The sequence below is a fragment of the Schistocerca piceifrons genome, chromosome 11 (assembly GCF_021461385.2).
Source record: "Schistocerca piceifrons isolate TAMUIC-IGC-003096 chromosome 11, iqSchPice1.1, whole genome shotgun sequence".
NCBI lineage: Eukaryota > Metazoa > Arthropoda > Insecta > Orthoptera > Acrididae > Schistocerca > Schistocerca piceifrons.
The window spans coordinates 98,462,610-98,606,788 of record NC_060148.1 but is presented as its reverse complement, the minus strand read 5'-3'; the positions used below and the strand labels follow the sequence as shown (position 1 = coordinate 98,606,788).

The window sequence follows — 144,179 nt, the reverse complement described above, 5'->3', positions numbered from 1 at the left end:
GAACATAAATGTGAATTTTCATTGACGTCATATGTATGCCAAATGGGGACGTTAGCCAGACATTTCCAAGAGTGATTGCCTATCAGAGTTGGAGAGCTCCAAACGATACATATCGAAGTTGCGATAGTAAATCGATTACGGAAGTCTCGTGGCGCGCTTTATGATAAATTATTTTTGATCGTCATTTTTATCAGTTTTGTGTTGTTTCTTCAGTTCGTGTACATTACATTCCTGCTGAATTGTTTGTGATTCCATTGAGAAATCGACACAGTTTCTCTTCATAGCGAGTGTAATGTGTGCTGCTTCTTAAGTTTCTTCTGCAGATCCCCTCACATGGAAAACTAATTCCATGCGTATCCAGCATAGACAAATGTTTGACTTTTTTCCGGAAATATGGACTTCTGCCGGACGAAGAAAGGAGGGACTGTGGTGCTGCTAAGTCTGTGAAACTGCGTAAGAGGGGTGTGGACACTGAGATTTTGTTGCAATTTCATTGTGGACTCTGCAGAACGCGAACCAGCATCAGGAAAAATTGCTTCTAGTCCTGCACATTATCGATTCAGATGAGCATAATTCTTGTGTCGAGCTGGATTCGAGATTACACGTTGCAAGCCACAGCATCAGAAACTGAGTTATTGGCAAATACCGTGTGTGACTACTTCGGGTTTTGCCGAGAAGTGTGCTACATGATAGTGACAAATGACAGTGTGCCAATTGGTGGACCGTATAAAATAGTGGAAGTAGACGAGTCTCATATTGCTAGATGAAAGAATCAGAGAAGACAACCTTCTAAAAGTGAAGTATATCATACATGGGCTTTTGGTGGGATAGAAAGGGAGTCACGCAAATGTTTCACTGTGAGGTTATTGTCCCGAGACAAGATGTCTTTAGTGGGTCTCATAAAACATTTCATACTGCCTGGAACAAAAGTCATCACAGACGGATTTCAGTCGTACCACACTCTCAAAGCTGAAGGGTTCAAGCACGAATTCGTGAACCACTCTGTGGAGTTTGTCTCTTCAGATGACGCCAGTGTCCATACCCAGAATATAGAACGGCTGTGGAAGTCTGTCAAGTCTACCATAAAAAGAGAAGGGCATCCAGGACAGAGGGAAGAACTGTATTTGTTCCAGTACCTATACTTTCAGAACTTGCGTTTCCAGGGGAAAGTCGACGCATGCGACACTCTGCCGATATTCCTGCTCGATATTGACAGTGTTTACCCTGGGTACAGGAAAAAAGGAATTGTCCCTGCAGCTTATACATCACGCAGACTGTCACAAGATGATAACACAGATGACGAGTAAGGTAAGTCGTCTCCTTTGAATTTACAAGTGCTTCTCTGACGTTTTTCTTTTGTCGTTGCTGTAGTGACAACTTGAAACATACTTGTAACGCGCGCCACGAGACTTCCATAATCGATTTACTATCACAATTTCGATATGTATCTTTGGAGCCCTCCAACTTCGATAGGCAATCATTCTTGGAAATTACCGAGTTCTGGAAATTGAAGACGTAATTAAAAAAACGCTGTGTGTTCCACATAACTTAACAGAGGCTCATTCCAATCCACTTGAAAGCACCACAGGAAAGGAATGTTTACTTTATCATCTGGCAGGTTACATAGTGCATCAAACAAGGAAAGCCATAAAATGCCATAAGTGTTTGTGACTTCTAAGTGGAAATTTGTCTCACATACTATTCTCTTTACTTACATCTATTAGAGATTACGGCTCTTCTACAAAAAAGACATTGTTCACATATTCATCGAAAGGCGTCTTCAATGTTCTTATGCAAGTGGAAAATATAGTCGCGGTAAAACTCCACGAGGACAGTTTATGGGGCGACATTTTTTATGATTGCCTCAATAGTTTAGACTGCTTAGGTGTTGAAATATCTAATGTTGGATGCTGCGAAGATCATGTGATGGACATCGTTCCCAAGCTGATTTTTCATTATATGAAATGCCGGTTTTTCACTGGCAATAAATTTGGAAGGAGTTGAAGTCTTCAAAAGCTTCCAAGGCTGCCCCAAAACTATCCAAACTAGCTGACAACTGATGTCTACTGAGGTAAGTTAATTGAATCCATCTAATTTTCATATGATTACATGAATGTTATGAATGAATAAGTTTGTGTGTGGCGTTTGGCATAATAACATGGATTTCCATGGGTCACAAGCGGAGCAGCTGACATCTCGTGGGTCACAAGCGGAGCAACTGACATCTTGCGGTGGAACCTGTGAACTAGCGGAGACGGCACACTATTTATTCTACTCGCTATGTGAAAACATTAAAATATATAAAAATAGCACAGAAACAATTAAAAACAATACTGCACAAAAAACAATGTCAGATGAAATGTCAAACTGCAAACACGTAGATTGTACGATGACGGCAAGTGTTAAAGTCCATCTTTTTCTCCGTGAAAAAATGGTAATTTCAGTAGTAAAAAGAAAGCCTGCCCAAAAAGTAAGGTTGAAATTGTGAAACTAAGGGAACACTTATTGGGTGTGCAATTCATAATCAGTGCGCAACAAATGGAAATAAATGAACTTGAAGCATCAAATCGTGAACTGCCGCATCAAAGTACGGTGAAACACACCCAAGAAATCGCGGACCCTGTAGATAAGTGGATTAAAGTTTCAAAGATAAACAGCTTTCAGAAAGTGATAAACTGTGTGAACAGTTTAAATTTAGTGCACGAAAATTCATACGAAGTACTTTCAGATGAGGACTGTAATGATGAATTTAGCAGTGAACCACATGGGGAGAAACAGGATTGTACAAAAGAGATAGGCCTAAAACAACGAAGTATTACACCACAGAAAGAAAATGAACAAAAAGTGACTGAACAGTAAAAATCAGCCAAACTCAAGCAAACAAAATTGGGACATCGATGTCTCCACATGAAAACAACTGAGGGCACTAGTTCAAAAGAGAGCGTAGTAGTCCACAATAGTATTTTTGAAACATGTAAATTTTTCTTAACAAGTGCAGCTAAAATTGATCTGTTTACAGATAGTCAAGGATAATGAATAGCCACCAAATTAAATACCAGATGTAATTACAAAATCAACACCATTGCCAAAGTGAAAAAGTATCGGAACTGAGCACAAATGATTTCTTTGTTTTCCTTGCTGGAACACATGACAGAGCAGTGAACAATACAAAGGAAATCACACTTTCTCTTAAGCGAAGATTGCTCGAGTTCAGAAACACAAATGTAATCTGTTGTTTCAGTTGCACATCGCCATGACCTACCAAACTGGTCCTGTGTACATGAAGAGGTACGAAAAGCAAACAAAGATGTTCAAAATATCTGCAGACAGTTTAAAAATGCAACACTTGTGGATATAAGTGAACTTGGGAGAAGATTCTACACAAATCATGGCCTCCACCTCAACAGAGTGGGAAAGAAATTAATCATTTGCAAGATTTTAGTAATAGTAGACAAAAATTATGCCTGAAGCAGGATATCTCAGTAGCCATACCTCTCAATGACAAATGTCTTCTGTCTAATTCTATAAATAAAACGTGTGTGGTAACAGAAGTGACATCTCTTAAGGCTGGAAGTGGACCATTTATCTGTGCCAGATGAGGCTGAAAACCATCAAATGGAAGCAGTCAACGAATCTGAGCAAACTAAGAAAATCTGCAGAAATAAGGAGTGCAAGAAACCAACAACAGCACCACTAATGAGGCAGCCACATGGATGAACATCCCAGGAGCAGAAAGCATTCAGAAGTCAAGGAGACAAAAGAAGACTCCAATTTTTTTTATGAACACAATCCCTCCAAACAAAACCCTTAGGAAATTTGGATGTTAATTTAAAATCTACTAGACAAATAAATTGCAGTGACAAGTATCTCTCCATGTAATACCAGAATATCAAGTCAGTCACAAACAAGGTTTCAGACATTGAGCTTTTGCTGAACACTAAACTGCATTTTGTCAGTGTTCTGTGTTTCTCAGAAGACTGGTTAAAGGCAGATCACATTGCTTCATTTACAATACCAGGCTACACATTTCCAAGCTACTTCAGCAGAAAAAAATAAATGGAGGTACTGCTATTTTAATTAAAAGTGGGTTGAAATTCAAAACTATTTATAGTTTTCAGTACCTCAGTACAGAAAGAGACTTTGAAGCAAACAGTTGTAGAAGTTAGTGGTGCAAAGACAGTAGTTGTTTGTATATATCGCTCACCAAATGGGAGCTTTGAGGCAGTTATCAATAAACTTGAAACATTACTAAGTAGGATACATGTAGGCAAGAAATCAGTAGTGAACATCTACAACACTGGCTTTCTTGCAACAAGCAGGAGAAAAGAACTGTTGGTCAACCTAACAGATACTTTCAATTTAAAACAAATAATTTAAGCCCCAACAAAAATTACAAGAACTTCTGTCACTACTGTGGACCAAACATTTGTTAACACACCCTTTGTTGCAGAATGTGTAAATACTAATTGTAGAGATCATGAAGCTCAAGTGGTAACCCTCTCCAACTGTTTACTATGCAGACAAAACCATACAAGGACTGTGACTGCAAGAAGTTTCAACACACAAAGCATAGAAACATTCAATCACTCGTTATCAAGAGAAACATGGGAAGTAGTTTCTCAGTTGCATGACACCAACAAGAAGTTTGAAAAGCTCTCAAGCAACACAAGAAGAAAATTGCTCAGCTACAGAAAAAACCACAACATATCCCCTCTCCTCAACAGTTATATCACAAAATATATTCAAAAAACAAAGATTTTGAGACTTACCAAACAAAAGTGCTGGCAGGTCGATAGACACACAAACAAACACAAACATACACACAAAATTCTAGCTTTCGCAACCAACGGCTGCTTCGTCAGGAAAAAGGGAAGGAGAGGGAAAGACGAAAGGATGTAGGTTTTAAGGGACAGGGTAAGGAGTCATTCCAATCCCAGGAGCGGAAAGACTTACCTCAGGGGGAAAAAAGGACCCCTGAGGTAAGTCTTTCCGCTCCCGGTATTGAAATGACTCCTTACCCTCTCCCTTAAAACCCACACCCTTTCATCTTTCCCTCTCCTTCCCTCTTTCCTGACGGAGCAGCCGTTGGTTCCGAAAGCTAGAATTCTGTGTGTATGTTTGTGTGTCTATCGACCTGCCAGCGCTTTTGTTTGGTAAGTCTCAAAATCTTTGTTTTTAGATATATTTTTCCCACGTGGAATGTTTCCCCTCTATTATATTTATATCACAAAATACACTCCTGGAAATTGAAATAAGAACACCGTGAATTCATTGTCCCAGGAAGGGGAAACTTTATTGACACATTCCTGGGGTCAGATACATCACATGATCACACTGACAGAACCACAGGCACATAGACACAGGCAACAGAGCATGCACAATGTCGGCCCTAGTACAGTGTATATCCACCTTTCGCAGCAATGCAGGCTGCTATTCTCCCATGGAGACGATCGTAGAGATGCTGGATGTAGTCCTGTGGAACGGCTTGCCATGCCATTTCCACCTGGCGCCTCAGTTGGACCAGCGTTCGTGCTGGACGTGCAGACCGCGTGAGACGACGCTTCATCCAGTCCCAAACATGCTCAATGGGGGACAGATCCGGAGATCTTGCTGGCCAGGGTAGTTGACTTACACCTTCTAGAGCACGTTGGGTGGCACGGGATACATGCGGACGTGCATTGTCCAGTTGGAACAGCACGTTCCCTTGCCGGTCTAGGAATGGTAGAGCGATGGGTTCGATGACGGTTTGGATATACCGTGCACTATTCAGTGTCCCTTCGACGATCACCAGTCGTGTACGGCCAGTGTAGGAGATCGCTCCCCACACCATGATGCCGGGTGTTGGCCCTGTGTGCCTCAGTCGTATGCAGTCCTGATTGTGGCGCTCACCTGCACGGCGCCAAACACGCATACGACCATCATTGGCACCAAGGCAGAAGCGACTCTCATCGCTGAAGACGACACGTCTCCATTCGTCCCTCCATTCACGCCTGTCGCGACACCACTGGAGGCGGGCTGCACGATGTTGGGGCGCGAGCGGAAGACGGCCTAACGGTGTGCGGGACCGTAGCCAAGCTTCATGGAGACGGTTGCGAATGGTCCTCTCTGATATCCCAGGAGCAACAGTGTCCCTAATTTGCTGGGAAGAGGCGGTGCGGTCCCCTACGGCACTGCGTAGGATCCTACGGTCTTGGCGTGCATCCGTGCGTCGCTGCAGTCCGGTCCCAGGTCGACGGGCACGTGCACCTTCCGCCGACCACTGGCGACAACATCGATGTACTGTGGAGACCTCACGCCCCACGTGTTGAGCAATTCGGCGGTACGTCCACCCGGCCTCCCGCATGCCCACTATACGCCCTCGCTCAAAGTCCGTCAACTGCACATACGGTTCACGTCCACGCTGTCGCGGCATGCTACCAGTGTTAAAGACTGCGATGGAGCTCCGTATGCCACGGCAAACTGGCTGACACTGACGGCGGCGGTGCACAAATGCTGCGCAGCTAGCGCCATTCGACGGCCAACACCGCGGTTCCTGGTGTGTCCGCTGTGCCGTGCGTGTGATCATTGCTTGTACAGCCCTCTCGCAGTGTCCAGAGCAAGTATGGTGGGTCTGACACACCGGTGTCAATGTGTTCTTTTTTCCATTTCCAGGAGTGTATATTCAGGTGTATAGAAAAATCATACACCAGGTAAAAATAAAGGTTAATGATAAGTTTATATCAGAGTCAGAAAATAAAAGCATAGCAATCTGGAAAGCAATAAACCTGGAAGGAAATAGTAAAAAGGAAAATATCACACTGAACTGTGACAACGAAAGAATTTCTGACCCGCAACAGATTACAAATCTCTTCAGGCAGTACTATGAAGGCAATACAAAAAACCTGATAGTAAATAATAAGAAGATAGCCCAATTAACCAATGGAATAAAGTAAATTCTTGCCTCCACTCAATCTATCTCTATGACACATTCCAGAATGAAATCATTCACACAGCAAAAACTTTCAAAAAAAGTCCTCAGGAATTGATAGTATTCCAGACCTCATCGTAAAAGAATGTATTATAAACATTGCAACACCCCTTGTTTCTTTCTCAACTGGAATCTTGAATGAATGCCGTAAAATCCCCAAGGTGATCCCTATTCATCAAAAAGGTGACAAAGAAAATTTGGAAAACTATAGACCAGTCACAATATTGTCGTTTTTTGCCAGACTCATTGAAAGAACAATGTACAACAGATTAATGGAATTTCTGGATAAGGACAAAATCCTCACTGATGTCCAATGTGGTTTTTTGAAAAATAAATCTACAACCAGTGCCATATATAATTTCTTACAAAATGCTCTAGCAGCACTGGATAATAAACAAAATGCTGCTGGTATTTTCTTACATCTGAGCAATTCTTTTGACATTTTGGACCACAGAATCCTGTTGGAAAAACTGCAAAAGATGGCATTAGAGGCACTACATTAAAATGGTTCTCCTCGTACCTGACAAATCGGTAACAAAAAGTAGTAATAACATATGGACTAAATGATAGCATTGTAACATATTTTTCAGATGCAGGACTAATAAAACTGGAATCCCTCAAGCATCTATTCTCGCGCCTATTCTTTTCCTTGTGTGTATAAATGGTGCAGATGTAAGCATAGAATTGCAACTAAATATCTTGTTTGTAGACGACAAGTATACTTCTTACACGGGAAAAATTAACACAGCCACAAGAAAACATAAATACAGCTACAAGAAAACATAAATAAAGCTACAGAGCAGCTAAATGACTGGTTTGGAGCAAATAAACTAATAATAAACACTTCCTAAACAACTGTGCTTAATTTCTGTTTGAAGGAAGAGGCCTGCAACACTTCAGTGACAATAAACTCCAGTGGCATTACACCCTCACTGGAAACAAAAAGTTTAAGCATATGCCTTCAAAATGATTTTAAATGGCAGACACGTGTAACAAAAATGAACATGACACTGAAAAAAGTATGCTACAGCCTACGCTTACTTGCACACAAAGCAAGCTTTCACACTGTTAGAATTGCATACTTTGCCCAGTTCTACAGTATTGAATTATATTCTGGGCTAGCACAGCTGCTAGCTCAGTAATCTCGCAGACCCAAAAAAGAGCTGTAAGAGCAATGAGCCGCGCAGAACAGACTGACTCATGTAGGCACCTCTGTCAAAAGTCTTCCATCTTCCCTCTCTTTTTATTCTAGAAAATTGTAAATATGTGAGGAAAAACATCAAAGAGATAAATAAAAGCTGTAATGTGTATGAACATAATACCAGGCAAAAAGACAAACTCCATGTTCAGTCAATAGGGCAACAGCCTATAAAACCTCCAGTACAAATAGCGCAATACAAATGTACAATAGTCTTCCACATAAAATTAACTTTATTTCTTCATTTTCTCTGTTCCACAAATCCATAAGGGCATTCTTATTAGATCACTGCTACTATTCAGTGGCAGAATTCTTAAACCACATGAAGTACAAATAGACACGAAGCAAGAATATGCAAAAAACTACTACTGCTGCTAAAGCAAGATCAAATATGTACTGTTAAAATAAATGTTGAAGTTATTGTAACCTCTGTGTGTGTGTGTGTGTGTGTGTGTGTGTGTGATGCAAATGACATCCGACAATCTGTAGAGGTTTACTGGATGAATAAATAAAATTATTATGAAGCACATCAACAAACGAACAACGCAGCTGCAGAGTTATTGGACGTTGAAATTTCACTGCAATGACACTCAAAAATCAATAACTATCTATGTACACGTAAACTGAAATGTTTAACATCAACACTGACCATGCTAGCTGCATCTAGCAGTCAATTTTATAAGCTAAGTGAAAGTAAATGGAGAACAGACGAATTGGCCCTCTCACACAACTGGTGTCGATAGGGGGTAGTGATGGATTGTCATCTTGATATGCTAAGGGTTGAGAGGGAAAGTCAGACAAATTAAAGCACACACATAAGCATTTAAAAACTCACTGTTCCTGTGATCCATACACAAGTAGGAAGAAACCCTAACATATGATACAATGCTATGTGCCCTCTGAAATGAACTTCAGGGTGGTCTGCGAAGTATTGACATGGCTGTAAATGTGGCTGAAGTTATTCACCAGAAGGAAAAAGGAGAGGGGCAAGCTGATGATTAACTCTTTGCATGACACACGGGTCGAAAGACATAGTATTATAGGAAACACAAAGTTTTACCTTACTTTGAAACAGATGAGGCCTCAACCACTACACCAGCCACTCAACAAGTAACAAATGTATTTACATTGGCACTCCAGGTTCTCGTGACCTCCAGTATTGACAACACAATAACTGTAATTTCCCTCGTGGGCCAACAAGGCCTTCGTGTCATGTAAAGGGTTCAATGAACTACAGGGTGTTTATAAATGAATATCGGGGTTTTAACGCTTTATAATACAGGGTTGGCCAGTGAAACAGGCAGATTGGAGATGGCCTTGACAGCTGGAATGTGGGTGGTGGGGGTAATGGTGGCTGGCTCCGTTATACCTGCATGTCCCGCTATTTAGTTGCGATGGATCGTCGGACGGGTGAACATTGTGGCTACGCGATTAAAGCGTATTATACGAATGGTGAGAGTTTTGTGAAAACACGACGTGGACGCCATTTCAACATACCGCGTAACAGGACTGTTCCCCCAGATAACGCAATTCGTTCATGGATAAACAACCTTGAACAAACTGGATCAAAGTCTAAAAAAAAGAGGTGGAAGTGCAAAAACAGTTCGGACCTCTCAAAACATTGCTGCTGCTCAACAGGTAATGCTGAGAAGTCCACGACGATCTGCCAAACAATATGCTCTACGTATTGGAATAAGTAACACTTTGGTGAGAAGGATTCTTCATCAAGATTTACATTTTCACCCATACAAAATACAGATTGTGCAATCTCTCAAACCAAGTGACTATCAGAAACGATTACAATTTTGTGAGGAAATGGCCAGAAGACTTGAAGAAAATGACGACCAAGTAAACCACTTGTGGATGAGCGATGAGGCGCATTCCACCTCTCGGCTTTTGTTAATAAACAAAACTTCAGATACTAATCAGAGGAAAACCCTGGCGCACTTCACGAAATGCCTCTCCGTGCTCAAAAAGTGACGGTTTGGTGCGCAATGTCGGCAAGAGGAATCGCTGGCCCATTTTTCTTCGAGGATATCAATGGAAGTGCTGTGACTGTTAACTCTGCGCGTTACGTTGCAATGATCCAGAACTTTCTTACGCCAGAACTCGCCCGTTTTCCAGTGAATGAACACACAATGTTCCAACAAGATGGGGCAACAAGCCACACTGCAAGTTGGCACGAATGTTGTGAATGTTTTGTTTCCAGGCAGCGTCATTTCCCGAAACGGGGATATCCCTTGGCCCCCCTCGCTCTCCAGATTTGACAACCGGCGACTTTTTTCTACAGGGTTACTCAAAAACAAGAGTTTTTCAGAACAATCCACCAAGGGCTATCCCAGCCCTAAAAAAAGGAATTCGGGACGAAACTGAAGGAATACCAGTCAATATGCTGCAAAATGTCATGGGAAACTTCCAGGCCCAGCTGCAGATGTGCACAGGAGGACATTTGGCAAATGTTATATTCAAAAAATAATTTTTTCACTTGTTGTACAGTAAATGGCTACCTTTGTACTTTATATTTATAATGATTAAATTAAAAAAATAAATTTTCTTAAAGAATTTGTTACTTATTTAAATCTTCCCGTTTCACTGGCTAACCCTGTATTTATTACATTAAACTTACAGTTACAAATGATGTCAAATGAAAGAGGAACTCAAACAGTTGAGTTGGCACCAGTGTGCATGCGCAGCGAGCAATGTTTCCGCCACAATCCACTAGACAGTGGTAGTAGCGAAGATGGCGACTAGTGAACAGAAAGCGTTTTGTGTTTTGTAGTTTGCAAAGACCAAATCTGTAGTTACTGTGCAACGGGCATTCCGGCTAAAGTCTGATTGTGATCCTCCAAGTGATGATAACATTTGTAGATGGGATCATCAATTTGAAGATACCGGCAGCCTTTGTGAAGGGAAGAGCACAGGAGGGACCAAGAGTTAGTGAAGAGACTGTTGAGCGAGTGAGAGACTCGTTCACTCGTAGCCCAAAGAAATCAGTCTGGAAGGCTAGTCATGAATTACAAGCTCCCTTGTCGACTGTTTGGAAAGTTTAAAAAAACATGCGTACAACTACATCCTTACCGTTTACAGCTATTACAGGCTCTAAAGATGGCAGACCACGGATTACGTGCCAACTTTGCAAACGAAATATTGTTTCGTGACGAAGATTTTCTGTGTCATGTTGTCTTCAGTGATGAATCGACATTTCCCCTTAGTGGACACGTTAACACTCACAATGTGTGCATCCGGGGCTCAGAAAATCCTCACGAGGTGGTACAAGTGCAACGGGATTCCCCTAAAGTGACTGTTTTTTGTGCTGTATCCTGGCAGAAAGTTTATGGGCCTTTCTTTTTTGGTGAACCTACTGTAACTGGCACTTCTTACCTTGATACACAGAGCAATGGCTCTTCCCTCAGTTGGAAGAAGATGAGCCAGAGAACTTCATTTTCCAGCAAGACGGATGTCACCTCACTGGCATACCGAAGTATAGTTGAACTTCACTGTACCCGAGCGCTGGATAGGCTGCAAGGGGCCCAATGACAGAACTTGTTTCGCGTGGCCTCCATGTTCACCTGACCTAATGCCATGTGATTTTTTCCTTTGGGGCTTCATCAAGGATCGTGTGTATGTGCCTCTGCCACCAGCATACCTCCCTGAATTAAGAAACCAGATTGAAGCAGCTGTTGCTACAATCACTGAAGACACACTTCTCAACATTTGGGAAGAACTCGGCTACAGACTTGATGCGTGCCGTGTGACAAATGGTGCTCACACTGAACATTTATAAGGTTCTTGGTAAAACTGTTTGAGTTGCTCTTTCATTTGACACACCATTTATAACTGTAAGTTTAATATAATAAATATTATAAAGCGTTAAAACCCCAATATTCATTTATAAACACCCTGTATTTAGTAATACAAAATATTCAATCATATTCTTACTGGTCTTTCTAGTAGCAATGATATATGGTGAGTCGAAGTGATACTTTAATGTAATTACCACTTATACTACAAAATGTGTTATTTTATTCTGTTGTAAGAATGAGACAGCAAGAAAGTGGCACCAAAGGTAGTCTTCAAATGTGAGAGAGCATTTCACCAGCAAGTCAACGACCAGAGGGCCAGGAGTGTCAAATCCTTTCTATGCCTATTTTTGTTAACAATGGGTAAAGAAAAAATATATAATTTGTATTGTAAAACTTTCAGTAGTCTCGATATCTGAAAATGACAAAGATGTTATCTGATCTTGTAATTAAGTTATTATGTGACAAGACGCTCTATACACATGTTAGAATAAAACATTTGTGAAGTGTTGAGATTTATTAGAAAATCTTGGTTTTCTGATTATCTTCATAACTGTGCAAAGAGAATAGTTCAAAAAGTGGTATTGGAGACAGTGATCATATTTTCAAAAAAACACAAAGCCAAGATCCCGACCGATACGAAAGAAAACGTAAAACGTATCTTTTGTTGATGAAAACTTATACAAGTGGGTAACAGGAATTTATTAATTGTATTTGCAAAATCAAACAATCAAAAATCCAGGATGGAAAAAGACAATACCATGAAAAGGATAGATTGCTACTCACCATACAGCAGAGAAGTTGAGTCACACACAGGTATAGCAGAAAGACTGCTAAACAAGTAAGTTTCCAGCTAAAAGGCCTCCTGAATTACACAACACACAACTAATACCCACGTGGTCGTATATATATATATATATATATATATATATATATATATATATATATATATATATAAAAAAATAGAGGGAAACATTCCACGTGGGAAAAATATATCTAAAAAGAAAGATGATGAAACTTACCAAACAAAAGCGCTGGCAGGTCGATAGACACACTAACAAACACAAACATACACACAAAATTCTAGCTTTCGCAACCAATGGTTGCCTCGTCAGGAAAGAGGGAAGGAGAAGGAAAGACAAAAGGATATGGGTTTTAAGGGAGAGGGTAAGGAGTCATTCCAATCCCGGGCTTTCCGCTCCCGGGATTGGAATGACTCCTTACCCTCTCCCTTAAAACCCATATCCTTTTGTCTTTCCTTCTCCTTCTCTCTTTCCTGACGAGGCAACCATTGGTTGCGAAAGCTAGAATTTTGTGTGTATGTTTGTGTTTGTTAGTGTGTCTATCGACCTGCCAGCGCTTTTATATATATATATATATATATATATATATATATATATATATATATATATATATATATATATATATAAAACAAAAAGATGATGTGACTTACCAAATGAAAGTGCTGGCAGGTCGACAGACACACAAACGAGCTTCCTAGGTCGTCGTTGGACGACGTCAAAGGAAGAGATATTCTGCTTTCTCTTTGTAAACAGATCGATTGAATCTTGAAAGGTTTGTGTAAAACGTATAGGCGGGTGACACATTAGGTGGGACCCGATGCCTGTAATACTTCCACAGTTATTAAAATTTTGTTAAATGGCAAAACCAATGGTTCATCATTTATATAGATAAAAAGTAGTAAAGATATAGGAAAAAAAGAGTTGCGGCGTCAGAACGAAAAGTGATAAATTGCTCAGCAATGAAGTAGGACGTAAACAGCAGGTATTACGTGGTGAAAACAAATAAACTGATGAAACAGTAAGTCTGTAATTAAGCATAAAGCCACATAACACTGCAAGTGCAGTAGTAGCTACAATCACTGGTGAAAACAAATTACGTGGATTATAAAACAAAAGTGAAAACATTTGGAATTTTAAGGCCCACATACCTCCGATAAGTGTAGCACATTTCAAATTGAATACTCAATGTTCATAAAAAAAAGAGACTGACGATATGTTAACTATGTGATTTTTAGGTAATAAAGATATTGCTATAGGTGAGTTGACAAACTGTAAAATGTAAGGTAAAAAGATAATGGGTAAGTGTGATCTCTGGAATGGAACAGCAACAGAGAAAATAAAAAAGTCCAACTTCAGTGGATTTAAAACTTGTTTCCGAAAATAAGAAAATTTACCAAGTACAATATGAAATAATGCCCACATTCAAAACGTGAAAGCATACATGAATCTGTAATCAATGAATTATCTTCATAAGCATGAGAGGTACAATGTTTGTGGATGCAGCTAGCGAACTAATGTGATGAGAAGTAGGTATGTTATCTTCGAAACATACAGTTGTATGTATTTGAAGAACAGATAACCAAGTTTATCATAGTTTATTTATTTAAATAGTAAAACCCTGCTTCTTTAAAGAATTGAACTCCACATGTATAATACCTTCAAATGTCTCATTCTTTGCAAATGAAGTGTCACATATTTGATGTTAAGCATGCAAGGGAGAGAAAGTTTAGGAAAGGATTGAAATTATGCTCAAAGTTCGTTGGAAGTCACGACATGCTCTCATTATGAAACACTGGATGAACGTTTTCCTTTTTTTAAGCAAGGGCTGGTTTTTTACACATTTGAATGTTTACGGTGTTTTATATCCTGAACTATAAGCTGTACAATGATATAATTTAGCAGTTACATTCAGTGGTATATGTGAATACTGTCTGAAAATTTTTGGAACAGAGTCGGTAGCAAAGTAGTATTGCTTATGTTTTACTGCGTGAACAGTGAAAACATAGTAAGTGATGAACTTTTTCCATCATTTTACAGGGCAATGTCAGTGACAAAAAGCTTCATAAAGATTTGAATTTATTTGCAAAGTTTGTTGAAAGTAAATAAGTGCTCTCATTTGCAAATACTGGGTGAATAAAGTATGGGTATTTTCATGCTGTCAGTTAGGCTGACCCATGACACACACAGAGTTTCTAATCTTAATAGTTGTCTTACTGCGTTAAAAGTTTAAAGTACAGTTATACATCTTAATGAGGTATACAGATCAAGATAAAATTGCAGAAAACCTCACTGTAGCGGAGAACCCTACCAATGTGGAAGACACATGGTTGGTGTTGAGGAATGTAGTGTCACAAAGTGCAAGAGAAGAACACTCTTGCCATCCAAAACGCAAAGTAAACCACGGTTTGATGGAGAATGTCGGGAATCTGTTCGTGTAAGATCAGCAAAGAGGATACCGTGGTTAGAAAAACTCTCAGAAGAAGCAAGGGTAGCCTACTGGGAAGCAAGGTGTAACACAAAAAAACTCACAAGAAAGAAGAAACGGAACACCATAAAAGACTGCTGAAAGTAGTAGAAGAAGCAAAGTCATCACACTCGTTTATCCAGGCCTCAAGATTTGCCAGAGGTGTCTACCAACAACATAGGTTAGTTCTAATGTATGAGACAGGTGAAGTGGTACCACCAGAAGGGCAGGCAAACCTATTTTTAAAAAAACAAAAAAAAAAAAAACACGTTTAGAGAACCTAATGAATCGGGACGTTCCACTGACGGTGACAACTCAGATGGGAGCCCGTTTGATAGAGTAGAAGTTCTTGAACCATCAGAGGAAGAAATCAGTGTTGCCCTAAAACTGATCAAGAACAACAAGGCCCCAGGAGGTAGTGGTATCACAGCCAAGATGCTTCGTTTGGGATGACAACTACTGATGGATGCGTTGAAATGATTAATATCAACCATCTGGGAAGCACTAATAATTCCGGAAGAATGAAACGGAGCAATTATATGTCCCCATCTTCAAGAAGGGTGATGCTGCCCAAATATCAAACTACTGAGGAATTTCACTTCTCGAAATTGGATACAGAGTCTTTACAACTCTGCTGCTAAGCCAAATGAGACCACTGGCTGAAGGAATTGTAGGCACATATCACTGTGGGTTCGTCCCTGGACGGTCTACCACTGACCACAAATTTACTTTGAGGCAGCCGATAGAAAAATTCTACGAGTTCAATCGGGGGAACTACACATCATCATCATCGATTTTCGGCAAGCTTACGACAGTACTGACTGCGTCACATTATGGGAAACGTTAGAGGAACTTGGCATCCCGTCGAAATACACCTGTCTAATTGCAGCTTGCTACTCCCAGTAAACTACTAAAGTACGGTTTGACAACCAACTATCACCACCTGTCACTATCCAAAATGGATTGAGACAAGGAGATCCATTGGCGCCAATATTATTCAACTTCGCCTCGGAAAAAGTAAGCCGAGACACTTGCCGAACCAGAGAAATGGAGACGGTAGGGGCAGACACAATTCTAGCATTTACTGACGGCGATGTGACCCTCGGCGACACTAGGGCTAATGTGTGCAGATACTTCCCGATTCCTCCAAATTACAAAGGAAATTGGGCTGAAGGTGAATGAGGACAAAACTAAATATATTGGAGTATCGCGTCGTCAAGTTCTCCCTCCTTCCACTGTTGTAGACGGGCATACCTACGAACGAGTTGAACAGCTCAAGTACCTGGACTCGATATTAACCGACAAAAGTAAAGTGACGAAAGAAGTACATCAATGCATAATACGTGCTAATCGCGTGTTCTTTAGTCTGAACAAACTTTTTAAATCTCGTCCGATATCTCGGAAGAACAAAGTCCATCTGTACACGACGCTGGTGGGCCGGCACATTTACACCGTTGTGAAATTTGGACGACAGCCGCAACGACAGAAGATTCGTTTTGTGCGTTTGAAAGGAAGGTACTGCAGAAGATACTTCAGAAGATCTATGGACCTGTCTACAATAACATGGAAGGTAAATAGGAACGAAGAAAGAAAGAAAGAAAGAAGACCTATACCAAAGGTTTGGAAAGCCACACTGGATGAATATTGGGACAGAGGCGACTACAATGGTTTGGCCACATCTTACGAGTGGATGGATCTCTTCCTGAGAGTGTCCTCCACTCTCAGCCCATGGGAAAACGACCGAGAGGACGCCCAAGAATGCGATGGAAGGATCCAATGACGATGATCCTCCAAGAAGTGGAACCAGTGGCAATGGAAGATGATGCTAGAGGCCGGAAAAGATGGAGTGCCATCTGCAGCAAATACCTCCTCTCTTGTGATTGACAGACATTTCCTTCATTGGGGTTTTTTGTCTTTATAATGTTTTTTTCCCCCCTAATGTTCTCCTGCTGTAGGCCTCAAAGGCCTATTAATGCAATAAATGATGATGAATGAGTTCATTATGACAGAATTTTAAATTCTGTCAATAAAATACACAAAATACTGAAAATCAAATTTCTGTTGCACCTATAAGCCATTAGATAGACAACCTGATAGTGAGTTCCGGATTAGGCTCTTAATAAAATAGATTATGACAGCATTGTTACAGCTATATTTAACTGTAAAATTGAGAGGTTCCATGCCCTCTTTTGCATGTCGCCTCTCATTTTCATCAATTTTATTAATGTTCTGCCATTGCACGGCAATAACAGACCGAACAAGGTTATTGTAATGAGAGTATTTGTACTGAGAGCTGAAAAATACTTTTCACTTGATTCCTATGCATTTTGGGTCACTTCCCTGGGTAGCTTGTGCGAGGCGAGCATCAGAGGACGCGAGACACTGCATTTCCGGTTGGGGGCTGAACTTACCCGAATTCTGAGGGGTTCGTACAATGGGCTTAAGCGCCTGGTGGAACAACTGATGTCGTTCAAGTTTCGACTATTGACGCAGTGGGAAACGACCTGTGAGACGTCTGAGTGTCGCCACAATTTGTGTGTTTACTATTCCGGCGCGTCCGGAAACAAGACTCCTGGCACCGACTGACTGCATTGTCCTCTCGATTCTGGGAATACTTGTCGACCGTGCCCTGCTGGGCGCAACCGTCTGGCGCCGGATGACCGGTGGTCTAGGCAGGTTGTTTTCGTAGCCGGTCAAATGGCAAGTTCAGTGCCCTCAGCTGAATAGCTGAGGCACGATCGGTCAACTTGAACTGAGGCTAGTTGACATCATAAAGCCCTGCTCGAAATTGGAGGGAACGGTCGCTATTGGTGCGAATGATGTTCTGAGACAGTGTGGGGGAATTTTGGAATCGGCACTGAATGCCAATTCGCGGTTTTAGAGGATGGTAGGGAGTTGAGCCATGTTGGCATCGCTCTTCCATTGTGCGGGCGCAGGGGAATTCGGGTTCTGATCTTTGTCAGAGTCGGGCGGTCTTGCGAGTTAGTTGCGCTTTTTTGGCGGAACTTAGAATTCTCGGACACCTTCGAGGCCAGAGGTTGACACAGAGTTGCCACACAGCAGAAGTCTGTGCCTACATCATCAGAACACTGCCTACCGACGACCTGCTACAGATTTCAGGATTGGTAAAGTATTTTGCGGCTCCGACATTGTAGGAGCTATCAGTTTTATACTCGAGTCCCCAACAGCACGTGCGCTCGCTTTGCTGGAAGTCCAACTCGCTTGTTTCTCCGTGCGATACCATTTGAGCTCTCACTACTCATCGCGATACTGCAATATACTCGGGAGAGTAATATTTGATTCTTTAGGACCTCCAGTGATTATCGTCAATCTATCGCTTCACAGAGAGTAGGAGCCCCTTGTACTCGAGCCAACTCTTATTCTCATAATAGTTCAGTATACCCTTATCCTTTAACCTACTGTTTGTGTCGATAATCGTGTGCATTTATGTTCTGATGTATAATAAATCTCATTGTAATATTTAATCCGCGTATCATTTTGTAGATATTTGCGGAATCCCATTTCCTGTTGTTTATTATGATAAAGTTCTCCTTTTTCTCTGAGTAGATTACAATTTTTATTAAATTATTGTGAGTGTGCACTCCTTATTTTACCAACTAGCAGGTCCACCATCATTTCCCTTCGTTACTGTTGTGCGCATAATTAATTAGGTGGTTGGTAAGGAGGGGGGCGAGTGCATGTTTTGTTCTCGTGCAAAATTCGTCAGAATTAAAAAGGTACAAACTCTTCTGTGCCCCGGCAGCTCGTAAAATAAATCACAGTATTATGCGAACTGATATCTACCTTTTCTTTTCTAGTTACAGTATTTGCAGCTCAGTGCAGTAGTATGAACATAAGGGTCTACTTAAGCACCCATCTACAATAAGTGGCTTACATGTGTGCTGTTGATTAGTGTGGAAAAGTGGTGCAATAATTCCTTTAAAACGTTGGCTGACAATGGTACGTAGCTGCGAAAGGCAGATTACTGAAAGTAGTGCCAGGTGGTGCAAACACAGTTTTTTACCTGTCAACAACGCCGGGCCCTCTAATTAATGAAAAGAATTTTTAATTTTTTATCACAAGGCATAGTACTCGTAGCTGGGAGGTGACTGCTGAGTTCTGATAAACCGATGGCAGGCCACAACTCTGTAGGCTACTTGCCAAGCAGTTTAAAACCCTATCCTTAACACGCTTATACATTTTAATTTTACTTCTTTCACAATGCAGCTTTTACGGACCATAGACCAAAATCCTTGAGCAAAATTCCCACAAAACAAGAAATTAAAGAAAAGTCCAGGTAACATCACACAATATAAAATTATATGAAATAGTGTAAAGTGCACCGCAGAAATCAAAATAATCAACGAACTGCAGTAGACTTCCTAACAACCCAGTCAACAACATGAACTGAAACCCAGCTGAAACAACTTATGAACAGCTATGAAGGGAGTCGAAACAACGCCCTGGGAGTAGACAACATTCCATTAGAACTACTGATGGCCTTGGGAGAGCTAGTCCTGACCAAACTCCACCATCTGGTGAACAAGACATACGAGACAGGTGAAATACCCTCAGACTTAAAGAAGAATATAATAATTCCAATCCCAAAGAAAGCAGGTGTTGACAGATGTGAAAATTACCAAACTATCAGTTAAATATCTGATTTGATCCATTATAAATGGTTTTTGAAAGCCTGCGACTGTAGATACAATAGGTTTGTTTATAAATAAATAAATCTTCTGCTACCAGTCACGATTTTCTTTATTTTACTATTTGCACGACGCGTTTCGAGAAATAATTCCCATTTTCAAGTGCGTTTTTATGATGTGTGTTAAGCCATTTCTTTTGATGTTGTCAGTGTGTGTGAGTCTGCTTCACTTTGTTGACTTTTACTGTAATACATAAGAAACGCGATTTTTAGTTGGGTGTCAATATTTTCTGTGAGGTTAGTGGCTAAAGTTTGAGAACAATTTGTACTTACAATTTTCTAATGGTCCATTTGTGTAGAGAGTCACACACACTTAACATCACACACAACTTGTACATTTTACACATCGAAAATATCTGATATAAACAAAACAGTTGCAAAGATCTTCTTATAGGTAGTTCACAGAGATAACGTTATAGGTCTTCCACAGATTATGATATGCTTTTGTACAGAGGTTAATTTATCTTTACAATTTGGCTCATGAATTACTTATACTGATTTTACATTTGTGCTTATTTCTATGTTTTACTATTTTTATTTAAGTATATTATCAAAACATCTGAAGAAATTCACTGATTCATTTTCAAGTTTTTCATTTAATATTTTATCTTCATATTTTCTATAATGTGAATATATCTCCAGTTCTTCAAGCAAATCCATTTTATGTCCTTTATCTAGTCGGTGGAGTACTTTGACATTTTGCTCTATTTTTCCAAATGGGTGTCCTGTATTATGTATGTGTGTTGCTATTGCTGATGTAGCGTGTTTGTTGTGGGTGTATGCTCTAATGTGCTCTGTGTACCTGGTGTTGATATTTCGGCCTGTTTGTCCTATGTAGAACTTGGAGCATTCCTGGCATGTTACCTTGTATATTCCAGAGTCTGAATATGGATCATGATTACACTTTATATTATGTATTAGTTTTTGGTGTAGTTTATTGGATGTAGAAAACCCAATTTTTACTCTGTGATTTTTGAAAATATTTGCAATCTTCTGTGATATATTGCCTATGTATGGAATGCTAGATATATATTTGTTTTTCTCTTTTTCTTCTGTGGTGCAGTTTGTACCTGGGTTTCTCTTCATTTTGTCTAAGATTGTGTCAACCATGGAAGCATTGTAACCATTGGCAACTGCAATCTTCTTCACTGTGTTTATTTCTTGTTGCATATTTTCTTGGTTCAATGGTATTTTTGTTGCCCTATGCAGCATTGACCTGTAAGCTGCCTGTTTATGAATATTTGGGTGACATGAGGTTGCAGGGATTGTGGTGTCAGTCATTGTGTTTTTCCTATAAATTTTGAATGTGCATGTGTTGTTGTGTCTTGTAATATTTAGGTCCAGAAAGTTGATATTTTTATTTTGCTCATGTTCCACTGTAAATTTGATTTTCTCATTTAGATTATTGAAATGATTAAGAATGTCTGTGATGTCTTTGGTATCTCCTTTCACTAACAGTAGTGTGTCATCTACATATCTCCTATAAAATTCTATTTTCTTTAGGCAGGGTTCTTGGCTGTCAAATAATTTTTGTTCTAAGTGATTTAAGTATATGTCAGCTATGGTACCGGATATACATGATCCCATTGCTAGGCCATCTGGTTGCTTATAAATGTTGTCATTAAAGGTAAAGTAGTTGTAACTTAGGGTTAGCTGAAGGAGTTCCATAAATTCTACAATCTCTGTGTATGAAAGTTTCTTGTGTTGCATAAGGTTCTTTTGTATTACTGTTAGAGCTTCTTGTATGGGTATGTTTGAATAAAGGTTGGTGATGTCAAGTGATATAAACTGTGCATCTTGGGGGAGCTTTCTGGTTCTTAGTTCTTTGGCTAGAATCATGCTGTTTTTTATGGCATATGTTGTTTCATATGTGTAATTTTTCACCAGTATGTTATTCAGTTTTTGAGACAGTTTGTATGCAGAAGAAAAAGAGAAAAACAAATATATATCTAGCATTCCATACATAGGCAATATATCACAGAAGATTGCAAATATTTTCAAAAATCACAGAGTAAAAATTGGGTTTTCTACATCCAATAAACTACACCAAAAACTAATACATAATATAAAGTGTAATCATGATCCATATTCAGACTCTGGAATATACAAGGTAACATGCCAGGAATGCTCCAAGTTCTACATAGGACAAACAGGCCGAAATATCAACACCAGGTACACAGAGCACATTAGAGCATACACCCACAACAAACACGCTACATCAGCAATAGCAACACACATACATAATACAGGACACCCATTTGGAAAAATAGAGCAAAATGTCAAAGTACTCCACCGACTAGATAAAGGACATAAAATGGATTTGCTTGAAGAACTGGAGATATATTCACATTATAGAAAATATGAAGATAAAATATTAAATGAAAAACTTGAAAATGAATCAGTGAATTTCTTCAGATGTTTTGATAATATACTTAAATAAAAATAGTAAAACATAGAAATAAGCACAAATGTAAAATCAGTATAAGTAATTCATGAGCCAAATTGTAAAGATAAATTAACCTCTGTACAAAAGCATATCATAATCTGTGGAAGACCTATAACGTTATCTCTGTGAACTACCTATAAGAAGATCTTTGCAACTGTTTTGTTTATATCAGATATTTTCGATGTGTAAAATGTACAAGTTGTGTGTGATGTTAAGTGTGTGTGACTCTCTACACAAATGGACCATTAGAAAATTGTAAGTACAAATTGTTCTCAAACTTTAGCCACTAACCTCACAGAAAATATTGACACCCAACTAAAAATCGCGTTTCTTATGTATTACAGTAAAAGTCAACAAAGTGAAGCAGACTCACACACACTGACAACATCAAAAGAAATGGCTTAACACACATCATAAAAACGCACTTGAAAATGGGAATTATTTCTCGAAACGCGTCGTGCAAATAGTAAAATAAAGAAAATCGTGACTGGTAGCAGAAGATTTATTTATTTATAAACAAACCTATTATATCAGTTAAATAAGTCACAGCTGCAAAATACTAACACGAATTCTTTACAGACGAATGGAAAAACTGGTAGAAGCCAACCTCGTGGAAGTTCAGTTTGGATTCCACAGAAATGTTGGAACACGTGAGGCAATACTGACCCTACGACTTATCTTAGAAAATAGATTAAGGAAAGGCAAACCTACGTTTCTAGCATTTGTAGACTTAGAGAAAGCTTTGACAATGTTGACTGGAATACTCTCTTTCAAATTCTAAAGGTGGCACGGGTAAAATATCGGGAGCGAAAGGCTATTTACAATTTGTACAGAAACCAGATGGCAGTTATAAGAGTAGAGGGGCATGAAAGGGAAGCAGCAGTTGGGAAGGGAGTGAGACAGGGTTGTAGCCTCTCCCCGATGTTATTCAATCTGTATATTGAGCAAGCAATAAAGGAAACAAAAGAAAAGTTCGGAGTAGGTATTAAAATCATGGAGAAGAAATAAAACTTTGAGGTTCGCTGATGACATTGTAATTCTGACAGAGACAGCAAAGGACTTGGAAGAGCAGTTGAACGGAATGGACAGTGTCTGGAAAGGTGGGTATAAGATGAACATCAACAAAAGCAAAACGAGGATAATGGAATGTAGTCAAATAAAGTCGGGTAATGCTGAGGGAATTAGATTAGGAAATGAGACACTTAAAGCAGTAAAGGAGTTTTGCTGTTTGGGGAGCAAAATAACTGATGATGGTCGAAGTAGAGAGGATATAAAATGTAGACTGGCAATGGCAAGGAAATCGTTTCTGAAGAAGAAAAATTGGTTAACATCGAGTATAGATTTAAATGTCAGGAAGTCGTTTCTGAAAGTATTTGTGTGGAGTGTAGAAATGTATGGAAGTGAAATATGGACGATAAATAGTTTGGACAAGAAGAGAATAGAAGCTTTTGAAATGTGGTGCTACAGAAGAATGCTGAAGATTAGATGGGTAGATCACATAACTAATGAGGTATTGAATAGAATTGGGGAGAAGAGGAATTTATGGCACAACTTGACTAGGAGAAGGGATCGGTTGGTAGGACATGTTCTGAGACGTCGAGGGCTCACCAATTTAGTATTGGAGGGCAGCGTGGAGGGTAAAAATCGTAGAGGGAGACCAAGAGATGAATACACTAAGCAGATTCAGAAGGATGTAGGCTGCAGTAGGTACTGGGAGATGATGGTGCTTGCACAGGATAGAGTAGCATGGAGAGCTGTGTCAAACCCGTCTCAGGACTGAAGATCACAACAACAACATGAAGGGAGTGCTTGCTGCAAGCCAGATGTCTATATATTTCCCCTTTTCAATCATCACAAATTGTAACTTTATTATATCTGTTCATTTTGTATACAGCTACTTTACCCTGAGATTTGTGTACATTTTGTTGGAGTACAACTGACCTACACTGCATCTTTCTTTCTTTCATTCCCTGCTGCCTCAGTCCCACATCACGGGCAGGGTCGGCAGGCTTAAGTATGGGTTTGGCACGGTTAATGTTAAGGGGTGGCCGGATGCCCTTCCTGCCACCATCCCATACGTACCCGGGACGGAATTAGTGTACCCCAGCTGTCTGCGTCTAGTGCAAATCGTGTAATAGTGCGAATGTGTTTCAAATGTCTGCGAGTCGTGTAACTGAGGCGGAATGTGGGGACCAGCCCAGTATTCATCTAGTGGGATGTGGAAAACTGCCTAAAAAGCACATCCAGGCTGGCCGGCACATCGGCCTTTGTCATTAATCCGCCGGGCAGATTCGATCTGGGGCCGGCGCGCCTACCCGAGTCCCGGAAGCGGCACGTTAGTGCTCTCGGCTACGCTGGCGGGTGAGCTACACTGCAGCAACTGTACTATAATGTGCTGACTTGATCGATGGGATGAATATAGAACTAAATCGATTAATAATATGTGCCACTGGGAGAATCATTCTGAAAATTAACTGTAACACGTGAAAACTTTTAGGAATATGAAGCAGCATTTTAAATACTAAGAACAAATGGAAAATCCAGGATGAAATGCAGAAATATTATGAAAAGGAAAGTTGCTACTAGCCATATAGTGCACATGCCGAGCAGCAGATGGGCACAAACAACAAAGATTATCACAAATAAGCTTATGGCCAACAAGACCTTCGTCAAAAATAGACAACACGCGCGCTCGCACACACATGCTGTAATGTAACGGACTACTGAAACTAGCGATACCACTGGCTGGCGAGGTGTGCAGTGACGTCAATCAACTTGAAGGAGCAAGTGAACTTTAACCATGTAAACATAAACTGAAATATTATTATTTTGTTACAAAACTGTTAATATGATGACAATCATGAGGTATATTGCCACAAAACTATATTATAAACACTTTTCATTTTTCATACTATGTTTTTCATATATGTATACGTGCGATGTGTAAAATATCGATATACAACCAAGGTTGGCAGTACTGCACAGTTTGTTAACTCTGTGAACAGGAGCCGGTGGTTGGCAGGTGTAGAGACAATGGGCAGTTGGTGTTGAGACGTCTCGTAATACGCTTGCTTTGAGAAGGTGAAAGATAGAGGGAATGAAATGATGTATTGGAAAAGCTGTTACATTGAAAATTATTGAATATCGTCACGATCGGCATTTATAAAATAAAAGTTGGAAGTTTGATTTAACAAACAGTGGGTGGCGAGATTCATTACTGGACCACGAGCGTGCAACAATGAAAAATAAAGGTAAGAAAGTTATATTACTCTAAATTCAGATTGTGATGATAGCTATCATTCTCCATGTCTTCAACCCTGTATGTACTCTGTTGTTAGAGTGAGCAGCGTGACAGGGACTTGTGGTCAACTAGGCACACCAGGGAGACCACACAGGTTTAAAATAATAAACTGTAGCTTAATATACTACCACTGATAATAATTAATATTTGTCCCCCGGAGAAAGAGGTGCAGTACAATGCACGCATATGACAAGTGGTATATATTTCTTGGCTCTACTGACTGATATTGTGTCAGTTACCTCCAATTGAGCTATTTGGTCTGTGCTGAAAGAGACGCAAAGGTAGTTGTAACTGCTTTACAAACTGAAGTAAATTGACCAAAATTACACACACAATATACGCCATCACAAATGCCCGGTTAGGCGAAGAGCAAATTGTCAACAGGCACAGGAGGTTACAAAATTTGAAAAGTGAGACCACATTTTACAAATAGCAGTGTGCACAAAGTGGACAATGATTTGATGGCACAGATAAGGTTAAGGAAGTGAAAACAACAGAGCACACTCCCACCTATTTTCAGAGGGGGTTCCAGGGTTACATTCAATGATGACACAAATGTATCACTTTCAACAGAGACTATTAATTTACCGGTTTTGTCTACAGCGAGAAGCACTCCAATTACATCAGTTCATAAGTTAAAACCACCTTTGCATTACTTTAGTTAAACCTCTCACATTTGCGAGCATAAAAATGATTCAATGTTCAACAACTTCAACACTGCAGACATCAATGCAAAGACATGTCAATATTACCTCACATTACAAGAGCAAGTACAAATCTGTTTTTATGAACATTAAGAAGCTGCTCAGTTCAACATTTGTTCATGTATAAAACTAAAAATGATAGGAAAAATATGTTGAATTACATACGATGGAAGCAAAAACAAATTGAGTCTTTCATACAGTGGAATTTTACCAATAAATTATTCAAGCTTTCAAAAATTTGAATGACAAGTTGTTTCGGTTGCAAATGTTGCTATTTTATATGCATTGCATAGGTGACTCAAGATGGGATCTTACAATTTCAATATCAATCGCAGTATTACATCTGGATAAATAAACCAGCTATCATATAATAAACACAGTATGTAGGCCAGAGAATAATGTGGCCAACTCCACTGCTCAAGAATGGGAAAGGAAATCATTCCTCTGTGCAGATTACATAACGTAATCGTTGTCAAGGTGTGTACCTCGACAATGGTGTTGCACATAACTGACTTAAATGTCCGAAACCAACTAGGAGGCATGTTTTTTAAGTAAGGTCCATTTGAACATAAGTACACAACGAAAGGTTATTTCAAAAAAGTAAATTTATTTTCAGAAAGTACATATTTCACTCTATTTTTCGACATAGTTGCCAAGTTTGTTGAAACATGTATCGTACCTCTCAACCAATTTTAAATTACACTCTTCATAAAAATTTGCTGCCTGCTCCGATAACCAAGAGTTCACTGCCATTTTCGCATCATTGTTATCATTGTAACGGTTGCCACTGATGTGCTGTTTGAGGTGGAGGAACAGATGGTAATCGCTCGGCGCAAGATCAGGACTGTAGAGTGGGTGGTCTAAAACTTCCCAGCCAAAACTGTCCAATAAATCGTGGGTCTGACCTGCAGTGTGAGGTCTTGCATTGTCACGGAGAAGGACAATTCCCTTTGTCAGCATGCCGCACCTTTTGTTTTGAATCGCTCTGGGTAGCTTTCTCAGGGTTTGGCTGAATGCTTCTGCATTGATAGTGGTTCCTTGTTGCATGAAATCGACAAACAAAACACCACGTCTATCCCAAGACACCGACGCCATGATTTTGCACTGGGACAGAGTCTGTTTGGCTTTCACCTTTACAGGTGAGTGTGTGTGTTTCCATTTCACACTCTGTGGCTTCGATTCGGGCGTGATATGCGAAACCCCTGTTTCGTCTCCAGTTACAATCTAACCCAAGAAGCCGGCACCTTCTTCGTGTTAACGAGTCGAGAACTTCATCGCACACTCAAATGTTTGGCTTTTGTGGTCCTCCGTTAGGAGTTTTGGGACCCAAAAGGAGCATAGTTTCCTAAACTTTAGGTGTTCAGAAACATTGTTGTCAAGCACTAATCTCGACATGTCCAGGAAATTTGTTTGAGAGACCTGTTATTGTCAAGTGCCTGTTCTCACAAATCCTCACTACAACTGAAGCCACCAAATTGTCTGTAATCAAAGAAGGGCAGCCAGAGCTGTTCTCATCATGGACGCTGTCACGGCCATATTTGAATTCTCATACGCACTAATGCACTTTGCTTTCACTCATAACAGTATCACCATACACTTCACAAATCTGCCAATGAATTTCTGCAGCAGACAGGTTCCTTGCTGACAAAAACCGTATCACTGAGCGAACCTCACATGCAGCAGGCGAGTTGATAGTCCTAAACATTTTGAAAGCACAGAACAGAACCGTACAGGTTAGCTACAGAGCTGAAACTGAGCACAGTTGTTCCAGAGGCCTGCCAGTACACGACACACATGTTTGCCGCAGTATGCGCAAACTACTAGTATCTACAACAAAACGGACCTTACTTAAAAAACACACCTCGTATAATAATTGGCATACTGTAATTGTGTTTCCTACAGTGGTAATGTGGATCCTATCTTCTCCGTAGAAATTTTTAAATTTTAAATAATACTTCAAAATTCCTTTCAGTTGTTATATTATGTAAGGTGTTAGGATGTGGTTTTCCGTTGGTTGTATAAGACATAGTGGAAGGGATTAGCAGCCACTTAAAGCCCAGCACTCAGCTGGTGTCTTCAGTTGCAATATACTGCTGGAATTAAATGACATGTCACAGTTGGATATAATATCCCACTGCTCAGGGCCTGGGATATTATGTTGGTGGGAGTGATTTATACTTGAGTAGATCCAATTTTTAGAATGCTTTTGACATTATTCCGGTGACGGATCCTTAGGATTTTTCAAAAGTCCGATGGTGGTCGGTACAATGAAACCAATACCTCGTCAATTAAAAAGAAATGCAACCAGGTCTTAGTTTTTATTGGTAACAACTGGCATTGCATCCAAATGATTCAACTAGAAGTCCCAAATCTAAATGGAACTAAATACCGCTCCTTCCGAACCTGAGACCCATACCTTTAAAAACTGTACCACCCCATTCATAGAGATTCCACGCCCTATCTTTTACCTCAACTGTCTCTTTCTCACAAGCTACATTATTTCTTTGACCATAAATTACAGGAAAGCACTTTTCAAGACATTCATTGCTTCAGTTCTATCACATTGCATTTACCATAACTGTTTTGGGATTTTTACAGATAATTTCAACTTCCGCTGGGAATGCAGTACTTTATATGACATTGCACTTCAGTATCTGAGATCACCCAACACACTTGCGGATAACTCCCTCTGCCCCAGACAACAGCACTATAATATAGTATCCCGCTTCTTACAATTCACAACAAATAGCCGACTGCTGAACACAGCAAAAACTCTAGAAAAATTTCAAAATACCATTTGGTCACTTGGCAAGTGCACCAGTAACACAGCATCAGACGTGCGTTACATTAACCTGTGAATTTACCTAACACTTCTGGAAAACAACTTTCTCATTTGAGAAGATTCAGGTGTGCAATTTGTGAAACATACCGGAATACTTCTCCCATTTGTTGTGATAATTTTCAGTGGTAAGTTTCAGCTCAACCTGAGGATGAAACGCTCAACATCTGTCAAAGACTGATGCATTCTCTGTCTTCTTTCCACTGTTCAGAAAGTGCAGGTCCGTCACCATTCAGATATCTGTAGTCCATTACTTCTCTCTTCCATTAGAAAATACTTCTCTTCTCACTGCACAGCTGTCTCAGTTATCACCAAGCATAAAACTGTAAAAAATAGAAGCTATGTATTAGGAATTTAAAACAAATTTCACACAGGTGTTGTTATAACTGTTGTGAAACCATAACAAGCACTAACACTGTACAGAAAATGAGTACCGTATTTACTCGAATCTAAGCCGCACTTTTTTTCCGGTTTTTGTAATCCAAAAAACCGCCTGCGGCATAGAATCGAGTGCAAAGTAAGCGGAAGTTCTGAAAAATGTTGGTAGGTGCCGCCACAAGTGACTTCTGCCGTCGAATATAGGTAATGCTGCATAGGCATGCTTTGCAGGCACAAAGATAAATACTAGCGCCAACACCTCCGCGTTAGTAAATAAATTAAAAAAATAAGGGTGGAAGACGAGCCTTCTTCTCCGCCCCGAGTTTCGACCACTGCATTTTATACATTATCCAACGAAGTAAATACAAATTCCGTATTGTTCATCTTCGAATGTAGCAGCATTTCAATGTACTACGAAAATCCGACTGGCAAGACTGTTTGGGACGTTTGTCAATATGGCCAACCCCACGTTCTGAATTTTTTCCTACCTGTGAGAAGAGATGGTTGCTAATAGGAACTTTTATGAATTGTGAATCACATACAGTATTCTCTCCGACATAAGAACAATACGATTATAAACATTTTGCCGTGTATTCTTTCATGTTTGCTGCTATCTCATTTAAATCCTGCTTGCCTAATAAACTACGAAACTAGGGTGAGACAACAGCAAACGCGGAAGAATATACATATCATGTCATGTTTATATTCGTATTATTCTTATGCCTAATAGTGATACAGTCAGAAATGAAGCACGGCAATTGATTAGATTCTTAAATCTAAGATGACTCTAATTTCTGTGCAGAATGTAATGTACTGAAGAGGCGTCTGCAAAGATTTTCAAACGGAGAAAAATTTTCGCTAAACTCTCGTTTAGAACGTCTTCTATCAAAATCAGTCTATTATTTGGTTCTTGTTGATCATTATCAAAGAAAGCAGCAGTGTAAGTAACAACAAATAGCAGTCTCTTGCCGTTGTTTTGCTAATGAAATTATTCCTCTCTTTGTTTATTGCAAGTGGTGGTAGCGCGCACGAAAACAAGCCATGCCGCGAGCGGGGACAGGCCGTATACACTCATATTAGAATGCGACAAACAATTCGCGACACAGTACAGTAATGCATTTTCAGCTTAGAGTGACATAAACATCTACAACAAAGAGAACGGCACTTACCAGATCAAAGCAAAATAAGCAATCAATTCAAACCCGACGTGAAAAAGGAAAGGTACCCGTATAAATACGGACGGAGTGCGTGACGCGCAGCAATGGCTACCCAGTAAAGCTTAACTGCTAAGCTTACGACTCGGACCTACTGTAGCTGTATCGTCCGTCATTCATTCGACCTAAATTGTGTCTCATATTACAATGGACCAACTTTGTTTCGATTTGTAGGTGCGGCCTAAAACTTTTCTCCCCCCTTGAATTTCGAGTCTCAGATTTCAGGTGCGGCTTAGATTCGGGAAAATTTTTTTTTTCTTGTTTTCGAGTCTCATTTTTCAGGTGCGGCTTAGATTCGAGTGTGGCTTAAATTCGAGTAAATATGGTAGTACTGTAATAAGATAACACGCACGACATTCATTCTAGCTAGTTAAAAAACTTGCTTCATCAATGTGTTTGGTGGTGTCTGGTTTGAAGTAGCTCTCCTCACTACTCTATCCTGTGCAGGCTCCTACGTCTCTCTGTAACTGTTGCAGTCTACATCCGTCCGAACCTGCTAATTAGTCGGGCCTGCCGGTCTAGCAGTAAAGCACTCGAGTGGAAACCGAGAGCTCGTGGGGTTTAATCCTATTACAACCTCGGATTTTTCAGTACGCATTTTAAACTAGCCTTCACCTCTCAACGGTGTGACGAATCTCTGGCAATGACACCCGGTTCGGACTCAGCTTTAAACTGTAGGTCCCCTTTCCACAGTCGAATAACTAGGGTAGGTCACGGACATGGAAGCTGCCGAAGTGGTGTTTGATTGAAAGACTTGCAGCAGGCCACTGAGCCACACAAAGTTAACTGAGCCACACAAAATTATCATTATCTGCTTATTGTAGTCATGTGTTACATGCTATTTGGGCAAATAACATTTCACACTCCTCCTAGTACAAGGTAAGACGATCATGACAGAGTAACATTAAATAGGGAGTAAGTCATGGAATGTATACTGTGTGCGGGTGTTTGTTTTTGTACGTGAAGACACTAAATGAGAGGTGTGGATTACGAGGTAACAGCAAGACGCGTTGACAAACGGCTTTACCTGCCGTGGGAGGGGTCTTTTACGTTTTGGCGTCGCGGCTCCGCAGTGGCTCGACCGTCAAAGAACGACTGCACTCTCAGAGAAAGAAGACAAAAGACGAGACAGTTTTGTGACAAATGAAATATATTGTAATCTGGAATGCCACGTTGAGCCTTCGGTGTGTATGTCAAAGTTGTGTTCTACTCTAATTCATTAGTCACACTAATGGTCTGTACACCCAATGAAGAAAATCTAGGTCTGTAAAAGGAATGTGGTGGAAGGCTGCAGAACATGAAGACATTGAGCTTTTCCTCGGCTACACGTGGGGTTTCAGAGGCACTGATCAGCCGGATCTCTACTTCGAGAGAATCAACTACCGCACCGGATTAAACGAAAAAGATAAATATGTCAGATATTACGTCAGGTGACAGGTCTCGTGAAGCGTTCTGACTTGGCTTCGAGAACAAGGAGTGAGCCTGCAGCTACATAAAACCCTAAACCGACAAGAAAAACCCTAAGCCGACGAGAAAAACCCTAAGCCGACGAGAAAAACCCTTCAGTAGTCGAGTCTCGTTGTCCATCTACAATCTGCCTGCTCCCTCCCCAAACTAACTACTCTTTGATGCCACACGAAACATCTTACTGATGTACTTGTGGACTTCAGTGAGAAAGTTACACATTCTGGATAAAAACACCTTCAGTCACAATTTTTTCAAGTTTTATTAAATTACGACGGTGAATGAAAAGTAATGCCTCCACCTTTGTTAATCGGGTTTGGATGGGAATATTTTAATGAATCAAACACATAAATAATCCTTAGAATGTGATCTTTAATTACCAATATTCACTTTTCCACATAATCACTAGCAAATTGTCTACATTTCTGTCAATGATCAACAAGTTTACTGAAGCCGTCACGGAAGAAGTCGACACTCTGTTTCCGCAACCACAGTCTCACAGTTCTCTCAACATCTTCATCAGAAGCATAATGATGTCCCCGCAGATCGTCTTTCATTATAGAATACAGATGGAAATCAGACGGTGCTAAATCTGGACAGTATGGAGGATGCCGTACGGTGGTCAGATTCAGTCTCTGAAGTTCTGCTGTGGTGGCACGTGAAGTGTGTGGTTTGGCACTGTCATGCTGCAGAAAAACATTTCCCCTTTCCTTTCGGACCCTCGTTAGACGTCGTTTCAGAGTTCGCAGTGTTGTATGTAACGCTCTGAATTTATTGTTGTTCTACAATTGAGGAAATATAACACCATCTGCGTCCCAGAACTCTATGGCCACGATTTTTCCAGCTGAGGGCTGCGTCTCGAATTTATTTTTCTGGGGTGAGTCTTTGTGTCAATATTCCACAGACTGACGTTTTGTCTCTGGGTAGTAATGGTGTACCAAAGTTTTGTCTCCCGTCACAATTGAATGGAGAAAGACGTCACTTTCATTCTCGTAACGCGAGAGGAGTTCGTGGCAAATTTGAAGTCTGTGCGCTTTTGTTTCAGTAGTCAGCATCCGGGGTATCCATCGTGCACAGATCTTCCAATAGCCAAGGAAAGCAATAATGTGACCCACACATTCTAGTGAAATGCTGATTGTGCTTGCAATTTCTCTCAGAGTGATACGACGATCTTCCTGAATCAATCTGTCAACATTTTGCATGTGAAACTCGGTGGCTGCTGTCACGGGACGTCCAACTCTTTGTTTGTCGTGCAGGTCAGATGTTCCCACCTCAGCATCTTCAAACTTACTGGCCCAACGACGCACAGTACTCACATCCACATGGGGCTGATGACCTTAGTAGTTAAATCCCGTGCGATTTCACACACATTTGATTTCACATCAACACATTCACCATAAAGTACTTTCATTCTGTGCTGAATCAACTTTGGGGTGACAACTTCTGCTGAAGAATTCTATGACTACACGTTGCTTAAATCACACTGACCGACTGTCTGCACAGGGGGATACTTTACACTGTAACAACACAACTGTTCAATGCTACGGCTTCCCACCAACGGAAGCGGTACAGAAGAGGCTACAGAACAAGCCAGTACCTACCGCATACCAACGCTGCCAACTGTTGAAGAGTTATGAAGGTACAGGCATTACTTTTCAGTCAACCCTCATACACAAAGCGTTTCAGACCCTGTGGATCCATCTTCGGGTACAAATTGTCTAATACATAATTTACATTTGCTCTTCAATGATGTGAACATTTACCTGTTATGAGAAAGTCGGAAGTTAGATTTCGTATTTCATAAATGGAGCGCACAGAAATATGAGATCTCTTCAAAAAATTCCGGAACTTTGTCCACAATATTTTTCTACGCTTACGTTTACTTATTGTATATAATTGGAAGGAAAATCAGCATTGGCCGTATTTTGTTGTTTTATTGTCAGCAAAATCGATCTTCGGTCACTTAGTGACCGTCCTCAGTGCTGTAATATACAATTAAAATTGGTAGGCACTGAGGATGGTCACTAAGTAACCGAAAATCGATTTTGCTGACAATAAAACAACAAAATACGGCCAATGCTGATTTTCCTTCCAATTCTATCCACTATTTGGTCGTGGTGCACAAAACACACCACGGAGTTGCCAATAAATCAATTTACTTATTGTGCATGGTCTGCTTAAAAATATTCTCCTTCACTATCGATACATTCCTTCTAATGCTGTTTCCACTTCCGGTAGCAATCTTGGTACGTCTCTTGCTAGATCGCATGAAGCACCATCTGAGAATTTTCTTTTACCTCATCTGTTATTGCAAATCTTCACCCTTTCAGTGGGGTTTTCAACTTTGGAGGTAAAAAATAAATAAAATAAATAAATAAATAAAGGTGCACAGGTGTCAGCTCTGGAGCGCACGGAGGATGAGGCAGCACAGCAATTCCGTTTTTTTGTGCAATAGTCACAGCACTGACAGGAATGAATGTGCGGATGCGTTAATGTGATGCAAAAGCCAGCAATTGTCACCCCACATTTCAGGTTGTCTCCTCCTCACATTTTCTCACAAGCATCACAAAACGCCCCCATAGTACTATCTTAACAGTTTGTCCCTGTGGCAAGAATTCATGATGAACTAATCCTTCAAAGTCAGAGAAGACTAACAGCAAAGCTTTGACATTTGACTTGACCTGACGAGCTTATTTTGGTCTCTGAGAACCTTTCTCGACCCACTGTGAAGATTGAACCTCGGTGTCCACATCGTAACTGTAGACCCACACCTCATCGCGAATTGTGATTCTTTTAAGGGACATTCTTTCTCATTTGCACGATTCAAAAGCTATTTACGGATTGCGAGGCGAAGGTCTTTCTGGTCTCCGCGCGTGAGCCACGGGATGAACTCGGCTGCAACATGATGCATTCCGAGATGCTGCGTCAGTATTTCACCATGTGATCCAACTGAGATATTATTTTCTGCTGCACTCTCCCAGGCTGTCAGTCTTCAATTGGCACGCACAGTTTCGTTGACATTCTTGACACAAACATCGTCAACAGGCATCAAATGACTGACTGTGTCAGGTTGTGCCCTAAGGCACCTTAAACTTGTAATTGCTACCACCAGATAACTGGATTCTATATAAATGAAATAACTAACCACACACAGATCCAAAAACTTAGATTAAATTAGAATAGAACAGCATAGCAGATGGACATAAGGCAGTTACTCCATGTTCATTCAGAGATATTTGACCATAGTCAGTCAATCAGAAATAGGAAATCAGTATTCCAGTGACATGACATGTACTACCTAGATCCTTGAAGTTTGGAATGGCACTTGTGGTAGGATCTTACAATTTCTATCCTATCTTTTTTTCTCCTTCCCAATCAATCAATCTTATGGCAAATTCTTCTAATTTTGCAATCTAATGTTATTTTTTAAATTTTTGCCTGAAACTTCCAGGCACATTAAAGCCATGTACCAGACTGGATCCCAAACCCTGGGCCTCTGCCTTTTGCCGGCAAGTGCTCTACCGAGGAGATGAGGTGCCGACGGAATCAAAGCTGTGAGGACGGGTCATTAGTTGTGCTCGAGTAGCTCAGTCGGTAGAACGCTTGGCCGCGAAAGGCAAAGGTCACGGGTTTGAGTCCTTGTCGGCACACACCTTTAATCTATCAGAAGATATTTATCGGCACTTGCTCCATTGCAGAGTGAAAAATTCGTTCTCAAACTTTTTATTTAATTGTAAAATCATAAATATACACAAAGAAACAATAGAAATGTCTTTTGTACAACTTGTAAAAAACACGAGATGCAAAACGCAATCCATTTAGTTAGCTAGGCAATGGACCGTCACTAAAGATAAATATTAATGTTAAAAATAAAGTATTGGAGTGTACACTGTTGCTACATCCCGGTAAACACAATGGTGCTGCCACCGTGCCCACGTTACCAGTTTGGTTTGCTGAGAAATACATACATCTATATATTTACATACAAAGCTACACAAAATCAGGGTTGTCACAAGCTTCCCCAAGTCAAATTCCCTGATATTTCCCCGATTTCCAGACAAGTTTTAGCATTTTTACTTGACAAATTTTGGGATCTCAAGGGAAAGTTAAGACGTAAGTTTACGATTTGTCTTTGCAGCTACAGTACATGAACAACAGTGCAAACAAGGAAATATCCAAAAAAACTTGCAACGTGATGGCATTTTCTGATGTGAGCAAAAATCTTAAGTACTAACATCTATATATTTTGTAATGAACTGTTTTTAGATGGAGACAGCACGCCAAACGGTATGCGTGTTTCATGAAGACCGTCGACGATATTTCATTTCAATAAAACGAAACACATTTGGTGACAAAAATACTCATTTCCTTGGAGTTGCAAGTTCACTGATTTCAGAAATAACATAAAAAAGTAGGCTTCTTGAAAAAAGTGTATAAGGTGGAGAAGAATTGTGTAAACCAATGCTGTAGGTGACTGCCATTAAAATGTTGGTTCTATTTTCATTACAGTCTGTTATTACCCACTGTGGTACACCTATTATTTTACAGGTATTTTGTGATATTTCTTTCATGAAATAGAGGAGTACATAGCATACAGACCACCAGCGACTGACAATTTTTTTCTTCTTGTCGTCCATACTTTGTAACATATAAACTACACTACTGGCCATTAAAATTGCTACACTACGAAGATGATGTGCTACAGATGCGAAATTTAACCGACAGGAAGAAGATGCTGTGATATGCAAATGATTAGCTTTTCAGAGCATTCACACAAGGTTGGCACTGGTGGCGACACTACAACGTGCTGACATGAGGAAAGTTTCCAAGTGATTTCTCATACACAAACAGCAGTTGACCGGCGTTGCCTGGTGAAACGTCTTCGTGATGCCTCGTGTAAGGAGGACAAATGCGTACCATCACGTTTCTGACTTTGATAAAGGTCGAATTGTAGCCTATCGCGATTGCGGTTTATCGTATCGCGACATTGCTGCTCGCGTTGGTCGAGATCCAATGACTGTTAGCAAAATATGAATCTGTGGGTTCAAGAGGCTAAGACGGAATGCCATGCTGTATCCCAACGGCCTCGTATCACTAGCAGTCGAGATGACAGGCATCTTATCCGCATGGCTGTAACGGATCGTGCAGCCACGTCTCGATCCCTGAGTCAACAGATGGGGACGTCTGCAAGACAACAACCATCTGCACGAACAGTTCGACGACGTTTGCAGCAGCACGGACTTCAGCTCGGAGACCATGGCTGCTGTTACCATTGACACTGCATCACAGACTGGAGCACCTGTGATGGTGTAATCGATGACGAAACTGGGTGCACAAATGGCAAAACGTCATTTTTTCGGATGAATCCAGGTTCTGTTTACAGCATCATGATGGTCGGATCCGTGTTTGGCGACATCGCGGTAAGCCCACATTGGAAGCGTGTATTCGTCATCGCCATACTGGCGTATCACCCGGTGTGATGGTATGGAATGCCATCGGTTACACGTCTCGGTCATTTCTTGTTTGCATTGACGGCGATTTGAACAGAGGACGTTACTTTTCAGATGTGTTACGACCTGTGGCTCTACCCTTCATTCGATCCCTGCGAAACCATACATTTCAACAGGATAATGCACGACCGCATGTTGCAGGTCCTGTACTACGAGTCTTTCTGGATACAGAAAATGTTCGACTGCTGCCCTGGCCAGCACATTCTCCAGATCTCTCACCAACTGAAAACTTCTGGTCAATGGTGGCTGAGCAACTGGCTTGTCACAATACGCCAGTCAGTACTCTCGATGAACTGTGGTATCGTGTCGAAGCTGCATGGGCTGTTTGACTCAATGCCCAGGCGTATCAAGGCCGTTATTACGGCCAGAGGTGGTTGTTCCGGGTGCTGATTTCTCAGGATGGCACCCAAATTGCGTGAAAATGTAATCACATGTCAGTCCTAGTATAATATATTTGTCCAGTGAATACCCGTTTATCATCTGCATTTCTTCTTGGTGTAGCAATTTTAATTGCCAGTAGTATACTTTTGAAGTGCCAAAATGTACTAGAACAAATAAAATGTCTATAAAATGCCACACTATACAACAAACTTGCGGTGAGACAGTTGCAGTTCTGGAAATCCATTGCCTGTGTCCTCTGGCCTGATGAGCAGCACTGCAGTCCTGGGTCCAAGGATAAACCGTGAAAATCCGCTGCGTTATGCCACACAGAGAGATCCAGCCTGCGGGCAGGTCGGCAAGACTAAATCTGACGGGCAGAGCCTAGACATCAGTGGAAACCAAATGGCTACAGATCGGCAGGTCCGATCCGTTACAGATACCCGCAGAAACGGCGTGCAGTTTTGGCCCGTCACAGAAATCCACTCGTGTGGCCCCCTATTCGAGAGGCACAGATATCATCGTGATGAAATGAGGCCGCAGTGATCAGTCCAGGCAACAGGTAACTTGTTCAACTACTCTGAGGATCAATAATAAACTTATTGTAAGGGCAATTTCTGGGCACTCGGACGTGTAGAAAAGACAATCACACTCTCACAACTAAATTTTCAGCCACAGATTTTGTCAGCAAACGAGAGGGCACACACATTCACACAGTCACAACTGGTGCACACACGACCGCTGTCTCCGACCACTGCATCCACAGTCTCTGATAATTGGACCCGAACAAACCACTCCTTGCGCCTCCCTGCCTCTCGTCGGCAGCTACTAGGCTACTGCCGAGAAGTGGTGGCAGCCCTGACTGCAAGCTGAGGGGAGTGGTAGGAAGGAGAGAAGCAGCAGTAATGAGGGAGTTGGGAAGCAGCGTGTGCACTCAGCTGCATCCAGCCAGTGACGATGCACGATACCTCAGTAAACAAACCATTTCATCTACTGAGACAAAAACGAGATTTTTCCAGTCCCGTCCCCCCTTCAAAATTTCCCGTTTGTGTTTGAAATTCCCTGATTTCCACAACCTGTGGCCACCCTGAAAATATGATGTACAGCTCGGCTTTAGAAGTCGTTTGACAACTGAAAATGCTATATTCTCTTTTCTCTGTGAGGTACTGGAAGGGCTAAACAAAAAGTTTCGAACGCTTGGCGTATTTTTTGATTTAACAAAGGCATTTGACTGTGTCGATCTCACATTATTGCTCCAGAAGTTGGACCATTATGGAAAAAGGGGAGTAGCTCACAATTGGTTCACCTCTTACTTTAGCAACAGGCAGCAAAAGGTCATTATTCACAATGTTGAGAATGGCTGTGATGTGGGGTCTGAGTGGGGTACTGTCAAGGGGGGGGGGTGCCCCAGGGATCAGTGTTGGGGCCGCTCCTGTTCCTTATTTATATAAAGGATATACCCTCTAGTATTATGGGTAACTCTAAAATATTTCTGTTTGCTGATGACACTAGCCTGGTAGTAAAGGATGTTTTGTGCAACATTGACTCGGTTTCAAGTAGTGCAGTACATGACCTCAGTTCATGGCTTGTAGAAAATAAACTAATGTTAAATCACAGTAAGACTCAGTTTTTACAGTTTATAACACACAATTCAACAAAACCTGACGTTTTAATCTCACAGAACGGGCATATGATTAGTGAAACTGAGCAGTTCAAATTCCTAGGTGTCGTGGAAAGCCCACGTTCAGGATCTTGTTCGAAGACTTAATACTGCCATTTTCATTTTCACTATTCGAACGGTATCGAAAGTGAATGATACTTCGACACGTAAATTAGTCTACTTTACTTATTTTCATTCACTTATGTCATATGGTATTATGTTTTGGGGTAACTCTTCCCATTCTAGAAGGATACTTTTGGCTCAGAAACAGGCGGTTCGGGCAATAAGTGGTGTGAGTTCACGAACCTCTTGTCGACCTCTGTTCATGAGTCTGGGTATTTTGACATTGGCCTCTCAATATGTATATTCCTTATTGTCGTTTCTTGTTACCAATATTAGTTTATTTCCAACAATAAGCAGCTTTCACTCCGTTAATACTCGGCAGAAATCAAACCTCTATTTGGATCGGACTTCCTTAACTCTTGTGCAAAAAGGTGTGCAGTATACTGCTGCATCCATTTTCAATAAGCTGCCACTCGAATTCAAAAATTTTAGCAGTAATCCACGCACTTTCAAATTGAAACTGAAGAGTTTCATCATGGGTCACTCCTTCCATTCTGTCGAGGAGTTCCTTGAAAAATTGAGCTGATTCTCATTCTATAGCTGATACCGTTTGCTTAAACTTATGGACTGTTCTTGCAGGTTCATGAACATTTATTTTTATCTGTTATTACTTTTATGTTGTAAGTTCATGTACTGACACGTTCCATGAACTTGGAGATTTGCTCCTCAATTTGGTCCTACAGAACTTGATGTGTAAATAAATAAATAAATAAATAACAATATGCAAGGAACAGAGCTTATTGCACCTGCTGTTAGTGTATTGGAGGGGCGGCTCCCAAAACCGACTGTTGAATATGCAATATTTTGGTGTCTTGGAATGACATTATAAACTATTCTTGTGCATTCTTGTTCTAAAGATGCTGTAGGTGACTGCCATTAAAATGTTGGTTCTATTTTCATTACAGTCTGTTATTACCCACTGCGGTACACCTATTATTTTACAGGTATTTTGTGATGTTTCTTTCGTGAAATATAGGAGTACATAGCATACAGACCACCAGCGACTGACAATTTTTTTCTTCTTGTCGTCCATACTTTGTAACGTATAAACTACTTTTGAAGTGCCAAAATGTACTACAACAAATAAAATGTCTATAAAATACCACACTATACAAGTATACTATATTTTTTCGAGAGGATGCTACACAGAGTTGCACGGCTTCTGGAAAAATTATGGTTGGAGTTTCCCTCACTTTCAGCCATTTGCAGTACCAGCACAGAAAGGCCATTTTGGCTGATGTTACAAGACCAGATCAGTCAATCATCCAGACTTTTGCATCTGCAACAACTGAAAAGGCTGTTGCCTCTCTTCAGGAATGACATGTTTGTCTGGCCTCACAATAGATAGCCCCCCATTGCTGAGGCACGCAAGCCACCCCACCAATGGTAAAGTCTGTGTTTCATCAATACTGAAGTACCAAATATTGTGCCTACATGCGAAGTAGAATAATCACCTCAGCAGACATTGTTCTCATGGAAATGCTGACCAGAAAGTTACCACATGCCACGACTGAATGACCAACAAGTAGTGTGGGAGAGGAGTTGTGAGTACGTTTTAGGATGCAGCCAGAACATTTGGCCACGTACAGACACTGTCTCCGATTCTGGCTTCCAGCTAAGTACGACATACAGCCAAGTCTTAGTACCGTGTTGATAAGTCACAACTCCGTGAGAAAAATGTTATATTTGGATTTAAAATTGCACCCACATAAAACGCTGTCGGTTCCGCAGATGAAAAACAGGGGCTTACAAAAATAAGGAGACTTTGCAAAGCGATCTATGAAGAAGACTCAAATACAATAGCGGTTTTGAGCAAAGAGGCACAGTATCACTTAAATACAACAGTTAATACACAAAACTCTTCACTGCCCACATGCCTTACTCCTGGTGGAATCGGACCAAGTTTTTTGAGGACAATGGCATAATAGTGTCATAGAACTCCAAATGTTAAGTGGAGGTGCTGTACACGTTGCTTCTGCCAGAATTGCAGAGACTATAGATAAACATGAGAAGTATTTGTTTTGGACAGCACAGTGCCACATCGCATACTGTAAGTGATTCTGTGGTAGTTGTGCACAATATTTTCCGTGGACATCTCATTTCACGTTTCGGTGATGTCCGAGATCACCAGAGTTGTCCACTTGTGACTTCCTTGAGGAGGTATTTTAAACAGCATGTCTGTATCAACAAACTGTAAAGTTTCATGGAGTTGAAAGCTGCTATTAAAGAAGATGTGTTTTTGACCTGATTGACCAATACGTATCCACCTCAGTTATGAGTAACTTCTTGCTGAAAATTCTATTGGAGAGAATGTGTGTCACTTGGATGACATAATATTTTCTAGTTACCATGTCAGTCAAAAGGAAGCTGTGAACCATTGCTTTTGTACAAATGGATTCATTTTCTTAACAATCAACATACTACTGTTCATTTGAAAACCACATGTTTGCTGTAGTTCAACCTGTACAGACTCTGTGATCAAAAGTGTCTGGACACCTCCAAAAACATACATTTTTCATATTAGGTGCTGTGCTGCCACCTACTACCAGGTACTCCATATCAGCAACCTCAGTAGTCATTAGACATCATCAGAGAGCAGAATGGATCCCCCGCGGAACTCACGGACTTCGGACGTGGTCAGCTGATTGGGTTTCACTTGTGTCATACATCTGTGCTTGAGATTTCCACACTTCTAAACATCCCTAGGTCCACTGTTTCTGATGTGATAGTGAAGTGGAAATATGAAGGGACACGTACATCACAAAAGTGTACAGGCCGACCTCTTCTGTTGACTAACAAGAAACCGCCAACGGTTGAAGAGGGTTGTAACGTGTAATAGGCAGACATCTATCCAGACCATCACATAGGACTTCCAAAATGCATCAGGATCCACTGCAAGTACTATGACAGTTAGGCAGGAGATGGAAAAACTTTGATTTCATGGTCTAGCAGCTGCTCATAAGCCACACATCACACTTGTAAATGCCAAACGACACCTCGTTTGGTGTAAGAAGCGTAAACATTGGATGACTGAAGAGTGGAAAAGTGTTGTGTGGAGTGACAAATCATGGTACACATTGTAAGTAGGCTGTTTATGTTTTCTTTATGTAAGTAGGCTGTTTAGGTTTTTTATTGGTAACGCCACCTCTGTATGAAAATCACTGGCTGTGCTGTGTGCAGTCTGTGGCTGCTTTGCATTGTTGTAATACTCGCCATTGTAGTGTTAGGCAGCTGGCTGTGAACAGCGCGTAGTGTTGCGCAGTTGGAGGTGAGCCGCCAGCAGTGGTGGATGTGGGGAGAGAGATGGCGGAGATTTGTAATTTGTCATGAACTGCTATATTTATATATGATGATATCAAGGTAAATACATTGTTCGTTCTCTATTAATATCTTTCATTTGCTAACTATCCCTATCAGTAGTTAGTGCCTTCCATAGTTTGAATCTTCTATTTAGCTGGCAGTAGTGGCGCTCGCTGTATTGCAGTAGTTTGAGCAGCAAAGATTTTTGTGAGGTAAGTGATTTGTGAAAGGTATAGTTTAATGTTTGCCAGGGCCATTCTTTTGTAGGGAATTTTGAAAGTCAGATTGCGTTGCGCTAACAAAATATTGTGTGTCAGGTTAAGCACAGTCCTGTAAAATTGTTCAAAGGGGACGTTACATATGTCGACCCTTAGCCAAGGATACCTCACTGGAGTCTTCTGATTTTTTTCTTGTAGTTTGTGTATTTAGTGTAGCTTTTGTTTATTGCTAGCGCGTAATTATAGAGAGAATCTCCTTTGTAGTTGCAGTCTTTCATTGCTGCACAGTAAAACAGTTGTGGCATGCATGTAGATTTGCACCAAGTATTTCGCAGCTGCAATTAACTAGATATTATTTTCAGTGCTATGTTAATGTGTTGTCTTATTTTTGCTATTCAAATTGTGCTTTTCTGTGTTATCGTGTGAAATATTGTGACAATAATGGCGTGTGAAAAACGTAACACTCGGCTCCAAAGTAAACTGAGAAACGACAGTGAAGACGAAAGCAATGTGTTAGCGCCACTGTGTAATGAGTTAACTAATGTTCAAAGTAGTAATTTGGTAACTGTGCATAGGGAAATGGAGTGGGCGTCAAACAATGGCGTAGACAGTCAAACAGATAGTGAACAGGGAAGCATTATCGATCGATCGGTCGGCAACAGCTCGCCTCAGGAATCCGAAATGACAGAACACAATACTGCAATGAAACAAACCCTGTCCTTTCCTTTTGTGTTATCCCACTATATGTTTGTGTACCCTTGTGTATTTGTTTTCTTCCTGTCTCTGTGTAGTTTCATAGAATTTTTTCTTCTTTTAATATTAAGCTACATTCACTATGATGAGGAATACTGTTATCCTCGAATATAATTGGCATTAATAATATGTTATTTACTTTGTAAAGATATTAGACATTATTCATTCTGTTTAAATGCTCATGTGTGAAGTTGATGTTTCGCAAGTTATTCTGATCTTCTATGTATGTACTCATGTCGTAATTCCACTGATGTATATGTCTATTTCTATTCTTTTGTAACGCCTGTTTTACTACAAATGTTATCTGTATTGTTATGTTCTTTAATGATGTATTTTGTACCTTTGTTATTGTATTCTTCTGTTATAAAATTGTAATTGTCACCAGTTCATGATATTATTAACTTGTAAGTTCCATTTCACTGCACACGTTTCTGTTGGTCATAGTATATGGACAATATGTGAGAAGTAGGGACTGATAGTGTTTGCACGTGTGTTGGTAATTCAGCAAGGGACTGGATAACAGCATTGCTGGTTCTAAGGACAATTAAAAGAAAAACTTTCTGAGTGCACAAGTGGTGGTTTATGGACTTGCTATATTCTCTGCAAGAATCTTCGATGGTGATTGTGCACCTGCACAGTCGCAACGGATGGCTGCTGGCCGTCTCTACCAGGACTACAGTGGGTCTGCACCTCTGGTGGCCCACCAGTACCATTATCTCTACAAGGACTACAGTGGGTCTGCATCTATGATGACCTACCAACGCCATTATTTCTACAAGGACTGCAGTGGGTCTGCACCTCTGGTGGCCCACCAATACCACAATCTCTACCAGGACTCCAGTGGGTCTGCTCTGTGATGACCTACCTACCAATATTCTTCCTAACTCTAGACTACCACGATAAATATTTTGTAAGACTGTACGAGGTTTCACTTTTGGAATAACATGCCTCTTTGAGAGAAAATGTCACCCAACACCTACCTAACCGACAAATGATGTTTGTATGATGTGAGAGTATTTTTAGTAGTCAAGAGATTAGCTTAGAAATGACTGCTGTTTCAAAGTTTGTTCTTATGTGTGCACGTACACGGTTTTGGTAGACACAGCACGTCTGCAAAGCACAATGACAGTTGCAGCTTTACTGTGGGCTTCTAGTATGATAAAAAAATTATTATTATTATTACGTTAAATATATTTCAATTCCCTCAATTTAAATCTGTATTTCATACTAGAATGCCGTGTTCCCAGTTTGGCACAGCTTTGCCACAGGACACACGAAAGCGGTCGAAGACGTCCGTCTTCTGGTCGGCTCCTGATCGTTGTCAGAAGGAGGCTAGTTTCTGATTACGCAAAGACTTCTATTATTTGGAAAACAACAACCCGGATTTCTTTACGTAATCAGTATGAATTTTATAATTACCTAAGGGACCTTTAACAATGAATAGAAAAAAAAATTGCTTTTCCAAATGAAATCATTAATAAATGGGGCAGCTATGAGTTGTATAGAAGACAAGGAGCGGCCTTCTGTCTACGACCAGGATGCCGCAGTATTCTCTGCTGTAGTAAAGGCTGTTTGACATTTATAAAAATAATATGGCACGGAGGATAAAAAAAGTATAAAGGAAAAGAACAGAATAAGAAGTCTGGTAAACACTAAATATATTCAAACAATTCTCACTAGCAAATTAGGGCTTATTTATAAACAATACAACTTACATAATTACTTTTCTAACAGTATGGTGCATTCAGATTTCAGCCTGTCCTGTGCTGTCTCCTTGGTTCACGTTTTTTTTTTTTTTTTCACAAATTATAGTCACTACTTTTCTCCTTTCGTTGAAGACAATTCTTGCACTGTTCAACACCTCTGATAACAATAACTTGCTGATTTACAGTTTCGAACATGAATTACTTTAATTTTATTAATTAATAATGTTGTCTGCACGCTAGCAAGACCGCTCACTTTTTTTTTAACTTAAAGTCGACCTCCTTTACGTTTTCACATAACAAGCAGAAGCACATTAAAAATCTGAAGATCTACAAACTTTTTTACTGTCATCTTTTATTTAGATCGAAGCGGAACGACAGTTCAGCTTCTGTTAAAATGTTTCTTTGACTGCGCAATCGATGTATTAGCACCCGCGCTAGATGCGCATCTTTACAGTTATGTAAATTATACAAAACAAATGTCTTTCAAAGGGTACTCAAAGCTTTCATAGGACGGAAATACCAATAATATTACATCGCTTCCCGCGTGAGGAGTAATGAGTCTGAAAGATCATTGCGACTCACGCGCAATCGTAATATTATTGGATTCACGTACTTAGTGAATGAAGTATTTAAGGATCTCTCCTTGTAGGGAGCAAAACATACATGACATAAGGCACATAGAATTATATACGTTTCACACTAAGTCGTCAAAACCAATCACAGTTGCTTGATGATTAACAAACTTGGTTGTAGCATGATGCCATCATAAGTGTTCAAGGATTTAACATAGGTTCCTTTTCTGCGTGTTCTCAAGAATTACTCTCATTCAGTCAATTGAAACATTGAATTACTAACATAGATACGAGTACAAATTAAATACACATACAGATACATATGTACATAAATACTGACAATAAGAAAAAAAATTCTATTACAGTATTGGTGCATTTCCGCCAATTTTGAACAGAACATAAAAATTTTATCAGTCTTTCTCGTAGCGACATCACTCTTCACTTTGTAGTTGGTTACCTGTCACTTTTCACTGCACTAAAACTGGGAATCACCTTTTCACATTCTGGTGGAAAAACACTGGGAATTTCACTATGTGAAGGGGGAAGTGATATTTCTTGACTCGACGATCCATCGGGTCATGTCGGGAATCAGGAAAGTTGATGTCTGGTTCAATGACGAATGAGTCAGTTTGGTGGCTGTCTTAATCTCATTCCAATTCATGTTTCAGCACATGAAAATACAAAAAAAAAAATCTGTATTAGGACTTGCTCATTAACTAGCATCTTAATCTAAGGAAATATAGAGTAAGAATTTAAGACAATAAAAATTACTACATAGACTATGTACATATACATTGTATATTATTCATATTTTGTGTCTAGGTTTTATGTTCTTTCGTTAGCAAATATTAGCAAAACACGTTTCGTCTTGTACAGGTCATTCTTAAGCAATGTATTTAGCAATATTGCCGTAGCAATTTTCATAGTTAAGGAAAAGTCATCATTAGTGTCCTTTTAATGTAAATATAGTAAAATCGTGCGTAGTTTATCAACGTTTTATTATTTTTATGTCCATTTTCATCTCAAATCTGGAGCACGTTTGAGCCCGTTATGGAGAGGAATGGTTATTGTTGAGTGTGAGCCAGCGAGCAGTCATTGAATGTTGCCACAGTGCTTCACAGTCACGTGGTAACGAACTGGCGGTTTGACAGCGTTGGCAGTCCGCGTCCCGTACGAGGCAGATAGTTCTGTGGCTGCCACCCCTTTTTTTTGTCTTTTTTTTTTTTTTTTTTTTGTTGAATCGTGGGTACTGGAGCAGCTCGTCAAGGCGACATGGTCAACCTGGACGGTAAATTGACTGCACCAGCGACGAAGAACAGTCATCGATGAAAATGGCTACTGTCACCTATTTCAGTGAGTACAATAGCTTGTCTATCCTTTGACTGATAGTCACTGTATCGTCGTTACAACGTGAGAATACTTGTAATGCTACTTCACACGCGGAACATCACTCGTGTCCATAAGTTTATTACTGTTTTGATTCACACAAGGGATAACTAGTTTTTCGTGTCCATACATGTGTCAAATTACGATTTTACACACGTGTCCTTTATTTTGTCACTGAGTCACACGCAGCAATCCATACGTGTCCATATAGGTGTCTCTGTACCACAGAGTAGCACAGGTAATGCTAAAATTACTTATCATGAAAGGATCATTTACAAAATATACATAGTTTTTTTTTTGTTTACTGTCCAAGACCTAACGAAAAAACGTGTTTGCTATTCTGAATGGTGCTTCTGAAGCACGTTTGATTTTATATATATTTTAAATCTGATTCTTCTCCTTTTCTTATTGTTCTATAACAGCCCTATTTTTTGTTCATTTATTCGGTTACATCAATAATCAGTAAAATATACCCATTTTGGCGTGCCGAACAGTTCACGTTCAAAACTTCATCTAACAGAAATCGGGAAAATTATTCCTATTTCCTAGGATGCTTTTGTTCACAGCAAATCAGATTTACATCACGTTTCGATAAGTAACTGCAGGTACGCATTAACCAACGAGCCACGATCGTCAATACACACAATATACACACGTCAAGTCTTCTGAACCAATTTCCAAATTTCTTCCCCTACCGGGTAGGGTAGAAAGGTAAGAATGCTAAAGAAGAAAACTACAATAGGATAGTGCAAGGAAATAAAAGATACGAAGATAGATAATAGGTGAAATAATCAGTTGAGCAAATTCATTCTTCGGCTCCACCGTTTTTAGTGTCATCCACGTGGCATAACTTGACTTCAGTATTAAAATGTCGCACAAATCCGCTTCCAAAGCATCTTCAAATATATCTCAAAATCACGGCATGCGGACATAGCAGAAGAATATAAGCAGATTATCTCAGTCCTCAACTAGGTGTCTTAATATCGAAGGTTTCTGTATAATACTCGTGACATAGGAATAGTCTCTCTAAGTTTCTCCAATACAGGACCTAATTATTATTATAAATGCAAATTTCTTAACTGGTTGACTCATAGTAATAAATAAATTAAAGTTGCTCTCCAGTTGCGGGTACCATTATTCATTTCTTTGTACATTAACTATATGTTGCTGCTTATACTCGGTGTAATCTACAGTTTACAATGTATCACTTTTGCATCGTACATGGTTCTAGCGACTTAAAATATCAGTCCTTTGAGGGCTTAACTTAGGTTAATACTTCACATATACGGACATTCTGGTCTGAATGAGGGATTTAAAGAAAAGCTTTACTACTTGGTAAAAAGGAGATTTGCCATAACTTAAAACTAAAGCAGCAGGTGGCACTTTGGCACATCCCTTACTCAATTCAACGACTGCAGTCTTCTCTTGCTCAAGAAACTTAAAACTATCTTAAAACTAAAGTAAATCTTATTTTCCAAATACGTAGAGTACCTTCTTCAATCAGTTCATATCTTTCAAGCTCCATCATTACTTTGTGTCCACCTCACCCAAATGATTACGTCACCTGCAGAATACATGTACATGCGGTTGACTCACGTACTTTCTAAACAGATCACACTCTTGTTTCAAGTTGCAGCTTAACATAATAAATGATATTTTTTTAATGTTTTTCATGGTACTTCTTTAGGTCTACATGGTGGTAAAGTCCTTTTATTCGTCCACTAACTGGATCTGCCAACACGTAACAACCAATATGTGGCTTCCTGACTATAACAAACGGTCCTTCGTATAGGTGTTGCCACTTACGATTTTTACGTAAGATGAGAGATGGTTTGAAGTGTGTCCTCAGAGGAACACGCTCGTTCAGGCGATACGACAGAACTTTATTGACATGCTTGTCAAATGCCTTTTTTCTTAAATTGGCATGAGTTGTGAGAGAGATCAGGGCTTGTCTTAACTTATTATCTAGGTTGACTTCTGAACCTTGTATCTTGGGGATTGGATCAGTCCATTAATTGCTTTCCTTTTGCCTGGAGATTAGTTCTGAAGGTATGAAATCGGTAGAAGTGTGCTTTTAGTTTTCCGCATGTTCACTAGATTGAATTTCGCTCACAATTACCTTTGAAGTACCGGGCGGTAAGCTCGGTACGAAGTTTGCTTCCGTATTCCACCTAAGTTGCGAGCTATTTGTCGGAATTTCAGTCGAGATGGTGTGTGTTGGCGGGTTTGTTCGGGCATAATAGATGCGAGAATTTTGAGGTTCGTGATTTTGACTTTGATAGTTGGTAAAAGGTGGAGGACTATTCCTAAAGTTTGGAGCATACTGTTGTTTGTATTGCTTGGAAGGATCTGGAGGATTTCTCCCTTGAGAACAGTGCTGGAATCTAGGCTGGTTACCATACTGCTGTTGACTGTTGGTGTTAATCCAACGTCCTTTTCCATTGAAATTATTATTATTTTGGCGATCGTTATTGTAGTGATAGCGATCATTGTAATTAACTGGTGAATTACCGTATTGCTGTTGTGTTGTCTGGTATATGGGGTGGTACCTGTTTTGATCCTGGAATTTATGTTTCTGCTTCCCGTTACGGCGATAGTAGTTGTTATTATCGCACGGAACGTCTTGTCCTTTACTGTTGTTGGGTTGGTATGACATACCTGAGTCTGCGCCTACACCGTGCGGCTGTGTAGTGTGCGGGCCAAGATTACAATTACTCCGCGCACTAGCACGCACGTCTTCTTGAATCATGTCAAGGTTGTCAAGTACTGACAGAAAAGCCTCCGTGTCGTCGTCACTGACATTTACTAACTTCTCCCTGATTGATACCGGTAGCTTTGACTTAAGGATCATAATTACGTCCGTCGTGGAAATGGGCGTGTCCCAATATTGTATTTTTCGCAGGTATTTCTCGAAGTACCTACGGAGACCAGCACTTCTCGTATTAAATGGTTCAGCATTATATACCTCCTTTCTAAGGCGTTGTTGTATGCCTGAACTCCAGAATTTGTTCAGAAATTGCTTTTCGAAGTCAGCGTAATTATTACATCTGTCAATTACTTCTGTTCCCCAGACAGAACCCTCTCCTTGAATGTAACCTACTATAAAGCGCATACGTTGCTTGTCATCCCAGCTCTCAGGAAAAACACCATTAAATGACTTCAGAAAAACCATTGGGTGGATGTTGCGTTTCTCTGGCAGAAAAGGCTGGAATACGCGGTGCTTGAGAACGCTTTCTTCTTTCATGAGCTCGACAAGAGTTACTTGATCATTCTGGTTGCGTACTAGCGGATTCTTACTGCTGTGACCATGTACAAGTGGAGAGAATTTTACACGAGACATAGGATTATTATTGTATTCATGTTCTGAAGAAAGCAAGTGTGAATGCTCACTTCTATTGTCATTAGGAAAATCATTGACTTGTTGTTTCAACTGCTCAATTTCCTCAGTGAGGTGTCGTTTCCACTCGGGAAGATCTCGGTGAAAAACTCTACGAATCTCTCCTAATTCAGTGAGAATCGTATCTCCTGATGTACCTGGAGCAGCTAAAACTTCAACTGTGGCTGACTTAACGGCTTCCTTTAAGTCGTGTTGAACCTTGTTTTCTATATACTATTCCTTGGTCTTGACCCATTCTACAAATTCTTTTCCTATCGTGGAACGTACGTTTGCTGCAGCATCATTCACCTTCTTTTCAATGTTTATTTCGGATAGCGCCTGTGTCAGGTCATTGACCTGGCCTTGCAGAGTGACGACATTGTCTGCAAGCTTGTTTACTTTAGCTCCGACCTCAATGGATTTTTTTGAAACTTCTGTTGTAACTGCCTGGCAACTTTCGATTTGTACTTTAATGTCTTTGTGCACGTTACCTACTGTGCTCTCACATGCATCTACCTTCTGCAGAATACCTTCTATCCTTTCATTAACTTTAGTACTTAATTCCGAGATATATTCCACCGTGACTGTCCTTATTCTTGCCTCTAAGTTGGCATCAATATTATCTAACCTATTTTTCATTGTACCAATCATGGTATTTAGGTCAAACCATTTTTGTTCCCTTTCTTTTCTATCTCGTTGTTTTTGTAATTTATAAGCTTCCCTTTCCCGTTTCTCCTGTTCTCTATCACGTTGTTTTTGTAATTTATAAGCTTCCCTTTCCAGTTTCTCCTGTTCTCTTTCTTGAAAAAAAATTCTCATCATTTCAACCATCGAATTTTCTCCCGCTTGCTGTGACGATGATTGCTGTGACGATACGTCACGCACAACATCATCGTCTGCCGTTCTCTCCATTTGCGAATCGGGTCTGCCTGATCCCGTTCGCGAACGTAGTGGGTATGACTTGACAACAGTGTCATCAACGTCATCCACACTGTTTGTCGGCTTGCCTCTGTCATCTGACATGTTTATTTTCAAGTTTGTGACGTAACTGCTCAAAGAAATCTTTGGCAGCACGCTGATCGTCAACTCTCAGATGCGCACACTGCGACGCTTCCTGATAGTCAAACGTCACACCGCGGTAGGTGACAATTGCCGAGCTATACCGGGTAGAAGACAAGATGGCACCTAACTTTGAAAATAAGTGACAAACACCTACTAGACACTGAATCCTGCTATTATGGCATCCATCTTGTGTTCTTAACCGTAGCAACAATGAAGATGCTCATAATACTAACAAATAAACTTTGCATGAAGAGATGATCAGAAATGAATTCTAACTATGTAAATAAGCAATTCTGCAAGGAAATAACAGCGATAGGATAAAATAATGCAGTAAGGAAAGAAATTCCGGAAATCAGTTTTTTTATGCAAGACGCGAGATTTTATGCGTAATGAAAACCGTACTTACATCAGTCGTTTTGTGCAATGCTGTTACTTTTCAAAAAAATTTTTTTTTTTTTTATACTTCCACGGTTTTGTTCAGTACTTCATTTACGGCTTCTCGATGTCCACCGGATGATGTCATGAAACAATAACAGAACAGATTAAAAAAAATTTTTTATCATGTCCCTGTTCGGTCGCCACATCTAGTATGATAAAAAAAAATATTATTTTATTTGGTTAAATATATCTCAATTCTTTCAATTTAAATCGGTATTTCATACTAGAATGCCGTGTTCCCAGTTTGGCACAGCTTTGCCACAGGACACACGAAAGCGGTCGAAGACGTCCGTCTTCTGGTCGGCTCCTGATCGTTGTCAGAAGGAGGCTAGTTTCTGATTACGCAAAGACTTCTATTATTTGGAAAACAACAACCCGGATTTCTTTACGTAATCAGTATGAATTTTATAATTACCTAAGGGACCTTTAACAATGAATAGTAAAAAAAAATTACTTTTCCAAATGAAATCATTAATAAATGGGGCAGCTATGAGTTGTATAGAAGACAAGGAGCGGCCTTCTGTCTACGACCAGGATGCCGCAGTATTCTCTGCTGTAGTAAAGGCTGTTTGACATTTATAAAAATAATATGGCACGGAGGATAAAAAAAGTATAAAGGAAAAGAACAGAATAAGAAGTCTGGTAAACACTAAATATATTCAAACAATTCTCACTAGCAAATTAGGGCTTATTTATAAACAATACAACTTACATAATTACTTTTCTAACAGTATGGTGCGATCAGATTTCAGCCTGTCCTGTGCTGTCTCCTTGGTTCACGTTTTTCTTTTTTTTTTTCACAAATTATAGTCACTACTTTTCTCCTTTCGTTGAAGACAATTCTTGCACTGTTCAACACCTCTGATAACAATAACTTGCTGATTTACAGTTTCGAACATGAATTACTTTAATTTTATTAATTAATAATGTTGTCTGCACGCTAGCAAGACCGCTCACTTTTTTTTTAACTTAAAGTCGACCTCCTTTACGTTTTCACATAACAAGCAGAAGCACATTAAAAATCTGAAGATCTACAAACTTTTTTACTGTCATCTTTTATTTAGATCGAAGCGGAACGACAGTTCAGCTTCTGTTAAAATGTTTCTTTGACTGCGCAATCGATGTATTAGCGCCCGCGCTAGATGCGCATCTTTACAGTTATGTAAATTATACAAAACAAATGTCTTTCAAAGGGTACTCAAAGCTTTCATAGGACGGAAATACCAATAATATTACAGGCTGCAGTAGATATTGGTTTTATGGGTTATTTTGTGCTGTAGTGTCCTGACTTGAAGATGCGACATGTGCCACGGAACAGTACTGTGACAATGGGAGTGACATCATGGAGAAAAAGAGAGTCGGGATTTAAGAAAATTTTACAGCTTCCACCACAGGAGAAGTTGCAGGGGAGAAGGGGTCCAGAGCACAGAAGGGAACATGTAACAAACAACATGAGAAAAAGGGTAAATGGCTACTCACTGCAAAGATGTTCCTCTGAGTTGCAGCAGGCACAATGAAAAAACTGTTACATATTATAGCTTTGGGCCAAATACTTCATCAGCAAAGAAAACATACGCGCACAAGCGTGCGCACGTGCACGGCCACCTACCCACACCCACCCACCCACCCACCCACACACACACACACACACACACACACACACACACACACACACACACACACACACACAAATCAAACATGCAAGCAAAGGCTTCAGCAGAAAGCAGTAATGTGTAACTGTGCCTATCTGCTACTCAACAGATCATCTTTACAGTGACCAGCAAACTATCCTTTTCCTAATATTGTTGCTATTGAAACCTGGAGTTTCCACTGTTTGAAAATATAACATAGTTATCCTGTATGTTAAATCGAGAAGAGAGAGCTCACAATATAAAAATAATGGAAACCATAATCCAAATATGCACGTGCTATGAACCTAGGGATCCCTTTACCCTCGGAAGTAAGGATAACATTGGAATTTCAATCCCCCACCTCCCCAGTAGAATGTCTTGAATCAGATACCTAACTGGGTGAGAGAGAAAGTATGTCCCCCCCCACCCACCCTCCCTATCCCATTCCCTCTCCTCCCCTAAAAGATCAAAAGTAGTCACAACAGCACAAACTACCCTTGGCCTAAAAATGACAACTGCTCTAGCAAGTGGGTCTCCATTCAATGCTTGCAGATGAAAATATATATTAAAAAAATGAATAAAAAAATCAATAGCTTGCATCTTAAACAAGAAAAGAACTGGAAACAACATCAACTGTATACAACAGGTACCCACAAGTTTAGAACGAATAGCTTTCCTTGATTCAGGAGGATACTGAAGAGGAGAGGGACAAAAAATGGACATAAGAAAGAGAAAGCAACTTGGGGAGAAGATGAAGTACTGGGCAAAAAAAATACAAAACAAAGGAACTGAAGTTCCTGCATGGTCCCAGAACAGTACAAAAATAAACCTCACGAATGAAATAGACAAGACAAATTTTGGCCTTGCCAGTCATAGAGCTAAATTATGATTTCCTAGAGAAACTGAATCCCACTTTGCAACCTACTCCAGTGATGGCAGGTTCTATAAAGTTAAAGTAATTCCACCCCTGTAACTTTATTACACTAGGTGTTGGGAAAGTTGTGCTCAGTTACGACACATGTTGGAAATAAAGTCCACAGGTGGCTGGACAGGTCGGAACCAACTTAATTTCATTCAGTTTTTGTGTCACAAAGCACGTTCGGGCGGTCACGGCGCGCCGCACCACACGTGCGGGCGATCACAATGCAACACATGTGTGGGTGATTACAATACACTACAGATTTTGCTGCTCCCAAAAGAAAAACGTCTGGTGGAGTTATGGCTGGCATGTGAGTGGACCATAGGTGTTTTGAGAGGATAAATTTCCCCAGAAATTCTTCCAGAAGACACACAGTGTTCTTAGCTGTGAGCATAGTTGCACCATATTGTTAAAACCATGAGTGGTTGATTTTGTTTGTCTTTAGCTGACTGATGAAACTGTGACTCATCGAACACTACCATTCACTGTTCACAGTTTTTCAAAAAATAAAGGTTCAATACTGCACTATCTGAATATTATTACCCATACTTTAATTTTCCAATCACACAATGGCAGCACGAGGGTTTTCCCTTGAACATAATCGTGTGCTTTGTGTGTTATCATGACCAAACATGTGTAACCGGGCCTCACCTTTATAGGACGTGACATCAAGAATATCAATGGTATTCCTCTTCATAAATGATATAACCATTCGCTGTAATGAATTCACTTTTCATGATCCGCATCTTTCAACACTTGCACTGCTGTCACTTTATATGTGGAAAGTTTCAATGTTTGCCTAACCAGTTTGTGCACAACTGCAAGCCCAATATCTTTCTCTTGTGACAAACTGCACAACAATTTTGCTGGACTCTGCTGCATGGAGCCGGAAGTATCCAACAACTTCTGTTTGTTTACTTTAGGTGATCTGCCAGTTTGTCTGGCACCTAATACTGAAACATGCATGCAACAATAAAAAATACATTCCTCAGTTGAAAGCACAATACGTTAAAAACACATTTCACATCTAACCACTACATATTGCATTCAACAGTTAAATATCACGCAACAGTAGAACAAATACAAATTAAAAAAACAATAGTGTATCTACGGGAAAAAAAGAAAATACGGTTGTCCCAACATGTGTTCTGCCATCTCTGTTTCAAACTTCCAACATAATCTACATGCGTAGTCTGTAGTCCAGTCCATAGCAACTTACGGAACACACTGTACATTAGGGTGAGAATCTTCCACTACTCAAACTAAACAAATGAGACTCACCTGTACGGAGACTGCACGATGGCCCTCGCAATGAGTGGCTTGAGAGGCGGCGCATCTCTGAGAAATACTTCTGGATTGCAATCCAACTTGTCCCCAAAATCAGTCTTAAAGTCTACTACAGACGGAGACAAATTTTGACGTTCCAGCTTCCTCTGACCATTTACCGGTGGGATACCGACGTGATGGCTGTGTTCAGATGAGCTGAGAGGAGGTCGGTTATAATTCTCCTGAATGGATGATGTCTTCTTGCTATAATTTGAGGAAAAACCAGAACAAAGCTGTTAGTAAGCTGTGTACTGTGAGGAGACAAAAGTAATTAGTAAACATATTCGACTTCAATTATCATACAGTAGAGCGCTGATTATCGGAAATAACTGGGGATACAGCAGTTCATAAACGTGTTTCTCTTTTTTTTTTGTATTATCAAAATTAATACTTTTATTTACCAACAAAAATTACATATATTCATAACTGCATGAATCCCTTTTATTATTACAAAGGCCGGTAAACTATGAATGTCTGTCGTACAACCTAGTAAGTAAAAAATATGCAATACATATGCATTCTGCATGTACAGTATTAACGCTTAAAAAAATCCTTGATTTTGGTCTATTCAAACAAGCCTAACAAGTTACCCATTTATGAGCAGCTATGTCATGAACTTTTTTCAGGACAGATATCTGATACTGGTGACTTTCACTTTCCGCTTCAAACCACAAGACAGTATCAAAATATGCAAATGCTTCAGAAACAGCCGGTACGTTTTCATTCCCATTTTCTGAGCCACTAGTTAAGGTGCTGGTGGCATCAGTTTTATCAATGAAGAGGTTTACAATTTTGTTATGCTACAAGATTTGGTGCCCTGGATCTGCACTGTTGAGATTCGTCCATTTTTGAATGCTTCTTCATCACATTCGTGGCAATTGAGTTCTTTCAGCATACCGAGCACTTCGGACATATCGTACCACTCATCATTTTTAATCGGACTTGAGAACTTTCTGCAATACCCAAAATTTTATTCCAGGCTTTATCACATTTTGTTCCTTTACATTATCCCATTCTGCTCCCATCATGTAAGACATATCTTTCAAATAAATATTTTTATGACTTGTTAACACACTTTCTTCTCCCGCCTATCTCTTTTGAGTAATAATTTATGTCACAGCTCTTTTCTGTAACACTGTAAGAAAGCCTCAATAATGCCTTGATCCATTGGCTGTAACAAGGTTACATTAGGCGCCAGAAAGTTGCTTTTTTTTGAACACGTCATTTTTGTGTAAGGGGGGATGTAATCGTTTTTTTTTCCAAAAAATCGATTTTTCAAAAATTTTATTTTCTCGATGTACACAGTTTAATCTATGTTGTGTGTGTGAATTTTATCGTGGTAGCAGCTTTAGAAATGTCTTTAAATTGTTAAACTGATTAATTCTGCACTGGCGGCCACTCCCACTTTTTCCGACATTTGGGAAACTGCTTGCTTCAGCGGAATTTTTGTCAGTGTGAAGGCTATTTTCTTTCGATATCTTTGGCTGTCATTTATGTCTCTGCCTGACATCTACATCTTTGCCTGACAACTTTCTAGTATGTGGTTTATGTATGTTTTGGCAATACTAACACATATCAGTAGATGGAAGGTTGAATTCACAAACCTTTGCGTGGAAGTCAAGATTTATGCAAAACGGGTGGTGGAGAAACTGTGTTTAGAAAACAGAGGTTTCATGGAAATTGGTTTACCAACAAAAAAAAGAGGAAGCAACTCAAAATGAAGAACATAAGCTCTCAGCTTCAGTATCGTGGGACACGAGAATCGTACAGGTGCGTGAATGATTTTGATATGGATTCCACTGGATCAGATTCAGATTCATTGATTTAGAGCTTCTATGTCAGGATATGAAGTTTCCATGTTTGTGTGTTAGCTGTAAAAACACAGAATGCATGATAGTTGTTGAAGAAAGAGTAGGAATAGCTTGTGATTTTAAATTAATTTGCAATTTGTGTGGCTATGAATGTTCATTTCTTACTCCAAAAAACCTGACAATGGTACCTATGAAAGCAATTTTAGGTTATCATATGCTCCGAGATGCCTTGGACAGGGCAGGGAAGGAGGTAATTTATTGTGCGGTTTTCTGAACATGCCTCCACCTTGCGGAAGGCTTGAAAAAAATAGGTAAAGAAATGTCTGATGTATGCGATACTGCCAAAATATCCATGAAAAGAGGAGTGGAGGAATTGGTGCAAATAAACCAAAAAGAAATATATCCTTGGGTAGACATTCATTCATCTCCTACAAATGTCTGTTGTTGTTGATGGGACCTGGATGAAAAGGTGTCACACATCTCTGCACAGAGCTGCATCTGTTATCGGTATTGACGCCAAAAATGAAGACAGTGAGAAACTGTAGCAAGAAAGGCATACAGTAGCATGCTCTAAAAATTATTGTGGCTCCAGTGAGGGCATGGAGGCTGCTGCAGATCTGAGGACCAGTATGGTGTTAGATATACTAAATACCTTGGTGACGGGGACTACTACTCATTCAAAGCTGTAATAGATAAAAACCTGCACACTACAACAATAGAAAAGCTGGAATGTGTTGGCCACATCCAAAAGAGGCTCGGTGATCGACCTCGTCGCTTGCTGAAAGAGAAGAAAGGTGAATTACTTGAGGACGGAAAACCACTAGGAGGAAAAGGCAGGCTTACTCTGAAAGCAATTGATTCTCTCCAGTTATTTTATGGGAGAGCTACCAGGAAAAACAAACATAATTTCGAGGCAATGAGGCATGCTGTGTGGGCAATTTTTTTTCATGAATTATCCACAGACCAAACACCAATGCACAATCTGTGTCTGAAAGATGATTGGTGTAAGTTCAACAACAGAAATCAGATGTATTCACACAAACACTCATTATCACAACCTGTTATGAATGCAATTAAGCCCACATTCAGGTTTCTTGCAAACCCTGATTTATTAAGGAAGTGTGTTCACAGAAAGAAACAAAATGCAAATGAAAGCCTCAGTAATTTAATTTGGATTGGATGCTCCAAAAGGACATTCTGGAGACTTGAAGCACTAAAAATAGGTGTCTATGATGCAGAAATCATGGCAGAATTGAAGTGCTGAAGAGAGTTGGTATAGAACCTGGTGTGTTTACAACAAAAGCATTTTACACCATCAACGAGAGCAGGGTCAAGAAAGCTAACAGATCAGTGTCTTACCTGCAAATACAGGCCAGGCAGATTTAAAGAGGAGGGAAGAGAAACCTGGAGGATGAGGAGTATCAGTATGGAGGATATTAAAATTGAGGTAAGCCTATTACATGTACTGGTATGAGAAGAAAATCTTTGAGCCTCATTTTCTCTGTTTTACATTTTTTTGTGTTATTTGAAGCCTTTTCTCAAAAAATATATGCACTAATACTATGAAATTTTCAGAAACTGTTTTCAATGTGTTGCTGTCTCCCTGGAACTAAAAAATACGAGATCCTGCCATTAAATTCTGATTTTTAGATGATTGTATGTAGAAAAAAAAGTTAATTTTGGATGTACAAAATTAAAAACTCTGTTAATGATACAATTTGTACCATAAATTGATAACAGTAATTAAGTTGTCTTATTACTTTCTCAGGACACAATAAAATTTTCAGATTAATTGCACAATTAGAATTTGAGTTACGGCTTTGGGTCAATCCATTTAAAATCACCCAATATGAATAAAATTTGTTGCTCAACATTTTTGATTTTCTTGATTTTTTTATCATGAGTTCCCTATAGGCAGGCATTCACAAAACACTGTTTTAAAAATTTTTATAAGTCCTAGTTTTTTCTGGCAGCAATTTTTACAATGGCGGTTGGGCAAATTTTAGTGGAAATCGACGTTTGCGGCAAGTTTAATTGCCAAGTTATTTTGAAAGATATCAGAATAATTCAAAAACAAGTGTGCTCAGCATGAAATGAACTTCAGGGATAATTTTTTAAAATTTTTCTATCATGCAAGAGAGTCACTCAAACTCTTTCTATAAAGATTCTGAAAAAATTTATCAATCTTCACTTTTTAAGGTCTTCAATTTTAATGAAGGAAGAGGGACTCACTAATAATATGTTATCTCTGTGTTGTGTACTTACATAACTACCTGCAGTAAAAGTTGCAGTCCTGAGAATGCACTCGTTTTTTCTAGAGCCTTTCAAAAATGGCCAAAACCCTTCTAACATCAATTTTCGCAGTTCAATAGCTAAAAAGGGACTGAATGAAAACGAGTGGAAATTTTACGGAATGTTCTTTATTCTCATGGGAATATCTCACAAAAAAATTATGACAGACTCAACTACATTGAGAGTAATAGAGGAGCAAATTTCAGTAAAAACGCTACCCCTGTACATGCTCGTGCAGTGCCAAGTTCGCAAACAAGGGCTTGAAATTATTACAGTTGACATTGGTCAAATGATGTTTAAATCATTACATACAATAAATGATCAAATATTTCTACTTTTAAATAACAATGGGCAGAGATAACAATTGGTAAGAGTTCTAATTCTTAAAATTAATGGTACATTTGTTGTACTACACTTGCATACAGTATACACATAGCAATGTTTCTCCATGTATACAGATTTAAAACTTCAGTTGTAACTACTTGCCAGCTGCAATTTTGATTAGGGAGTTAACCAAACACGATTACTATTGTCGGCACCGGTGCACAGGGGTGAGGGAGGGGAAGATGGTAGTGGGGCGGAAGAAGAGGAGGCCACACATGAGCGAGTAACAGTTCGCTCGAGTGGTCATTCGATGAACGACATTCCGATATCAATGCTCTACTGTACCTTTGTTTCTCAGAAGGGGGCGTGTTGTACGTGTACCTGATGTGATCGTCACTTTTTATTTGTGCGTATAATCAATCAATGGATGGTACAAAATGATACAAGAAGCAATCAAATGAAGGGTACCAGCAGATAGCTTATTTAAGTAATGCTTGAACATACCATACTTGCATTTAAAGTTAGGTTTTCGTTGTGTAATTTAGATAACTGTTACTAAAACTGATGTTCATTTTGATGCTATTCAAATGTTTAGTATTATTGTATTCAAGTATACTCTCAACTTACATAGCGTTTCAATATGTATAAATTGATAATACTGAGTGGCCAAAAACCGCAACAGTTCGCTTAGTTGTTTTTTTTTTAATTTTTATTTTAAGTTCCAGTCACGTTTAAAGACTAAGTTTATGACAAAATATTGTGGTACGGTCCGACATACCGTATTTACTCGAATCTAAGCCGCACTTTTTTTCCAGTTTTTGTAATAAAAAAAAAAAAAACACCTGCGGCTTAGAATCGAGTGCAAAGTAAGCGGAAGTTCTGAAAAATGTTGGTAGGTGCTGCCACAACTAACTTCTTCCGTCAAATATATTTAGCGCTACACAGGCATGCTTTGCAGGCACAAAGATAAATATTGGCACCAAAACCTCTGCGCCAGGAAATAAAAGAAAAGGTAGAAGGATAGAAACATTATGCCGTGTATTATTTCGTGTTTGCTACTATCTCATTTAAATCCTGTCTGCATAATATACTACGAAACTAGAGTGAGACAGCAGCAAACACTGAAGAATATACATATCACATCATGTTTATATTCATATTATTCTTATGCTGAATAGTGATACAGTCAGAAATGAAGCACGGCGACTGACTAGATTTTTAAATCTAAGATGACTAATTTCTGTGCGGAAAGTACTGTACTAAAGAGGCGTCTGCAAAGATTTTCAAAATGGAGAAAATGTTTCGCTAAACTCTCGTTCAGAACATCTTCTATCGTACGCGGTATATTATTCGGTTCTTGTTGAACATTATCAAAGAAAGCAGCAGTGTAAGTAACAACAAATAGCAGTCTCTTGCCATTGTTTCCCTTATGAGACAATTCCTCTTTTTTTTTTTTTTTCATTGTAAGCGGCGGTAGCGCGCACAAAAGCTAGCCATGCCACGAGCGGCTACAGGTCGTAAACACTTATTATCAGAATGCGACAAACAATGCATGACACAGTACAATAATGCATTTTCAGCTTAGAGTGACGTAAACAAGTATAACAAAGAGAACGGCACTTATCAGATCAAAGCACAATAAGCAATCGATTCAAACCAGACGAACCACGTGGAAAGGGAAGGGTACCCGTATAAATACGGACGGAGTGCCTGACACATAGCAATGGCTACTTGGTAAATCTTAACTGTTAAGCTTACAACTCGAACCAAACTACTGTAGCTGTATCTTTATCCATTCGACCTAAATTGTGTCTCATGTTACAATGGACCAACTTTGTTTTAATTTGGAGGTGCAGTCTAAAACTTTTCTCTCCCCTTGAATTTCGAGTCTCAAATTCCAGGTGCGGCTTAGAATCGGGAAATTTTGTTTTTCCTTCATTTCGAGTCTCATTTTTCAGGTGCGGCTTAGATTCGAGTAAATACGGTAAGTGTGTAACAACGAAAAAACAAGACAGTTATAAACAGATTAAGCCACTGACGTAGAAGTAATGCGAAATAATTCACTCTTCAAATACTGAAGAAGTTCATGGAAGTAATGCACTTCTGTTTTGGTTCTATATACTTCACTTCAAAGACCTGTCTCACCATCTTCAAAAGGGTATACTATCTTCTCACGAACCAATCACAGCATGCAGCCATTCAGGCATGCTCCTGACTAATACAGCACTGTCATCTCGAGGAATCTTATCCAATTCTTTCAGGAGGCACTCCTGTAGGTCCTGCACACTCTCTGAATAATCCTATCGAGGACCTCTCCCCAGCTGGTTCCACGAATTCTCACTAGGATTCAAATCGGGGCTCTGAGCAGGCCGAGCCACGACACAAATGTCCACTTCGTTTCTGACCCTCCTCGCACTATTCTCGCAACATGTGGGTGTGCACCGTCATCCGTTACTGTGAAACCGTCACCGATAAGAGCAGTGAAAGACACAACGTGCTCAGATAGAATCTCTTCCACATAACGATGCGCTTTAAGACCCACATGCTCCACAAAGAACAAATCTGTCCTTGGCAGTAGTACTGCTTCCCGCCCACACCGTAAGAGATCCACTCTAAACAGGTGTCCTGCACAAGAATGTGCAATAGGAATACCTTTCCCATTGCACACAATAATATCAGATATATGGGAAACCGAAACTACGCTTGATAATTGGAAAACTAAATAATAATCTCCATTTATATGAAAGCAGATAGAGCAGCACGTGAAAACTATAGAGGTATAACACTCCTAAGCACAGCTTATAAGATCTTCACAAATATATTAAATGAAAGGATAGAGAAGAGCGCAGAAGACATACAAGGGGAATATCAGCTGACTTTCGACCAGGCAAAGGAACAACTGATCAAATATTTGTGATAAGACAAACGATGGAAAAATTATATAAATGTGATATACATCTGCATTTCCTATTCGCCGACTTCCGACAAGCCTTTGACAGCACAAACTGGCAAGAACTATACAGAGTACTGAAAGAAGTTGGCATGCATGCTAAACTAACAAGACTAATCAGAATGACAATGACCAAGACAAGAGCAAAAGCAAAAATCTTTAGCTAGTGAAAGGTTTGACTTAAACAAAGGCATGAAGCAAGGTGATGATAGCCTCTCCACTGTCCTAATCAATAAAGCCCTGCAGAGTGTAGTAAGTAAAATCAACAAATGCGACACTATATTTATGAAAACTAGTCAGGTATGTTCATACACTGATGATATTGCTATAGTAGGAAGAAATATCAATACACTTCACACTTCAAGAAACGTACTGGGCAATGGAAACAGATGATTAAAAACTGGCCTCAAATAAATGAAAACAAAACAAAATACAGGGTGTTACAAAAAGGTACGGCCAAACTTTCAGGAAACATTCCTCACACACAAAGAAAGAAAATATGTTATGTGGACATGTGTCCAGAAACACTTACTTTCCATGTTAGAGCTCATTTTATTACTTCTCTTCAAATCACATTAATCATGGAATGGAAACACACAGCAACAGAACGTACCAGCATGACTTCAAACACTTTGTTACAGGAAATGTTCAAAATGTTCTCCGTTAGAGAGGATACATGCATCCATCCTCTGTCGCATGGAATCCCCGATGCAGCCCTGGAGAATGGCGTATTGTATCACAGCCGACCACAATACGAGCATGAAGAGTCTCTACATTTGGTACCGGGGTTGCGCAGACAAGAGCTTTCAAATGTCCCCATAAAAAAGTCAAGAGGGTTGAGGTCAGGAGAGCGTGGAGGCCACGGAATTGGTCCGCCTCTACCAATCCGTCGGTCACCGAATCTGTTGTTGAGAAGCGTACGAACACTTCGACTGAAATGTGAAGGAGCTCCATCGTGCATGAACCACATGTTGTGTCGTACTTGTAAAGGCACATGTTCTAGCAGCACAGGTAGAGTATCCCGTATGAAATCATGATAACGTGCTCCATTGAGCGTACATACTGACGAAACTAAAATGAGCTCCAACATGGAAATTAAGCGTTTCTGGACACATGTCCACATAACATCTTTTCTTTATTTGTGTGTGAGGAATGTTTCCTGAAAGTTTGGCCGTGCCTTTTTGTAACACGCTGTATATGAATTTATGGTAATGCCACAATCTGAGGCCAAAAGAAACCCTAAAGACCTAAACATCAATGGGAATTGCTTCAAAGAAGTCTACTCTCTTAAACTACTTGGGAGCCCTAATAACAAATAGTAACAGTATTGGAAAGGCTATAAGGAAAAGAATACAAGTGGCTGTGGCAGCAGTGGTGGTGGTGGTGGTGGTAAGTTCCTATGGGACCAAACTGCAGAGGTCATCAGGCCCTAAGCTAACACACTTCTTAGTCTAACTTAAAATAACTTACACCCATGCCCGAGGGAGGATTTGAACTTGCGACAGGGGTAGCCGCGTGAACTGTGGCAAGACACCTCGGACAGTGCAGAAAGAATACAAGCAGAAACAGATCCTACACTGCAAATACAGAACTTTTCACAAATAGCCTTGTTACAAGAAAAACAAAACTACTAATATATAACTCCCTAGTCTGCCCAGTCATCACGTATGGGTCACAGGTATGGATGTTGACAGAATATGGCGAAAATGCACTAAGAACCTTTAAGCAGAAAACACTATGCAAAATTTATGGTCCAATAAAAAAGGAAGAAGGCTGGAGACTACGCTACAATGCCAAATTACAAGTATTAATACCAATTACAGGTATTAATACCAATACCAGAGAAGGGAAATTGCTACTCACCATAGAGCAGAGATGCTGAGTCGCGATAGGCACAACAAAAAGATACACACAATCACAGCTGCCAAACATGATATCTGTCATCTCGTGCTTCACAGCCCGTGCCATATGGATCCTTCCCACCAACACAAGCTTTTCTGAATTGCGCAGGTGGGAACTTTCCCCGCAATACATCCTACGTTCCCGTAATCCTCCTGGCCTTAACCTTTGCTAGTCGCACAGCCGTCATTTCACAGCACCCAGTCTTTTATTTTCTCTCCTTTCCGCTACTTACCCCCTCACCCCTCCGCACCTTCTCTCCTGCCCTCTGTCTAAACTGCAACACTTCACTGTCCACCACTCCCACCATACTATCCCTCCCCCTCCCCACCCCAGCCTCCTCCTTACCCCCACCCAGTTGCCACTCCCATCATGCACTGGTGCTGCTGCTCGCAGTGTGGTTTCAGCTCTCCGAGACTGCAGACGTGTGTGCAAGTTGCGTTTGTGTAACTGTGTGTGTGTGTGTGTGTGTGTGTGTGTGTGTGTGTGTCTACTGCTGACAAAGGCCTTACTGGCTGAAAGCTACAATTGTGTGAATCTTTTTGTTGTACCTATCACGACTCAGCATCTCCGCTATATGGTGAGTAGCAACTTTCCTTCTCTGGTATCGTTACATTCCATCCTGGATTTCCCATTGTTTGAGATATTAATACCAAGTAGGGCATAGTAAAATTTGTGAAATTACAGTGAATATGGTGGCTAGGACACGTGAGAGAATGGCAGAGGATAGAATTCCAAAGAAAATGATGAAAGATGCGATCCATTCGGCTAGGCGAAAAGGGAGACCCAGAAGAAGATGGACTGATGACACAATAGTCGATCTCACCAGCATGGGAGTTGGAAAAGAGTAGCAAAGAATGAAGAAATGTGGAGGAAAATCGTTGAAGAAACCAAAGTTCACTAAGGGCTGTTGCACTACAGAAGAAGAAAAAGATGAAGAGAAAGAACAAGACCTTTCCCCAAGCCCTCTCTACCATTGCACAACTGCAGACCAAATCTCAACCCGTCGATGATGAGCAACACCTGCTTCCATTGCTGTACTATCCAGCCACTGCTTCCCATTCCGAAACAGTCCAGCTGTGCGATGCTCTCAGGTGAGATCTGGGCCTGTGGCAGGTCTTCTAGGTTGAAAATTGGCTTTGTTCAGTTTTCTTCGAATGGTTCTCGCTGACACTGACCCGTCAAAATCGGTGGAATCAATTTCATGTTTCAGTGGTGGCAGTGTGAGACTGGCAGAGAAATTTAAGTTATAAGAAGTGGTCCTCTTGCTGACAATGCTCTTCTCGTGGCCACTTCTGGTTTCCTTGCACCTTCTTAAAGTTCTAGAAATCGTGAAAGGAGTAGTTCTGAACACTTCTGCAATGCATTGTATTTGTGAGCATCTTCCACCAAATCAACAGCTTTTGCAGCTTAATGGTATGTTTACACCAGAAAGATGATTATGATGTTCATAAAAAGAGCCTGGCAAAGACATTTGATTGCAAATGGGGACAATAGATGCTTCTACAATCAGTGCTACAAAGATGGAAAACACTATTGCCTCACATCCAGTGATGCATTTTCATGCTGCACCAGAAAAAAAATTAGGCTAGTGCAATAACCAGTGTTACACTTTTCCCTGCTAAATAAGGCGAATAACATACCAGTGACACACCACATATAAAAATATAGGATAAAGCACTACAATCTGATTAAATACATAACTACACATTGTAGCGATGCAAGCGGTACGAAATTTGTCATAAAAGTCCGTTAATTACTCAACTGATAGTATTTTTCAGTACAGGTATTTCGTTCATTCCAAACAAGAATCAATTCGTGATGTCATCGTCCAGACACGAGTTGACAGTAATCTGAACCCATTTTAGCAGACTAAGTTTCTTTCATGGGATAAAATTTGACTGATTATGAAGTATTTGTTCTTGAAGTTTATTTAGAATAGGAAATATTTAATTACTAATTGGATGCCATAATTTATCTGTTTAATATAAAGGTGTTTAATATAAAGGTGTTTTGATTTTTGTATGCATGTAAAAAGTGTGAATCTATGTGTGGCTTTTACTCTTAGACGAGTTACCACTTAAGAGTGCTAAAAGTGCACATGTACAGTGATTTTGAGCCGAATAGAGACAAATCCAGTTTCATTTAGACTTCACGCGAGATAGACACATCATGTTATTACAAAAGGTCGTTTAGCCCATCAGGGGAAATTGAAACCTGTACACTAGATTTGAAACACGTTATACACTAGCACATGATTGAGCTATCCATTAAATCGTGTACAATAATCGCAAACATGCTTGGACTCAGAATGAGATTTTCACTCTGCGGCGGAGTGTGCACTGATATAGAAACACCCCCCAGGCTGTGGCTAAGCCATGTCTCCGCAATATGCTTTCTTTCAGGAGTGCTAGTTCTGCAAGTTTCGCAGAAGAGCTTCTGTAAAGTTTGGAAGGTAGGAGACGAGATACTGGCAGAAGTAAAGCTGTGAGTACCGGGCGTGAGCCGTGCTTCGGTAGCTCAGTTGGTAGAGCACTTGCCCGCAAAAGGCAAAGGTCCTGAGTTCGAGTCTCGGTTGGGCACACAGTTTTAATCTGCCAGGAAGTTTCATGCTTGGACTTAATGCACGAAGTTTGAAATTACTTTTCGAGACAAATACTGATTTTTGATAAAAACTAACTGAAAATTTATTCAAAATATCGAGGTTCTGTTTTAATTAGGACACATATGACCTTGTTGATCACGTTGCTTAGCAACACTGTAATCAAAATCAATTAATTCATTAGAACGATTTGCGACATAATAAGTCCCATTACAAATACAAACTGTTACACGGAATTTGCTGATCGAATGAGAGTATAAAAGTGTTCTTTTCCAGAAATGCCAATAAACCAGCGGTTTCAAAAGTTAAACTACCAACTGCTGTGTAACTTCACTGATATTGCATTTTACTGGCGAACACTATTCTTATTGATAAATGAACATTAATTGCAAGTAGATTTTGAATACTGACCAACACTGCCAAGCAGAAGTTCAAATCACAACCAGTTATAAATGCCAATATAACTGAATGGGCATTACTTCATTAAAACAGAGCAGTCAGCTTCCAATTCTAGGATAAACTGTACCAGGTGGAATTATTACAATCTTGTGGAAGTGTAATAAGGTTTATCTGGACACTTTTATCATACATTATTATTTCACATTAACTGGACAGATTATTGGTCGGAAACGAATTCATCCACAACAGATTGTCCCATGCCATAAATAAACTTTTATCGTGACTCTTCACAAGAGATCCCAAAAAGCCGGGATCAAGAAAAGAAGACACATCGGTATAACATCATTAACTACTTGTTGCATTTGTTATGCCAGTCAGTGCATTTGTGTAATACACAGTGACAGAAAAAAATGCAACACCAAAAAATAATTACTGCAGAGTAATGACATTTCAGGAATACATACGAGGGTCACTCCAAAAGAAATGCACACCATTTTTTTTTACAATCCATCTTTCATTCTACATGTCAAAGTTTTACAGTGTGTAGATACGTCCTTTAGGAACAATCTTTTCATTTCTCCACGTAATTTCCATCCCTCTCAACTGCCTTACACCATCTTAGAACAAGCGCCTGTATACCCGCATGGTAAAATTCTGGACCAACCTGTTGGAGTCACTGTTTGGCAGCGTGCACAAGGGAGTCATCATCTTCTAACCTTGTTCCACGAAGAGAGTCTTTCAGTTTCCCAAAGAGATGACAGCCACATGGAGCCAGGTCAGGACTGTGAGGTGGGTGTTTCAGTGTTGTCTATCTGAGTTTTGTGATCGCTTCCATGGTTTTTTGACTCACCTGGCACAAACGCCAACACTTTCAGTATTCTGCAAACTCTTCCTTTCCCTATCCCAATGTAGCGTGACAATTCATTCACTGTGATGCGTCTGTCAGCAGTCACCAGTTCGTTAACACTCTGCACATTGTCCAGAGTGTGTGCAGTATGAGGCCTGCCGCTGCGAGGACAATCCTCAATATTGCCGTGCCCGCTTTCATCACGTAACCTGCTCCCCATCGACTAACTGCACTGTGATCGACAGCAACATCTCTGTATACCTTTTTCAACCTCTTGTGGATGTTTCCCACTGTCTCGTTGTCACGGCACAGGAATTCTATCACAGCACGTTGCTTCTGACGAACGTCAAGTGTAGCAGCCATCTTGAAGACATGCTGTGACGGCGCCACTCACGGGAACAGGTTGAACCAAGTTTGAAAAGGAAGCGGGAAGGATGTATCTACACACTGTAAGTCTTTCACACATACAGAATGAATACTGTATTTTTACAAAACTAGTGTGCATTTCTTTTGGAGTGACCCTCATATGTCTAGGTAACATATTCAAGTGGTTAACACTACAAGTTCACAGAGTAGTGTTAAGTGTAAGAAAAACCACTGCAAATGTGAAATGCTAGCAAATTAGTATCCAGTGTAACAGCTGGAATGTTGAATGCAGATGAGAATGCATTGTGTTCTACGGGTGCCAGATCTCTGTTTGTGGGACAGAGTTCTATGCCTGTTGCACTCAATTGCTCAATACGGGGATGGTTAATACTGTCTGTGGATGATGCTGCAGTCGTCTTCTGATGATGTCCACATGTGCTCGATTGTAGACAGCTCTAATGATCAAGCAGGCCAAGGCAACATGTCAATGCTCCATAAAGCATGTCGGGTGACATCAGCAGTATGTCGACGAGTGTTATCCTGTTGGAGAACACTCCCTAGAATGTCGACATAAACGTTTTCTGGGTTTGGTACTGCGTCATAATGTAAAAACTACTGCTGCTATAGAGAAGCCAACGTTTCGGCCACGATTGCAGCGGCCTTCTTCTGGGTATAATGGTGCCTTCCAGCTATGCAGTGTCCTTTACATTTTGTTGTTAGTGTTCACTGTGCATGCCATTACGTCATAATTTTAAAAAGGTAGTTAGTTTATTGGTCACTTAAGGATGAAGGAGAGGGAACTATATTTTAATAGGTTTTTACGGTGGAGGGAGACCATGACCTCTGTTGTCCATTGGCTCTTGTGTTATGTACCACGATTGGTGGCCACTGTCAAATGAGAAGTTTGCTGCTGTTTACCAAATGCTGGACGTCGGCCGTGCGGCGGCAGTTACTCGCCGGTAGTGCTCGTACCTCGTGTTGACAGTGCGGTCTGTCGAGCTCCGATTGCTGGCAGCTGGGATGGGGAAAGCCTGAGTCAATCATCCCTGCTCATGTTCTTACAAGGGAACCTCCCCAGCGCACCCCCCTCAGATTTAGTTATAAGTTGGCACAGTGGATAGGCCTTGATAAACTGAACACAGATCAATTGAGAAAACAGGAAGAAGTTGTGTGGAACTGCAAAAAAGTTAGCAAAATATACAAACTGAGTAGTCCACACGTCACATAGGCAACATCATGGACTATGTGAGATCAGTCCCGTGGTTAGCGTGAGCAGCTGCTGAACGAGAGGTCCATGGTTCAAGTCTTCCCTTAAGTGAAAATTTTATTTTCTTTATTTTTGCATAGTTATTATCTGTCCGTTCGTTCATTGACGTCTTTGTTCACTGTAAAAGTTTAGTGTCTGTGTTTTGCGACCGCATCGCAAAACCGCGCGATTAGTAGACGAATGGACGTGCCTCTCCAATGGGAACCGAAAACATTTGATCGCAAGGTCATAGGTCAACCGATTCCTCCACAGGAAAACACATCTGATATATTCTATACGACACTGGTGATGGCATGTGCGTCACATGACAGGAATATGTTGTCGACCCACCTAACTTGTACACTTGGCGAATGGGTAAAAAGATTCTTCTACCTTGCCCCATTTAGGTTTTCTTGTGGATGTGATAATCACTCCAAAAAAAGTGATGAAAACAGAGTTTGTCACATAAACTGAAAATAAAAAATTAAACATTTCACTCGATGGAAGATTTGAACCAAGGACCTTTCGTTCCGCAGCTGCTCACGTTACCACGAGACCACGGCGCTCCTGCATTCCTAATGTCCTTCATGTTGCATATCTCCCATGAACTACTCAGTTTGTATATTTTGCTTATTTTTTCACAGTTCCACACAACTTCTTCCTGTTTTCTCAATTGATCTGTTTTCAATTTTTCCAAGGCCTATCCACTGTGCCAACTTATAACTAAATGTGAGGGGGGTGCGATGGGGAGGTTCCCTTGTTAGGGTGTTTAAGTATTTCAATGGCCTCTCTGATTTTGTGTTTCGTCATAATTGGCTGCTTGGCCAACACACAGGCTTCGCTGAATTTTATTTCTTTTCCGCAGTCATGGTGATGTTCTGCCACTGCGGATTTGTTGTGTTGCCATAGACGAATGTAACGCTCGTGCTCCCGAATGCGCGTTGCTGTCGGCCTACCAGTCTCGCCGATATATGCCTCTCCACATTCGCATTCCACCTCGTGAACGCCTGCAGTGTGTGTGGTGTCACCGCCAGACACCACACTTGCTAGGTGGTAGCTTAAATCGGCCGCGGTCCAATTAGTACATGTCGGACCCGCGTGTCGCCACTGTGTGATCGCAGACCTAGCGCCACCACAAGGCAGGTCTCGAGATACGGACGAGCACTCGCCCCAGTTGTACGACGACATTGCTAGCGACAATACGGACGAAGCCTTCCTCTCATTTGCCGAGAGACAGTTAGAATAGCCTTCTGCTAAGTCCATGGCTACGACCTAGCAAGGCGCCAATTGTAACAGTGCATGTATCTTACGAGTCGCATTTGTATAGTCAAGAGAGATGTATCACAAGGAGACATTAAAGTTAAGTATAAAGCAGCTACGTACTTTTCTTTCTACCATTCAATAGTTATCCTGTTCCAGACTTGACGCCAGTCGGCGTGTGTGTACGCGTGCCTTTCTTTCGGCTACTACCGTGTGGCGTAACGGTCTTGTTACGTCACTACAGATTGGCGACGAGTAAAAAGGATTCTTTCTGATTGCTTACATTTACTTGTGTCATGGCTTCACCAGATGTACTGTCCGAATTTTATCGCTTGCAGAATCAGCAGACACAGGCGTTATTGGATGCCCTTGGACAGCTCGTCCAGGGTCAACGTGCCATTCAAACCGATGCGGCCGCCGCCGCTTCACCAGTACCGCAGCCACAACCTGCCGTTGCAGCACCGTTTCGCAGTTTTAATGAAACCCACGAGACTTGGCAGGAATGGTCCCGCCAGTTCGCCTTCCATCTCCCCGCCTACAGAATTCAAGGTAATGAGTGGCAGCCGTTTTTGCTTTCTTGTGTTGGTGTGTCCACCTACCGTGTGATAGTGAAATTGTTTCCCCGACGCGACGTAGCAACTCTGTCCTACGAGGAAATTTTGTCTGCTTTAGATCCCTATTTCAAAGAAACAGTTAATGTGGTTGCAAAACGGTATACGTTTTTTCGTACAAAACGTACGGCCAGTCAAACTAATAGGGAGTGGGTAGCAACATTGCAAGGACTTACTAGGGACTGTGCCTTTGACTGTGACTGTGGCCTTTCTTATTCAGATACAATGGTGCGTGATGCAATTGCACAGAACGTTTCTGATGTTCGCACACGGGAGCACATTTTGAAACTAGTTAATCCCTCCCTTCAACAAGTGATAGACATATTAGATAGACAAGACACACTTGACTGTGCTCAGGAATCTTTTGAAACTTCGCCAGCAGTGTGTAACATTAACCGGCCCGCCGGGCGAGCTGCGCGGCCCGGTCAACTGCCCTCGCGCAAACAAACGCAGCTGCCGCCGCGTTATAAACCAGGTGTGCCGCGCCAGCCCACAAATGCAGTGAAATCATGCCCGCGGTGTGCTACTAGACATTCGCGTGAACATTGCCCGCCACGCCAAGCTATTTGCTTTTTCTGCAATAGGAAAGGACATGTTCAAAGTGTTTGCCAGAAAAAGCTCAGATCAGACAATCACAATCATTCCAGGCCCTTTGCTTCGCGCCGGTCTCGAACCAAGGACACTCAGGCTCGTGGATCTTCGCCCATGGACATTCATGTGGTTAATTCCACGTCGTCCAGTGACACTTTCTCTAACAGTGACTGTGTTCGTCCCACAACAACTGTGTGTCGACGTCGCCGGAAATCACGTCAATTAGCAAGTGATTCTGTACCAGTGTCTGTTCAAATTGCCCAAAACAGTCGCTCTTGTCGTCAGCAGGACAATAAACTTTTTGTGGACTTAGACTTTGAAGGCAAAGTGATACCATTCCAGCTCGATACCGGAGCTGCAGTTTCATTGCTCAATCACGACACGTACAAACAACTGGGCGCACCTCCGTTGCGTGCCGCAAATATTCAGTTAAAAAGTTATTCCGGACAGACAATTCCTGTGTTAGGACAGTGCACTCTTTTTGCAACATATAAAGGACCAACAAAACTAGTGTCATTTTATGTTCTTCGTTCTTCTTCTGCAGTGAACTTGTTTGGTCTAGATTTATTTCAGTTGTTTAACATGTCTATTGTAAATCAGGTCCTATCAGTGAGTCAAACTGTGCCTACAGACAGTATTTCTAGTGTATGTGCAGAATTTGCAGACATTTTTGCACCGGGCTTAGGTTGCGCTAAAAACTATGAAGCACATTTGGAACGGAAAGTACACGCGCAACCGAAATTTTTCAGAGCGCGCAGTGTTACTCACGCATGGCGTGATGAGGTCGCACGAACATTGAACGATTTAGAATCACAAGGTATGAGTGAATGTGCGCAATGCCTCTTCTCTTTCAGCTCCGCTTCATCGCGTACGCCGTACAGGTGTTCCGTTCGTCTGGATGACGGAATGCGAACGCGCCTTTCGCCAGTTGAAATCGGCGTTGCTTTCTAATACTTGCCTCACGCCTTTCGATCCCCAGAAGCCCCTTTTGTTGATGGTAGATGCATCGGATTTCGGGATCGGTTCTGTGCTTGCGCACAAAGTTGGCTCGCATGATCGCCCTATTGCCTTTGCGTCAACATTGCTCTCGTCTGCGCAAAGACATTATTCACAGATAGAGAAAGAAGCTTTGGCTCTCGTGTTTGGTGTTACTAAGTTCCATGATTTCTTGTATGGTCGTCACTTTACCATCATCACAGACCACAAACCTTTGACATCGCTTTTTCATCCGAACAAGCCTGTACCTTAGCGTACAGCGCAGAAATTCATTCGCTGGTCTATTTTTCTCTCGCAGTACCGCTACGATATCTTGTATCGGTCCACTGCTAAGCACGGAAACGCCGATGCGTTGTCCCGTTTGCCTGTTGCTGAGGATAACGCATTCGATTCTTCCGAACTTGCTTGCATGTTCATTGATTCGGATACCGATGAAGTGGTCGAATCGTTTCCGATCGATTTTCGTCGTGTAGCTACCGCCACAACTGCTGACCCTGTACTTGCTACTGTTTTACGTTTTGTTGCGACGCAATGGCCTTTGTCAAAGTCTCGGATCGAGGATCCGTTGGTTCGCCGATTTTTTGCTCACAAGGAGAGACTTTTTGTTCGACATGGTGTTTTGTTGTTGCGTTCTGATAATGATCAGTCCAGAGTCGTGGTCCCACGTTCGTTAAAGTCCTCTGTTTTACGGCTTCTTCACCAAGGACATTGGGGTATAGTGCGAACGAAACAACTTGCTCGTCAGCACTGTACTTGGTTCGGAATCGATGCTGCGATTACGAATATGTGTTCTTCTTGCATGGCGTGTGCCGAACAACAATCCGCACCGCCGCGGAAAGTCTTTGCATGGCCAAAAGCCACTTCCCCTTGGCAACGCCAGCACATTGATTTTGCTGGTCCATTCTGGAATGCTCGATGGTTGGTTCTGGTCGACGGCTTCAGTAATTTTCCTTTTGTTGTCCGGATGTCTTCCACGACGTCCTCCGCCACCATCCAAGCGTTGTCTGCTATCTTTTGCTTTGAAGGTCTTCCGCAGACTATTGTTTCCGACAATGGCCCACAATTCGTGTCTGCAGAATTTCAGTCATTCTGCCAGGCCAATGGTATTCAACATCTGACATCCGCGCCGTTTTCGCCTCAGTCAAACGGTGCCGCTGAACGATTGGTCCGGACTTTCAAGTCACAGATGTTGAAATTGAAAGAGTCGCATTCTCGGGAGGACGCATTGTTGCTCTTTTTGTCTTCGTATCGCTCTCAGCCCCGAGATGGTCGCTCCCCGGCTGAGTTGCTCCACGGTCGTCCTCATCGCAGCTTGATGTCTTTGCTGCATCCGCCGCATCAGGTTCCTGTGCAGCGGCAGACTTCTGCTTTTGCTCCAGGCGACGTTGTATTCTATCGCAACTATCGAGGTTCACGGCGTTGGCTCGCAGGGCGCATTCTTCGCTGCCTCGGCCGCGCGATGTATTTGGTTTTGGGGGCCTCTGGTGAGGTGCGTCGGCATCTCAATCAGCTGCGCCTCTGTCGTCGCACGGGTTCTGCCGCTCCCCGTCTGCTTTCAGCGATGGTGTCGTCCGGTCAGCGCCCTGGGGACCCATCTACTGGCTCGCCTCATCCCCAGGTGTTCCCGACGATGCCTTCCATTTTGCCCCATGGCGACGCGCCGCCGCAGCAGCCGCCGCCGCCGCCGCCGCCGCAGCCGCCGGTACTCCGGCCGACGCCGCCCGCATTCGACTCTTCGCTGCAGCCGCCAAGCGCCTCCCAGGGTCACGCGCCGCCGATCGCTTCCCGTGACCAGCTGTCTTCCGCCATGGCACTCCCGCCCGCTCCGGACCACATGACGTCATCGCGCGTCGGCTACCCCGACGCAATGGAGGTCGACCCTTCGGCCCCTCCTGTTTCTTTACGGGCGCATACACCGCATGTTGACGTGCACCCTGGACTAGGTTTTCAGGCGTTTCCTAGCTCCCCTCGGACCGAATGGCCGGGTGCGGGTGGCACAGCCTCGCCTGTTGTTAGGCTCCCCACCTCATCGCATACGTCAACATGGGGTACTCCCCACGGTGGGCGGAAGCCTTATCTCACGACCGTTCGCCGATTTGCGGGGGAGGAATGTGGTGTCACCGCCAGACACCACACTTGCTAGGTGGTAGCTTAAATCGGCCGCGGTCCAATTAGTACATGTCGGACCCGCGTGTCGCCACTGTGTGATCGCAGACCTAGCGCCACCACAAGGCAGGTCTCGAGATACGGACGAGCACTCGCCTCAGTTGTACGACGACATTGCTAGCGACAATACAGACGAAGCCTTCCTCTCATTTGCCGAGAGACAGTTAGAATAGCCTTCTGCTAAGTCCATGGCTACGACCTAGCAAGGCGCCAATTGTAACAGTGCATGTATCTTACGAGTCGCATTTGTATAGTCAAGAGAGATGTATCACAAGGAGACATTAAAGTTAAGTATAAAGCAGCTACGTACTTTTCTTGCTACCATTCAATAGTTATCCTGTTCCAGACTTGACGCCAGTCGGCGTGTGTGTACGCGTGCCTTTCTTTCGGCTACTACCGTGTGGCGTAACAGTCTTGTTATGTCACTACAGTGTGTAATGCATCCACCTTGTCCTTGGTGGAGCCTAGCAGGTCCTGGATTCTATGACCAATATAGATGGCAGGCTGCACCCCAACTCGGCGAAGGTGTTTACCTATTCGGTCAGTAACTTTTTTCACATAGGGTAAGTGTACTGTTGGCTGCAGTTTGTCTATTTCCTGCTTATTTTTCTCGCTTGTGTTACTTACTTACGCCTGTAGCCATTGGCTAGAAACGTTGTGCGTAACTTTTTAAGCTCAGGTGTGATGTTTTGAGCATCACTTAGGCGCTGCGCACCTACATGGTACATAACAAAAGAGCCAATGGACAACAGTGGTCACGTTCTCACTCCACCACAATAACCTATTAAAACAAAGTTCCCTCTCCTTCTTCCTTAAGTGACCAATGAAACTAACTACCTTTTTAAAATTATGACGTAATGGCATGCACAGTGAACACTAACAACAAAATGTAAAGGACACTGCATAGCTAGAACGCACCATTAGACCCAGAAGAAGGCCGCTGCAATTGTGGCTGCAACGTTGGCTTTTCTATAGCAGCAGTAGTTTCTACATTATGATGTGGTAACAAACCCAGAAAACTTTTATGTCGACTGACTCTGGCCGCGGAAGCCTACGCAATTATACTCCCTAGAATGTTGTTCACGAATGGCAGCACAACAAACCGGATCACCAGATTGGCATACAAATTTGCAGTCAAGGTGTACGGGATAACCACGAAAGTGCTCCCGCTGTCATACGAAATCACACCCCAGATCTTAACTCGTCATGTAGGTTGCGAGTGTCTAGCTTTCAGACAGGTCGGTTGCAGGCACTCACTCAGCCGCCTCCTAACTGACACACGGCCGTCACTGACAACAAGGCAGATCCAGGTTTCATCACAAAACACAACAGATATGCAGCCTGCCCTCCCGTGAGCTCTCGCTCGACACCACCGTCGTAGCAGTGCTTCGTGGTCAGTGGAGCGCACACTACAGGACATCTGTCTTCGAGCTGTCCTCAACATAAGTGCTTCGTATCAGTTCGCTGTGGTGTCACTGCTGCTCAAATTGCTGCTGCAGATGTAGTATGATGAACTATAGCCATACACGGAACACGATGGCCTTCTCTCTCGGTAGTACCACACGGCCATACGGAGCCAGGTCTTCTCGTGAATGTACCTTCCTGTGACCACTGCTGCCAGCAATGATGTATAGTGGCTACAGTCCTGCCATGTCTTTCTGCAATGTCCCAGAAGGAAAATTCAGCTTCTTGTAGCCCTATTACAGGACCTCATTAAAACTCAGTGAGCCGTTTGCAATGGTGTCTTTGTTGTCTTAAAGGCATTCTTCACTAAAATCAACTCACTATGTCCAATCTCTACCCCCATGAACCATGGACCTTGCCGTTGGTGGGGAGGCTTGCGTGCCTCAGTGATACAGATAGCCGTACCGTAGGTGCAACCACAACGGAGGGGTATCTGTTGAGAGGCCAGACAAACATGTGGTTCCTGAAGAGGGGCAGCAGCCTTTTCAGTAGTTGCAGGGGCAACAGTCTGGATGATTGACTGATCTGGCATTGTAACATTAACCAAAACAGCCTTGCTGTGCTGGTACTGCGAACGGCTGAAAGCAAGGGGAAACCACAGCCGTAATTTTTCCCATGGACATGCAGCTTTACTGTATGATTAAATGATGATGGCGTCCTCTTGGGTAAAATATTCTGGAGGTAAAATAGTCCCCCATTCGATCTCCGGGCGGGGACTACTCAAGAGGAAGTCGTTATCAGGAGAAAGAAAACTGGCGTTCTACGGATCAGAGCGTGGAATGTCAGATCCCTTAATCGGGCAGGTAGGTTAGAAAATTTAAAAAGGGAAATGGATAGGTTAAAGTTAGATATAGTGGGAATTAGTGAAGTTCGGTGGCAGGAGGAGCAAGACTTTTGGTCAGGCGAATACAGGGTTATAAATACAAAATCAAAATGGGGGAATGCAGGAGTAGGTTTAATAATGAATAAAAAAATAGGAGTGCGGGTAAGCTACTACAAACAGCATAGTGAACGCATTATTGTGACCAAGATAGACACTATAGTATAATAAAATAATGAAATAGATGATAATAAAATGCGTGGCTTCTTAAAATGTATTGAATTAATGAGATTAATTTTTCGGCGTGAATGATAAGCACAATAAGCTGAGCTGTGCCTGGAAATAAGTCCGTATTAGTTCATATTATTTTGCAGGGCGGAGTAGTTTCTTTCTCCGCTGTAGATTTGTGCTTACCATTCTTTATAATACTATGTTTGGTCGCCGCGTTCACCTTTGAAGTCTTGACCGTGTTACTATTAAGCTTATCAGATCTTCGTAATTTTCCAAAGTACACAGGTGGGCTTCAGTGATTGTAATTATTGTACTATTTGAAATAACAACTCACACGACCTTTCTGTTAATAAAACAATACTGTATTTTTCTAAACGGTGCACATATGAAATCCACACTCCTCACTTATTCATAGCGACCCCAAAATGGCGGTCTACAATTACTCGCTAAAAAATTGACGTGCTTCTCACTCTTTCACTAGCTGAGCGCGAATCCCTCCTTCCTCCTACCGGTACCAGAAAAAATCCTCCCTTTATTAACAACTGAAAGTCAAAAAATACATGACGGTAGGCATAGGCTCTATGATGGGCTACCGCTTCATCTTGTCTCTTTGCCTTTAAGGAAGACGAAAACATAAAGGAAATGCAAAAGGTTTATCACAACACGAAGCCCACGCCTACCACAGTAGTACAAGTTTATATGCCAACTAGCTCTGCAGATGACGAAGAAATGTATCATGAAATAAAAGAAATTATTCAGATAGTGAAGGGAGCCGAAAATTTAATAGTCATGGGTGACTGGAATTCGAGAGTAGAAAAAGGAAGAGAAGGAAACGTAGTAGGTGAATATGGATTGGGGGGAAGAAATGAAAGAGGAAGCCGTCTGGTAGAATTTTGCACAGAGCACAACTTAATGACAGCTAACACTTGGTTCAAGAATCATAAAAGAAGGTTATATACATGGAAGAAGCCTGGAGATACTGACAGGCTTCAGATAGATTATATAATGGTAAGACAGAGATTTAGGAACCAGGTTTTAAATTGTAAGACATTTCCAGGGGCAGATGTGGATTCTGACCACAATCTATTGGTTATGAACTGCAGATTGAAACTGAAGAAACTGCAAAAAGGTGGGAATTTAAGGAGATGGGACTTGGATAAACTGAAAGAACCAGAGGTTGTACAGAGTTTCAAGGAGAGCATAAGGGAATGGGGGAAAGAAATACAGTAGAGGAAGAATGGGTAGCTTTGAGGGATGAAGTAGTAAAGGCAGCAGAGGATAAAGTAGGTAAAAAGACGAGGGCTAGTAGAAATCCTTGGGTAACAGAAGAAATATTGAACTTAATTGATCAAAGGAGAAAATATAAAAATGAAGTAAATGAAGCAGTCAAAAAGAAATACAAACGTCTCAAAAATGAGATCGACAGGAAGTGCAAAATGGCTAAGCAGGGATGGCTAGAGAACAAATGTAAGGATGTAGAGGCTTGTCTCACCAGGGGTAAGATAGACACTGCCTACAGGAAAATTAAAGAGACCTTTGGAGAACAGAGAATCACTTGTATGAATATCAAGAGCTCAGATGGAAACCCAGTTCTAAGCAAAGAAGGGAAAGCAGAAAGATGGAAGGAATATATAGAGGGTCTATACAGGGGCGATGTACTTGAGGACAATATTATGGAAATGGAAGAGAATGTAGATGAAGATGAAATGGGAGATATGATACTGCGTGAAGAGTTTGACAGAGCACTGAGAGACCTGAGTCTAAACAAGGCCCCGGGAGTAGACAACATTCCATTAGAACTACTGACAGCCTTGGGAGAGCCAGTCCTGACAAAACTCTACCATCTGGTGAGCAAGATATACGAGACAGGCGAAATACCCTCAGACTTCAAGAAGAATATAATAATTCCAATCCCAAAGAAAGAAGGTGTTGACAGATGTGAAAATTACCGAACTATCAGTTTAATAAGACACGGCTGCAAAATGCTAACACGAAATCTTTACAGACGAATGGACAAACTGGTAGAAGCTGACCTCGGGGAAGATCAGTTTGGATTCCGTAGAAATATAGGAACACGTGAGGCAATATTGACCTTACGACTTATCTTAGAAGCTAGGTTAAGGAAAGGCAAACCTACGTTTCTAGCATTTGTAGACTTAGAGAAAGCTTTTGACCATGTTGACTGGAATACTCTCTTTCAAATTCTGAAGGTGGCAGGGGTAAAATACAGGGAGCGAAAGGCTATTTACAACTTGTACAGAAACCAAATGGCAGTTATAAGAGTCGAGGGACATGAAAGGGAAGCAGTGATTGGGAAGGGAGTGAGACAGGGTTGTAGCCTCTCCCCAATGTTATTCAATCTGTATATTGCACAAGCAGTGAAGGAAACAAAAGAAAAATTTGGAGTAGGTATTAAAATCCATGGAGAAGAAATAAAAACTTTGAGGTTTGCCGATGACATTGTAATTCTGTCAGAGACAGCAAAGGACTTGGAAGAGCAGTTGAACGGAATGGACAGTGTCTCGAAAGGAGGATGTACGATGAACAACAACAAAAGTAAAATGAGGATAATGGAATGTAGTCGAATTAAGTCGGGTGATGCTGAGGGAATTAGATTAGGAAATGAGACACTTAAAGTAGTAAAGGAGTTTTGCTATTTGGGGAGCAAAATAACTGATGATGGTCGAAGTAGAGTGGATATAAAATGTAGACTGGCAATGGGAAGGAAAGCGTTTCTGAAGAGGAGAAATTTGTTAACATCGAGTATAGATTTAAATGTCAGGAAGTCGTTTCTGAAAGTATTTGTATGGAGTGTAGCCATGTATGGAAGTGAAACATGGACGATAAATAGTTTGGACAAGATGAGAATAGAGGCTTTTGAAATGTGGTGGTACAGAAGAATGCTGAAGATTAGATGGGTAGATCACACAACTAATGAGGAGGTATTGAATAGGATTGGGGAGAAGAGAAATTTGTGGCACAACTTGACTATAAGAAGGGATCGGTTGGTAGGACATGTTCTAAGGCATCATGGGATCACCAATTTAGTATTGGAGGGCAGTGTGGAGGGTAAAAATCGTAGAGGGAGACCAAGAGATGAATACACTAAGCAGATTCAGAAGGATTTAGGTTGCAGTTGTTACTGGGAGGTGAAGCAGCTTGCACAGGGTAGAGTGGCATGGAGAGCTGCATCAAACCAGTCTCAGGACTGAAGACCACAACAACAACAACAACAACAACAACAATGTCCAATCTCCAAACTAACTAATGCTACCGGCCATTACAGTGCATATTTAAAGAAAACCTGATATGCATGCTCTCAGTGACGTTACTAGCACAACTTTTATGCAACAGGCTCATTTGATCATCTTTCAGATGTGGAAACACGCCTATGAACTTTTGCTTATCTTGTACAACTCCTCCTTGGTTAATATGCAGGACTCCTCCTCTGTGTTAAGACTTTTTTTTCCATCAGTGACATCTTATACAGAAGCACAATATGCCTCAGGGTATTGGAACACCAAGTAGAAACAAATAATCCTGTTGGAAAACCACCCGCAACTGAACATTATAGCAGAGGTTGAAAACACTGCTTCAGTTGTAAATTTCTTTATTTTCACATGACCGGCTTCGGACTGTTATAAGCCCATTTTCAGGTGTCGTACTGGAAACTGCAAAAGACGGGAGATAATTTTCACATGCCTCAACACACAAAAAACAAAAAATTTCCAAAAGTTTTAGAAATTTTAAAAAAAAGGTGCTGTGAATCCTATGTCAATGCGAAAGTGGCACCAGACAGTACTATAGACGGCTGCCTGGGTAGCGAAATGTACAAAAGATATCATGACACTTACGCTGTGCTGTGGTCCCCGAGCGCTGCATGTACCGGGCGCAGTGTGCTGCTGATGAGCTTAGAACTGGGAGTAGCGGATGCAAACGCGGAGACAAATTGGTAAACCAGAGTGGCAAAAGTGCTGCCATCTATTGATGGAGAGAACACGGGGCCACTAGCCCGGCCGTTCACAATTTGAATTCAGTGGTTTACATTTAAAAAAAAACATAATAAAAATACGAAATAAGTTAGAAGTGCATTATGTATAGTAAAGGAGAGTATTGAACAGGTTGGTATAGAACTGTGGTAGAACTGAGTGGAAGGCGCGATATAAAATTACTATATAAACAGTAAAGTGCAATGAAATTTTCCTTTTACATGAGTCGCAAACAAGTTTTAAAGGATGGGCTTACAACAGTCCAAAACCAGTCATGTAAAAATAAAGAAATTTACAACTGAAGCAGTATTTTCAACCTCTGCTATCAAGTGGAGACTCGACATGAATGCGACGAAGAGCCAAGTCCCGGTAATAACTGGGGGAAAAGGTGCCAGAAGATTTACTTCCACTTCGTATCGTGAAAGGCCCAATCCCGTGGTCACACATGGTCTCAGCATCACACTTGACAGATACCTGGTGCAGGGAGTGCATGTCTGTCAGGTGAGGGGTTAAGTATAGCATAGGGTTACGAACACTTTATCCCTGCTCCAACCTGATTTCTACACTACCCACATTCCACGGAGTCATTATCTAAACAGCCTTAATAAGACTCTTCACAGAATATGCCACTGCCATATAAAACAATGCTGCCACCACCAACATCGAAAGATAACAAAAAATGCAGAACAGAGCTTTTCAACTTGCTTTACACCTTCCAATGTGCTACTCTACACGGGAGCTCTGTGAGCTACACTATGTGATCAAAAGTATCCGGACACCCCCAAAAACATATGTTTTTCATATTAGGTTCATTGTGCTGCCACCTACTGCCAGGTACTCCTTATCAGTGACATCGTCAGAGCAGTATGGGGCACTCTGCGGAACTCACGGACTTCGAACGTGGTCGGGTGATTGGGTGTCAATTGTGCCATATGTCTGCAAGTGCGATTTGCACACTCCTAAACATCCCTAGGTCCACTGTTTCCCATGTGATAGGGAAATGGAAATGTGAAAGGAAACGTACAGCACAAAAGTGTATAGGCCGACCACGTCTGTTGACTGACAGAGGCCACTGACAGTTGAAGAGCGTCGTAATGTGTAATAGGCAGACATCTATCCAAACCATCATACAGGAATTCCAAACTGCATCAGGAGCCACTGCATGTACTATGACAGTTAGGCGTGAGGTGAGAAAACTTGGATTTCATGGTCGAATGGCTGCTCATGAGCCATACATCACGCCGGTAAATGCCAATCAATGTCTCGCTCGGTGTGAGGAGCATAAACATTGGACAACTGAACAGTGGAAAAACATTGTGTGGAGTGACGAATCACAGAGCACAATGTGGTGATTTGATGGCAGAGTGTAGGTATGGCGAATGAACAGTGAACATCATCTGCCAGGGTGCGTAGTGTCAAAATTAAATTTGTAGGTGGTGGTGTTATTGCATGGTTGTCTCTCTCATGGAGGGGGCTTGCACCCCTTGTTGTTTTGCGTGGAACTATCACAGCACAGGCTTACACTGATGTTTACTTTTGGAATGTTTTGGAACGACAACCCGTGCCAGGCCTCACCGACCGTCATTGATACCTGTCCTCAGTGCAGCACTCCGTGAAGAATGGGCTGCCATTCCCCAAGAAACCATCCAGCACCTGATTGAATGTATGTATCATTTTGTTTCATGATAGGGGCACTAATTCTGGGTGGTGGTACAGTGCACTGGTATGGTGATGGAATGTTTTCCATGTAGTGGAACTTGGAGAGTTAGTAGTGATCAGTTAACACACCATTTCAGTACACTGAATGGCATTACTTTAGCTTAGTTACATTTTGATTTCACACTCTGGAACTTTAATAATCATCTGCATTAAGTTGGACCACATATCAGCTGTCGACTGTTGGTATATAGGCTTACTGGGATATACTTGTGTTACTTGTGTTTTTTTTTTGTTTTTTTTGTGGGGTTTAAGGGTGCTCAACTACTGAGGTCATTAGCGCCCAGTCACAGTTGTTAGAGCACATGGAATATAGTAAAACTCAAGGGGAGGGGGACACACCAGAAAGTCCTGACAAAGATGCAGATAAAATAAGTAAAAAGGTTAGATGTCTTTGGACAAGCCAGTCAAAGTTATAAAACGCAGAACATGAGCAGCTGCTCGAGCATCATCAGCTAAAATAGCTTTTACCAGCTATGATGGCAGGGACAGGACAACACGAGATTGACCAAAGCGGGGACACGACAATAAAACATGGCGCACTGTTAATGCCTGACCACAAGGGCAATGCGGAGCCGGGTCACCGGAGAGCAGGTAGTGGTGGCTAAACCGGCAATGCCCAATCCGCAACCTGGTCAGAAGGACCTCTTCTCGCCGAGATGGTCGGGAGGAGGTTGTCCAAGCAGTTGGGAGCGGCTTTACTGCCCGGAGCTTGTTTCCTTGGAGGGATGACCAAGCATCCCACCACAACGACACAAGCCTCTTACATACATCCCCGTGAACGTCAGATGACGGGACACAATGGGAGGCTGGCCGAGGCAGGAGGACTGCAGCCTTGGCTGCAGCATCCGCAATCTCATTCCCAGGCACTCCTACATGTCCGGGAACCCACAGAAAGCTGACAGAACCACCATTATCAGCGAAAGAATGGAGGGACTGCTGTATCCGTTGAATCAAGGGGATGGATCGGATAGGGAGCTCCAAGGCTCTGAAGAGCACTGAGTGAGTCAGAGCAAAGGACATACGATGAATGGCGCTGGCGGCGGGCATAGTGAACGGCCTGATGGAGAGCAAAAAGCTCGGCCATAAAGCTGGAACATTGGTCGAGGAGCCGGTATTTAAAGGTGGCGACCCCGACGATCAAGGCACAGCCGACACCATCGTCAGTTTTGGAGCCATCGGTGTAAATAAAGGTGTGACCAGCAAGTTGAGCATGAAGTTCGACAAACTGTGAGCAATACACTGCAGCTGGAGTACCCTCCTTCGGGAGTGAGCTGAGGTCGAGATAAATATGAACCGGAGCCTGGAACCAAAGTGGTGTCGGGCTCTCACCCTCTCTGAAGGTGGTAGGGAGGGCAAAATCCAATTGCCGAAGCAGGCGACGGAAGCGGACTCCGGGAGGCAGCAGGGCAGACACATACAACCCGTACTGACGGTCGAGAGAATCGGCGAAGAAGGACTGGTAAGAGGGGTGGTCGGGCATAGACAACAGCTGGCAGGCATACCGACACAGCAGTACGTCGCGCCGGTAGGTCAATGGTAATTCGGCAGCTTCAGCATAAAAACTCTCCACAGGACTAGTTTAGAAGGCTCCGGTCGCAAGACGTATCCCCCGATGGTGGATGGAGTTGAGCCGGCGTAAGAGTGATGGCCGAGCGGACGAGTAGACGAAGCTCCCATAATCCAGCTTCGATTGGACAATGGACCTATACAAGCGAAGCAGGACAGTGCTATCCGCTCCCCAAGATGAACCGCTAAGAACTCTGAGGACATTAAGGGAACGTGTACAACGGGCTGCCAAATAAGAGACATGTGGAGACCAACACAGTTTCCTGTCCAATGTGAGCCCTAGAAACTTAGTTGTTTCCACGAATGGGAGAACAACGGGACCGAGATGTAAGGATGGCGGAAGGAACGCTTTATAGAGCCAAAAGTTGATACAAACTGTCTTCTCTTTAGAGAACCGGAAGCCATTTGCCACACTCCGTGAGTATAGGCTGTCTAGACAATGCTGAAGGCAGCGCTCCAGGAGGCATGTTCTCTGGGCACTGCAGTAGATCGCGAAGTCATCGACAAAGAGAGAGCCTGAGACATTAGGTGGAATGCAATCCATAATGGATTGATCGCGATGGCAAAAAGGGCTACGCTCAAGACGGAGCCCTGAGGCACTCCGTTCTCCTGGAGGAAGACGTCTGACAATACGGAACCCACAAACTTTCGATCCGTTAAAAAGGAATCAATAAAAAGGGGCAGGCGACCGCGTAGGCCCCACCTGTGCATAGTGCGGAGGATACCTCCTCTCCAACAGGTATCATAAGCCTTCTCCAAATCTAAGAACACGGCTACCGTTTGGCGCCTTCGCAAAAAGTTGTTCATGATGAATGTCGACAAGGTCACAAAGTGGTCAACAGCGGAGCGGCGGCGACGAAAGCCGCATTGGACAATGGTAAGTAGCCGTTGAGATTCAAGAATCCAGACTAACCGAGCGTTAACCATGCGCTCCATCACCTTACAGAGACAGCTTGTAAGAGAAATGTGTGTGTGTGTTTGAGGTTTACGGGCGCTAAACAGCGGGGTCATCAGCGCCCATTGTAAGAGAAATGTGGCGGTAACTAGAAGGAAGGTGTCTATCCTTCCCGGGTTTGGGTATAGGAACAACGACGGCGTCACGCCAACGTATGGGGACCTGACCTTCGGTCCAGACGTGATTGTAGGTACGAAGAAGGAAGCTTTTGCCCGCCGGAGAAAAGTGTGCCAGCATCTGAACGTGAACGGCATCTGGCCCCGGAGCAGAGGACTGGGACAGTGGAAGCGCACGTTCGAGTTCCCGCATAGTAAAGGGGGCATTATAAGTTTACAAATTCAGTGAGTGGAAGGAAGGTCACCGAGCCTCTTCTGCCTCTTTCCTGGGAAGGAAGGCAGGGTGGTAGTGGGCGGAGCTTGAAACCTCCGCGAAAAAGCGGCCGAAGGCGTTGGAGACGGCCACAGGATCAACAAGGACCTCATTACCTGAGGTCAGGCCAGGTACCAAGGAGTGGGCCTTAATGCCCGACAGCCGGCGCAGGCCACCCCAAACGACAGAAGAGGGAGTAAAACCGTTAAAGGAGCTGGTGAAAGAGGCCCAACAAGCTTTTTTGCTGTCTTTGATGACTCTACGGCATTGCGCTCGGAGTCGTTTGTATCCAATACAATTCGCCAACGTAGGATGGTGGCGAAAGGTGCGTAAAGCACGTCGTCGAGCACGGATAGCGTCTCTACAAGCCTCATTCCACCAGGGGACGGAAACACGACGTGAAGAGGTAGTATGAGGAATGGAACGTTCGGCAGCATTGACGATAACAGCCGTGAGGTATTCGACCTGACTGTCACAACTGAGAAAATCGTGGTCCGGAAAGATCGCCAGGGAGGAGTAAAGTCCCCAGTCAGCTTTCGGTATGTTCCAGCTCGAAGGACGTGGGGACGGGGTGTGGTGCAGGAGACGAACGTCACAGGGGAAGTGGTCGCTCGAATAGGTGTCAGAAAGGACATACCACTCGAACCGACGGGCAAGAGTGGTAGAACAGATCGAGAGGTCCAAGTGGGGGTACGTATGAGTAGCGTCCGAGAGGAAAGTCGGGGCGCCAGTATTGAGGCGGACAAGATTGAGATGGGTGAAGACATCCGCCAAGAGTGAGCCTCTGACAGGATGCAGGAGAGCCCCAAAGGGGATGATGGGCATTGAAGTCGCCAAACAATAAAAACGGCGGAGGAAGCTGAACAATCAGGTGCATCACGTCAGCCCGACTAACTGCGGATGACGATGGAGTGTAGATGGTACAAACTGAAAAAGTAAAAGCAGAAAGAGTAATACGGACAGCTATTGCTTGGAGTGGGGTGGTCAATGGGATGGGATGGTAATAGACATCGTCCCGAACGAGCAACATGACCCCACCATGAGCTGGGATACCGTCCACAGGGATGAGGTAATACCGCTCCGAGGTATAGTGGGTAAAGGCAATACGGTCAGTCGGGCGCAACTCGGTTTCCTGGAGACCGAGGACGAGCGGACAGTGCAGGCGGAGGAGCAGTTGTAATTCCTCCGGATTAGATCGAATACCTCTTATGTTCCAATGTAACAAGGCCATCGGTAGTCAAAAAAGAGGGGGAACGAGATGGGGGAAGAGGTGTTCACCTCAGGACTGAAGACCACAACGACAACAACAACAGTAAGCACCAGAATGTTGAATTCAAGCATGCAAACGTGAATGCATTGTGTGGCACACATGCCGGATGTCAGTTTCCAGAATGTAGTTTCATTCTACTGCATTTGGTTGGTCTATACAGGGACGATTAATGGTGTTCGCAGATGAGACTGGAGTAGTCGTCCGATGACGTCCCACATGTGCTCGACTGGACACAGAGCTGGTATCGAGCAGGCCGAGGCGACATGTTAACACACTGTAAGAGCACGTTAGGTTACAACAGCAGTATGTGGGTGAGTGTTATCCAGTTGGAAAACACACTGCCGAATGCGGTTCATGAACTGCAGCACGACAGGTCAAATAACCAGACTGACATAAAAAATTTGTAGTTGGATAGAGTGGGATAACCAGCAGAGTGCTCCTGGTATCATATGAAATGGCACCATAGGCCATAACTCCGCCTATATCTCCAATGGGTCTAGCATGCAAAGAGGTTGGTTGCCAGCACAGACCTGGTCTTCTCCTAACCAACACACGGCCTTCACTGCCACCGAAGCAGAACCAGCTTTCGTTAAAAAAAAGACGTGCACTCCACTCTCCAATGAGATCTCGCTTGACACCACTAAAGTCGCAAATGTCAGTGGTTTGGGGTCAGTGGAATGCACGCCACAGGGTGCCTAGCTCTGAGCTGTCATTCAAGTAACCAATTCGTAATGGTATGTGGTATGACTGGTGCCAACTGCTGCTCGAGTTGCAGATGCAGCACGACGCACCGCAGCCATACAATGGAGATGACTATCTTCCCACTCATAGTGTTACGTCACTGTCCGGAGTCTGGTATTCTTGCAACCGTACACCAATACCAGGAATCATCAACAGTAGTGTTCCTGCGAAGTCTTTCAGCAATACTGTGGATGGAACATCCAGCTTTTCTTAAGTCTATTACACGATTCAGTGAGCTTTGATAATGACGTCTGTCATCTAAGGCATTCTTTACTAATATCAATGCACTACATACAATCACAACTATAACAGTGTGTATTTAAAGCAAACCTGACACGCATTTTCATAATGGCGCTACCGGTACTTTCATTTGTAAGAACATGCCTACCAACTTTCATTTATCTCGCAAAACTCCCCCTTGGTGTCGGGGCTTTATTTTTTCTGGCAGTGTATGTAAATTGGGGGCACCACAAGCAGTCGCACGTTTGTCTGGTCCCGGAAAGAGTATCACATATGCGCTGGAAAACCTGAGGTAGCAGATGTTTGAAGAAAGAAACAAATTTCTCTCCTAAGATTACTTATAAAGCTTCCAGTTCCTTGTATTAGGTGAAGAGTCTAGAAACATACTATAGGCCCGTACATAACACACTCTCAGTAATCTCGCAAACAAGATTATTATACAGGGTGAGTCATGAGGTTTTCCACCCGGTTGCTAGAGGTTATTCCTTAGGTTATTTGTAACAAAAAATGTGAATACAGTAATATGATCAGATCCATAATTAAGGAGTTACAACAAAGGTCTGAAACATGCCACGGTGTATGGAGCGCAGGACACACAATCAGTCTCAGGTAGACAAGTGCAGCGAGTGGTACGTTTGCGTAACAACCACATCGTTGATACTGCAGTCACTGTTTACTGTTACTGTCTCCCGTGTACAGTACACTTTGTGATGCCGTACAAGTTCTTATCGCAAGAGTAGGGAGAGGTGGTGTACATTTTGGGCTTCTGCGATGGTGATGTGAAAGCTGCTGTTGCCGAATATCACCGTCGGTATCCTAATTGTAGGATCCCGAGTGCCAAAACATTTAGTGGAACGTATCGAACATTGCTACAACTGGTACTCTTCCCAGTATTCGTATCCAATTCGAAAGATATTGTGACATTCGAGAAGAGGAAAACGTTCTTAACTCAGTAGAGTGCGGTCCTCATTCAAGTACGAGATGCCTAGCTACTCGATTGAACATTTCACAACGTAAGGTAAGTAGTATTCTTCATGAGAATGGACTGTATCCTTTTCTTGTGCAGAAAGTTCACCATTTAGAGCCTCACGATTCTGCCAACTATTTGCAATTTTATAACTGGTTAAATGGAAATCGGCAGCTCTATCGCTTCATAATGTTCAGTGATGAGGCAACCTTTACAAGAGGTGGCATCAACAACATGCATGTCTGGGCAGACGAAAATCCCCATGCCACAATAGTATCACAATTTCAATGCAGATTCACTGTCAATGTCTGGCGTGGTGTGGTGTGTGACCAGTTACTGGGGCCACTTATACTCCTGGGAAATTTAAATGGTCAGATGTACGTTAACTTTTTACGAGAAGACTTACCGCAGCTTCCTGAAAATGTTCCTCTGGGAACAAGACGCCACATGCACGTCCGACATGATGGGGTACCAGCACATTTCCACTATGTGGTAACAGCTTATCTTAATCAGCAATTCCCACATCGACGGATAGGTCACAGGGACCCTATCAACTGGCCTGCCAGATCCCAGATTTAACACCCCTAGATTACTGCATCTGGAGGGGGATGAAAGACATCGTGTATGAAGTTAATGTGGAAACACGAGAAGAACTGATACAACGCATTTTCGATGCCGCAACATCAATAAGGAACGATTACGTGAAATTACAAAATGCTACGCAAACAGTTTACTCCTGTGGAATTTTTGCCTTAAATGCAGGGCAGAAATTTTGAACACTTGCGTTAAATCCTCTCTGAATGCAAGAGACTGCTACAAAATTATTTAAATTAATTATTATGTGCATTTTCGATAGTGAAATCCTACAATAAAAGCTTTTTTCTGCAATTTTCTGGAGTTTTTTAATTACTGTAGCTTCTTAATTATGCATCTGATCTCATTACTTTATTTACATTTTTTGTTCCAAATAAACCAAGAAATACGCTTCAGAAACTGGGGGAAAACCTCACGACTCTCCCTGTAGTAATTACAGCTTGCACAGAGGCCTTTAAGAAATGTTAATATTTGGTTCAATGTGAAGTACTCTCTGGCATGCACTTCACAGTGTTTTGTAGAGTTTGGATCTAGATGGAGATGCCGAAGTTTATGCATGCTGTGCAAGAAACTGCGTAAATGAGGAACCGACCTCTAAACAATCGCAATGCTGGAGTGAGCTCTAAGCACCCAATGACAGGTCAAGTTTCAGCATTGGTGGCAACGGTTGCTGCTTTAGATACACATCAGCTCGGTATCCTCGCCCAGTGCGGATCGTAGCCAAAAGCAGAACGAACAACAACAGCGCAGGTTAAAGGTGCTAGTAAGACACAGTATGCTTGTTTCATCATCATCATCATCATCATCATCCTCCATCAGCAGCCGGGTTGCAGCATATATGCACCCTTATCATGTTATATTGGTCACTCCTCCATTAGCATGGAGCAACAAAATATTTTAGCATTCCGAGCAGAAAATGCTCTGGAGTACAAAACTTAAGGATGAAAGTAACTTTCATACGATGCACCAATGCCGGGCACCCAGCTCGATGAACATGAAATCGTACATAGAAAGATACGCTACAGATATATTACAGAAAGTAACTGAAAGAAATACACAATGAGATTAACAGAAATGATGTTTCTTTGAAGATAATAATTACACTGAAGTCACAGCTGCAGGATAGTCATTGGAAGATGTGGATGTGCTGCATGCAGTATATCTCTCCCAATGCTTCTTCACAGGTGCCCAATGGGACAAGAGGTCAGGAGAATGGGAAGGCCAGACCATCCACCAAATTTGTTCTTACTCCAAGAGCTCCTCCAACTCCACAATTTGATACAGTCACATGTTGTCACCCCTAAAATTGAAGTCAAGGGTCGAATGCACCCATGAAATGATGCACAAGTAAGCAGTACAGTGTTACAATAACGCTGACCTGTCAGTGTACTGCGTTCGAAGACCTGGAGTTAACTATGTCCGTGTAACATTACGCCACTCCACACCGTGACATCTGGACCACCAAAGAGATAACATCTGACAATATGCCTCAGCATGTTAGGTGTTCCCAGCTCTCGCCGTATGAGGATACATCCAGCATTGTCGAACATGATCATTTCGGTGATGTTGGTGTTATGGTGCGGAGAGGCATAGTGTTGCACGGAAGCAATGACCTCCAAATCTTTCGATACGGCGCACTCACTGGTCAAGGTTACTGTAGCACTGTAACCTTCTCCCTGTGCCTCTTTTCCGGGTGTGTATTTGGCCCCGACTTTTTTTTTTATTTTTATTTTTTTTATGGAAGACATTGTGCAAACATACCCTACTGTGCAGGTGGAGCAGTCTCGGCACGAAAGGCTATTTGACGAATGGACCGACTTACCCGTTGCCTCGAGCACGTGTGGGTGTATTGTCCACGTCCACATGTGCCGACAACCGTACAGCGATTGTCAGTTCGACTCCATTGGTGGAGAAATGGAACGCCCTGCCACAAGAACTCTTTACCTGTCTGGAGCAAACTGCAGAGCAAGTATTGCCATCCATTGTGATCTTCTGTCATCCCACGTCAGCAATTATCAATAGTTGCATTGAGGGGCAGTGACTTCTCTTACAAGGGAAACTCCCCGTCACATCCCTCTCAGATTTAGAGGCAAGAGCCCGTGAAAAACTGAACATTAACTATGTAATCAAAAGGATCCGGACACCCCCAAAAACATACGTTTTTCGTATTAGGTGCACTGTGCTGCCACCTATTGCCAGGTACTCCGTATCAGTGACATCAGTAGTGATTAGCCATCTTGAGAGAGCAGAATGGGACTCCTCACGGAACTCACAGGCTTCGAATGTGGTCAGGTGATTGGGTGTCACTTGTATCGTACGTTTATTTGCAGGATTTCCACACTCCTAAACGTCCCTAGGTCCACTGTTTCTGATGAGACAGTGAAGTGGAAACGTTAAGGGACACGCTATAATGGTTCTTTATTTACGTGACCACTATGGCTTCCAACCCCAGTTCTCAATACCAGTAATATCGTACCACTTTTCTGCGAAGTAACAGACATATTTTTGTGACAATATTCACATTTAGTTTTATTAATGTACCCCATGAACCATGGACCTTGCCGTTGGTGGGGAGGTTTGCGTGCCTCAGCAATACAGATGGCCGTACCGTAGGTGCAACCACAACGGAGGGGTATCTGTTGAGAGGCCAGACAAACATGTGGTTCCTGAAGAGGGGCAGCAGCCTTTTCAGTAGTTGCAGGGGCAACAGTCTGGATGATTGACTGATCTGGCATTGTAACATTAACCAAAACGGTACCGCGAACGGCTGAAAGCAAGGGGAAACTACAGCCGTAATTTTTCCCGAGGGCATGCAGCTTTACTGTATGATTAAATGATGATGGCGTCCTCTTGCGTAAAATATTCCGGAGGTAAAATAGTCCCCCATTCGGATCTCCGGGCGGGGACTACTCAAGAGGACGTCGTTATCAGGAGAAAGAAAACTGGCGTTCTGCGGATCGGAGCGTGGAATGTCAGATCCCTCAATCGGGCAGGTAGGTTAGAAAATTTAAATAGGGAAATGGATAGGTTAAAGTTAGATATAGTGGGAATTAGTGAAGTTCGGTGGCAGGAGGACCAAGACTTTTGGTCAGGTGATTGCAGGGTTATAAATACAAAATCAAATAGGGGTAATGCAGGAGTAGGTTTAATAATGAATAAAAAAATAGGAGTGCGGGTAAGCTACTACAAACAGCATAGTGAACGCATTATTGTGGCCAAGATAGACACGAAGCCCATGCCTACTACAGTAGTACAAGTTTATATGCCAACTAGCTCTGCAGATGATGAAGAAATTGATGAAATGTATGATGAGATAAAAGAAATTATTCAGGTAGTGAAGGGAGACAAAAATCTAATAGTCATGGGTGACTGGAATTCGTCAGCAGGAAAAGGGAGAGAAGGAAACATAGTAGGTGAATATGGATTGGGGGGAAGAAATGAAAGAGGAAGCCGCCTTGTAGAATTTTGCACAGAGCATAACTTAATCATAGCTAACACTTGGTTCAAGAATCATAAAAGAAGGTTGTGTACCTGGAAGAATCCTGGAGATACTGACATGTTTCAGATAGATTATATAATGGTAAGACAGAGATTTACGAACAAGGTTTTAAATTGTAAGACATTTCCAGGGGCAGATGTGGACTCTGACCACAATCTATTGCTTATGAACTGTAGATTAAAACTGAAGAAACAGCAAAAAGGTGGGAATTTAAGGAGATGGGACCTGGATAAACTGACTAAACCAGAGGTTGTAGAGAGTTTCAGGGAGAGCATAAGGGAACAATTGACAGGAATGGGGGAGAGAAATACAGTAGAAGAAGAATGGGTAGCTCTGAGGGATGAAGTAGTGAAGGTAGCAGACGATCAAGTAGGTAAAAGGACGAGGGCTAATAGAAATCCTTGGGTAACGGAAGAAATATTGAATTTAATTGATGAAAGGAGAAAATATAAAAATGCAGTAAATGAAGCAGGCAAAAAGGAATACAAACGTCTCAAAAATGAGATCAACAGGAAGTGCAAAACTGCTAAGCAGGGATGGCTAGAGGACAAATGTAAGGATGTAGAGGCTTGTCTCACTAGGGGTAAGATAGATACTGCCTACAGGAAAATTAAAGAGACCTTTGGAGAGAAGAGAACCACTTGTATAAATATCAAGAGCTCAGATGGCAACCCAGTTCTAAGCAAAGAACGGAAGGCAGAAAGGCGGAAGGAGTATATAGAGGGTTTATACAAGGGCGATGTACTTGAGGACAATATTATGGAAATGGAAGAGATGTAGATGAAGACAAAATGGGAGATAAGATACTGCATGAAGAGTTTGACAGACCACTGAAAGACCTGAGTCGAAACAAGGCCCCGGGAGTAGACAACATTCCATTAGAACTACTGATGGCCTTGGGAGAGCCAGTCATGACAAAACTCTACCATCTGGTAAGCAAGATGTATGAGACAGGCGAAATACCCTCAGACTTCAAGAAGAATATAATAATTCCAATCCCAAAGAAAGCAGGTGTTGACAGATGTGAAAATTACCGAACTATCAGTTTAATAAGTCACAGCTGCAAAATACTAATGCGAATTCTTTACAGATGAATGGAAAAACTGGTAGAAGCGGACCTTGGGGAAGATCAGTTTGGATTCCGTAGAAATGTTGGAACACGTGAGGCAATACTAACCTTACAACTAATCTTACAAGAAAGATTTAGAAAAGGCAAACCTACGTTTCTAGCATTTGTAGACTTAGAGAAAGCTTTTGACAATGTTGACTGGAATACTCTTTCAAATTCTAAAGGTGGCAGGGGTAAAATACAGGGAGCGAAAGGCTATTTACAATTTGTACAGAAACCAGATGGCAGTTATAAGAGTCGAGGGGCATGAAAGGGAAGCAGTGGTTGGGAAAGGAGTGAGACAGGGTTGTAGCCTCTCCCCGATGTTATTCAATCTGTATATTGAGCAAGCAGTAAAGGAAACAAAAGAAAAATTCGGAGTAGGTATTAAAATTCATGGAGAAGAAGTAAAAACTTTGAGGTTCGCCGATGACATTGTAATTCTGTCAGAGACAGCAAAGGACTTGGAAGAGCAGTTGAATGGAATGGACAGTGTCTTGAAAGGTGGGTATAAGATGAACATCAACAAAAGCAAAACGAGGATAATGGAATGTAGTCAAATTAAATCGGGTGATGCTGAGGGAATTAGATTAGGAAATGAGACACTTGAAGTAGTAAAGGAGTTTTGCTATTTGGGGAGCAAAATAACTGATAATGGTCGAAGTAGAGAGGATATAAAATGTAGACTGGTAATGGCAAGGAAATTGTTCCTGAAGAAGAGAAATTTGTTAACATCGAGTATAGATTTAAGTGTCAGGAAGTCGTTTCTGAAAGTATTTGTATGGAGTGTAGCCATGTATGGAAGTGAAACATGGACGATAACTAGTTTGGACAAGAAGAGAATAGAAGCTTTCGAAATGTGGTGCTACAGATCACAAATTTAGCATTGGAGGCCAGTGTGGAGGGTAAAAATCGTAGAGGGAGACCAAGAGATGAATACACTAAGCAGATTCAGAAGGATGTAGGTTGCAGTAGGTACTGGGAGATGAAGAAGCTTGCACAGGATAGAGTAGCATGGAGAGCTGCATCAAACCAGTCTCAGGACTGAAAACAACAACAACAACAATGTATAGGTACTCCAATGTATCGAGATATTACAGTGATATGGTTCTTGTGTGTATTCATTTCTGTGAGACTGTCAATCTTTGACTTACTTGTAACCGTTTTGGCGCGAATGCGCACAGAGCAGTCTTTGTTTCACTTTGCAGAAGTTAAGTTGTTATTTCAATTTGTAAAAGAACAGTCAAGTCTTGTGCTTGGTTAAAGTGGAAATTAAATATATGAAGATTGATACAAAACTGTTTTCTTGATGATGTGGCAATTAAGAAGAAGTATATGTGAAATTACAATAAGTTTAATAAAAATGTGGATTGTGAACACCAAGTCAAAAATCATTTCTACCATACCATTGTTCTGATCTGGGATTGCTTGATCATTAACTATTTCCTAAAAAACGCTTTTGTTAGGTCTTGAAATCTGGCTAAAACACAGATCTGGACCTTCTAGCAGTCAAAGTGGAATCACCCTAGAATCAAGAAGATGAGCCATAACAACTTAGATGAAATCTACATGGGAATCAATTCAACATAAGTGCCAAAATTAATAACTATATTTTTTCCATTCTGACGATACCATCCACAGTCAATAACTTTGTTGTTGCCCGATAAAGCGAACATATGCTGCGTGAGCAACATTATTAATCTGATTTCTAACCTACTTTGCAAGTGGTGGTATTGTTAAAACGTACACCACAAAAGCATACAGGTCGACCTCGTCTGTTGACTGACAGACAACACCGACAGTTGAAGAGGGTCGTAATGTCTAATAGGCAGACATCTTTCCAGACCATCACACAGCAACTCCACAATGCACCAGGATCCACTGCAAGTACTATGACAGTTATGTGGGAGGTGAGAAAACTTGAAATTTAATGGTCGAGTGGCAGCTCATATGCCGCACATCACACCAGTAAATGCGAAATGACGCCTTGCTCGGTGTAAGGAGCATAAACATTGGACAATTGAACAGTGGAAAAATGTTGTGTGGAGTGACGAATCACGGTACACAATGGTGCAATCCAATGGCAGGGTATGGCTATGGCAAATGCCCGGTGATTGTCATCTGGCCAGTGCGTGTAGTGCCAAAAGTATAATTCTGAGGTGATGGTGTTATGGTGTGGTCGTGTTTTTCACGGAGGGGGCTTGCATCCCTTGTTATTTTGCATGGCACTATCACAGCACAGGCCTACATTGATGTTTTAAGCACCTTCTCGCTTCCCACTGTTGAAGAGCAATTCGGGGATAGGGATTGCATCTTTCAAAATGATCAACACCTATTCATAATGCACGGCCTGTGGCGGAGTGGTTACACGACAGTAACATCCCTGTAATGGACTGGCCTGCACAGAGTCCTGACCTGAATCCTATAGAACACCTTTGGGATGTTTGGAACGCCAACTCTGTGCCAGGCCTCACCGCCAGACATCGATAGCTCTCCTCAGTGCAGCACTCCGTGGAGAAGGGGCTACCATTCCCCAAGAAACCTTCCAGCACCTGATTGAACGTATGCCTGTGAGAGTGGAAGCTGTCATCAAGGCTAAGGGTGGGCCACCCATTAATTTTTTGTTTTCATTTCTGTGAGGTGTCTATGTGGTATGTCACCTGTCCTCACTATTCATCACATTTAGTTGCAAAGGTAATGTATACTTACCACATCATTCATACTCTATAGTGAGCATACAGTAAGACAATTGCCAAGACTACACGAAGAGAACATGTTTCAATGACTGCATAGACAGTTCAGTTCATAATGTTTTGAAAATATGTATATCGCACGAGGGAGTTTTTAACATAGCTTGTCTGGTTAACAATCCAGTTTGGACCGGTCACTATTTCTATTTTGTGTTGACAGTCAATACACCTCCTTCCTGTTTTCATACTTGATCTGTGTTCAGATTTGACCGTCTATCCTCTGGGACGTCTTACAACTAAATCTGAGAAGCAGGTGCAATGTGGATTTTCCCTTGGTAGCATAGTCTGTGAAATGTGTGTAGAGCATATTTTAGCCAGGAGTCCCATTTTGGGGAGCTCGGACGCCAATTGCAAGTCTTTATAGTTGACGCCATTCCGGCAACTTGCCTGTCGATGATGATGAAGGGATGGTGAGGACAACACTAAAAGACAGCTTTATATGGTGCCAGAGTAATGGCCCGGTGATTCTCTAATAGTTTTTGTAGCAGTCTGACACTACTGACATTTTATGGGTGCTTGCATATTATTTGTTAAGCTGATGAAATGTTATTGTTTCCAGCAGGTAATGTATGCCTGTTGCAGGTTAATGAAACCCTTGTGTAAGTTATACATGCATGAGGTCACGGTCTGTGCCAATGAACTCCATGTAATGTTGCTTCTGTAAAAGGAAAAAACACCAGATACATGTTCTAGGCCACTGAATTATTGGACAGGATAGTGGCTGCGGATGAGGTGTGTTGCAACAGAAGGGAACCATTATTTGTATTCATTATAGACTTCTGTATTTCTGTAAATGATGCCGTAAAATAGTGTTCATCTACTGGGTTCTGACCAAAATCAGAAGGCCAATGGGTTCCATGATAACCGTTTTCTCTATAAAGGGGCATAAATCATGATGATTACATTATCTATACTACTATACAGGGTGAGTCACTAACTATTGCCACCTAGAATAACTCCGAAACTATGATAGTAGCTGAAAACTTTGTGGTACAAATGTTGCATGGGACAACGGAGGCCATAATGTGACTTTAGTTTTTTGTTTCTAGATGGGGTCACGTGAGAGATATGAAGGTCAACCTTTTTTTTTTATGGGATGCTATAGTTTGGTACATACACTACTGGCCATTAAAATTGCTACACCTAGAAGAAATGCAGATGATAAACGGGTATTCATTGGACAAATATATTATACTAGAACTGACATGTGGTCACATTTTAACGCAATTTGGGTGCACAGATCCTGAGGAATCAGTACCCACAACAACCTCCTCTGGCCGTAATAACGGCCTCGATATGCCTGGGCATTGAGTCAAACAGAGCTCGGATGGCGTGTACAGGTACAGCTGCCCGTGCAGCTTCAACATGATAACACAGTTCATCAAGAGTAGTGACTGGCGTATTGTGACGTAGCCAGTTACTCGGCCACCATTGACCAGACGTTTTCAATTGGTGAGAGATCTGGAGAATGTGCTGGTCAGGGCAGCAGTCTAACATTTTCTGTATCCAGAAAGGCCCGTACAGGACCTGCAACATGCGGTCGTGCATTACCCTGCTGAAATGTAGGGTTTCGCAGGGATCAAATGAAGGGTAGAACCACAGGTCGTAACACATCTGAAATATAACATCCACTGTTCAAAGTGCCGTCAGTGCGAACAAGAGGTGACTGAGACGTGTAATCGATGGCACCCCATACCATCACACAGGGCGATACACCAGTTTTGCGATGATGAATACACGCTTCCAATGTGTGATCACCGCGATGTCGCCAAACATGGGTGCGACCATCATGATGCTGTAAACAGAACCTGTATTCATCCGAAAAAATGACGTTTTGCCATTCGTGCACCCAGGTTCGTCGTCGAGTACACCATCGCAGGCGCTCCTGTCTGTAATGCAGCGTCAAGGGTAACCGCAGCCACGGTCTCCGAGCTGATAGTCCATGCTGCTGCAAACATCATCGAACTGTTTGTGCAGATGGTTGTTGTCTTGCAAACGTCCCCATCTGTTGGTTCAGGGATCGAGACGTGGCTGCATGATCCATTACAGCCATGCGGATAAGATGCCTGTCATCTCGATTGCTAGTGATACAAGGTCATTGGGATCCAGCACGGCTTTCCGTCTTACCCTCCTGAACCCACCGATTCCATATTCTGCTAACAGTCATTGGATCTCTACCAACGCGAGCAGCAATGTCGCGATACGATAAACCACAATCGCGATAGGCTACAATCCGACCTTTATCAAAGTCGGAAACGTGATGGTACGCATTTCTCCTCCTTACACGAGGCATCAAAACGTTTCACCAGGCAACGCCGGTCAACTGCTGTTTGTGTATGAGAAATCGGTTGAAAACTTTCCTCATGTCAGGACGTTGTAGGTGTCGCCACCGGCGTCAACCTTGTGTGAATGCTCTGAAAAGCTAATCATTTGCATATCACAGCAGCTTCTTCCTGTCGGTTAAATTTCACATCTGTAGCACGTCATCTTCGTGGTGTAGCAATTTTAATGGCCAGTAGTGTAATTTCTGATAGCTGCTAACGAGATGTCGGTTAAATTTCACATCTGTAGCACGTCATCTTCGTGGTGTAGCAATTTTAATGGCCAGTAGTGTAATTTCTGATAGCTGCTAACGAGATGAATCCACTGATGTGTAACAGTAAGGTCTTTGAAGGTCAGTGAAGGTCGAAAAGGTGGCATGAAAGTCCATTTACAGAAGGTGTTCGAAGTGATGACGATTGGTATCAATGCAGTCCTGCATTCTTCTTATCATGGATTGAGTGGTATTCCTTATCACTCTGGCACTTATCGAAGCACATGCTATGGCAATTCTCTCTCATGTATTGTGCAAATAGTAAATATTCGCCACATACGGCATATCCTATCCATTTAACGTGCCATTGTCATGTAAACACTATTTGATGGTTTTGCAATACAACACTGATAGCAACAGAAAGACTAGTATCATTGAATCAAGCAAATGTGAATCATGTATTTTTTAGAAAAACAAGTCCATATTCTTCTAATTTATGCAGAATGCCAATGAAATTCAGTGAGAGCTAAAGACTTACATGCTGGAAGATATCCTCAACATACCCACCCTACACGTCGTACATTTAAATATGTGTATGATAAATTGAGAACAACTGGATCTTTAACACATCAGAAACATATATGTCACACAAAAGTTACTAACGAGGAAACAGAAATAGGTACTCTTGCCACTGTGGTTCGAGATCCTTGTGCTAAGTGATAAAATCTTCTCAGGTCAACCCGAGAAAATTTTATCATCGAGATTCGCCGAGAAAGCCTGAATTTTCATAGCCTTGTGCTAGTTCGTGTCAAATCACAAATTACAAATCGCAAGGGAATCTGGCAAGAGCCAGAGAAGTGTTGTTCATGTTTGTGATCACCAAAAATATGGTCATTACCATATCAGTCTTTACCAAGAATTAACTGGCACGGATTGTATGGGTCCCACCGAATTCTGTCAATGGGCTCAACTTCAGATTCAGAGGGATGACACATTTATTAATTTGATTTTATTTGCTGATGAGGCTACATTTACGAACCACGGAAATGTTTATTTGCATAACATGCATTTTGGGCAACTGAAAATCCACGTTGGCTGCGGCAAGTTGCACCACATTCCTGCAAGAAAGAAGAAATACCTTTAGGAACAAGAAACAGAATGTGGTATCAACACGATGGGTGTGTGGCACATTTTTTGCTGATGGCTAGAAATGAGTTGCAGAGACAATTCCCAAATCGTTGGAGTGGATGCGGAGGAGATGTGTCGTGGCCGGCTCATTCTCCACACTTGACACCTCTGGATTTTTCTTGTGGTGATTCATAAAAGACACTGCTTATAAAGACGTTCCAACTACACCTGAAGATAAGCGAGAGAGAATTTTCAGAGCACGTGCTTCGATAAGTGATCCACGTGATAAGGAATGCCAGTCAATGCGTGATAAGAAGATTGCAGCACAGCATTATACCAATGGTCATCACTTCGATCACCTTCTGTAAGTGGGCGTTTGTGCCACCTTTGTGACCCTTGTTGACATTCAAAGATCTCACTGTTACACATCATTAGATTCGTCTCGATAGCTGCTATCAGAAAATAAGTACCAAACTGTAGCATCTCATTAAAAAAAAAAGTTGACCTTCATATCCCTGAAGCGACCCCACCTAGCAACAAAAAACCAACATCACATTATGGCCCTCGTTGTCCCATGCAACTATTGCCCCACGAACTTTTCAGCTCCTATCGTACTTTCGGAGTTAATCTTGGTCGCAATAGTTGGTGACTCACCCTGTATAATGACAAGTAGTAGTTTAACGTTGTTAGCAAAACTCTGCAGAAGTTATTGACTGATTTGCTTCAAATTTTTACACAATAATAATGTCCAGACAAACATTTTTTTAAAATAATAATGTACAGGTCTTATGTTGAAAATGGCTGTGAGAAAGAAAGTGCTGTACTGTGAAAAATGTAAGATTTCTTTTTATTTAACGGCAGTCAGTTTTAACTTAGATATCACAGCATTTATACAATTAGACATTGTTTCCCCCATACAACGCTTTCTCCATAAATATAATCTTAAAGAAAAACTGTATACACAACAGTATGCTGCTTTGCTTTCTATGTTGCAGTCAGTACTAAGAGGAAAGAGAAATGTTGCATTCACGGGTTATCGACTTACGATTAGAATACTGCTGTACTACGGAATGTGAATCACCCAAAACTTTACAATTCTACCCGTACACATATAAAAACTGAGAAATACTATCAGATAGATACAACAGCTGGAGAGATCACTGCTGTACAACTTATTACATTAAATATACCAACTGATTTACCCAGTCACTGTAAGTGACTTCATTTCCCAATGCAGGTTTCATTTGCAGTAACAGTACACAAAGCTCAAGGTCTGAGAGAGAAAGGCAGAGAAGGTGGACAGAGGGGGAGAAGGAAATAAGGAGAAAATGGACGGAGAGGTGGGTGAGGAGGAGCTGGAGAGAGATCGAAGGGGTTTTATGTTAGATAGGATTTTGCTGCAGCAAGTCTAGGTCTGTGAATGGCCATGGTGGTAACTCAAATTTTGGTAGCTTTATCCTGTTAGTTATTCTTTTATTAGCTTACATTCATTATGTTGTACTAGTTTTGTTGTTTATACTTTGGAATTGGGGTAAGGAAAGTAAGAGAAAACCACCTGGTAAAGTTTTGCACAGAGAATAACTTAATCATAAGTAACACTTGGTTTAAGAATCATGAAAGGAGGTTGTATGCTTGGAAGAGGCCTGGAGACACTGTAAGGTTTCAGATAGATTATATAGTGGTAACAAAATTATGAGAAGGAAAGTCGCTACTCACCATATAGCAGAGATGCTGAGTCGCAGATAGGCACAACAAAAAAAGCTTGTCACACCTTCACTGGTTTCGGTTGACAGACTGCAGTTGTGTCTGTCTGTGTCTGTTGTTACATTCCACAGTTTTATTATATAATGGTAAGACAGAGATTTAGGAAACAGGTTTTAAATTGTAACACACTTCCAGGGGAGATTTGGACTCTGACCACAATCTATTGGTTATGAACTGTAGATTGAAAATCAAGAAACTGCAAAAAGGTGGGAATTTAAGGAGATAGGATCTGGATAAACTGAAAGATGCAAAGAGGTTATAGAGAGTTTCAGAGAGAGCATTAGGGAATGGTTGCCAAGAATGGGGGGGGGGGGGGGGAAGAAATGAAGTATAAGAAGAATGGGTAGTTTTGAGAGACGAAATAGTGAAGGGAGCAGAGGATCAAGTAGCCTAGGTAATAAGACAAGGGCTAGTAGAAATCCTTGGGTAACAGAAAATATACTGAATTTAGCTGATGAAAGGAGAAGATATAAAAAAGGAGTAAATGAAGCAGGCAAAAAGGAATACAAGTGTCTCAAAAATGAGACCAACGGGGACTGCAAAATGGCTAAGTAGGGATGTCTAGAGGACAAATGTAAAGATGTGGAGGCGTATACCGCTAGGGGTAAGATAGATATTGCTTACAGGAAAATTAAAGAGACCTTTGGAGAAAAGAGAACCACTTGTATGAATATCAAGAGCTCAGATGGCAACCCAGTTCTAAGCAAAGAAGGGAAGGCAGAAAGGTGGAAGGAGTATATAGAGGGTTTATACAAGGGCGATGTACTTGAGGACAATATTATGGAAATGGAAGAGGATGTAGATGAAGATGAAATGGGAGATACGATACAGCATGAAAAGTTTGACAGAGCACTGAAAGACCTGAGTCGAAACAAGACCCCAGGAGTAGACAACATTCCATTAGAACTACTGACAGCCTTGGGAGGGCCACCCCTAACAAAACTCTACCATCTGGTGAGCAAGGTGTATGAGACAGGCGAAATGCCCGCAGACTTCCAAGAGGAATATAATAATTCCAATCCCGAAGAAAGCAGGTGTTGACAGGTGTGAAAATTACCAAACTATCAGTGTAATAAGTCATGGCTGCAAAATACTAACACGAATTCTTTACAGGTGAATGGAAAAACTGGTGCAAGCCGACCTCGGGGACAATCAGTTTGGATCCTATATAAATATTTGAACACGTGAAGCAATACTGACCCTACAAATTATCTTAGAAGATAACAAAGCAGGGAAAGCAAACCTACATTTCTAGCATTTGTAGACTTAGAGAAAGCTTTTGACAATGTTGACTGGAATACTCTTTCAAATTATGAAGGTGGCAGGGGTAAAATACAGGGAGCAAAAGGGTATTTACAATTTGTATAGAAACTGGATGTCAGTTTTAAAAGTCAAGGGGCATGAAAGGGAACCAGTGGTTGGGAAGGGAGTGAGACAGGGTTGTAGCCTATCCCCGATGTTATTCAATCTGTATATTGACCAAACAGTAAAGGAAACAAAAGAAAAATTTGGAGTAGGTATTAAAATCCATGGAGAAGAAATAAAAACTTTGAGGTTTGCCAATTACATTGTAAATTCTGTCAGAGACAGCAAAGGACCTGGAATAGCAGTTTAATGGAATGGATAGCGTCTTGAAAGGAGGGTATGAGATGAACATCAACAAAAGCAAAACGGGGATAATGGAATGTAGTCAAATTAAATCAGGCGATGCTGAGGGAATTAGATTAGGAAATGGAACACTTAAAGTAGTAAAAGAGTTTTGCTATTTGGAAAGCAAAATAACTGATGATGGTCAGAGTAGAGAGGATGTAAAATGTATACTGGGAATGACATGGAAAGCGTTTCTGTAGAAGAGAAATTTGTTAACATCGAGTATAGATTTAAGTGCCAGGAAGTCTTTTCTGAAAGTATTTGTATGGAGTGTAGCCATGTATGGAAGTGAAACATGGATGATAAATAGTTTAGACAGAAAGAGAATTGAAGCTTTCGAAATGTGGTGCTATAGAAGAATGCTTAAGATTAGATACGTAGATCACATAACTAATGAGGTATTGAATAGAATTGGGGAGAAGAGGAATTTATGGCACAACTTGACTAGAAGAAGGGATCGGTTGGTACGACATGTTCTGAGGCATCAAGGGATCACCAATTTAGTATTGAAGGGCAGCATGTAGGGTAAAAATCGTGGAGGGAGACCAAGCGATGAATATGCTAACCAGATTCAGAAGGATGTAGGTTGCAGTCGTTACTTTGAGATGATGAAGCTTGCACAGGACAGAGTAGCATGGAGAGCTGCATCAAACCAGTCTCTGGGCTGAAGACTACGACAACAAGAACTTTGGGTCCCTTCTGTGTAGTCTGATGATCAATAAAACTGACCTTGTATTGTACAATCAGTTGACTCAATGAGTAATTATTTTGGGCCCAACTCCTCTGCTTCCATTATACTGTGTCTTTACAGTCAGGACACCATCGTCCATTATTTATTTAATTATACAACAAAATGAACTACCCTTCTTTGATGTTTCCCACAAATCCCATCTGGTAACGGTTCCATACTGCACAGAAATACTGTAGAGAAGGACAGACAAGCATATTACAAGAAGAATCTGTAGCTGATTTGTTGAAACTTTTAAGTGTTTCCACAATAAAACACTGCCTCTGGTACACATTCTCTTGAACATTCTTAATTAATTATGTCAATTTAACAAGGGGAAGCCACGGCATTCGGATTACATATTTACTTCAAACTTTGTACACTGAATAGTCATTAGGACAACATAACGTGCACATAGGATAAGGTATACTCCTTAGCTGGATTAAAGTAATTTTTCACGTCAGTGATGTACTGGTGCTTTGCGACCCCGAGCACAAGACGGTCACAGTCACAAGGTTAGTGCTCGCGCTACGTAATTGGAGGATCGCTGGATCGAGTCCCACTCGCGCCTTGCTTTTTACTTATATTTTTCCACAATAGTCATATTATTTCATGCGTATTACATTTGCATGGTAATAAAATGAAAAGATACATGTATTTCTATTAACTTGTATTGAATTTCCAACATTATTTGGCTGTTTGCTAACTTTAATTATCACTACAGACGCAACATTTATAATTATCGACAAGTAAACGATGATACGTGTGAAGTCTTCTTGAAAATGTATGCCTGTCATGATTTTTGAAATCTTATACCTGCAATCGGGTTAAGGTACGAAGAACTGCTTTGCACTTTGACGCTTCGATCTGCAGACACAGGTTTCGAGGACACGGAACTCCCACTATCAAACATTGATAAATAAAGTTGTAAATAACTTTGTTCCATAATACAATGTGTTATAATATGCCAGAATATATGAGTAATGTACGGTAAATCGTCAGATGTGCTTCTGACATTATGAATTGCAGGATGATATTTTTCATACAGACACAGAAAACAAATTAGAGCAGCATCTTCAATATCAAATGAATGCAATTCTCCCCATGTGCACAGGGAATTTGTTGAGTTTTTCAGGAAAAAAAAAGCTCAAAGCCATTTTGAAAAAATTCTTTTTCTTCTAACAATTTGGAATCAAAAAATGCATAACACAACGTTTCTGTAAATATCGGTGCTGTAAATAGACAAAGAATGATTGTACATATTTTAATAGCATCTTCATGAGAAGCAATTTCTCGGTCATCGTCAATCAATTATGAACAAATTTGAAGGCACTTGATAAACTTTTTGATTTCCCTATAGAAATAACAGTTGCATAATACTTGTTATTTAAGTAAAAATTAGCACATAACCAAATAACATCAGAAACTAAACAACAGTTCATGCAAAAACATGTTTTTTTTGTAATATTACCTTTCAAATGTAATATGTACAAAATAATACGACTAGCATTGGGGGGTGTGGGGGGAGGTGAGGGGGTTGTGAGCACAACAACAAAACACATTAGTGTGACTCGATTCAACGCTCCATCGATTGCGGAGCTCCAACGCTAACCGTATGACAGCTGCCAGCCCGTGCTCAGGGTCGCAACACAGCGGTACATCAGTCACTGACATGTAATATGTCTTGCGATTTTCTAAGTTGTATGTCCTATTACTTGCACATTATGTTGTCCTAGTGGATTATTAGAAGTGTGCAAAGTCTGAAGTAAATGTGTGTCCAAATGTCATGGCCTCCCCTTGTAAGTTGTCCCTAAATGCAAACTCCATACATTTAGTTCAACAGACAGCCTCTATATCTGTGTCATTTATTATATAACATATCTGACAATTCTCTTACACTCATGTGAAAGACTTCACACTTTTTGCTGTCACAGGGCAATTGCAACTTTTTGCACCATTCAGGTATCCGATTTAACACATACTGCAATTCAGATTCATCTTCCACCAAATTTGCTAGGCAGAAAATGACAGCACTGTCTGGGACCAATCTACAAAAACTCCTCATGAACAGCAAGGTCGTGCTGCACTTGTTTGCAGGCACAATAAACAATTTTCTTTTTCCTAGAGAGTACGATGGTGGAGGTCGTCAAAAGCTTGGGTTTAGTAAATGTTATGCAATAAGAGAACTGAGAAAGCTTTACACAAATACATCACAACAAAACACTTCCTCCTACGTCCATAAACAGGTTTAATAGCAGCAGATGAAGTGATGACAAGACAGAACAAGTGTGTGTGTGTGTGTGTTCTTATGTCAGTTACCATAGGCAAATGACAATAAATGATGGGGTGTGCTGGAAGAGCTGCACAGGCTGGTTGTAACATACTAACCAAAAAGCTAATGACTACAGTAACATTCAAAACAAGCTAATACCTTTTAATTGATTAAGGCCCTCGCTTGGGTTGGGCACTCTGGACCAGGTGGACCACAAATGGCTTACAGACTTTGTTCGGCGGTGTGGGAAAACTCACTTCAACGGTTTGCTCGGCAGCAAAAGAGTGTCAAAATGGTCAGGAATACAATAGTGAAAAATCTGCCTGGTAGTCCTAGCACACACTGCACTATTTGCACTACAGTACACGTAGTACTCCAATTGCCAATACCGGGAGGACGAACTTGGTGTCTGGCATCAGGCTCTGTATACCCGTAGTCAATAGAGGCACCTCAAGGGCAGACACCTCACGAACGTGACACAAAAAAATGCGGTAGCACTCTTCTTGTTAAATAGACTGCAACAGAATAACAATGACGAGTGTAGGATAAGAATTCTGTGGTGATTAAAATTCTTCTGGGTATTATGTCGCATCATTGCTAAAAACTAACAACAATAATAATAAACTAAAACTGGCGTTTTGGCCGAATTGCGACTGCCTTTCTCAGGGCACGACTGGTTTTGCATGGGGATAGGTGCTTCTATTTATTACAGACTATCGATGTCTGACATCACTCTTGTAAAACTTTTAATTGGCCCTCTAATATGAGTGGCTAGTCATGACGTAAGGGAAGATGAAGGGGAAGAGGCTATTCAAGGATTTCCATGCCGTCAACGATTGGTAGCTGTCCGCCAATCAGCGCTCGGCTTCTGGTCGGCAAGTTTTCCTCCTGGTGTGCGTGGAAGTTGATTACAGTACACCAATTTTTCGAAGCAGTCACAGGATCCACGAAATGATAGGTTCCACCAAGGATGTAGTCAACAATCTTAACACTGCAGGTGTTTACAAACTACGGTGTGAGTGCGGAGCTGCCTACATAGGAGAAACAGTGAGACCTGTCAGCTTATGAGTAGCAGAACACAAACGCTATGTACGATTACAACAACATAATAAATCGGCAATAGCGGAAGACCACCGTGACTGTGGACAACCTATCTGGTTCCAGGAAGCCCGAGTACTGGCAAAAGAATCGTGGATGCGAGAACGCAAAATATGGGAGGCGATAAAAATTATTGAGTAGCCTGACAACATCAACAGAGAAGATGGCTACAAACTCCCAGCGTCCTGGCTGCCGGCCATCTCAGTCCAACTGGACGCGAGTGGTCGCCGGGCAGAAGCTACACGGGACACGGACGTATCTGCACAAACAGCTGTAGAGCAACTGTCAGCTCACTTCTGCGCACACCAGGAGGAAAACTTGCCGACCAGAAGCCGAATGCTGATTGACGTACAGCTACCAATCGTTGACGACATGGACATCCACAAATAGCCTCTTTCCTTCCATCTCCCTTATGTCACGATTAGCCAATCACATTAGAGGGCCAACTAAAAGTTTTACAACAGTGATGTCAGACATCGATAGTCTGTAATAAATAGAAGCACCTATCCCCATGCAAAACCAGTCGTGCCCTGAGGAAGGCCGTTGCAATTCGGCCGAAATGTCGGTTTTAGTTTATTATTGTTGTTAGCTTTTAGCAATGATGCGGCATAATACCCAGAAGAATTTTAATCACTATGACACCGCCCACGGAAGCCTACGCTCTTATACCAAGAATTCTGTGGGTCGTGCATACCCCGGCGAAATGCGGCAGAAGACGATGCGAGCCACAGAGTGTTGCGCAGGCGAACTGCCGAGAACACGACTGGGGATACTGCCTCGTCGGAGCAGAACAAGAGACTGCTCGAGCGACTGTTCGGCATGCCTCGCGTCCGAAATGCGTGGCCGTCTAAGTTCTCCCTCCTGCGGAAGTGACCAGCGAAGGTGTTTTGGGACCCAATTTCCAGTCTACACAGCCCACTGTCTGCTGCTACAGATGGAGCCAATAGAGGGCGTCGCAACGGGACCAAACTGAGGAGCAGGTCTCTGTTGTCACGGAATGAACCAGTACATGAAATTGTAACAGAAGAGTAATAATGATAAAATGAGACTTATTATGAATCCTATGATGATGACAAGCTATAAGTTTACATAAACGTAATCAACAACATTTTTCCGGGAGTTCCTCAACAGAATAGGTGGGAGCTGTGAGAAACTTCTACAGTGCAGACTTGAAAGTGCGTGGATTACTGCTAAGATTTTGGAATTCTTGTGGCAGCTCACTGAAAATGGATGCAGCAGAATACTGCACGCCTTTCTGCACAAGAGTCAAAGAGTTGCGTTCCAGATGCAGATTGGATTTCTGCCTAGTATTAACTGAGCGAGATACGCTAACGCCTGGGATTAAGGAGACATTCTAAACAACATATTACGTTAAAGAGAATATGTATTGAGAGACCAGTGTCAGAATTCCCAGACTAATGAACAGGGGTCGACAAGAGGTTCATGAACATACCCCGCATACTGCTCAAACTGCCTGTTTCTGAGCAAAAAATACCCTTTTTGAATCAGGAGAGTTACCCAAAAAATAATACCATACATCATAAGCAAATGAAAATAAGCAAAGTAGACTATTTTTGTGCTGAACTCTCTTATTTCAGATACTGTTCTGATGGAAAATAAAGCGGCATTCAGTTTTTGAACAAGATCTTGAACGAGGGCTTTCTGACAGCTGTCTATCTGAACGATTAGGAATTTGAACTGTTCAGTCTCACTATTCATATCCCCAGTCTGTGTGATCAAAATGGCAGTTTTTGTTGAATTGTGTGATAGAAACTGAAAAAAACTGGGTCTTAATGTGATTTAGTCTGGGGGCTTTCTGCAATTTTCTTTGTGATTTGGACATTCCTTGGTGTTAGAGCCCTTATGATTGTCCACAACGATGAATTGTCACTCAAACATTCTTTGAACTTCTTTATAATGTACTCTATTGTAGGATAAGATGACTTGTCAATTGCCGACACTTCTGTAGCTAGAAACACTACAAAGTGTTACAAGAGATAGAGAAGATCCAATGAAGAGCGGCGTGTTTTGTCACGGGATTGTTACAAGAGAGGCGTTGTGCATCTTGGAGATATTTTTTAGAAGTTAGAGCCAATATAGAGGGTTACCGACAATCATTCTTCCCACATACTGGAACAGGGTTGGAGGGATCAGATAGTGGTACCGAAAGTACCCTCCGCCAGACACCCTAAGGTGGCTTGCGGAGTATGATGTAGATGTACATGAAAGTATTTGAATTATTTGATCTTCAGTTGCCGATGTATGACTAGGGACAGGAAAATATTGCATAAACAATAATCTAAAAACGAAAAAAAATCTGCAATTTTTTACTGACAACACAAAATCATCAATTTTTGGCTAATGTTGTGAAATTTTGCAGTTCTTCCATTCCCATATAACAGGATTTAAATAATACGGCACAGCTAAAATAATGTTAACTGACAGTTACTTGATGTCGAAATTGGATTTTTACATTTTTCCTCTGGGCTAAGGTACGTGTATGAACTTAAAATAGCCATTCATTTCCCTCCTAAGGAACTAATGTCTTAAATGAGACATCAGCCAGTAACAGTTTACCTGCCCATGTCAGATTCCCCAATCCTTATGTGCAAGTTGCAGCAAAAGCTAGGCATGTAATTGAGATCTTTAACGCACTACAGTAATTAATCAGCATATTTTCATATTACGCAAATATAAATGCAGAAGCCACCAAAATGGACCTTTAGCTTCAAAAACATGTAAATAACGGACACCTGCTAAGTTTGCTACTGTCAGAAAATCAAAACTCTGGCTACCCTACAGATCAGGCTGTAACCACAACTTAATTTTGCAAAAAGAATTTATTCACTAAATACTGAGATGAACACTTTCAGTGTTCTGTTGTAATGCCAGGAACACATTTGTGTGATTTACGTGCTTGCGGATCTGAAGTACCGTAACTGGTGGTTTTCGTATTTATACTCTAGTACTACAAAAATATGCAGTTGTAGTTGATGTACTGCATCAAAGATCTCTCTAAAATACGCCGTTCTTCAGTACATCTTGTTGTGCAAAAGTGTCCTAGAATGTTGCATCAGTGGATCAATCTGGTATCTCGATATGGATTCCTTATTTCAGGAAAAGGAGTTGTTAATGTTAATGACACAGCTAGTGCACTTTTAAAAAAATTTGAAGACATACACATAGAGGTGAAAGAAACATGAAAGCATTGGGTTGCAATCTCAGAGTAGCCTAACCACTCTTACAGCCACACATGCATCCAAGTCTGTATTATTCTTTCAACCATAGGAGTTTCGCTGACATATCAGGGAGCCTGTTACTGTATCTCTCTGGCGTAGACGATATCCGCACGGCACGGAAGTTGGCGCACGGAAGTTGGCACACGGAAGTTGGCGCACGGAAGTTGGCGCACGGAAGTTGGCGCACGGAAGTTGGCGCACGGAAGATGGCGCACGGAAGTTGGCGCACGGAAGTTGGCGCACGGAAGTTGGCGCACGGAAGTTGGCGCACGGAAGTTGGCGCACGGAAGTTGGCGCACGGAAGTTGGCGCACGGAAGTTAGTTTGGTTTCCCTATTTAAATATACATTCCCAGCAGCTGTTTTTCACTGAAGTGTTGACGATTTGGTTGCATAATGTTTCAGGCCCCCCCATGAACCAAGGACCTTGCCATTGGTGGGGAGGCTTGCGTGCCTCAGCGATACAGATAGCCGTACCGTAGGTGCAACCACAACGGAGGGGTATCTGTTGAGAGGCCAGACAAACGTGTGGTTCCTGAAGAGGGGCAGCAGCCTTTTCAGTAGTTGCAAGGGCAACAGTCTGGATGATTGACTGATCTGGCCTTGTAACAATAACCAAAACGGCCTTGCTGTGCTGGTACTGCGAACGGCTGAAAGCAAGGGGAAACCACAGCCGTAATTTTTCCCGAGGTCATGCAGCTTTACTGTATGATTACATGATGATGGCGTCCTCTTGGGTAAAATATTCCGGAGGTAAAATAGTCCCCCATTCGGATCTCCGGGCAGGGACTACTCAAGAGGATGTCGTTATCAGGAGAAAGAAAACTGGCGTTCTACGGATCAGAGCGTGGAATGTCAGATCCCTTAATCGGGCAGGTAGGTTAGAAAATTTAAAAAGGGAAATGGATAGGTTGAAGTTAGATATAGTGGGAATTAGTGAAGTTCGGTGGCAGGAGGAACAAGACTTCTGGTCAGGTGACTACAGGGTTATAAACACAAAATCAAATAGGGGTAATGCAGGAGTAGGTTTAATAATGAATAGGAAAATAGGAATGCGGGTAAGCTACTACAAACAGCATAGTGAACGCATTATTGTGGCCAAGATAGATACGAAGCCCACACCTACTACAGTAGTACAAGTTTATATGCCAACTAGCTCTGCAGATGACGAAGAAATTGAAGAAATGTATGATGAAATAAAAGAAATTATTCAGATTGTGAAGGGAGACGAAAATTTAATAGTCATGGGTGACTGGAATTCGAGTGTAGGAAAAGGGAGAGAAGGAAACATAGTAGGTGAATATGGATTGGGGGACAGAAATGAAAGAGGAAGCCGCCTGGTAGAATTTTGCACAGAGCACAACATAATCATAACTAACACTTGGTTTAAGAATCATGAAAGAAGGTTGTATACATGGAAGAACCCTGGAGATACTAAAAGGTATCAGATAGATTATATAATAGTAAGACAGAGATTTAGGAACAAGGTTTTAAATTGTAAGACATTTCCAGGGACAGATGTAGGCTCTGACCACAATCTATTGGGTATGAACTGTAGATTAAAACTGAAGAAATCTGCAAAAAGGTGGGAATTTAAGGAGATGGGACCTGGATAAACTAAAAGAACCAGAGGTTGTACAGAGATTCAGGGAGAGCATAAGGGAGCAATTGACAGGAATGGGGGAAATAAATACAGTAGAAGAAGAATGGGTAGCTTTGAGGGATGAAGTAGTGAAGGCAGCAGAGGATCAAGTAGGTAAAAAGACGAGGGCTAGTAGAAATCCTTGGGTAACAGAAGAAATATTGAATTTAATTGATGAAAGGAGAAAATATAAAAATGCAGTAAGTGAAACAGGCAAAAAGGAATACAAACGTCTCAAAAATGAGATCGACAGGAAGTGCAAAATGGCTAAGCAGGGATGGCTAGAGGACAAATGTAAGGATGTAGAGGCCTATCTCACTAGGGGTAAGATAGATACCGCCTACAGGAAAATTAAAGAGACCTTTGGAGATAAGAGAACGACTTGTATGAATATCAAGAGCTCAGATGGAAACCCAGTTCTAAGCAAAGAAGGGAAAGCAGAAAGGTGGAAGGGGTATGGTCTATACAAGGGCGATGTACTTGAGGACAATATTATGGAAATGGAAGAGGATGTAGATGAAGATGAAATGGGAGATATGATACTGCGTGAAGAGTTTGACAGAGCACTGAAAGACCTGAGTCGAAACAAGGCCCCCGGAGTAGACAATATTGCATTGGAACTACTGACGGCCGTGGGAGAGCCAGTCCTGACAAAACTCTACCATCTGGTGTGCAAGATGTATGAAACAGGCGAAATACCCTCATACTTCAAGAAGAATATAATAATTCCAATCCCAAAGAAAGCAGGTGTTGACAGATGTGAAAATTACCGAACTATCAGCTTAATAAGTAACAGCTGCAAAATACTAACACGAATTCTTTACAGACGAATGGAAAAACTAGTAGAAGCCAACCTCGGGGAAGATCAGTTTGGATTCCGTAGAAACACTGGAACACGTGAGGCAATACCGACCTTACGACTTATCTTAGAAGAAAGATTAAGGAAAGGCAAACCTACGTTTCTAGCATTTGTAGACTTAGAGAAAGCTTTTGACAATGTTGACTGGAATACTCTCTTTCAAATTCTAAAGGTGGCAGGGGTAAAATACAGGGAGCGAAAGGCTATTTACAATTTGTACAGAAACCAGATGGCAATTATAAGAGTCGAGGGACATGAATGGGAAGCAGTGGTTGGGAAGGGAGTAAGACAGGGTTGTAGCCTCTCCCCGATGTTGTTCAATCTGTATATTGAGCAAGCAGTAAAGGAAACAAAAGAAAAATTCGGAGTAGGTATTAAAATTCATGGAGAAGAAATAAAAACTTTGAGGTTCGCCGATGACATTGTAATTCTGTCAGAGACAGCAAAGGACTTGGAAGAGCAGTTGAAGGGAATGGACAGTGTCTTGAAAGGAGGATATAAGATGAACATCAACGAAAGCAAAACAAGGATAATGGAATGTAGTCTAATTAAGTCGGGTGATGCTGAGGGAATTAGATTAGGAAATGAGGCACTTAAAGTAGTAAAGGAGTTTTGCTATTTGGGGAGTAAAATAACTGATGATGGTCGAAGTAGAGAGGATATAAAATGTAGGCTGGCAATGGCAAGGAAAGCGTTTCTGAAGAAGAGAAATTTGTTAACATCCAGTATTGATTTAAGTGTCAGGAAGTCATTTCTGAAAGTATTCGTATGGAGTGTAGCCATGTATGGAAGTGAAACATGGACGATAAATAGTTTGGACAAGAAGAGAATAGAAGCTTTCGAAATGTGGTGCTACAGAAGAATGCTGAAGATTAGATGGGTAGATCACATAACTAATGAGGAAGTATTGAATAGGATTGGGGAGAAGAGAAGTTTGTGGCACAACTTGACCAGAAGAAGGGATCGGTTGGTAGGACATGTTCTGAGGCATCAAGGGATCACCAAGTTAGTATTGGAGGGCAGCGTGGAGGGTAAAAATCGTAGAGGGAGACCAAGAGATGAATACACTAAGCAGATTCAGAAGGATGTAGGTTGCAGTAGGTACTGGGAGATGAAAAAGCTTGCACAGGATAGAGTAGCATGGAGAGCTGCATCAAACCAGTCTCAGGACTGAAGACCACAACAACAACAACGTTTCAGGAGAGGGACTTTGAAGTTATGAAAGCACGTACTTTTAAAAAACTTATCTGTTCATGGTTGACTACCTTTAATAGGTTTAACAGAAATATTTCCTTTCTCCAATAACTGAAATAAATGAGACGTGATGTCAAATTTTACCTAATGTGGGTATATTTTTATTTTCATCATAGCAATGAAGAACGCCAAAAATAAAAAACATACTTGACAAATATGACTTATCTCAACGTAACGAAAGAAGAAACAGCCATATTTTTTGTTAGGTCCTGCCAACTGCCAAATACGGGGTGCCTAGGAAACCTGCTTTCTCGGATCGCTAGACAACAATTCAAGCAAATAATATAATTAATTTTTATTACAGCAAGATAAATAACAATACTTAACTTTGAGACATTACAGGGATGTGTCGAAAGCAATGGGTGACAGACAAAATAAGAAATCTCATCAGTATAGACAACGCCTAATACATGTGAAATTGCACAGTTCCTAAGTTGCTGCTATAGAGTGCGTAGAACGGCTAGTTTCAACTGGGCCAGGGCCAGACGGAGCGGTGCTTATGTTCTCTTCACCTAGAGGCCGCTGTTGTCTCAGTGTCATTCTAGAGAGGGGTTGGTCAGCATACTATTGGCTGACATCTTCTTCACCGCCCTCTCTACCCTAATCTTCTTGACCGTCGTGCTCGACTTTACGGCCAAACATTTTTTCCTTTTATTTTTATGATATACTTCACTGTGGTAAATTGTAATGAGGAGCAAAGATGCAATATCTGTGCAATAGTACATTAAAGTTGACAAGTAGACTACATACAATTTTTTTTATTTAGCTTCTTCTGTCGTAATATGATGCTGACAGAACTGGTTGTACCGAGCAGACGTAACAGTGCCGTGAAGTAAAAATGATCACGGGAAAATATAATTGCTAATGTGGTTAAAAGCAAAAGCTTTTTAGCTCGTGTCTCTGTGAAATTATGAAGCAAGAATTATTGCTGTACAAAAGTCGCAGCAAAAGGTGGAACGCAGAATCACGTCCGCTAATTGAATCCGAGCTACACGGAAACTATCTAGGAAGTGTTGTGTGGACCACAATCAACTCAAAGGTGCTGAAATACGATGAAATGGAGAGATAAAAGCCAATATTAACTATTTCCAAACACATCAGTACGGACATTTATCTAGAAAGAATGAAATACATAAACGTTAATATTGTTTCTGATAAAATGTCACCGTAAAAACTTTTATGTAATGTTTCTTTCGGTCTCTGTGAGGGGCTCCTTAAATCAATATAATCATACATTAATTATCTTTTTATTTATTAGAAAAGTAACAACCAAAATGGATGCAAAACAACACTGAAACTAACCAAAAAATTTCTGTCTCATTCTGTTACAAGGTCAAAACAAAATCACTTTTTTCCTTTCTTTTACATAAGCTGCCCACAGAGTAGCTTTATTTCTTTGTAACCACACCAGAATCAGGCATTCCCGACACACATGGCTACCCACACCCACACAGACAGAGAGAGAGAGAGAGAGAGAGAGAGAGAGAGAGAGAGAGAGAGGTTTTACGATTTCAAGACTGATTTTAATTTTTCTTTTAAAAAGGGATAACAGTTTTGAGTTAACTGCAAAACAAATTTACTGAGCAATGTTCGCAGAGTTTAATAGCAATACCTCGCAAACAAATAGTGTTACCTTCCGTACCCAAGTCAATGGTGGTACAAATCATCTCAGTTATCAATTTCATAGCAACAACAGATATTGCTCTACGGTGCTGTGAATTCACCACTGTCTAGATTAATTAAAATAATCAATTTATGAAAATATATTGTAACTGGACTGATAAAAAAATCTACTGACCAAGTGGCTTTTGCAGCCAGTGGCTCCTTCTTTTGGCAGATGGTTTGAAGGAGAAGAAAGGGGGATGAAGGATTTATTTATTCGTATGTCCTGTGTCATAGGTCTCCTGAAACCTTATTATCTGATTTTAAATGTCAAGCGTTTGTACGTTCTCAAAGGATCCTCAATATGCTAGTGTTCTGAAACAGCATTTTTTTTAGGATACACTCTAATCAGCCAGAACATTATGACCACCTACTTAATAGACGGTATGTCCACCTTTGGCACGGATAACAGCAGGAACGCATTGTGGTACGGAAGCAATGTGGTCACGGTAGGTCGCAGGAGGAAGCTGGCACCACATCTGCACACAAGTCACCCAAATTCCAGGGGGGGGGGAGGGGGGGGGGGAGCACAAGCTGTGACACCACATTCAAGTGACTGGGTCCAGATCAGGCGAGTTGGAGGGGGTGCAGCACATCAACTGGAACTCGCCACTGTGTTCCACGAACAACTCCATCACACTCCTGGCCTCGGGACGTCACTGCTGTTGGAAATTGTGATTGTCACGAAGGGGCGTACGTGGTCTGCCACCAGTGTATGATGCTTCTTTGCTGTCATGGTGCCTCGCACAAGCTCCACTTGATGCACACACGAATGTTCCCCAACGCATAATGGAACTGCCATCGCCAGCTCGTCTGTGTCCCAACATACACGTGTCGAGGAGCTGTGCCCCCGGAAGACGACGGATTCACACCCTCCGATCGGCACAGTGAAGAAGGTATCGGGACTCTTCAGCTCGTGCAATACTCTGCCACTTCACCGACATCCAGTGACAACGGCCACATTCCCATTTCAGTCACAGTTGCCGATGTCGTGATGTTAACATTGGCACACGCACAGGTCATCAGCTGCGGAGGCCCACCGTTAAAGAGTGTTCGGCGTACTGTGTATTCGGACAAACTTGTACTCTGTCCGGGGTTAAAGTCTGATGTTAGTCCCACCACAGTCTGCTGCCTGTCCCATTTTACCAGTCTGTCCAGCTTATGATGTCCGACATCTGTAATTAGGAAACGTGGTTTCACCACGTGTTGAAGACACCACAGCACTGCTCGAACTCCCGACAAGTTGTGCAGTTCCCAAGATTCTCGTGCCGAGCCTCCAGGCCGACAGGATGCTCACTGATAGTACACGCACTGTGGGTGTGTGTGACTAGCAGACATTCCTACCAGGTGATGCTGCTATGGCCTGGACAGGTTTATATCAGTGAAGTCTGTGGTTGTAGTGTGCTGGCTGATCAGTGGAAGTTATACTGTGGTTATAATATAAAACATACCAAATACGAGCCACCAGGTGCTCCCACCAAAATACATCTTTGAAAGGAGGGCAGCCACAGTATCTCTCCTAATGTAAACGTAAACAGAGGCACGTGTTCCCGTTCCCCTTTCACAGGAAAACACTCTGGGAATGTAGCTAACACTTTATAGAATGGCCAGAGGGCTGGATGTGGTCGTGGCCCGACGAGTTCCAGTCATGTAAGGCACGATCAAAATTGTCTGGAGACTCTCGAACGTATCTCAAATTGGTCGAGTCTCCAAAAAATGCTGACAGCTATAAGGTGTCTTTAAGAGATCAGCAGAACGGTACTCGGACAGGAAAGGCATGTGTGTATATAGGGACAAGCCATCCACCATTTGACAGTGGGCAGGAAAGGATTTTGAAGCTTTTGCAGAATTTATACACACAACTTCATGTCATATCTATAGTTTGGGATCGAGGAGAGCAAGGAATGACATCCCACTCGACAATACATGTGAGTGAGCAGTAGGTGTATTTATTAAGGAGATTAAACCACAAGACTGGCGAGAAGATAAAAGGGGAAATGTGTGTACTGGTATGTTTGGATAATATTGGCACACAATTTTATGTGGAGCAATTCCGTCCTGGCTCTTCATTTCGCCCCCTAGGAATTTACAGTTTCTACATCATGTAACTAATGTTTAGCTGTGTGCACATGCATGGCCTCATTCCAGCATCTTGTTGAGTCATCTGTTGTGTGCAGCACATTTAGCTTCTGTGTACAAGAGAATTCACTTTTTTATGTTGAAATGAGTTAGTGCAGTAGTCAAATTAATATCCTACTACTCCTAATGTGAGCAATGATTTGGATTCAAATATGGGCTGTATTTGAGTCACATGCTGTTGTTTCTAGAGTGCAATTGCAACAGTCACGGGTTTGGAATATGTTACTATAGCAGTCATTATAATTGATCTGGGGATGTTCATTATTTCGTTTCCCTTCCAGTTCCTATCTTCATCACTGGAACAAAATATGGAACTCTTATTAATATACGATTTTTTTTGCTATTTATAGAGGTTAGTTTGCTTTTTTCAGAAAGGAAATGCAAGAAGGGAGAAATTTATTCATTGCACAAAATGCTTGGTTTGGTATCATGAAACATGCTCCTCACCTATACACAGACTTACAAATTCATATGAGGCATAGGATTAGAAGGTTGAAAATAGCTCTAAACACTATTGCTTCATGACTTTTCAGTGATTTGGAGTAGTGAAAGTATTTGGAAATGTACAAAAAGGCATTTAAATTAATTACACTTCTGAGAATTTTTAAGGGGAATGAAATTAGGAACACTTCTTTAGTATTTCTGTTTTTGCAGTGTTAATATTTACAGCTGCATCTTCCCTAACAGTGTAGAAAAAATTCAGGTACGTATAAACCACTTTTTTAGCGTTTTCCATAATCTTTCACAGCTTGTACAAGTCTGTACATACAAAGGTGACAAAACTTTGGGTCCCCTACCTCACAAAAGATTGTGGCATCAAACAATGAGCAGTGTAACCAATAACACAAACTTTGCACGCAATCACACCAGCCCTTAAAAACCAGTTAAAAGAAAAACTAATACAGCTTGTGAGTACCTCAGGCATGCAGTCGGATTGACTGATCACTGTAGAATGAATTTTTGATAGTGTAATGTGCAACAACCCCCCCTGACCTCGGGGAAGATCAGTTTGGATTCCGTAGAAATGTTGGAACACGTGAGGCAATACTGACCCTATGACTTATCTTAGAAGAAAGATTAAGGAAAAGCAAACCTATGTTTCTAGCATTTGTAGACTTACAGAAAGCTTTTGACAATGTTGACCGGAATACTCTCTTTCAAATTCTGAAGGTGGCAGGGGTAAAATACAGGGAGTGAAAGGCTATTTACAATTTGTACAGAAACCAGATGGCAGTCATAAGAGTCGAGGGACATGAAAGGGAAGCAGTGGCTGGGAAGGGCGTGAGACATGGTTGTAGCCTGTCCCCCAATGCTATTCAATCTGTATATTGAGCAAGCAATAAAGGAAACAAAAGAGAAGTTCGGAGTAGGTATTAAAATCCGTGGAGAAGAAATAAAAACCTTGAGGTTTGCCGATGACATTGTAATTCTGTCAGAGACAGCAAAGGACTTTGAAGAACCGTTGAAGGGAATGGACAGTGTCTTGAAAGGAGGGTATAAGATGAACATCAACAAAAGCAAAACGAGGATAATGGAATGTAGTCAAATTAAATCGGGTGATGCTGAGGGAATTAGATTAGGAAATGAGACACTTAAAGTAGTAAAGGAGTTTTGCTATTTGGGGAGCAAAATAACTGATGATGGTCAAAGTAGAGAGGATATAAAATGTAGACTGGCAATGGCAAGGAAAGCGTTTCTGAAGAAGAGAAATTTGTGATAATCGAGTATAGATTTAAGTGTCAGGAAGTCGTTTCTGAAAGTATTTGTATGGAGTGTAGCCATGTATGGAAGTGAAACATGGACGATAACTAGTTTGGACAAGAAGAGAATAGAAGCTTTCGAAATGTGGTGCTACAGAAGAATGCTGAAGATTAGATGGGTAGATCACGTAACTAATGAGGAAGTATTGAATAGGATTGGGGAGAAGAGGAGTTTGTGGCACAACTTGACAAGAAGAAGGGATCGGTTGGTAGGACATGTTCTGAGGCATCAAGGGATCACCAATTTAGTATTGGAGGGCAGCGTGGAGGGTAAAAATCGTAGAGGGAGACCAAGAGATGAATACACTTAACAGATTCAGAAAGATGTAGGCTGCAGTACGTATTGGGAGATGAAGAAGCTTGCAGAGGATAGAGTAGCATGGAGAGCTGCATCAAATCAGTCTCAGGACTGAAGACCACAACAACAACAACAACAACAACAATGTGCAACAATCAGAAGGTTAGTCCTGCTGACTACAAACACACAAATATTAATGCATCTGTCAGAACCAAACACAAACTTGCTGTATCTCCTATTTGAGCCATCTATAGACACACACTATTTACTGATCACAGATTTGAGAGAGCATGATATTTTGACAGGGAATGCAAGCAAACCACACAAAAGCCATACCGCATCCCTTATTTACAACCATTTGTGAAAAAAGTGTGTAACGGAAATTCATCTTCCTTTGGCACTTCAGAATCACTTATTATTGTGCCCAGAAAAAGCACTAGCTGCGAGGTAACTTATTGCCTTTGTGTTGGCATGCGAGTGGTGAATCAGTTAAGCACCCCCTAATGCACATCCACTGTGTTGTATTGATGACAGTCAACGGATCAGGATATTGCAAATATTTTACTACCTCAGATATGAAATCAAGCTATCAACAAGCTCCTGAAGACAAACCTACGACAGCACTTAGTGTGGCTCCTGGACTATATAAGTTTCTCAGAATGCCGTTTTGCTACAGGAACACACCTGCTACTTTTCAGTGGTTTGCAGATTTATTACGGCAGGTATTGAAAACCACCATTTGTTTAGTGTATCTGATATCATTGCCCTTTTGCAGACAGCAGATTAACATATCAAATGGCTGCGAAGCACACTATTGCAGTTACAACCTAAGCTTAACACTTTGGACACAGGCGATGTAGCACCTATGTCGCACAGATTAGCTCCGATAAGATGAATGACGTAGGGCCTACATCGGCCGTGTCTCAGCTTTGTAAATGTATTCCAACATTTGTCTTACAATTATTGTCTGTAGAATGGTAATCTATGATGCCTGAACTACCAGGAAAAGAAAAAAGATGGCAGCACATGTCACTCACATTGGCGGGAAAGGAATACAGAAAACATTATGTATTACTTTCTTTGCGGCATTAGCATTCCCCTTGTTGAGACACACTGCACTTCACGAGGTCACACACAGTGCTAAGAGCATCGATATTTCTTTCGACAACAAAACACGAAATCAGTGCATCCAATGTCAATGTCTGATCAAAATTAGTAAAGATAGAGGACACAAAACCTGTCTGTATGTTTGATTGCAATAAAAACAAGGTAGAAGTGGACCACAGCGACAAGCTATGGGGCTACTACCCCTTTGAGAGGATGCAAATAATGTGGCGGAAGAAAGCTTCTTTCATATTTTCATGATGATTGTAAATTCTCATGTTTATAAGTTGAGACCTGATAGTAAATATCTTGCTGAATTCATTAATGAATTGGCAATAGCACTTACAAATGAAGGAGGGCCGGTTGGATAAACTTCCACTCAAAATAGTTCACCTGTACAACAGATTCATTGGAATACACTTTCCAAAAATTGATTGTGGCTACAGAAATGTCAAAATGGGCTCAGCAAAGATGTATGGTTTGTGTCGAACGAATCAAAGCAAGATCTCGGCGTACAATTTTGTTTTCTTATTCTAAAATGTTTCGAAGTTTTTCATACTAATGCAATTTTAACTAAGCTATTTTCAATGAAAAATCTGCATTTTCGAACAGTTTTATTTTATAGCAGTAGTAAATCCTATTTGCATTTAAGAAACAAAGGATGAAAAAATTTCCTTATTGCGAATACATTACAATTTTATTTCAATATAAAAAAAAGATCACTTATGCAAGTTTCTTTACAGTACTTCGTAGAATAAAGTCCCCCCCCCCTTTCAAATGCAATAAACCAACTTATGTTCTGTGCAGTAGAAACTGCTACATAAAATTCAGAAAAAGCACAATATCAACCAATTGAACTACCCTCTAGCTGCCCAGTCCTCAAAGTGTTTAAGTTAGAAAAATGTTCTTCTGCAGAGTCTCAGATGCAATACCTGGGCCACACTGTAAGTTCTGTTGACATAAAACCCAATTCTACTGATGTAAAACCCTTGACAGTTTCCCAGCCCCAAAGAATGTGAAAGATCTACAATCATTTATTGGTCTCACTAGTTACTATTGTAGATTTGCGCCAGATAACGCCATTGTCACAAGAAATTTACTGAGAAAAGCATTCCTTTAAATTATGTGGACCACAGAATGCAAATGGAGATTAAACACTTTAAAGACGTTCTGACAAAATTCCATCTGCTAATTCATTCAGGTTTTGAAAAACCATTTATTGCATGCTGCAATGATAGTGACTATACTGTTGGGCTTGTTTTCAGTTGGGAGAATAATGGTGATGAGAAAGTAGTTGGTTATACATCCCATCAGCTCAACAGGGTGGGAATTAGCCCTTTCACTCCTACAGACATGCTCTCTGCATTCCGTGCACAGTGCAAGTTTTTTGTGGCTGTATTGATCACCTAATGCTGAAACCTGTGTGAGAGATGGCATTCTGTCCACTATGAAATATTTATCATTCAATTTTAAGACACTGAAAATATTGTATTTTTGCCCATCTTACAGTCTGATACCTTTGCTCGATAAAAAGGAAATTTTTTTTTTCATTACTCATCATAGTTACTGAGCTACATCAAATTAAGTAATACTGTGCACGCTATTTTAAGGAGTTCCCTGAGGTAAAAACACGTTGTTTAAATTTTGCGTATGGTCGATTTTAGCTCAAACACTGCACATTCAAGAGTACAGGGCATTGGTAAGCAAAGTCCACATATGTTCCTTGGAAAAACTTTCCTAAAATATTTGTGGTTGACTTATGTCAGAACTGTAAACAGGTGAGAGTTGAAAACAGTCATTTTCTCAATGCATATGGTGTACATTACTGGCCATTAAAATTGCTACACCCCGAAGATGACGTGCTACAGACGCGAAACTTAACCGACAGCAAGAAGACGCTGTGATACGCAAATGATTAGTTTTTCAGAGCATTCACACAAGGTTGGCATCTGTGGCGACACCTACAACGTGCTGACATGAGGAAAATTTCCAACCGATTTCTCATACACAAACAGCAGTTGACCGGCGTTGCCTGGTGAAACGTTGTTGTGATGCCTCGTGTAAGGAGGAGATGTGTGTACCGTCACATTTCCGACTTTGATAAAGGTCGGATTGTGGCCTATTGCGATTGCGGTTTATCCTATCACGACATTGCTGCTAGCGTTGGTCGAGATCCGATGACTGTTAGCAGAATATGGAATTGGTGGGTTCAGGAGGGTAATACGGAACGCCGTGCAGCCACGTCTTGATCTCTGAGTCAACAGATGGGGACGTTTGCAAGACGACAACCATCTGCACAAACAGTTCGACGACATTTGCAGCAGTATGGACTATCAGCTCGGAGACCACGGCTGCGGTTATTCTTGAAGCTGCATCACAGACATAAGTGCCTGCAATGGTGTACCCAATGATGAACCTGGGTGCACGAATGGCAAAACGTCATTTTTTTGGATGAATCCAGGTTCTGTTTACAGTATCATGACGGCCGCATCCGTGTTTGGCGACATCGCGGTGAACGCACATTGGAAGTGTGTATTCTTCATCGGCATACTGGCGTATCACCTGGCATGATGGTACAGGGTGCCAGTGGTTACACGTCTCTGTCACCTCTTGTCCGCAATGACGGCACTTTGAACAGTGGGCGTTACATTTCAGATGTGTTACGACCCGTGGCTCTACCCTTCATTCGATCCCTGTGAAACCCTAAATTTCAGCAGGATAATGCATGACCGCATGTTGCAGGTCCTCTAAGGGCCTTTCTGGATAGAGGAAATGTTCGACTGCTGCCCTGGCCAGCACATTCTCCAGATCTCTCACTAATTGAAAACGCCTGGTCAATGTGGCTGAGAAACTGACTCGTCACAATATGCCTGTCAGTAGTCTTCATGAGCTGTGGTGTCGTGTTGAAGCTGCACGGGAAGCTGTACCTGTACACACCATCCAAGCTCTGTTTGACTCAATGCCCAGGCGTATCAAGGCCATTATTATGGCGAGAGGTGGTTGTTTTGGGTACTGATTTCTCAGGATCTATGCACCCAAATTGCGTGAAAGTGTAATCACATGTCAGGTCTAGTATAATATATTTGTCCAATGAATACCCGTCTATCATCTGCATTTCTTCTTGGTATAGCAATTTTAATAGCCAGTAGTGAATTTCACTATTGTATTTTCAGTGTAAAGAATCACTAGAGACAGCTTGGTTGCACAAACAATGTAATATAATATTTATTCCTTTACTGCAAATTAAAAAAAAATTGCCAGTGAAAACAACAAAAGATACAAGTAATAATGAGAGACATTAATAGGCTAACTTTTTAAATACATGCCAGCATATACAGATATAAAGATGTGCAAAGAACAGGTTCATAAATAACTTCAAACACAGACTGTACATAAAGTCCAGGAACACTTTCAATTATTTACTGCACATGAACCAAACATTGTACAGATATCATACATATGTCATTTTGAAGACAAACCCTGAAAGATGGAGCTCCACCCCATTTTCGTCGAGAAGTTTGTGGGTATCTGAACACGGAGCCGCCGCTTCGATGGATCGGTTGTGCTACAGAAGGGGACAGCTGTTTCACGAAATGACCTCCACAATCACCAAATCTCACCTTGTATGACTTTTCTGTGGGGACACATTAAAGGTCTGGTGTAGCAGAGCTCCAGAAGAGAATACAGGAAGCAACTGTCACAGTCGACAGTGCCATGCTGGGACGGGCATGGCAAGAATTCGATTACCGTATTGGTGTCTGCTGGGTCACTCACGATTCGCATTTCGAATGTTTGAAAAAAAAACTTTCAGAGTTTCTCTTCAAAATGCAATATGTATGACATCTTTACAATGTTCAGTTCTTGTGCAATAATTTATGTACACCCTGTATGAAGCAGGAAACTGTATTTTAAAAACTTTTCCACCTTGCATATGACCGTTTTCATTGACATTTTGATGCAAAAATGAAATGAGTTCACTTAAAAGTGAGAGTTATGATCTTTCCCATAGCACTAATCGTCAAGTTTATAAAACCACACAATGTGTCTTTGTTATTCTGGGACATCAAAGTTACATATAACAATGGAGGAGAGGGCCGAAATATCATCATTTCTTCTGGGCCATGAAAGGAATTGTGATTCAGCAGTAGGCATGCAGTTAATCTCAGCACCTTTATATTCACGTGATGCCCAGCAAACGTGTCCTATGTATTAGATTTCATCATATTTGAAAGCCACATTCTTTCACATCTGCAGCTGTTCCCACAAAGCATTCACATGAGCTTTCACAGCAACAGTGCTCCCATTTGCATCTGTTGGAGAACACAATAATACGCACACCATAAAATAAACTCGTATGTTGAAGGTTTTAAATGGAAGTTTTCTTCCTGTTCACAATATTCAACCCGTGGATTGTGTCAAACAGAAACAATGAGGTAAAAATATACAGGTCACAAACTGCTGCTGTGATACAAGATGCCGATAGCACAGGGAAACTTTTTTTCATCGAACTGTCATATAGATGTGGTACGCATAACCATTAGAATCATTTACGAAACACTTAGTGCAACTTACATTCTCCAAGTACGGGGGGAACAATGAAAAAAATGGAAGGCACGGCGCTGTCTCTGAGGTGAATGGTTGATAACGACGTTCGATCAATGTCAGCTTCTCGAAAATGCGTTGAACATACTGCACTATATTGTGTTGGTTCCCAATCTTTTAGTCGCAGTGCCTTGATCCACAAGCTTCTCCTTGCGGCGTCCTTGGGAAAACTATGCATCGTAACATAGAAAGCTTGAAGGCAGTAACAGCTTTGAGTCACACAATCCAAATTTAATGCACTAGCTACAGCATTTACCTGTGGAAACTAACAGCTGATTTTCCACTTCTGTTTGCACATCCGTAGGCGGAACAACTGACCATTCTTCTCCCGAATTTACGTATTATTTCGATGAGCGACACACAATGTTTTGGTCTCGAACAAATGGCGTAGTCCGTAACTAGCAGCCTTTACGGCTTACGCTAATTGTGTTGGGAACCCGGCATCTCCATAGATCCTAACCTCCTTGTTTGTGTCCAACGATTTTAAACTCAAACACGTTGTTGGTAACACCACAGTCTAACATAACAGTCGCGACACTCACTGCTGTAAAAGTTGTTGCCGTTTGACAGATGGAGCGACACTAGCGCTCCAAGCGGCAGGTAAGGTGAACGTCAGACGCGTCGTAAGCATAATGTTTGTTTGCATCCATTTCCTACGTAATTTCCGAATTATTTGAGTTAGTTTCTTGCCTCCTAGAGTTTGTGTAGTATCAGAAGGCATATATGTTTCTAAAAATGATTCTAAAATAAGCGCAAGTGTGGACAAAAACCATGAATAGAGTGGCAAGCTACAATACATTCGTGAAGAAACACTTGTGACATTGGACAGAATTGCAGCTTACCACGTTGATATCAAAAGAATATAAACACACAGATTCACATGTAAGAAGCACAGACATGTACCTCTACATGCAAAAGCGATGGACACCTCGTTTATCGTTCTGTAGGCCTACTGTGTTTGTCATTGTCGCCTGTTGCCACAAGTACGACCTTCATCTTTGTATTATTCTAAGTGTGAGAAGCAACTGACAAATAGTGGGAGAAATATGCTGAAAACATTATAATGAGCTGATTACATTACATTTCACGAAAAACCAAATATTTGAATAATTTTCAAACAATCTGTTCTAGCTCCCTTCAGTACGTAATAAGTGTTTTTTGACTTAAAAAAAAAATCTCACGAGATAGAATAAACTGATCCTACTTTATTAAGCAGCTCCCTTCAGTACCTAATAAGTGTTGTTTGGCTTTTTAAAAAAAAAAATCTCACGAGATAGAATAAACTGATCCTACTTTATTAAGCAATATCTTGTCAAAAGCTGAGAAGCGATTGTTCTTAATGTTCTAGTTCCCTTCAGTACGTAATAAGTGTTTTTTGACTTAAAAAAAAATCTCACGAGATAGAATAAACTGATCCTACTTTATTAAGCAGCTCCCTTCAGTACTTAATAAGTGTTGTTTGGCTTTTTAAAAAAAAAATCTCACGAGATAGAATAAACTGATCCTACTTTATTAAGCAATATCTTGTCAAAAGCTGAGAAGCGATTGTTCTTAATGTTCTAGTTCCCTTCAGTACGTAATAAGTGTTTTTTGACTTAAAAAAAAAATCTCACGAGATAGAATAAACTGATCCTACTTTATTAAGCAGCTCCCTTCAGTACCTAATAAGTGTTTTTTGGCTTTAAAAAAAAATCTCACGAGATAGAATAAACTGATCTTACTTTATTAAGCAATATCTTGTCAAAAGCCGAGAAGCGATTCTTCTTAGTGTTGTAGCTCCCTTCAGTAGCTGATAAGTGTTTTTTGGCTTTTTTAAAAAAAATCTCACGAGATAGAATAAACTGATCCTACTTTATTAAGCGATCAATAAAAAAACTAAACCAAAACATAACAGCTGTTATGTTTTAGTTTAGTTTTTTTATTGATCGCTTAATAAAGTAGGATCAGTTTATTCTATCTCGTGAGATTTTTTTTAAAAAAAGCCAAAAAACACTTATCAGCTACTGAAGCATCTGTATCTTAGGATCAGTTTATTCTATCTCGTGAGATTTTTTTTTTTAGCCAAAAACGAAAATAAGACACTACAAATTGTTCTATAATAAAAAATTAATAATCCACATTACCTCAATATCATTACGAAAAATATTAAGTACCGGCCGAATAAAAAACAAACAATTAAGTTAATTAAATCTCACTTTTAATGATGTACCGAATATCAAGCGATCGCTTTTAGAATAACATTCAATTATTTTAATGATAGTGCTTATTAGAACACAGAACTGCTTTATTATCTATGCCTCGGAGTGAAGACATTATGATCTATGACTAAGGAATGACGTCATTGTTCAAAGCTGACGGGTTGTATCCCCTGCTGCACTAGACCCCACGAATCTGGCACTAATACATGGAGAGTTGAACTGGCTGCTTTGTGTCATAGGACTGTTTTACAGCTTTAGATTGACTGTCAAATCTTTGTGGCAGTTTCCTCTTCATCGTCAGTTGAGGTGGCTTATTTGGAATGTCAAACAGTGTGGGTACTGCATTCCACGCGAGTTTGTTATTGTCTGCGTTCATGAACTGGTTTTGTTCGAAATGTAGCGAACAAAACCTAGTATTATTATACAGGTAAACCGGGTCTTTCTTCATAAGGTCTTCTCGTTGCTATTAACTAGCCATTTTTTCGCTCCTAAAACGAAACATTCATCATTTATACACATACATTTGCAAGTGAATCCTGACGATACAGTTTAGTAACATGATGGTATATACCTCTCAGGATCCTTGGGAAACCTAAAAAAAGACATCTGCGGTGTCTTCTGCCTATTGCTGGTGGTGGTGGTTAGTGTTTAACGTCCCGTCGACAACGAGGTCATTAGAGACGGAGCGCAAGCTCGGGTTAGGGAAGGATTGGGAAGGAAATCGGCCGTGCCCTTTCAAAGGAACCATCCCGGCATTTGCCTGAAACGATTTAGGGAAATCACGGAAAACCTAAATCAGGATGGCCGGAGACGGGATTGAACCGTCGTCCTCCCGAATGCTAGTCCAGTGTGCTAACCACCTGCCTATTGCTGCTGCAATTTATTGCGCTACAAACGCTCCCGATGGTAAAAACCATTGTATAAATCAAAATAAACAATCACTATTCGCTTTTACGATCGCGCCGAACTCACAGTTCAACCTACCGGAAGGCTTGGAGCGCTAATGGCGCTGAAGGCAACAAAATCGAGGCGAAGTGTCGCGACTGTTATGTTAGACTGTGGTAACACTTCGTAATCAAAGAGGTTACAATAATTTTTAACCTCCTTGTTTTTAACGCACGATTAAGGTTCCGTTTCAATTTCCCACAAAAGTGACGTAATTTGGACGTCACACACAATATCGAAAACGGCATGACCGGGTATCGATTTCCCTAAGCGTTCGATACCAGCCTCTCGCAAGACCGTGCGCGCGTACCGAAGATTTACAGAAAGACGCCATTCTTGGAAACATTAATTATAATTATTGTCACAATAAAATGGTTAATTTCCAAGAATGATTGCCTATAGAAGTCGCGGCGTCCAAACGATACAATTCGAACGCGCGATCGTAAATCGATCATGCGACTCTGGCGGGCGTTATGAGTATGTTTACGTTGGTCACTACAGCAACGACAAAAAAAAGAGTTACAAAAATACTTGTAATTGCAAAGGAGACGACTTACGTTACTCGTCGTCGGTGTTGTCATGTGAAAGTCCATTACGGTGGTGTGGATGGATAATTTCGAAGTAACGAACCATGTATTCTTCCCGATACTCGTTCGTTTTTCGCACTGTCCACAATGAAATTGTAACGGTATTTCAGCGTCGAAACTGTTCTTACGAAGTTTTACGTATTTCGCACCACCACAGTCTACACAGTCCCTTCTTTCCTCATCTCGTAGTACTCCATATTTGCTACAAAAAGTCGAACAATTTTCTACGCTGCATAAACATGAAATTAGATTCTTCCGTGTGAGAGAATCTGCCGAAGAAACGTCAAGAACACCAGACATCCCACTCACTAACGACATAAATCGTCTGGGTTTCCCTAGCGAATTCACAAATAATTCGTGAAGGTATGTAATTTAGAGCAAGTAAGGGAACAACAGAAAAGAGATAAAAATGACGGTCACAACACCCACCACAGGGGTCGCATGATCGATTTACGATCGCACGTTCGATATGTATCGGTTGGACCCCGCGACTTCGATACGCAATCATTCTTGGAAATTACCGTAAAATGCCACATAATTATCTATCGACAGTTAATGCCTTCACACAAGAATGCTCTCTCAAGGGTGAGTTATTATCGTCAATAATTTACATATTAAGCAGTACGCCATTTCAAGGTAATGGGCATTGAAAATTTGTCACAAACACTTCACCATTATTATTAAATGCCACTTAATAACTTGAACCATGGACCTTGCCGCCGGTGGGGTGGCTTGCGTGCTGCAGACAACCTCAGACAGCCGTGCTGTAGGTACAACCACAATGGAGGGCTATATGTTGGTTCCTGAAGAGAGACAGCAGCCTTTTCAAGAATTGTAGGAGCAACAATCTGGATGATTGACTGATCTCGACTTGTAAGATCAACCACAGTGGCCTTGCTGTGCTGGTATTGCTAAAGACATTGAAAATTTTTCCCAAGGACATGCAGTTCTACTGTATGGTTAAATGATAATGGCATCTTCTTGGGTAAAATAATTCAGGTGGGGATTACTCAGGAGGATGTCACCATCTGGAGAAACAAAACCGGCATTCTATGGACTGGATTGTGGAATGTTAGAGCCCTTAATTAGGCAGATGGTTAGGTAATTTAAAAAGGGAAAAGGATAGGCTGAAGTTAGATATAGTGGAAATTAGTGATGTTTGGATGCAGAAGGAATAGGATGTCTGGTCAGGTGAGTACAAGGCTATGAAGACAGAAGCAAATAGGGGTAATACAGGAGTAGGTTTAATAATGAATAAGAAAATAGGAATGCAGATAAGCTACTATGAACAGCATAGTGAATGCATTATCATAGCCAAGACAGACATGAAGCCCATGCCCAAAACAGTAGTACAAGTTTAAATGCCAAATAGCTCCACAGATGATGAAGATATTAAATAAATGTACGATGAGATAAAAGAAATTATTCACATAGTTAAAGGAGACGAAGAGTCAGTCATGACCAGGGATTGGAATTCGATAGTAGGAAAAGAAAGAGAAGGAAAAATGATAGATGAATATGGACTGGGGAAATGAAATGAAAGAGGGACTTGCCTCGTAGAATTATGCACAAAACATAATATAATCATCGCTAACACTTGGTTTAACAATCATAAAAGAAGGTATTATACGTAGAAGAGACCTGGAGACACTGGGAGATTTCCGGATGGTTATATAACTGTTAGACAGAGATTTAGGGACCAATTTCAAATTGTAAGACATTTCCAAGGGCAGACGTGGATTTTGAACACAATTTATTGTTTATGAACTGCAGATTAAAATTTAAGAAATTGGAAATAGGTAGGAAATTAAGGATATGGGACCTGGATATGCTGAAAGAACCAGAGGTTGTTGAGAGCTTCCTAGCGAGCATTAAATATCAGTTGATAAGGACATGGAAAAGGAATACCGTAGAAGACGAATGGGTAGCTTTAAGAGATGAAAAAGTGAAGGCAGCAATGGATCAAATAGGTTAAAAGACAAACCCTAATAGGAATCCATGGATAACACAAGAGATATTGCATTCAATTGATGAAAGGAAACAATTAAAAAATGCAGCAAATGAGGCAGGCGAAAGAGAATATGTTGTTGTTGTGGTCTTCAGTCCAGAGACTCGTTTGATGCAGCTCTCCATGCTGCTCTATCCTGTGCAGCTTCATCATCTCTGAGTAACTAGTGCAACCTACATCCTTCTGACGCTGCTTAGTATATTCATCTCTTGGTCTCCGTCTACAATTTTTACCTTCCATGCTTCCCTCGTACCTCCTCATTTGTTACGTGATCAATCCATCAAAAATCTTCATCATTCTTCTGTAGCACCATATTTTGGAAGCTTCTATTCTCTTCTTGTGTAAACTATTTATCATCCATTTTTCACTTCCATACAAGGCTACACTCCATAAAAATACTTTCAGAAAGGACTTCCTGACACTTAAATCTATACTTGATGTTAAAGGGAATATAAATGTTTAAAAAATGAGATTGACAGTGTGGCGGCAGCACCGTCCAACGCACGAAGGGCTGAACTACGGCACTGCCGACACAAGTAGGGGCAGCTGTGCCGTTATGCTGAATTTCGGCAACGGTGCGTCGCACACCGGACCGCACGGGAACAAAGCTACCACCAGTTCGAGCTAGTCGACGCGACGCGACACACGTCTCCCCAGTTCTTCCGCCGCGGACCACGTGCGTCGAGTCAACGTGACTCCGCCGTAAATGCGTACGCGCGGTCGTAAACGCAGTCGCCGTTAAATTGTCCTTCGCTTCTTCGCGGACGTTACGGCGCCCCCGGTCGCGCCAAGAGCAGAACATTCTGTGACGCGGCCTTTTGTCTCGCTCGGTCCACGTGGTCGCACCACGGCTCGTCACTGGAGTGTACACCCTCCGGGATCGGTGACCGAGCCGTGCCGCCAGTGCAACGCGCCTATATAGACGGACATTAGCGAAGTATATTATTTGTCATTTATTGTAACGGCAGGAAAAATAAATGTGTCCTGTCCAGAAACCGCTTTAGTCGTTTATTGCCACAAAGCCTCTCCCATGAGCATAGTGCGTGGGCGTGGCGATAAATGCCGGTTCACTGCACATGAGCGACTGTAAGCGGAGATACAACACGTTCCCGCTTCAACAGCAAGTGCAAAATTGCTAAGCAGGAATGGCTACAGGATAAATATAAGGATTCAGAAGCATATTTCACTACGAAAACGGGAAAATTGAAGAGACTTCTGAAGAAAAGAGAAGTAGCTGAGTGAAAATCAAGAGCTCAGATGGAAAACTAGCACGAAGCAAAAAAGGGATAGCTGAAAGGTGGAAGGAGTATAGGGTGTGTTTACACAGGGGTGGTGAACTTGTAAGCAATATTATGGAAATGGAAGTGAAAGTATATGTGGATGAAATGGGAGATACCTTACTGCGAGAAGACAGACGTACTTTGCATCAAGGTCCCAGGAGTAGACGATATTCCATCAGAACTACTGACAGCTTTGGGAGAACCACCCACGACTAAACTCTTCCACCTGGTGTGCGACGTGTACGAGACAGGCGAAACACCCTCAAATTTCAAGAAGAAAGTAGTAATTCCAATTCCGAAGGAAGCAGTTGCTGACTGGTGTGAAAATGACCGAGCAATCAGTTTAATAAGTCATTGTTGCAAAATACTTTACAGAAGAAGGAAAGAAACTGGTGGAACCCGACATCAGAGAAGATAAATTTGGATTCCACAGAAAAGTAGGAGCACATGAGGCAATACTGACCCTATTACTTATCTTAGAAGATAGGTTAAGGAAAGGCAAACCCACATTTATAACATTGGTGGACTTACAGAAAGCTTTTGACAATGATGAGTGGAATACTTTCTTTGAAATTCTGAAGGTAGCAGGGGTAAAATACAGGGAGCGAAAGGCTATTTACAATCTGTACAGAAAGCAGGTGGCAGTTATAAGAAGCAGGGGACATGAAAGGGAAGCAGTGGTTGGGAAGAGAGTGAGACAGGGTTGTAGCCTCTTCCCGATGCTATTCAATCTGTTTATTGAGCAAGCAGTAAAGGAAACGAAATAAAAATTCAGAGTAAGTATTAAAATCCATGGAGAAGAAATAAAAACTTTGAGGTTCGCCGATGACATTGTAATTGTCAGAGACAGCAAAGGACTTGGAAGAGCAGTTGAACGGAATGGATAGTGTCTTGAAAGGAGGATACATGATGAACATCAACAAAAGCAAAAGTATAACAGAATGTAGTCGAATTAAATCAGGCGATGCTGAGGGAATTAGATTAGAAAATGAGACACTTCAGGTAGTAGAAATATTTTGCTATTCGGTCAGCAAGATAACTGATGATGGCTGAAGTAGAGAGGATGTAAAATGTAGACTGGCAATGGCAAGGAAAGAGTTTCTGAAGGAGAGAAATTTGCTAAATGATGGTCAATATTCAGGGTTATGATAGGAACAAAAAAGTCAAGTAAACATGGGCACTAAAACGCATATCTTAAGAGCTATGAGCAAGTCATGATCTTTTATACTGTGAAACAAATCTCGTCTACTGCAAGCTCTTTGCTTTCCATATTTTGGGAAGTGGTAGTATGGACCAAAACAAGAAAAATGTCCAGTAAACATGTCCCTAAAATGCATACCTTAGGAGCTATGAATACTTTTTCATCTTCGCTACTTTGAAACACATCTCTTCTAACGAACATGTATACTGGGTGAACATTAATAAAACTGACAAACTGTAAGGACGTATTTCTGACTGGAAATGGAAGAAAGAAAGGTCCTACAAACAAGTGTCCAGAAATGCATTGTTGCCGCAGTAGATGGCACTGATGAACGAAAGTTCCTCTGACCATGTGCCATGTGTTCCATGCAGGTTGGAGGCTGTGTTATTGATGCAGCGTACTGTAAGCAAGAGAATGGTCCGATATTTATGTTGGGAAGAAGCTTAGACGGTGTTTGTATATGGTCACTCAGACGGAAACGGTCGAGAGGGAGAACGTCTGTACCATAACAAGTACTCTCACAGATACTAATCACATCAAGCAACATTTAAAGCCGTTTTTGGGCGATTGTGCGATCATGGACCCTTTCAGACGGACGAACGTACGGGGAAGCTGTGGACTGTGCATTCAGCCGATTTTGAGGACCAGGTCTATAGAACATTGGGACGTACCCTAGTACAAGCTCCAGGTAAGTGGCCTGCCAACATGGTATAAGCCAAAGTACGATTATGTGTATCCTGCATGACAGCTGCATCTATCCCTATCACTTGCAATGAGTGCAAGGATTGTCAGCAGCGCATCTTGTCAGTGTTTTTTGCACCAGACCACCAAAATAATGGGATTTCCGTCGTTAGTCCTCTTCACTGACGAATCATTCTGCTGCTTACAGTAAGCTGCATCAGCCACACACATCTGCAACACACAAGGAACACACCGCACTTGGTCACAGGAACTTTCATTCATCAGCGCCATCTATCGTGGAAATGACGCCCGTTTTGGACACGTGTTCATAGGACCTTTTTTCTTCCACTTCCTGTCAGGAATAAGTCGCTGCTGTTGGTCGGAATTTTTAATGTCCACCTTGTACATTTAATTAAATACAACTGTAACACAGTTCAATGAGTAGAAGACAAATGACATTGAAAGCATTTTCTACATAAACATATCGTACGTGTTTTGTAACTGCTGCTACTTAATTTATTTATCCCATATGCGTTTCGCCATATCTTGTTCTAAGGCATCATCAGTGGGATCTATAACGATACAGTTTTGTTAGTTTTAGGTTATTGAACAGTTCACGTCGCGATTTTTGTGTAAAAAAAGTAATTACTTACGATTTGGTGATCAGCATTTCCTCACATCTGGTCTGGAAGTCGCACTACCAATTTTATTACTGCCATATAAGCACAGCTTTGCGTTCTGACCTTCTTCACACTGTTCACCATGTTTCTGATCCTTTTTTGTTTTTCACTATTGTACTTTCCTTATTTTTTAGAGAATTTTTTGCAAGTTGTAAAATTTTTTCCACGTATTTAAGCTTTATTAATTCATAATTTCTACTGTTCAACTAAACTTCTGTCCGCCCCCAGTAGCTGAGTGGTCAGCGCGACAGAATGTCATTCCTAAGGGCCTGGGTTCGATTCCCGCCTGGGTCGGACATTTTCTCCGCTCAGGGACTGGGTGTTGTGTTGTCCTAATCATCATCATATCATCCCCATCGACGTGCAAGTCGCCGAAGTGGCTTCAGATCGAAAGACTTGCATCTGGCGGAACGGTCTTCCCCGATGGGAGGCCCTAGTCACACAACTGAACATTTAAAAATGCATCATTGACGTTCAGCACAGTTTCTGTAAGTTGGGTAAGTTTCACTGTTCTATGATGGTACGTTCCTGAAAAAATGTACCCAATACTTAAAAAAATAAAATCTCAGGAAGCCAGCTTTAAAGATGAACATAGTTTGTTACTGACCTTAAAACATCCCTGCACCATATCCTGGGTCATCTGCATTTTCTTCATCCTCCCTGGGTCTCTTAGCATTCCTTGAGTGCATTCTTCCCTTCCTAACTACCATAGTCACTTCATAATTTGCTTTCTTCACACGGACAGCATCCAATTTGGAACATGGCATTACCATGTTTTCCCCAGGTTGTATGACTAACTTTTGAAGCAGCTTAACTCTCCCCACATTGTCATCATTAAATGAAAGAACTGCATCATAAACTCTCAAATTCAATGTATATTTACCTACAAATACTGTTTTAGGAATTTCCAGGCCATATGACACTGTTAATTGATTTATTTGGGTTCTGGAAGTATAAGGAACAAGTAAATGTAGCGCACGAACAGGCCAGCCATCTGTGAGTACGAAACATTTTCATAAATCAGCAAATGAGGTTTTTGAAGTTCAAGAAGTGGGCATAAGGCAAAAGTGGGGCGTGGCAACATGTGCTGCCCTTAAAATAAATGAATATTTAAAGCCTTTAATGGCTAAAATGCCCTTAGAAAACGTATTTCTCAAGTAATATACGCTCCAAGTAAAGTTTATGAGCAAAAAAAAAATTTCTTTTTATATTTTGCCCCCTACGAAGGTACAATTTCCCCTTAACATAAACGACAGGTACTACTGTCTGTCCCTGTAACAACGTCACTTTGCTCTCTAGTTCCATTGAACATGTATCCGCTCAAGTCGGCAGCCATAGTGACTTTGATGTCATGTTTTTAATCCTTCAAACAAGTGTAGGGTAGCTGCTCTGTGAACGTGTGTGTGGCATTAATTAAATGAAGCTTTCAGTGATGAATGACGATACTGACATTCCTGGACTTTAGGGGTAATGAACCATTCCTGACTTCCTTATGGATTAGGAAAAACTAAACACGATGTGATATTAAACACGATATTATATAAAAAGTTTGTTTGTGTGGCCACTCTAAGCAGCAAGCATATAATTACTTGTTTTGTCAATAAAACTGCCTTTTCCTGCTGCTAATTAATTTATTTATCCCATACGCATTTTGCCTTATCTTGTTCTAAGAAACCATCAGTGGGATGTATAACGATACAGTTTTGCTAGTTTTAGATTATTAAACAGTGCACGTCGCGATTTTTTTTTATAAAAAAGTATTTACTTATGATCTGCCGATCTGCATTTCCTCACTGTTGTTCTTCTGCCACTCGATATAACTATTTCGCCAGACACTGCCTTTCACAACGTAAATATTGCGACTCTATTACCTGTTTTCTCCTCTTTGGCATATTTATCTACTTGTTGCCAACCTAACTTCTATTCATGATGTTCATACCATTTGTGTGTGTATGAGAGAGCCGATGAGGTTTTTTTTTCTGGGGGGGGGGGGGGGGGGGTAATGGTTTCAATTGTAATTAGCTATTAGCGAGTGGTTGCAAACTTTGGTGACAGGTGATTTGACTTTTCGTTTCATTATTTTGCGGAGGGGTTTATGAATAAGTCAGTGTAAAGATGTTGCGTGGTATTATTATTATATTAGACAGTATTATTAAATTAATCCTCTTTGGGAACGTTATTCTATTATTTTATCTATTAGTGTAACTCATGACTTGCTTGGCATGTATATTTGGTCTTTCAACAGGGTTTTTCTTTCTGCTTTGGTTTTATGCATGTGGTAATTTTTTTGCAGGGTTAGGAGGTTCGCAGGAGAGCTTCTGTAAAGTTTGGAAGGTAGGAGACGAGGTACTGGCAGAAGTAAAGCTGTGACTACCGGACGTGAGTCGTGCTTCGGTTGCTCAGATGGTAGAGCAATTGCCCGCGAAAGGAAAAGGTCCCGAGTTCGAGTCTCGGTCGAGCACACAGTTTTAATCTGCCAGGAAGTTTCATATCGGGTTAGGAGGTGTTTTTTATTGCTGATTCTAATTATTTTCATGTAATCTTCTCTATTGGTTGGTTTGCGGTCATGTTCTCTTAGGTGTTCTGCAAATGTCGAGTGGTTTGTACCATATTTCCATGCTCTCATGTGTTCTTTGTATCTGACATCAAATGTTCTACCTGTTTGTCCTATGTATCCACCTTCACAAGTGTTACACTGTAGTTGAGATATACCTGCTTTCTGGTATATGGCCCTTTTTCTTGTCCCTGTGTCTTTTGGGGTGTGTTTTTGTATAGAATTGTATGTTGTGTATGCCATATTTATTCCCTGTCTTTTGAAAATGTTGGCGATTTTATGGGTGAGTTTGTATTTGTATGTCATTGTGTACCATTTGTATTTTCTTTCATCCTTTTCTGATTATCCTGTGTAGTTGTTATGGGACTGCATGTTTGTGTTTTGCTCTGTTGTGTTGTTGTCTGTGGTTTGGTGCCTTTTGCTTTTATTTTACTTTTGATTTTGTTGTTTAGCTTTGTGATTGTGTTATCATTGTAACCATTATTTTGTGCTATCTGCATTATTACGTGCAGTTCTTTTTGGTAGCTTTTCTCGGTGAGTGGTACTGTGTTGAGTCTATGGAGCATGTGTTGAAGTGCTGCTTGCTTTTGTGAGTGTGAGTGGTTCGAGGATTGGGGAATGATAATATCCATTGCTGTGGGTTTACAATAAATTTCAAACATACGTTTACTGTTTTGTTTTTTTGATTGTTATATACAGGAAGTTAATTAGGTTGTTTGGGTGTTCTTCAATTGTGATTTTTTTATGTATCTTGTTGATATCAGTATGTAGTTTTCCAATTTTTGTTTGTGGTTCATCTATTAAGCAAAGGATGTCATTCATGTACCTGTACAAATATACTATGTTGTATTCTTTTGCTATTATTTTTGTGAAAATGATCTGTTCAATGTGACTTACACAAACATTTGGTAAGGCTCCTGAAACTGTTGACCCCATTGGTAATCCATCTTCTTGCAGATAAAATTCATTATTGAGTTGGAAGTAATTTTGTTCTGTTATGAGCTTTATTAATGTGCATATTTCCTTAATCTGTTCATTGGGGAGTTGGCTATAAGTTTTCAGGTTCTTATCTATGATTTCTATTGTTTCTGGTACTGGTATGTTGGAATACATACATTCTACATCAAATGAGAGGAGTGTTTCTGTGTCTGAGGTCTTTATATCTTTTATTTGTTGTATTAGCTATGTAGTGTTTTTAATGGTTCTGTCTCCTTGTACTTTGAAATTTTCAGACAGTTATTTTAAAACTTATCATGCAAGCTTGCAAGTTGGGGATTTTCTGAAATCCAGTATTGTCCTCACAGGAAGATGCAGTTTGTGGATTTTTGGTTGTCTTCGGAGGACAGTTGCAGTGCAATTGATCTGTGTCAACTTTCTTTTCTTTATCTTATCCAGTATGATGTCAATATTTTCCGGTGTGTTTTTTACTTTTGTCTGGCATCTGTTTGTTCAGTGTGATTTTAATTTTGTAATGTTATTTTGTGAGATGAATTCGTGTGGTTTTTCAATGTAGTGCTCTTTGTGTATCAGTACCACCATGTTCCCCTTATCTGCTTTTGAAATGATAATATTTTCATTTTGAAGTTTTCTCCTAATTTTTCTGATTGTTGCAGATTCTGTGTTTTTGTTGTTTTGTGTGTTGTTGTGTTTTTATACTGGTTATTATATTCTGGATTTCTTTTTTTACTAGTTTTCTAGTTACTCCAATGTTGACACTGGTGTTTTCATTATTATCCTCCCTTGTCAAAACACTCTCTGCTTCTATAATTAAATTTTCTAAGTAATCTTCACCTATTTCTGAATTTACATTGTATTTTAATCCTTTCTCCAACAGCTGTTTTTCTTGACCGTTTAACTGTGTGTCGGTCAAGTTCACTAATCTTGCGTAGATAAGAGAAAGATAAGAGAGCAGGTACAAGGAAACGACTTGAAAAAAGTATCTGAATATGCTAGTCAGGTAGAGGCGGAAATAAAAGTGAGACTGGAGATGTGGTTCGAACAGGAAAAGTCGAAAGCCTGGACTAAACAACAGGTAGACTAAAATGACCAGTATCTGCATATGTGCAAACTCCACAGCTTTTCATCAAAGGACAGGTACATCCTGTAGCATTTAAGCGGCAATTTGAGGGCATCTTTCTGGAAGAAAATAGGCTGTGTTATAAGTAGGTTGGAAAACGAAGTGTTATCCTGGGGTATGAAAACTGGATCGCAAATCAAAACATGTGAGGGGTTTATGCTAGCATCCATGAACCAGTCTTGGTCCAACAGCACTGAGAATTTTGTTCGTAGTGACCTATTTGAAGGTCGAAATTTTAGTACTAGTGGTTGCAGGAGTTACAAAGAGTTCTTCCAGACGCATGTGGAAAAGAACTTGTATTTAGATGATCCCCTGAAAGAAACGGATTCAATTTCAATCATTATGATCAAGTTACCTCCGAAGGTACAAGAAAGATTGATAGGAATATACAAGTCAGATGTAATAAACGCAATTGTGCAAGCGCTGGATCGATTGGATTCATTTTCAGGGAGCAATTAGAATCTAGAAGGTTGGAGAAGGAAGCCCTGGGGAAATAACGGACTTAATGAAAATAGGATACAAGGAGATCTGACAAACAGACAGATACAATATCCCAAGCACACAGATTATGGAATAAATCAACAGGAGACAATGATAGACAGGACACACACACAACTGGTCAAAGGATCAATTGAGAACCTCAGAGGACGTTGTGTTCTGTGCGATGATAGGTGTTTAACAAACACCAGGCACTCAAGTTATTGACAATATTATTTCAGTTTCCCCTCATATTGTCATTCTTCCTCTTCTTTCAGTCAGAACTATCTACTATCATCTTTAATTCTTTGCTATCTAACTTCAAAGTGTACAACTTCTTTGCAAGGTAAGGTGCATGACACGCACCAGGTGCTCAGGCATTGGCAAAATCTTCAAATTCTCGTCATATTGGCAATAATCCCTCCTTTCTCTCAAAACGATACTCCATTATCAGTCCCTGCTTCATCTTCGGATAT

The 144,179-nt window shown here is 41.3% G+C and overlaps 1 protein-coding gene across 2 annotated transcripts; it reads right to left on the bottom strand.

The window, feature by feature from the left end:
* Positions 1–29,121: 29,121 nt before the first annotated feature.
* On the bottom strand, positions 29,122–129,406 carry LOC124720339. Of its 2 annotated transcripts, XM_047245660.1 has the most exons (3): positions 129,272–129,381; positions 56,600–56,848; positions 29,122–29,553 (listed from the first exon to the last, which is right to left on the bottom strand). In XM_047245660.1, exons 1-3 carry the CDS (start codon positions 129,334–129,336, stop codon positions 29,532–29,534), a joined length of 336 nt encoding a protein of 111 aa, XP_047101616.1. In that variant the 5' UTR covers positions 129,337–129,381; the 3' UTR covers positions 29,122–29,531. The 2 variants fall into 2 exon arrangements, 1 of the variants encoding a protein (XP_047101616.1); XR_007006129.1 differs by lacking the exons at positions 29,122–29,553; positions 56,600–56,848 and adding an exon at positions 129,007–129,185 and having other exon boundaries at positions 129,272–129,406.
* Between the last annotated feature and the right edge of the window lie 14,773 nt (positions 129,407–144,179).

Bases quoted from the DNA above. Each gene is read 5' to 3' on its own strand.
- LOC124720339 (XM_047245660.1), bottom strand. From the start codon at position 129,336: ATGGTCAGTTGTTCCGCCTACGGATGTGCAAACAGAAGTGGAAAATCA. The intron at 56,849-129,271 runs GTAAATGCTGTA...CTCAAATTATAG, and splicing joins TCAGCTGTTAGTTTCCACAG to CAAGAAGACATCATCCATTC. The intron at 29,554-56,599 runs GTGAGTCTCATT...TATTTTTTACAG, and splicing joins ATCGTGCAGTCTCCGTACAG to TTTTATGCTTGGTGATAACT.